The sequence below is a fragment of the Stenella coeruleoalba genome (genome assembly GCF_951394435.1).
Source record: "Stenella coeruleoalba genome assembly, chromosome: 5".
NCBI lineage: Eukaryota > Metazoa > Chordata > Mammalia > Artiodactyla > Delphinidae > Stenella > Stenella coeruleoalba.
The window spans coordinates 10,969,085-11,111,511 of NC_137150.1; the positions used below are offsets into that span (position 1 = coordinate 10,969,085).

At 47.1% G+C, this 142,427-nt stretch overlaps 3 protein-coding genes across 8 annotated transcripts; 2 read left to right on the forward strand and 1 right to left on the reverse strand.

The window, feature by feature from the left end:
* Positions 1 to 11,223: 11,223 nt before the first annotated feature.
* COLQ (collagen like tail subunit of asymmetric acetylcholinesterase) lies at positions 11,224 to 77,211 on the forward strand. Of its 2 annotated transcripts, none has more exons than XM_079923336.1 (17): positions 11,224 to 11,476; positions 44,607 to 44,719; positions 45,842 to 45,943; positions 50,615 to 50,659; positions 50,989 to 51,015; positions 52,780 to 52,851; positions 54,633 to 54,695; positions 55,199 to 55,225; positions 55,887 to 55,931; positions 56,826 to 56,861; positions 59,506 to 59,586; positions 64,439 to 64,544; positions 70,472 to 70,611; positions 71,825 to 71,944; positions 72,284 to 72,404; positions 73,772 to 73,874; positions 75,520 to 77,211. In XM_079923336.1, exons 1-17 carry the CDS (start codon positions 11,371 to 11,373, stop codon positions 75,587 to 75,589), a joined length of 1,377 nt encoding a protein of 458 aa, XP_079779462.1. In that variant the 5' UTR covers positions 11,224 to 11,370; the 3' UTR covers positions 75,590 to 77,211. The 2 variants fall into 2 exon arrangements, with proteins under 2 accessions (XP_079779462.1, XP_079779463.1); XM_079923337.1 differs by lacking the exon at positions 11,224 to 11,476 and adding an exon at positions 32,362 to 32,452.
* A 7,469-nt stretch (positions 77,212 to 84,680) lies between these two features.
* On the reverse strand, positions 84,681 to 96,303 carry EAF1 (ELL associated factor 1). The gene is made up of 6 exons (XM_079923338.1): positions 95,796 to 96,303; positions 93,851 to 93,945; positions 91,899 to 92,035; positions 89,848 to 90,038; positions 87,937 to 88,170; positions 84,681 to 85,132 (listed from the first exon to the last, which is right to left on the reverse strand). The coding sequence occupies exons 1-6, from the start codon at positions 96,232 to 96,234 to the stop codon at positions 85,086 to 85,088; spliced, it is 1,143 nt and encodes a 380-aa protein (XP_079779464.1). The 5' UTR covers positions 96,235 to 96,303; the 3' UTR covers positions 84,681 to 85,085.
* On the forward strand, positions 96,172 to 115,321 carry METTL6 (methyltransferase 6, tRNA N3-cytidine). Of its 5 annotated transcripts, XM_079923340.1 has the most exons (7): positions 96,172 to 96,309; positions 96,809 to 97,221; positions 98,108 to 98,239; positions 104,761 to 104,931; positions 111,016 to 111,157; positions 113,341 to 113,561; positions 115,139 to 115,321. In XM_079923340.1, exons 2-6 carry the CDS (start codon positions 96,997 to 96,999, stop codon positions 113,520 to 113,522), a joined length of 852 nt encoding a protein of 283 aa, XP_079779466.1. In that variant the 5' UTR covers positions 96,172 to 96,309; positions 96,809 to 96,996; the 3' UTR covers positions 113,523 to 113,561; positions 115,139 to 115,321. The 5 variants fall into 5 exon arrangements, 3 of the variants coding, with proteins under 3 accessions (XP_079779466.1, XP_079779465.1, XP_079779467.1); XR_013828595.1 differs by lacking the exon at positions 115,139 to 115,321 and having other exon boundaries at positions 111,016 to 111,506; positions 113,341 to 113,442; XR_013828596.1 differs by lacking the exon at positions 115,139 to 115,321 and having other exon boundaries at positions 111,016 to 112,561; positions 113,341 to 113,430.
* The last annotated feature ends 27,106 nt before the right edge of the window (positions 115,322 to 142,427 follow it).

Consider the following 142,427-nt stretch of genomic DNA (forward strand, 5'->3'; position numbering starts at 1 on the left):
TCTACTGTGTGTCAGATTTGACACTTGGGCGGATAAAGAGAAGAACCAGTCATGGGCCTTGTGTTCAAGGAATTAATAATCTACTCAGAGAAATAAGACATGTATCAAAATAACTATATTGCAAGGTTGAAAGCACAGAGTAGAACTCCCTTTATATTAGCACATATACATACACACGAACATAAGTATTCTTCTTTTTGAATAGTTTAAATGTCTCCTACCACATGGCAAGGCATTGTATAAGGCATTTTAGAAGTGGTACATTGAGGGACTTCCCTGGCGGCCCAGTGGTTAAGAGTCCACGCTCCCAATGCAGGGGGCAAGTGTTCAATCCCTGGTTGGGGAACTAAGATCCTGCATGTTGCATGGCGCGGCCAAAAAAAGAAAAAAAAAAGGATAGAAGTGGTATATTGAATCCATAGTGTGGAAGAGGAGACCCCTCTCCCCACACTTATACCCTGGGCCACTCCTTCTAAGGCCATGTGCCCATGCCCTCCAAAAAAAAGGAGTTATCGGTCTGATGGGTCAGAACCCAGGATCCTCACAGGGCCGTGTTGCTCATGGGTGGGCTCACTCTGCCTTAAAGATCAGCTCTGTGGCCTCCTGAGAATTCCTAGGGGCTGCTCACCAGGTCTGGCCTTGTCCCCCCCACCCCTCATTCTTGTCTCTGGAGGGGAGGGGAGCAGAAGCCCAAAGAAGGGCCAGTCGTCTCAATTCCCTGGGGAGGAAGAAGAGCCCTCTGTGGCTTCCAGGTCTGACCCACATTCCCCAGCTCAGCCTTTGCCAGAATCCATCTTGGTTGTTACCATAATTAATAAAGTGTCCCCAGTTCCCACTTGGGTGCTGAGACTTGCATGCAGCCCCCTAGTCAGGTCCTGAGTGGGGAGAGGTGAGTCCCGAGGTTGGCTGTTCCTAGTACAGGGAATCTCAGGGTTCATCCCCGACCCTTCCTCAGAGCCCCATAAGGGATGTTATCTCTCCTGAGCTCTGAGAAGTTTCCTCAGCTGGTGAGTGGCCAAGCTGGGATTCCAACCAGCTACCGTTTGACTTGAAACCGTAGTGCTGTTGCCACCATGCACACTGCCCTCTAAGTGCAAGAATGAAAATGAGGGAACAAGCGGGGACGGTCCCAGGAGCAAATGCATCCCTCCTGGCAGAGTTTTCATGGAGGAGGGAACACTTAAACTTGGGAGATCTGGGAGGATTTGGACATGCAGGGAGGGGGCCTTTGCCAGTGGAGGGGAGAGCAGGGCTTCTGGAATAGGTGGAATAGGAGAGAAACGTGAGGCCAGCATTCCCTGCTGGCAGCTCGCAGCAGGAGCTGGAATGCCCTGCACACATGGAGAATCTTCCCGCATCGCCCAGCCGTTCACACTGGGAAGCGACCGCCTGTGTTCCAGGCCACCAAGATCTGCATCCAGCATCTTAGCTTGTTCTCTTTCCTTTGAGGACTCTCTGGCCATGAGGCCCTGCCACTGGCCCCCGAAGGGCCATGGCCACACCCACCCTGTGCCCGGGCCGGTCCCCTCAGGTGCCTCCCCATTCCCTGTGGTGTCTCAACTGGGGCTGGTGGTGTATAGAATGCAGGCTTCGGGGTACTTGTGTTCTAGCTCTGTGGCCCTGGGCAGGTCACCTAAGCTGCCTTCGTTGGCCTCTGTTTCTGCATCTGTAACATGCAGGGAGTGACAGCTACCTCCCCGAGTTGCTGTGAGGCAACCTGCCGATGCAGGGGACGTGGGTTCGTGCCCCGGTCCGGGAAGATCCCACATGCCACAGAGCGGCTGGGCCCGTGAGCCATGGCCGCTGAGCCTGCGCGTCCGGAGCCTGTGCTCCACAACAGGAGAGGCCACAACAGTGGGAGACCCGGGTACGGCAAAAAAAAAAAAAAAAAAGAAAGAAAGAAAGAACAGGCGTGCAAGTATAATAGGTGTTTGATGACCGGTGATTGGCATCAGTGTTTTTATCCCTTAAGATCAGAAAGGCCTCAGAGTCTTCCATGAATCCCTCCCTGAGAACTACAGTCAAATCTCACCTCTTACCTTCCTCATCGGCTCTGGCACACCTCCTGCCAAATTCCTGTAATCTAGACAGCGGTGGGCCCTCCCCAGATCACCTCTGACCCCGGTTCCACAGTCCTGGTCACTCCAAGTCTCCTCAGCACTCCTGCAGATTCCGAGGAAAGGCTTTTCTATCCTGCCCAGTCTCTACTTTGTCCTACACCAGCCCAGCATCTGTGAGAAATGTGCCCTTCATCGGTTCTAGTAACTTTATAAAGACCTGGGGGGTGGGGAGGCCTTTGACTGGGGCCAGTGTGATGTGAGAAAGATAAAGCCGTCCAGAGGGCTGAGGAGAGGCTAGGGGTCCGGGCTCAGCAGAGGTGTGGCAGCATCACACTGTAACGAGGAGGTGTAGGACATGTGCAGATTGGTGCGGCTGCCTTGGGAAAACACAATCGGCCACACTCCACCCTAGAAATACACCCAATCTGGTCGTTATTCACTGTCTCCCTCATCTCCACCTTCAGGACCCTCCTAAGGGGCCTCCTGCATCCTCCCACGTCCATTTCTGAGTTCCTTTCTTGCCATTTATATGCCAGGGTGATCCCGTTAAAACAAGAGTCAGAGCTTGTTGCTCCTCTGTTCAAAACCCTCCACTGGCTTCCACCTTAAAACAAAGCCCAGACTCTACATGACCTGGCCCCTGTGGCTTCTCCCACCCTTTCTCCCTCACCCACCCCTGCTTATTCTACTCCAGCCACAGGGGCCTCCTTTCCGCACCTGAGACACACCACGTCCCCTCGGGTCTCTGCCAAGAGGTCACCTCCTCAGGGAGGCCCTCCCTGATTAGTTCTCTCTCCATTCTGCATCACGCTGAATGCCTGGACTATGCCTGGACTACGCTTCTTGTCTATCTTGACACTTTCACTAGATTGCAATTTCCTGAGGGCAAGGCATTTTATATATTCAGTTCACGTTAAATCCCTAACTCTTAGATCTTTGCATGGGACACAGCAGGAACTCAGTAATTATTTGTTGAGTGAATAAACCCTCTGACCTCTCTCTTACCTTCCTGAATCATTTTTTTTCCATTTCCATCTTCTCCAGTTTAGCCTTGTCCATCCACGTCCTAAGGACACGTGTGTTTGCAAAACATTTGGTAACTGTATATAAGGAAACAGGTTATCACATAATCCATGGTAACCGCATGGAACATTTTTTTTTTAATCTCTCTAGTGCTTAAAAAAAAAAATCACTGCTCTCTTAACCCAGATTGTGTAGGTATCTATTTTGGCCTTGCAGTTAGCCCTTTCCCTGTGGCTGAGCATTTTTAAAGCACTTTAAGACTTTAAGGAGGGGATTAAATACGGCACGTGCTGAGGCCCCAGTTTGCGCAGTGTGTTCCCACACAGCCTGCAGGATGGGGAACCTCCTGGTTGCACGAGCCACAGGGCCTCACTGAACGCAAACCCCAAAGCGGCGAGGGGCTGCCATGCCTGTGGGTGTTCTGCTCTGTCTCTCAGGTTATTTTTTCCTAAAGTCTGTGGTTCTCAAACATCCCTCAGCAGCTGCTGGTATTGCTTGCATTGGCCAAGATGTCCCTTCCCACAACAGGGGTGGGCATGTGCATAATTTTACAGAGCTGGGGCCATGCTCCTTTCCCACCCTGTGGAGTCCTGGGCAGCCCTGGCCTAGCAGTGTGTTAGGAGCGAGCCGTCCTGTTCCAGGGCCTCAGCAAACAGCACAGCTCCATGCCCTCGATCTCCACCTTCAGCTGCACAGAGACTAGATCCAAGCTTTGAGACCGATGCTTTGCCTTTACCTTGGACCAGGTCAAATTATGGCACGGCCTTCCTCCCCACCCCATCCAATCTCTTGGAATCCGAGGTGGGAGGGTATTGGTGCTGGGGAGGGGTATGAGGTCGGGGAGGTGACGGAGTCGGGAGTGATAACGTTCTCGCAATAAAGATATCATGGCCAGTACAGACAGTAAACTAGGAACATGCATTTGGTCTGGCTAGAAGACGATGAAATGAATGTCAGCTATGTTTTTGAGGGCTCACCCTCTGGGAAACCTCAGGCAGACCCACCACCCCACCTGCGAGAGTGGAGCTGAGGTCTGTTGTGTAGGTATGTATTTTGTTACATGTAAGCCTCTGGTGGCTTAACAATTCTTTTGAGCTCTTTTACTTCTGTGATTCTTGAAATATGTAACATCAGGAAACTGGCTTTGCTCAGGATTCGGGATGTTTTCCCTGCCTGTGGGCTTCAGTTCAAGCTCCATCCATCCTTGGTTGTCACAGACGATTTGGGGGTCTCCTCCAGCATCTCGAGCCCTCTCTGACTTCCTGTCTTAAAGCTGTGACCTTCCCATTTCCCTACCAAGAATGTGGTTTCCCCTCTTCATAGCTGAATGATTCTTGGACCCACAGCATTTCTGAGTCTGGTAGAGACGAGGTTGACTGATGATATTCCCTTGGGGAGCAAGTCTGGCCTGAGGCCTTGGAGCAACCGTGGCATCTGGCTCGGGTGTCAGCGTGAGGGGTTCAGGTCCAGTCTTGCCAGTGATCGCTCCGCCTGCCGGACAGTGGCCTGAATCTCTGCTGCTGCCCCTGGAGCCTCACAGAAGCCTCAATTTTCTCATCTGTAAAACAGGAATTATTAACTTTAGTCCTGCTGCCTTGCTCGTGACTGTCAAATGAAAAAAAAAAAAAACTGTTAAACAAGATTTTATAAAAAGTAAAGCCCTGGGACTTCCCTGGTGGTGCAGTGGTTAAGAATCCGCCTGCCAATGCAGGGGTCATGGCTTCGAGCCCTGGTCCTGAGGATCCCACATGCCACAGAGCAGCTAAGCCCATGGGCCACAACTACTGAGCCTGTGCTCTAGAGCCCGTGAGCCACAACTACTGAGCCCACGTGCCACAACTACTGAAGCCCACATGTCTAGAGCCCGTGCTCTGCAACAAGAGAAGTCCCCGCAATGAGAAGCCCATGCACCGCAACAAAGAGTAGCCCCCGCTGGCCGCAACAAGAGAAAGCCCGTGGGCAGCAACGAAGACCCAATGCGGCCAAAAATAAATAATAAATAAATTTATTACAGAAACATGTATATATTCACTTTAAAAAAAAGTAAAGCCCTACATCACAATTATTTATTTAGCACACCAATGACATGTTTATTGTATAAAACAGAAGTAAAAGGGGGGATTAAATAATAGGAATTAAATAAAAATAGATTTGGGGTCAAGGTCCTTTTAGGGGAAAAAGCAAAGTAAATGGGTTTCTTTTCTGCAGAACTTCCCAGGGTCTTTGGTATGCTAGTATACAGTATACATTGCCAAGAGGGACATACAATAGGCCGCATTTCTCAATTTATTTAAACTCGTCTGCTTTTTAAAAACAGAGTTAGAATTGGTGCACCTCCAGCTCAGCTTGGGGGAAGGCTGTGTTGTAAGGTTATTGTCACTGCTGTGACTGCACTGCAGATTCAGTGGCTCAAGGCCCGCCCAGTGCAAATCTCTTCCCTGAAAGTGAGGGCACCCACACCTCCTGCCCTGGAGAGGACCAGCGGGCTCACGGCCTGGGGGAGTCCGGCTAGGCGCCTTAGACTTACTAGCAGCTTTCTCAACCGAGCTTTCCATTGCGCTGCGAGGCTCCATCAGTTCTGGCTCCGACTTCAGCCTTTGCTGCGGGACAGGGCTGTGAGGAAGGGCTCTCCAGGGCTTCCCAGCTGCCCTGTCTTGTCTGCCTGCTGCTGGCGCAGCTGCTGGCGGGGGTGGCCGGGGCCTTGGTGTAAGTGAATCATCCTTCATGCTGGGCCAGAAAGACCAGGCTCACAGCTCTGTTCTCTGCCAGGACCAGAAAATAATGGTCTGTCTGCCCCGCTCAGCACGTCGGCAGGGACTTCTTGGACCTTGGACATGCAGGAAAGACACCTTTTCCCTTTCTTCTTTCTTCTGTACTCCTAAGATAGCCAAGACTTTGATTTCGGGAAAAAAATCCTTTTATTTTTAAATTGCAAAGTAAGTAATGCTCACTGTAAAAATTTCCACTAATACAAATATGATTTGTATAAAGTTTAAAAGGTATAGAAGGCTAAGAAGGTGTTATTTGTATAAGATTGAAAAGGAAAGTTTCCCTCTTTTTCCCCTTAGCCCACATGCTTCCATCCCCAAGTGTGTAGTGTACATTGTTCTAGGGGTTCTCTTTGCCTTTCTCTTTGCACATATACATAATTGATAAATAGATTTGCTTTTTTGGTCAGATTTACTGCAACTTTCCAGTTTCACTCAACATGGACAAGCTTCCATGTCAGTGCATAAATGGGAACTATCTTTTTCTTATTTTTTAAAGTCACGTTTATAGAGGGAAAAATTTTTTTTTTTTTGGCTGTGACACGTGGCTTGTGGGATCTTAGTTCCCCAACCAAGGATCGAACCCATGCCCCCTGCAGTGGAAGTGCAGAGTCTCAACCACTGGACCACCAGGGAAGTCCCAATCTGAGGGAAAATTTACATAAAGTAAAACTTACTGTTTTTAAGAGTACAGTTTGCTGTGTTTTGACATAGGAGACAACCACTCCAGTCAAGATAGAGAACATTGCTGTCACCACCAAAAGTTCCCTTTGCAGTCAACTTTCTCCTCACAACCCTAACTCCTGGCAGCCACTGATCTGTTCTCCATCCCTAGAGTTTTCTCTTTCCCAGAAGGCTGTGTACATGGAATTAAGCAGGATTAGCGTTTTGTGTTGGCTCCTTCCACTTTGCATGATGCGTCTGAGATTCAGCCATGTCCCTCGTTTCGGCAGTTCATCACATGTTACTGACTACGGTTGCCTTGTACACAGTTTGTTTATCTAGTCACCAGTTAATGGCCACTTGGGTTGTTTCTAGCTTTTGGTTATTACAAATAAAGTGGTTATGAACATGCACATACATACTAGTCTTTGGGTGGAAATATGCTTCACTTCTTTTAAACAAATACCAAAGAGTAGAATTGTTGGGTAGTGTAGTAAGTATATATTTAACTTTATAAGAAACTGCCAAACTGTTTTCCAAAATGGTTGTGCCATTTTGCATTCCCACGAGCAGCTAGGAGCGTTCCAGTTGCTCCACATCCTCACCGACTCTTGGAATTGTCAGTCTTTTTAATTTTAGCCCTTCTAGTAGTATGTACTGGTATTTCACTATGGTTTTCATTTACATTTTCCTAATGACTAATGATGTTGAGCATATTTTCATGTGCTTGTTTGCCATGCATATATCTTCTTTGGTAAAGTATCCATTCACACCTTTTGCCCATTTATTTTAATTGGGTCATTTCATTATTATTGAGTTGTAAAAGTTCTTTATGTATTTTGAATACAAGTCCCTTATCATATATGTGTTTTGCAAGTGTTCTCTTCTAGTTTTTGGCTTGTCTTTTCAATTTAACATTGTCTTTTGAAGAGCAGAAGTTTAAAAATTTTGATGAGTCCATGAAAATTTTTTTTCTTTTATTGTTTGTGCTTTTTGTGTCCTATTTAAGAAATCTTTTTTCACAGAAGCAGGGATGATCACTAGGGGTGAAGGGGGGAATGGGAAGATATTGGTCAAAGGGAACAAAGTTTTAGTTATGTAGGATGAAAAAGTTCTAGAGTTATAATGCACAGCATGGTGACTATAGTTAATAATACTGTAGTGTACACTTGAAATTTTCTAAGAGAGTACTTCTTAAGTGTTCTCACTAGAAAATAAATAACCATGTGAGGTAATGAATATGTTAATTAGCTTGACTGTAGTAATCATTTCACAATGTATATGTACATCAAAAAAATCATGTTGTTACACCTTAAATATATAGAATTTTTTTAAAAAGAGAAATATTTGCCTAATCCAAGGCCACTAAGATTTTCTCCTGTTTTCTTCTAAAAGTTTAATGATTTTAGCTTTTACATTTAGGTCTATGATCTACTTTGAGCTAATTTTTATGTACGGGGCAATGTAAGGGTTATGGTTCATTCTTGTTTGTTTTGCATATGGAAGACCAATTTTCCAGCATCATTTGTTGCAGAGACTACCTTATTCTTTGTAAAGACTGTATAATGTTTCACTGAATGGAGTGAAAGCCTGTTTCAAATCTGAGGCTGTGATGAATATCCTTGCATCTAAACCACTGGGCAGTTGAATGAGTATTTCTGTGGAATCTCTGGGTGAAATGGCATGTGCATGTTAAGTGTTAAGTGATGGGGACCCCAGATTGTTTCTTAGTATCCCCCCCACCTACAAGGCTTGGGGTGGAAGGCTCTAACTTTGATTGGCTTTATTGGTGTAAGCCTTTCACAAATCTCAGATAATTTCTTTCTGGAAAAATCTAATAGCTTGTGTTATTAGATTCTGAAAGATTCAGAGCCCTTCCAGAAGGGTTTGAAGAGAGATAATAATTTCTGCCTCAGTCAGTTAAGGTAACCTGATGTGAAATAGGCTCATAAAACACATGGTCCATGGGACACGGAAATTTACAAAACATGATTTAATAAATATTGGGGGCTTATAAATACCTCTGTGCTGGGGCCTCCCCAGAGGGTACAGGTTCCCGTCGTAACGTTACATCAGTAGTGACTTCCCCCCGGTGGCCTGAGTGTACATTCAGCCTCCTGTATGCAGGCCACTGTCCACAGTCTCCACGCTCGCCCCAGCCCTCCCTGGACAAGGCCCTGGCCCACAGCTTAGTATGGCTGGAGCATAAGTTTATGTCACTTTTCCTACTTTCTTTTCATCTTACAATGGTGTGATTGGATCACATTAACTGACATTGTTGAGGATCTATTAGGTGACGAGGACTGTCCTGGGGCCTGCAGGGGTGCACAGAGCTCTGGAGCAGTCCCCCATATATTTTTTTAAAATATTTATTTATTTATTTGGCTGCACCGGGCCTTAGTTTCGGCATGCAGGATCTTCGTTGTCGCGTGCAGGATCTTTAGTTGTGGCACGTGAACTCTTAGCTGCAGCACGTGGGATGTAGTTCCCTGACCAGGGATCAAACCCGGGCCCCCTGCATTGGGAGCGCGGAGTCTTAGCCGCTGGACCACCAGGGAAGACCCGGTCTCTCATCTTTAGAGACGTTAACACAGGTTAAATAGCAACATACGGTGGTTTAGAAGCAGTTCAAAAACAATACCAGCAGGTGTCACGGGCAGGACATAGTGACATAATCTGTGCCAACTGCACGGTCAGTGGTGAAATCTGTGCGCTGAGAGAAAGAGAAATCCCTTTGCTTCTCACAGGAGGAATCAGAGCTGGACGGTAAAAGTTCAGATTCCGGCACCAAGTTACTCAAAAGTTAGCTTCCCCCTACGTAGCCTGCATCTTCTCCAAGCCACCCAAAGCCCACTGCTGGGGCCAGAGGTTTCCAGAGTTAATGAGAACAAGCCTGAGAATTCCCTGGTTGGATTTGGCCAACAATCACGATCCTTCTGTTAAAAATTTTGGGAACAGTGACATGGCGTACCCCCTCTTTAAACTGCCCTGTTAATTTTGACTGTAACTCAAGTATATTCTTCATGCTTTTCTTATAAATCCTGTATCAGTTAGCTGTTGCTGCATAACAAATCACCTTAAGACCTAGTGGCTTCCGGACACTGAAGGCAAAAACAACAGCCATCTCATTTGCTCATGAATCTGTAATTTGGGCTGCGTTCATCTGTGTAGTTCTTCAGCTGGTCTCCCCTGGTCACTTCTGTGACTGCCATCATCTGGGGACCTGAATGAGGCCAGATGATCCAAACTGACCTCACTCTCTAGTGCCTTTTCTGAGATGACCAGCCAGCCAGGGGCCTGCTGCTTCCCCCTCCCTGTGGCCTATTCAATAGTCCAGACTTTTTAATGTGGCAGCTGGTTTCCAAGAAAAGGCAAAAGCAAAAGCTGCCAGATCTGTTAAGGCCTAGGCCTGGAAATGGCACAGTGTCACTTCAGCCACATTCTGTTGGTCAAAGCTAGTCACAAGGCCAACCTAGACTGGACGGGAGGGGAAACAGACCCCGCCTCTTGTTGGGAAGAGTGGAGTGTACATACAGGGTTGGGAGAGATTGTTGGTGGCCATATCTGCCGCCCATTTACCATGGCTCCACGGGTTTTATTTTGGCTGTCTCTATACACAATTTTAAATTCATGTATGAGTCATCCCGCGTTACCTAATTTAACCTTTCCAACAAGGCTTTAAAGGGGAACGCCTCCATTGTATGAGAAACCTGAGGCTTAGAGAGATCAAGCAATTTGTCCACGGTCACAGCAGAGCTGGAGTCAAGCCCCTCTGGTGCTGGTGCTGTGGGTATCACCTCATCCTATGCTTTCACCCAACCCCACCTTCCCCCAGAGTGAGGCTCAGCTACTGGACCCCAGAGTCAGGAGCTACCACACCATTTCTGAATTAGCTCCCATGAGGCCCTGGGAGTACGTTATGTAGATCAAAGCAAAATGTGGGTTATTATTTTAATTATTTATATAGAGAGACCTAAGGATCTCTATAACAGTCTTTATAAACTCATAAGAGGATTCATCGAAGGATGTGACACTTTTTATTTGAAGAATTTTGTCTAGCCAAAGGTCAAGTCAATGATGTTGTTTCCCAAATGCAGTTTGATCAATAATCATTCACTTTGCAATCCATTGACTCTTTTCATTTTTCATGCACTGCTTTGCATGGGATAAAGGCTGCAGATTCTGGAGAGAGATAAACACTTTTTTATGGAGAAAGCTCTTTTGGAAACTATAAAATCTCCCCACCCACACCTCCGCGTTTTATTGGATGATTAAAGAAAAAAAAAATCCAGGGTCAGCTTTACATTTGTCCCCCAGTGGGTAAAAATGTCACAGACTGACAGCAGAAGGAATTGTCTCCACGGAAATTCAGTTTGAATCCAGAGGTTCGAATGGATTCTGTGATGCTGCTGGACACCTCAGCTGCGAGGCGATAGGCACTGGTGAATGATCAATGAGGAAATCTGTCTGCCCTTGAGGACTGCTTCTAGTGGACATTCGAGATCTGGCTGCCTTTTTAATCACCTCTTCAATGGCCTCTTACCTCAGTCACCACAGAAGAAAATTCAGATATCTTAATTTTAATGAGGGCATTTGATCCAGTGCTCAAGATAAATATAACCCTGTGTAGTACGGAGAAGGTTTAGTGGGAAATGGTTGGCATTCTTTCTTGGTAAAGGCATGGGGAAAAGGAGAGAGAGGGAGAGAGAGTGAGGGAGAGAGAGAGAGAGGCAGAGAGAGTGAGGGAGAGAGAGAGGGAGAGAGAGGCAAACAGCGTGGGGAAGACAAAGCACAGATAAGCGAGGCTCCTTGCAGCCCTTCGTTGAGAACTTGACACTTTCCAGACCGCAGCCAGCATGGTTGTCCTGAATCCAGTGACCCTGGGAATTTATCTTCAGCTTTTCTTCCGTTTCATCGTGTCTCAGCCCACTTTCCTCACCAGTGTGCTTCCGATTTCAGCAGGTAAAGCAGGACCACAACTTCCCTGTCTCCCCTGTGTCGGGCAGGGGGAGGGAGAAGGGCTATTCTGCAGCCGTTCCCCTCGGGGTGGAGGGAGGCTGGGAGGGAGCCGGCCGCAGCAGCCTCCGGTCACCCGGCCAGCCCCCGTTGGGACGCCCCTTATGTCCTTGTCCCCGCCCAGCTGCTCAAAGCCAGAGACCCTTGAACAGACTGTTTCTTCCCCTCACTGGCTGCAGGGTTGCGTTTGGGTCGGGAATTGTGGGGAGCTTAACAGAGGCAGAGAGGAAGGCAAGTGAGTCGTCCAGACATTTCGATAAATACACCCCTGAACCCTATCCGGGGGGGCTCGGCCCACAGGGGATGCTGTGCAGCGTGCTGACCGGGAGGGAGTCCCGTTGGTTGTGCCGGGTCCGGGGGCCCCTGCAGCCTCAGGACCAGGTCTCCGTCTCTCCGGCCCCGTGGGCTTTCCTGCTGGGCTTTCTCCCCGAGGTGGGCTTCTCTTCGGCCTCACCGAAGAGAGGAGGTGGAAGGGCTGCAGGGGGCAGGTGGACCCGGAGCTGGGTGTAGCGCTGGGGGTGGGGAGAGGGCTCCTTCCGCCCCAGCCTGGCAACCTCTCCTGAGGGCTCCAGGCTTTGCCCTTGTCCTGCCCGACCCCGGGCAGGGCAAGTATTGAGTTACCCGCACGGCTTCTTTAAAGCTTTCTGAGGAAACTCGGATGTTTCCGGAGGGCTTGAGGGGGCGGACAGACCCCAGGCTTGGCAGCCGGTCCCATCACAGCCCCCCTCAGTTCTCCTCGGTCACCCCTGGCTCTCCCCAGAAAAAGCCGTTTCCGTCACACCCTCCAGCACGCAGCTCCGAGGTACTTGAGTTGAGGCAGAAGTTTCACTCCCACCGCCTTTGCTGGGCGCAGGCTCTCCAGGAGGGAGGGCACAGCTCTGGATGCAGTCCCCAGCCCTCTCCATTCATAAGAATGGCTCAGTGACCCGTGGAGCTGCCAGCATCTGTGGGCCCTGAGGGAGGGACGCAGAGGAGGGCGCGGGGCTAATTATAAACGTGTGACGGGAGGGAGGAGTGCAGGCAGTTTGCGGAGAATGTTGGAGGTGGGGGGCAGGAAAGGTGGACGGTCCGGCATGTCCCACCCCCGGTTCAGGCTGAGAGCGCCAAGCTTCTGGGAGTGAGTGGGTCGTTATTCAGGGGGGAAGCTTCATAGTTAATTTGGTCTGCTTGGTGGTTCTTAACCTTGTTTGGGCCATAGCTTCCTTGGAGGATCTGCCAAAGGCTCAGGACTCAAAGAAACTCAGTCTTCTGGTCCCAGCCCTGCCTCTGGCGGGCTCTCTGGCTTCTGGCAGGTGGCTGGCGGTAGACTGTAAGCACCACGCGGGCAGGGACTGTGTCTGTCTTGGCCATTATCACTAGTTACGTGGGGGAATATCGGGTAGATGCCCAGTAAGTAGTTGGTGAATGGATGAGTGCGTGAAGGAATGAAAACTTTTCTCATCTGTAGATTGGAGTCTGCCATCATTTTGTACCACTTAATTTAGAAACAGCCACAATGGCTAATGAGTTCTGAAAGCTGGAGAGAAGAGGACCTCTGATTTTCTTCGAGCTCCTTGCCCTCGAGAGAGCCTCAGCATAGCTTAGACATCTCTTAGGCAAGACTTGGTACAGACTGTTCCAGTCAGGGTAACAGCAGGAAGGAGAAGTAACTCCGATGGTTCAAGAAAAGACTGGAATGAGGGGCCCGCTTTCAGGGGTGTGGGTGGGCTTAGGGGCGCCAAGAAGGAAGGTTGAGCAATGAGCAGCTGAGGGAAGCCTTTACCACCCCGGGGCTTGAGGAGACAAGAGGACCAAGTGGGGAACTGGATCCTGGGGAGATTTGGGACCTTGGAGGAGGGGCGGCTGAGAGGAGCCTTGGTCACAAGGGAACCCAAAGCAGAGAGCAAGCGCAGAAGAAATACCCCGACCGCTCTCCCCTCCAATCCGACCACCTCTTGGCAATGCCTCTCACGGCCAAACCCAACCGGAAGCCGGGGCAGGGGAGCCCCTTGATGCAGTCATGAGGGTCAGCCCCTGGCTGAGTGAAGGGAGAGGGAACTGAGAAGAGGTAGCCCACCTGTCCATAGGCACTTCTTGGTAAACTGCTACATCCAGGTCTTCTGGTGGGGAATGTGCTCTTTAAGCATTTGGTAAAACAGTGGGGTAGCTCTGGGGGGAACCACTAAGGTGTCCGCTCAACAGAGCAAAAAAGACATCTGCTTCCTCCTGCTTCTCACTTTGCTTTGTCCCCTTCTTCTTGTCGCCAGGGCTTCCTGATAGCACAGTTCAGAAATAAACTTATGCCCTGAAACGGGAACTGTTCCTTAACACGGGAGAACTTTAATCCTTTCAAAGTAGTTTCCCACAATCTGATGTGAAATAGTCTGTATTCAGAAGCTCATAGATTCTTACCTCTTCTGAGGAATCCCAGCCCTGTGCACATAGTGAAAAGTGCCACCAGGAAGTCTTTTCATCCCACCCACCGTAGCTTAGTGAGCGCCTACTGTGCGCCTGGCACTGTGCGAAGTGGCTGCAGGGGACACAAGACAAGCAGGATGCGCAGCACAGGCCCCAGAGACGGGCTGGGACGGAGGAAGCGCTCTTACAGGCCTGTGGGCTGCTTCTTTCCTTCACTCTCTTCAGAAGAGACTGGATTCCAGCAACGCCAGACACAGCACAGCTCTCTGGGTCAGATGTTCATTGCCTGGCAGCCTCCACTATCGGGTCCCTGAGTGGAGGAGGGAGCAAAAAGCATCATAGAGACCAAAATTGATGATAGCAATCCCAGCACTAAAGCACCTGCCCTGGATACAGAGAAAACTAGCTCAGGCCCTCACTCCAAACCTGTGAACTCTTACGTGGGCCATCATCCTCGCAGCTCAGTGAGCAGGCCTCTTGAGGGCGGTGACGTAGCCGCAGCACAGTAGATTGGGGAGGGGACTGCTGCTTAAGACAGACACAGTGACAACAAGAACAACAAAGGCAGCTGGTAAAACTGATGACAAGAAAAATGGCAAAGAACCAGGGAATAGTTCTGAGAGGGGAAAGGATAGCCGATTGGAACTATTTCTAGAGCCTCCCTTCTGTATGTATCCCCTGAAGGCGCCACTGACTTACCGCTCGTTGACTGGTTTGCACTGTGAGAGCGGAAATGACCCAGTGAAGACAGACTTGTACTCACTTCATTTTGCCTAAGAAGGCAGAGATGTGTCATATATATTAATTTCTATTGAACATGGCCCTAAGATTTAAAGTGTCAGGAGCCCTAACTTTGGCGTCTTTTAACCCCTGCCGGGCGATATACCACCCTAACGCTCAGTGGCTGAGCAACAGTTGTTTATTGTTGAAGTTCATGTGTCTGTGGATCAGCTAAGGGTCAGCTGATCTGGCCTGGGTTTGGTGGGCCTGGCTGGACTCGCTGTGGTCTGTGCACTGACTCAGCCCCAGGGTCCATCCACGGATGTAGAATGTGGTGGCACAGACCCAAGGACAGTGATATTTATAGAATGAAAGGCCTTCTGCACACTTCAGTCTCTCACAGCACCCAGGATGGGGGTGGCCTCACTCCCGATCTTCAGATGGAGAAATGAAGGCTCAGAGAGGTTAAGTGACTTGCCCAAGATGGCACAGCTCGTGTGGGGAGAGCTGGAGACTGGAACCCTGCCCGCTGACTCTAAGTCCAGGGCTCTTACCAACGTAGACCAAATCTGCTATGGCCATGGATAAACAGTGATAGTAGCTTTTAAGGTCCTGTACCCCAGCCTCCAAAAACCCAGCTTCAGGTCTTTATTCTCTGCACTCTCCTGCCTTCTCTTCAGGACATCAGTGCCTGAAGCTCTCAGCAAACGATTGAGACAAGGACTTCATACTAAAGGGTGCATGACTTGCCAGGGTACTGGTTTATCTTTCTTTGGAGGTACTTGTATTGTAACAGGAGTTAAAGATCTAAGCTAAAGGAGGCTCTAGTGAGATGAGCTTCAACCTGCTCATTTTGGGGAATGAGGCTTCCTGGAGCCAGGGGAACCCCATTTCACAGACATTGTCTTCAGGGGTGTGAGCCAAACGACCCTATGCCCACAGACACACGTGGCTTCTCTTCTCCAACATGGGATTTCTCAGGCAGGCAGGAACTCTCCCGATGATGTTTGGGTCCAGGGTTCAGGACAAGATGGAGAGAAGACCCACCTCCAGTCCTGGAGAGTGACATCTTGTGGAAGCTTATGAGTTCTGTCTGGGTGCTGCAATCTTCTCCTGTGGGTGCTGGGACGTGACCAGGGCAGGCGTTTTGTGGCCTATAGTACGTGGTGTCCAGCCCTGCACTCCCCTGACTGGAAGCCAGCCAGGCCACTGTTTGGGACCAATCATGTTCTTGGCAGTAGATTATGGGCCATTTATTTGTGTCTGATGCTGGTCGGCTATTGTTTAATGTTCTGTAATGTACTTCCCAGCCATCTCCTCCGATTTAGCTCCCCATATTTCCTCTGGATAATATAATCAGAGAGGCTTCTTAAATTAAAGTGCCCTCCAGGGGTCCCAGCTTGCCCACTTCACCCCACCCCAAGCCTCGGAATGAAACAGTGGACCCCTCTCCAGCTCACAGAGGGGTGGGTGTGAGAGACAAGGACTTTCTCTCCAGAGATCCAGGCCAAGCACCGACACTGTCACTCACCACACCCAAGCCTTCCTTCCTCAGACCCACGACCATACAAAAATGACACAGATCCAGAAGGAACAGAAACCCCTCTGACTTGTGTGAGTCACAAAGTAGGCTGGGGACCCGTCTTCCTGAAACGCAGTTCACGTCGTAACTACTGCTTGCATTGCTCTTATAATTGGTACCAAGTGCCCCCAAACCCCTTATCTTGCCAAGCTTTTTCATAGCTGCTGTGTATTTGCTCTTCACAGTTGTCCCTGCTGTGGGAGCCTTGGGTCTAAATCCTGCCTCTGGGTGATTGTGGGACGCTCACACTGTAACTGTGGTGTGAGCCCCAACTCCCTCATCTGTAAAATGGGTATAGTAGTCTCACAGGATTGCTATGAGCACTTATTCATTCAACAAACACTTAGTAAGTCCCAACTCTGGTACCTGGAACTGGGATGCAGCAGTGAGCAGACAAAAACATCCTGCCCACATGGAGTTCCTGTCATCACCCTGAGAAGACTAGTCTGCTGGGCTCAAGGGGTGAATGAAAGACCCTTGCAGTAGAGCTGGAGCTCGCAAACCAGCTGCCCAAGGACCGAGTCCAGTCTTCACGTGGAGCTGTACTCAGCCATCATGTTGCAGTACTTAAAAAAAAGAGAGACAGAGAAAATTTTTTAAATTGCCTTAGTTGCTAACATTTAAAACTCAAGTGATTTAACAAAATTGTAAAATATATTTCTGATGACTCTTAAAAACCAAAAAACCTCTTGGAAACCAGGGCAACCTGGCAGTCCTGACCCACACCACAGCGACTGTTTGGCGTGGAGCAGCTCCCGAGTCCCCACTGCACGTGCCCGTCTCACACCCGGGCTGCCTTCCTCGTTACCTCTGCCTATCTGGACCATCTGGGTCAGAAGCCCTGCTGGTTTGGACCCTGCCTCATCCTTCTTTAGCAGTCTAGGCATTTTTCCAGACTTCCCAAACTCTGCAAAGCTCAGTTTGAAACTTAATGTTCTGGATCGGTGGTTCTCAAACTACAGCACTGGTTCTCAGCTCTGGATAGACGAGAATCACCTGGGATGCTTTACAGGAGCCCAGCGTCCAGGCTGAACAGACCAATTTCATCAGACTCTCCAGGGCATGGGATCGGGCACTGAGAGTGTTGTTGAGAGCTCCCCAGGTGATTCTAACGCCGTGCCTAACCATTATAGCCCCCCCAGACTGTGGCTTTCTTACTTTACTGTGACTCGGGGTTTCTTCAAGTGTTTGAGGAGGTATGAGGGGCCTCTGTGAGGGGTCTGCCAGGAAGGTTTGTTAAGAGAGACTGCTGGGCCCACCCCCAGAATTTCTGATGCAGTGGGTCTGGAGCGGCGCCCATGAGTCTGCACTTCTAATAAGATCTCAAGCACTGCTGATGCTGCAGGTGCATGGGCCACACTTTGAGGACCACTGCTTACGGTTGTCCCTGAGTTCCTGTATTAGTTTCCTATGGCCACTCAGTGGTCACACTGTCTTCTTCTTCCGTGTCAGTCTTCCTCTGCCTCTCTCTTATAAGGACACTTGCGACTACATTTAGGGCCCACCCAGATAATCTCCCCCTCCTAAATATCTTAATTTAATCCCACCTGCAAAGTTCTTTTTGTTGTATAAGGTAACCTTTACAGGTTCCAGGAATTAGGGTCTGGACCTCTTTGGGGGCCATTAATCAGTTATTCTCCTACAGTTGCCTTTTGCACTGGGTCAGGTGTCCCCCGAGTGCTTTCTTTAAGGACCTCAGGATCAGAAGCACAGGCATGAATACTGTCGTCATTTGGATCCCTTTCCAGAGCCGACCCTGAGACAAGGATTTGGGGGCAAGTGGTGTGCTTGGGAGGTGATCCCGGTAGGGCATTGGGAAACCGAGACAGGGAAGGGAAGGCTGTCAGTCCTGGGGGAGTTCACGAGCCGATTCCTGCTGTGGGCAGCTGGGGCTTAGATCTCCTGGGACCTCAGGGAGACAGGGGACTGGGATATTGATCCACCAGCTCCTGCGGACATGCTTCCCCAGGCAACTTCCACGACTGGGGAAGCCTTCTGGCATAGGTACAGGTGCTTGTGACCGGAGCTGGCAGCCCACAGGGCCTGGCGAGTGCGGAGGCCTATGGCAGGGAAGCAGCAACATCTCCCAGCAGCTGTGGTCCTGCTGGCCCTTTTGCAGTTGCTTGCCCACCTGCCCCCTCTGGGCAGCGGCGGTTACAGCTCGGCACCCCCCTGCTGTGATACCAGAGCTGGGGTCCAGTAGCTAAGGGAGCCCCCACTAACACTAATAAAGTTACCTTGCATAGAGCACTGCTTATTTGCTAGACTCTTTACGTACTTGACTTCTAATCTTCACAACAATTTCACAAGACATTAGTACCCCAGTTTTACCAAAGAGGGAACTACCATTCAGAGAGATGCAGTCACTTGCCTGAGGTCACATAGTGCCAGGGCCAAGTTTCCAAATCAGGACTTCTGGGCCCCAAACTATTGCAGAGGCAGAACAGCCTATTGATTAGAAGGGGGACCTCTGGGTTCAAATCTTGTGTCTCCCTTAGCTTTGTGATGCTGGGCAGGCAAAGTGCCTTCTATGTGCCTCAGTTTCCCTGCCTGTAAAACGGGGCTCAGAGTAGGGTTTCACTCACAAAGCAGTTGTGAAGATTAAGTGGGCTAATTATGAACACAAAGAACTGTAAAAAAGTGCCTGGTGTGTGATGTATAAACCTTTTCTCTCATTATGTTCAGGACCCCACGCTGTCTCTACACATGCCGGGAGGTCATGATTTCCCCTAAGGTGCATTGGTGTCAAAAGGCAAAAGTCCCAAATACAATACAGACAGTAACTTTTTGCTTAAAATATCCAGTGGGTTAAGGCCAAAAGAGGGGCTCAGCTTTTATCCGTTTTGCATTTGTGAACCAGTCCCTAAAGCAGGGACCCATTGACCAGGGAAGGAGGCTCTTCTCGTGATGACCAGCTTTCCCAGATGGCTTTAAAAATGCACCTGGCCCTATTCCATCGCCCAGCCCGGAGATTTCGACTCCATTCAAGCCCGCCCTTATGTCTCCACGGCAACCAACATAAGCACAAGCGGGAGGCAGGTGCTGGGAGCTGAGACAGCTGCAGAGGAGGCCTGGTGGCTGCTGAGGGCTTGCACCGTGAACCAGCTGAGGTCTGAAAAAAGAGAGGAAAGAAAAGAAGGAACTGTGAATGGGAACTGGACAGGCTCCTCCCCTCCTGGGTCTCCCTGCTCCTTTCCTCACGCATCCTGCCACTGCTCACCTGGTCTTCTTGGTATCTTTCTGAGAAGCCTGGAGAGAGCACTGGAGCTTTCCTGCTGCAGCTGGTAGATTTCTCTTGGGACACATGCTCCAGGAAGGACCTTCTGAGACCTGGCATGGGGGTCTTGGGGACCCAGGCAGAAGGGGGATGGGTGATGGTGGCCATCCCACCTGTGGAGGCCTACCTGCCGGACTGGGGCTTTCTTACTTTACTGTGACTCGGGGTTTCTTCAAGTGTTTGAGGAGGTATGAGGGGCCTGCCAGGTGTGTCATTATTGTCGAGAGTTCAAACCAGGCTGCCCTTTTTGCCCGAACTGAACTGGCTCGGTTTCTGAGATCATCTGCATTGGGGTGGACCTCACAGGGTGGCCCCCAAAAGGCCTCCAGATCCTCTGTGGTCATCCAGAAACCAGATTCTCCGCTGCTGAGGTTAGTGTTCAGGATTTAGGGGCGTTCCAAATGAGGACAACCCTTTCCCTCCTGTCCACCTTCCTGAGAGCTGTGTTGGGCAGGTCGTGGCGGAGAAAGTCAACGGTGGGCACGAGTGTCCTGAGCGAAGGCCTTGGGTCTGGGTGGCGCTCTTCCACGCTCCGTGGCTGCCCACGAAGTGAACACCGGGAGGCCGAAAGACTGTCTGGACGATTCAGGCCCTGGCAGCGCTTTCCGCAAAGTGTCTGAGTAAATGATTTCTTTTCTTTTTTTTCCTTCAATATCCGAGTTGACTGTCCAGCCCGCGCTTCCTCTGCTGCACAGTCAGGAAAGCGAGAGGGCGCCTGCCTGACCGGCATGGGACCTGCTGCTCAAGTCTAGGTCCAACTAGAAGGCGGCGGCGTGGGGACGGTTAACCAGCGGGCTTGGCCACCTGCCTGTTTACTGATGTTCCCTGAGAGGAAACAGTGGTGGTGCTAAGGCACTGAGGTGGAACTCGGGAAACCTGGGATCTCTCTCTGACCTGCCACTGACTCTAGGACGTGTGTACTGTTGGACCAGCCATTTGCTGTCTGTGAGACTCATTTTTCTCATCTGTAAAATGAAGGGATGGACCAGATTCCAAAAATCCTCTTAGCCGTAGACTTTCTTTGGCTCTGTGGCTCGCAAGTCACTTGCTAATTTACAGAATTAGCTCCTCCACAAAGCAGGGGTCTCAGCACATGTTTCTCTTCCGAGCCTTGGCACCTGAGAACTCACGACGTGGCAGGAAAAGGCGTGGGGTTCAGGTTCAGACAGCTGTGGACTTGAGTGACATCTTTGTGACCCACTAGCTGAGTGATCTTGGCCAAGTGGTCTTGGTTTTATTTCTTAGCACCTCGGTTTCCACCTCTGTAGAATGGGGTTAGTAAGAGTACCTGCCTCATCAGATGGCAGTGTAGTAGGTACAGAGCTTTGCCCTGTGCCTGGAACATAGTTAAGCTCTCGGTCAGTGGTTGCAACCATTATGCCAAATGGCAGTGAGAGTGTTGGAATCCAGGCTGCTTGCCTTCTCCCGGGATGATTCGTTTTTACTGTAATTCCACCTGCTGTTATTCAGTGGCTGGACAGGTTTGCTCCTGGTGCTGAAGAGTTGCAGAAGTCAGAGTCTCCATCGAAAGCCTGCACTGAGCGGGAACCATCACAGTGTGTGGGCTTCGGAACCGGAGGTCTGGGCTCAGAAGCCCAGCTCCATAGGACTTTAACTGTCAGAGCCTCAGTTTTCCTCATCTGGAAAAGGGGGGCACAATAGAGAGTAATTCGAGGGACTGTGCTGAGAATCAAAGGAGGAAGCATGGGAGGGCACGATCTGGAAAGCACGGGCTCACACCTGAGGATGATGCCTTAGCTACTGAGTCCTGAGCTGATGGGCAAAGTCCACCCACAGACGCCTCCCCGAGCTGTGAGGGAGAAAGCTCTCACCTCCCCAGACAAGATGAGCACACTAGGAGCCCCCAGGGTGCTGCAGCCTGAGGGCATTCCCCCCACTGGAAGTTGTGCAACCCTGTGTGGATCCAGCTGGTAGACAAGTCACTTCCCATATCCAATTCATCCGAGTCAGGAGAACGGGGCCCTCTGTCCACATGGCATCTGCCTTGTATGGAATAACAGTCTTGCGCCCTTCCAAACGGACAGCAATGTCAAATCACCAGGCCTGCCAGTGTGGGTCCTCCTGGGAAATCAGAGGCAGATTATTAAACATGAAAATTTCAAACAGAATGCCAGCAAAAGGTGGCTGACTTGACAAAGATGCTCAGTTTTCTGGCCGCATACCCATCTGCTGCCACTTTGCATTTTGTTTGATTTTTTTTTCCTACATGAGGCAATAAAATCCATTTGAATGGATTCAGACCATCCTCATCCTCATCCTCATCATTAGCATGTTTAAATCTGTCTCTGTCTCTGAATTAATTATGACTATTACTTGATAAATGTAGCTTTTGATACACATCCCATTAATCAAATGACCAATTTTTATTACATCTCCTACTATATACTTAACTATTATATTGAACAAGAAGATTCAGAAGACAAACTAACACAAGGAGCCCATAGTCTGTTTGTGACATTAAAATAACACAAATGGATGGGACTTCCCTGGTGGTCCAGTGGTTAAGACTTTGGCGCTCTCAATGCAGGGGGCACGGTTTCAATCCCTGGTCTGGGAACTAAGATCCCACATGCCTCATGGTGTAGCCAAACACACACACACACACACACACACACACACACACACACACACACACACAAATGAAATAATAAATGAGAAGTGAAGTGGGTCACGGTAGCAGTATCTGGGGTGCACAGGTGGTTGGCATTTGAATGAACAGAGCAGTGAAGATAAGTTGATCTGGGTTCAAGTCCCACTCCCACCGTGCATGTTACTCATGTTACCGAGTGTTGTGATAGTTGACGTTTGCAGGTTTCATAGTTTAGAGAATGTTTGTGTTTCCTGCTTTAGGTCACAGATAAAACATCTCCTGGAAAACAAGCAAACAAACAAACTTACATCTTATACCAGAATTAAGCACAAATCAATTAAGATTTAAACATAAGATATGAAAGCATAAAATTATTAGAAGAAACCTTGAGGGATTTGGGGGGTAATTTTAGTGGGGGGGGGGGACCCAGAAGCCATCAAAAAAGGCTTTTACAATCGATTCTACCAGATAAAAAGAAAAAATTTGTGTATGGGAAAAACAATTAAAAAAAACAATGTCAAAAGATCAAAACAAACTGGGGGAAATATCTGCAAGTCATCATAAAATGATGCTTTTTAAAATATATTTAAAAAAATTTATAATGGAAGACCAACAACCTAATGGAAAAATGGAATAAATACATAGGGCTCTAAAACATGTGAAAATATCCCAGCCTCATTCACCGTAAGAGAAATGCACATTAAAACCACACTGAAGTGCCATTTTTCATCCATCAGATGGGTGAAATTCAAAAGGTCTGACATCACGTTGCTGGTGAGGGTATGTGGAAATAGATACCCTCATCCTCTGCTTGTGGGACGGAATGTGAATTGATGGAGACTTTGTGGAGATGAATTAGGCATCATGTGTAAAAACTACAAATGCACACACTATTAGACCCAGCAATTCTATTCTAGAAATTCATCCAATGGACATGCTTAACAACATATACAAAGATGCATGCAAAAGGTTATTCTATTGTATCATTGTTTTGTTGGGTTTTTTTTGAAGCGTAGTTGATATACAAGGTTGTGCCAGTCTCTGCTGTAGAGCAAAGTGACTCAGTTATATACATTCAGACATTCTTTTTTCATATTCTTTTCCATTATGGCTTATCCCAGGATACTGAATATAGTTCCCTGTGCTGTACAGTAGGACCTTGTTTTTTATCCATTCTGTATATAATAGTTTGCACCTGCTAATCCCAAACTCCCAGTCCATCCTTCCCCTCTCCCTCCCCCTTGGCAACGACAAGTCTGTTCTCTATGTCTGTGAGTCTGTTTCTGTTTCATAGATAAGTTCATTTGTGTTATATTTAATTTAATTTAATTAATTTATTTATTTAAAATAAATGTATGTATGTATGTATTTATTTATTTATGGCTCCGTTGGGTCTTCGTTGCTGCACGTGGGCTTTCTCTAGTTGTGGCGAGCGAGGGCTACTCTTCGTTGCGGTGCACGGGCTTCTTATTGCGGTGGCTTCTCTTGTTGCAGAGCAACGACTCTAGGTGCATGGGCTTCAGTAGTTGTGGCTCGCAGGCTCAGTAGTTGTGGCACAAGGGCTTAGTTGCTCCATGGCATGTGGGATCTTCCCAGACCAGGGCTCGAACCCATGTCCCCTCCATTGGCAGATGGATTCTTAACCACTGCACCACCAGGGAAGTCCCCATTTGTGTTATATTTTAGACTCCATATGTAAGTGATATCATATGGTATTTTTCTTTCTCTTTCTGACTTACTTCACTTAGTATGATAATCTCTAGTTGCATCCATGTTGCTGCAAATAACATTATTTCATTCTTTTTTATGGCTGAGTAGTATCCCATTGTATATATGTACCACGTCTTCTTTATCCATTCATCTGTTGATGGACGTTTAGGTAGTTTCCATGTCTTGGCTATTGTGAATAGTGCTTCTATGAACAGAGGGGTGCATGTATCTTTTTGAATTATAGTTCTGTCTGGGTATATTCCCAGGAGTGGGATTGCTGGATCATATGGTAATTCTATTTTTAATTTTCTTAGGCACCTCCATACTGTTCTCCATATTAGCTGTACCAACTTACATTTCCACCAATAGTGTAGTAGGGTTCCCTTTTCTCCATACCCTCTCCAGCATTTGCTATTTGTAGACTTTTAAATGATGGCTATTCTGACTGGTGTGGGGTGGTACCTCATTGTAGTTTTGATTTTCATTTCTCTAATGATTAGTGATGTTGAGCAGCTTTTCATGTGCCTCTTGGCCATTTGTATGTCTTCTTTGGAGAAATGTGTATTAAGGTCTTCTGCCCATTTTTCGATTGGGTTGTTTGTTTTTTTTGTTGTTGTTGTTGAGTTGTATCAGCTGTTTGTGTATTTTGGAGATTAAGCACTTGTCTGTAGCATCATTTGCAAATATTTTCTCCCATTCCATAGGTTGTCTTTTCTTTTTTTTTTTTTTTTATGGTTTCCTTTGCTGTGCAAAAGCTTGTAAGTTTGATTAAGTCCCATTTGATTATTTTTGTTTTTATTTCTATTGCCTTGGGAGACTGACCTAAGAAAACATTGGTACAATTTATGTCAGAGACTGTTTTGCCTATGTCCTCTTCTAGGAGTTTTATGCCATCGTGTATTATGTTTAAGTCTTTAAGCCATCTTGAGTTTATTTTTGTAGGGTGTGAGGGTGTGTTCTAACTTCATTGATTTACATGCAGCTGTCCAACTTTCCCAGCAGAGAAGAGACTGTCTTTTTCCCGTTTTATATTCTTGCCTACTTTGTCGAAGATTGACTGTAGGTGTGTGGGTTTATCTCTGGGTTCTTTATTCTGTTATGTTTATCGTTATGCCTGTTTTTGTACCAACTCCACACTGTTTTGATTACTGTAACTTTGTAGTATTGTCTGAAGTCTGGGAGAGTTATGCCTCCTGCTTTTTTTTCTTTCCTCAGGATTGCTCTAGCAATTCTGGGTCTGTTATAATTCCATATAAATTTTTGGTGTATCATTGTTTATATCAGCAAATGTTTGCAAATCAACCAAATGCACATTAGTACAGGGCAGGGTGAACAAATTACGGTTCTTCCAAATGAAGGAATATTACATAGCCATAGGAAGGAATGTGTATGCATTTTATGCAGTAATACAGAATACTCTTAGAAATACTGTGAAGTATCACAGGTATAGTGTTATATTACAGGTAACCATTTGAGCAAGAGAGGGAAATATTATACCTACTTATTTGCTTCTGTATGCAGAAAATATTCATGCAAGAATACACAGGAGACTAATTGATAATAAATAATTGGAACTGGGACAGGGTAGGAGAGTTTTCAAGTATACACATTTATACTTTTTGAATTTTGAATCACATGAATGTATTACCTTTTCTAAACAATTAGACAAAATCCCATATATACATACAAAACAGAGCCTCTCATCTGGAGCACAGAATGGGATTTTTCTGTCTTTAAAAGTCCGTTAGACCCAAATTAGCAAAAGGAATTGAGATCTCAGAGACTTTCCAGAATGGTAGAATCACATAATTATAGCAGTGTTTATAAGGTTCCGTTTGCCAACTTGTTCAGTCAGTAAGCTCTATTGCTCAGTTGAGTTCAAGGGGGTCAACCCAGGGTCCTCCATTTTCTGGAATCCAGGGATTTCAGTGACTCATGAGACCAATGGGTAGAAGTGTTCACTGTGCCAGTGGGCAGCCACGGGCACCCAGGGACCCTGCTTCCCTCTTCCCCACCTGCTGTGGACCCTCGGATAACAATTACTGGAGGTGATGGGGCAGGGATGGAGGCTCTAGGGAAAGGGCTAAGTGAGCCACATGGTTTCGAATCACAAGTGTCCGTAGAGCTAAAATGTCACCATGGATAAATGAAAGTGTGGGAACATAGCTGGTGGAAATACAGGGTATTTCCACTCAGCCCCGGTTGTCAGCACATGTTTGAAACAGCCCACCCTTTGGGCTCAATGCAGCTGGAGGGTTTCATCTCTAACCTGTGGCCAGATCTCCCGAATAACTCTAGAAACTTGGCCTCCCCCCATCAAGCCAAAGCAGAAGAGTTAATAGGACTCGCTGATTTATCCTGGCCGCCATAATCAAATTCAGAGCCAAGGCACAGCCAGCCCTGAGGAGGTTTCTTGATGTTGCCTCAGCTCCTAATAACATTGCCTCCTTCTTCCTCTCCATTTACCACATGCCATTTGGTCAAATTAGAACTTGAACTCAGAAAAGCAGATGCCTTCCTTTAGATAACATCCAAAAAATTCTCTTGTGGGAGGAAGGAGAGATGGGTTTGTCTCCTTAGATCTACACACAAAGCAGTCACTTCTCATACATGACTTACTACAAATTAATGGCCAGTGTGAGGTGATTTTCCTTCATCCTTGTGGCCTGGGCAGCCTTATCGGGGGGGGGTGGGGTGCAGAAGGGGATGTCCACCTCATGTCTTTCCTGAGGATTTGGTTACTTGCTCAAGGTCTCCTGATTAATGGCTACAGGCTCCTCCAGGCGACACTGGTGTCCTGGTTCTGTGTGCAGCTCCAGAGCGCCCAGATATTTGCTAGCAAGGGTGTTGGATATGGCCCACCCCCAATCCTAACCCTGAGGAGGTAACTTCTGGTTCTCTGTTGCCTACTTAAATTTTTTAAAGTTTATTCTTTTTTATTAGGGAAAATCCCAAACATTCAAAAAAAAAGTGGAAAGAATTGTCCAGGGAACACCAGTATGCCTACTGTTATGGGCTGCCTTGCATCTCCCACCTCCCCCAAAATGCGTATATTGGAGTCCCAACCCCCATTACCTCAGCATGTGACTGCATTTGGAGATAGGCCTTTAGAGAGGTGACTAAGGTTAAGTGAGGTCATAGCAGTGGCTCTGGTCCAATCTGACTGGTGTCCTTATAAGAAGAGGAGACCTGGACACACATAGAGACACCGGGGATGCTTAAAAAGAGCAAAGGCCATGTGAGGACACAGGGAGAAGGTAGCCATCTGCAAGCCAAGGAGAGAAGCCTTGGAAGAAACCAAACCTCATGATACCTTCGTCTTGGACGTCTAGCTTCCCAGACTGTGAAAAATGTATTTCTGTTATTTCAGCCGCCCAGGTACTTTACTATGGCAGCCCTAGCAAACAAATACACCCAGCACATAGATTCTGCAGTCGTTATCATTTTGCTATATTTACTCTATCCTCTATCTGTTTATCCACCTTATTTTATTCGATGAATTTCAAAATGAGTTGCAGATCCCTTGCCCACCTTGAAGAGTAACCTATTCAACAGAGAAAATAAATGCACACGTGACTGAACCCTCTCTGCGGCCAGGATAGTCAGGGAGGTCGGATTGCGTTTACCAACCAGGAAACTAGGACCTGAAGATGAGTGATCATGAAGTTTGGTTAGAAAGACATGGCACTGGGTGTTGGAAGTGCCTCCAAGCCCAGCTGGCTGGGACACACCTGCGTTTGTCTGAGGTTCCCTGTTCATTCTTGCCGGCTGGTGAGGGTGTGGGGCAAGGTCACCACTTTGTGCTGGTCACCTCCAGTAGTCTCCAGGGTCAGACATCTGGATTCAGCTGATGTCTTCAATTCAAGACATCTGGCCAACTACCTACCAGCTGTGTGCGACCTCAGGCGCATCCTTAGATCTTGACCGTCGTCTGGAGACGAGGCTGATGGTACTGATATCACCGTGTGCAGTGGCTGTGGGGACCACGGAAGGGTACCGAATGCTCACGAATGTTCCTGTGGCTGGCACTTCACCCCCTGTTGGGGTAATGCCACCTGCTGTGACAAACAAACGCCAACATGTCCGTGACTTTGTCTAGTCAAAATTCATTTTCTGCTCGCCCAAGAGTCCAGTGGTCCTGGTTGGGGGTGGCCGGCCTCCTCACTGGCATCCAGGGATGCAGGCCCTTTCTGTCCTGGCTCCAGCATCACCCAGGGCTGGAGTCTTCTGCATCCAGGCAGAACCATCGGTGGGAAGAGTCATGTGGCCACACGCCCCAGCTACCCTCACTGTGGGGGAGCTGGGCAGTGCCACCGCTTCTCAGGGATAGCTCTGGCCTATGGGGTGGCGGGGAGCACACATTCTGGGGGAGTCCAAGCCTTCTCCTCACAGCCCCAACTCCGAGGAGGTCCTGGGATGTAAAGTCAGCAGCTGGGGGTTAAGAGTAGAGAGAGCCAGCCACCAGGGAAGGGCCAGGTCGGAGGGCAGCCGCCTGGCCCGCAAAAGCAGGGAAAGCAGCAGGAGTGGGGAGGGCAGTCTGATGGGGAGTCATCCCCCGGGGCTGGGGAAGCAGCCACCAGGAGGCCACCTTCTCCCAGGGCTGCACGAGAGTCCTGTTGAACTCTGACCCCAGTCCTAGCCGTGTGGCCAGGACCAATCTTAAATTTACAGGTTTCTCCTCTGTAAATCGAGGGTAATCATACTCTGAGGATTCAGCGCGATAATGCGTGGGATGTGCTGAGTCCGGTGTTGTCATCGTTTCATGGATTTTGCTAAACAAGGCCGAGCAAGTAAGCAGCGCAGATGCCACTCCTTCCTTTCATCTCTGGGAGGCAATACCAATAAGTCGTGACCCTCTTTCCTCAGGGTCCTTCTCAACACAGTGTTCCAGGAAATCTGCACCAATCGTTGGCATTAGCAGATGATATGAAAACTCTTTGCCCTCCAGAGGCTAGACCGTGGGCGTTTTTGTCTCTCCATCCTGGTGGCATAGCAAGGGCTTGACACATAGTACGTGTTCAATAAGTGTTTGTGGGCTGAAGTAGGATCTGTTACAGGGCTCTGCTGTGGGCAAAACATTGGATCTGTGTCAAAGAAAAAATGATTCTGATGCTTGTTGAAAGCGTAAGGGAGACCCTGATGGAGACTATTGCCGTGGGTGGCAAGACTCTCTCGAGAGGGGAGAGAGATTGCGCTCAATTCTGAATTGAACAGGAACAAGTGGGGATTTGTAGTCAAGGAGCAGATCGAGGGGTTGGTAGATGGAAAATTACCAAGAGACCTCAAGGGTAGGGGGATCTTGCTTAAGCCACTTAACAGGATTCTCGCTGAAGGCAGGCCACGTGATAAGGTATCAGGGGTGGGGGAGATGAGGAATTTGATCAGATATCAAGGGTGAACGGATCTCAAGGGTGGTGATTCTCTCTAAACCGATTTAGCAGGCTTCTTCCTAAAACTGGACTCAGCAAGGAAGCCCAAGGTGGGGGCCTGGTTCAGAGCCTGACCAAAGTTTGGTCAAGGAGAGCGTGTCTGGCAGTGAGAAGACAGACCCCAGGTCCTCCAGCCTACTTCTGGGGAGTCTGAGTCCTTGGGAAGGGTGCCGAGTTAGCCAGGCCACACAGCCTCTCTGGGCAGCAGGGGTGGGAGACATGGCCAAGGGAAGATGCAAAGCAGACCCCACTTTGGGAGGCTCATCAGGAAACAGGCCTGCATGTGGCAGCAGTGGGGACAGGGGTGCTGGCCTGGTGCCTGGGAGGCAGTAGTCCAGAAAGGTCTTCTGGCCTGGGTGATGAATCCCAGAGCTGCGATTAAGACAAAATACTGTGAAGATGACACCTGCTGACAGCTGCAGGAAGGCCCCGGAAACTTTTACTATGAATTAGATTTTGCAGGCAGCTCTGCTGGGTGAGCTAGTGCTTGGGCCAACAAGAGGCTGCGTCGAGGGCAAGGACTGCTCTCCAGGGGAGAAGAGAGGAGAGTCTCAGGAACCATCTCCCCTGGGAGAAGCAGGGGCTGGAATGGGCTTAGAGCGCATCTGGTCCAAAGCTCCCATTTACATTTGGGAAAACCAACCCCCAGCACAGATGTGAGTTCTCCAAGGTCACGCCGCAAGTTACTGGCCACACAGCACTGGAGGCCAGGACTCCTGATCTCAAGCTGGCACGCTTGGCCGAGGGGCAGTTAGGCAGTGAGCACACCTCCAGGCATTTGACTTAAGGAAATTCAACTGCTAGTGCCTGGAGAGACGGAGACAGAGAATGAGACCAAGTTAGAGACAGCGAGACAGAGAGAGAATGGGATCGAGGCAGGAGAGAGAGTTGCAGAAGGAGGGAGACAGAAAGAGACATTGGTGAGCCTGAAGTTGGGAGTAGAGACGCGGACACCTGCAGGGCTGGACAGGACCTCAGTGAACCTCTAGTCAGCCACCTTCGTTCTGACAATCATGAAACAAAGTATAGCTGAGTGGTTTACTTGTGTAAACCTTTCGAAGAGAAGTTTGAAGTGGAATGGTAAAAAAATAAATGCTTCAGGTGCTTAAAATGGCAAAACTTCCATCTCTAAGGGTTTTTGAAATGAGGCTTGAAAAATTGAAGAGCTGCAGGAACAGGCCCTGGCACCAGAGGATCTGGGTAAATGTGACGTAGAAGACCTTTCTGCCCTGGGCTGGGTTTCAGGACTCCATGCCCTCTGTGCTGTCTTCCCTGATGTTTCTGTGAACAGAGGGAGTTGCTCCAGAGAAGGAACAGAGCCTAACCCTCTCCTCCCTCATTCCTCCCATCACGGTACCAGCAGATATATATACTTTTTAATATTTATTTATTTATTTAGGCTGCACTGGGTCTTAGTTGTGGCATGCGGGATCTTTCAGCCACAGCATGAGGACTTCTGAGTTGAGGCATGTGAACTCTTAGTTGCAGCATTTAGTTGTGGCATGCATGTGGTATCTAGTTCCCCAAGCAGGGCTCGAACCCAGGCCCTCTGCACTGGGAGTGTGGAGTCTTACCCACTGGACCACCAGGGAAGTTCCCCAGCAGATCTTCTCAACTTTCAAAGCACAGCCCAAATGCCACCTCTTCCAGGAAGCTTTCCCTGATTTCTCACTTGTATCCCCTGCCCCAACTGGTACCCATCACTTCTTGTAAATCCCTCCAGACACCCCAGTGCCACGTTAGCCGCTTTTATTTTTCCACCTCGTACAAGTTATCTATGAAAATGTTGATAAAAGAGCCCCTATTCTGTGCTAGGAACTCCAAAAGCCTTGCTCTAATCCTTACAACGAATGAGCTAGGTGAGTTTCGCCATACCCACTCGACAGGTAAGTAAGCCGAGACTCTGAGAGAGTGAGTAAGTTCCTCAAGTTCAGATAGCCAGTAAGTGGCAAAAGCAGGGCTGCAGCCCAAGCTTGCCTGACTCTAGGGCTTGTACTCTTTCCACAACACTGACTGAGACGTTCCGAGGGCAGGGACTGTGTCTAGTCATTGTGTCTTGCAGGCATTTGGCACTCACTCACTGTGTATTTCTGAATGAATGAAACAGCAGATGAGTGAATGAATACAAGAAGTATCCTTTCTTTTGAAGGTTGTAGCTCAGTGGTCGGCAAACTACAGCCTGGGAGCCAAATCCAGCTTGCCTCCTATTTTTGTAAATAAAGTTTCATTGCAACACAGCCACACGCATTCCTTCCTGTGTTGTCTATGCTGCTTTCATGCACCATGGCAGAGTTGCCTTGCGGCAGAGGCCATGAAGCCCGTAGAGCCTAAAACACTATCTGGCCATTTCCAGAAAAAGTTTGCCAACTCCTGCTATAGCTCATGGTCCTTACTAAGCTGGTTAAAACAGCAGTGCTTACTGCTTTTATGATCTAGAATATTTGTATGTTTGTGCACATGCTTGTGCCTTGGGTGCCTATAAAGTGTCAGATTTCCACGTGTATTTGGTATATGTCACTTAATCATTTTACAGGGAAGCTTCATCTAAAAAAGTTTGCCTCATGGGCCCTTTGGAAATATATATATATATATATATATATTTTTTTTTTTTTTTTTTTTAAATTAAGTTTAGCTTTGTTGCCAGCACTGGCATAGATGTGGTGACCTTCCCTGGAGCGGAGGCAGGCAGACTCCCCCCCACCCCACACCCACGGCGGCTGGGGTGACAGTGAGGATGGCCCTGTGAGGCTTGCCAGAGTGCAAAGCAGCCTGTTTCACAGGTTACCTTCCGTTTCCCCTCTGCTGCAGGGGCATCAGTATCCTGGGCTCCAGCCCCACCTCCTCCCCTGGGCTCTCCCTGGGGAACTCTTCCTCTCCCAAGCCACCCCCAGTGCATCCTCCTGAGAGGCCAGAGCTCTGCCTCCCGTTCCTGCTCCCGGGAGCTCAGGACTGGCCTCCAGACCCCTGGCATCTGGGGCAGAAACGACACCAAAGCAGGGATTGTCCGACTCCCACCCCAAATGCCCAGCAGGCCAGCCGCTGGGAGCGCTGGGGGCGTGACAAATCTCAGCCAGCCTCCAGCGGGTGTCCCCCGGCCAGTCCGCCGGGGCCTTGCCCGCGATGACGGGGCCATCCCTCAGCCTCGCTCATCTGTTCACCATTTCAGGACTGCTCTGTTACTCAGCTTGCTGCTTGGGTGAGTTGTGTGAGTGTGTGTGTGTTTGTTGTTTTGGAAAAAAGACTCTTGGAAAGCAAACTTGTTCTGGAGGTTTCAGCAGCCTTTAAATTTTAAACTCCGCTGGTGTTGGAATTGCAACGTAAAGGGGCTTGACATTGGAGTTGATGGGGATCTTGGCACGCGTGCGTGCGTGTGTGTGTGTGTGTGTGTGTGCCTCTCTTGTGACCTTGAGTGGCCGGCTGGCAGCTGCTGCTCCCTTGGCTTTGAAGTAGCATGGTATTCTGTGGTCCGGGGCCACCCTGGCACTGGGTGGCCAAGACACTCTCCATCTGTCTCCAGGCTGGCTGGCAGCTCCAGGCTGGGTCATGCAGCTCACTGTCATCCCAGGGGCAAATGTCTTCTCTGTAGGTTGTGCCCTCACCTGCCTCCCAGGCCTGCTCAGTCAAATCGCAAGACAGCAAACTCCTAACATGGTTTTTCAGAGACGTTCAAATACCTCCAAGCTCTAGGATCAGAATATTTTTCTCAAGGTGTATGTGGTATGAGTGGGGTTGGTGTGAAGAAAGTTGTAAGGTGCAGCCTTCTCTGGAATCTGTGAATGGGGGAAAACCAGGCAAACTGCCGCTGGTCAGGGTGAGAACTTGGTTGTAGCTGAGCCATCTGACTCACGGTCAGAACCCTTAGTGATGCCACGAGCGTGTGCCCTCACCTCTCCTCTCCTTGGGCTCTTGCGAGCGCAAGTTCCAACAGGCAGGGGAGGCCCAGAGCGGAGGGGGCGGAAGTAATGAGCCCTAGCAGCTGTGGAGCAGTTAGTGCATGGCTGCACCTGTAATTTTCCCAACCTGCAAAGGCAGGATGTGTGTGTCACGTCTTTTCTTTGCTGCCTTCTAATGACACATTTGCTTGATTTGAGGGGTTGCTGCTTGATGCAAAAAAAGGGGGCAGAAACAGAAAAGGCTGTCTCTAGTGCCCTACTGATGGGCTGGTCTGGTGAGTGAGAGACCCAGCTGGACACAGTGGTGATCCTGGGGTCATATGTGTAAAAAAAGGACTTTGGAGGTGGTTTGGGCCAAATTCCTTGTGGTGCAGGTGGGGATCCTCAGGTTGAAGAAGGGAGTCGCGCCGGGTCCCATGGTCACTTGCACCTGGACTCACATTTTGATCCAAGTCCCTATGTTTCCAAGAGTAGGTCGGAGTGAATCACTTTCCAAGGATATGCACCAGACTCAAGTGCGTAGTTTGTCCAAAGGGCAAAAACAGCATCAACAACAGCAAAAAGAAAAAAACCCCAAATGTTTGCCGAAAGCCTGCATTACACTCAGCATTGTTTCTACCTGTGATGTGGCCCTGCAGTGGCCACGCACAAAATGGCTTTGGTGTCTGTAAGTCAGGGGGGGCAGTCCCGAAACTCCACGGGGGTTGGCATTTCCAAGGCAGCTGCCTGGGGCTGAGCCACTTGGGGCACCCAGGTTTCTGCAGGCGCCGTGTACACACACACACACACACACACAGGATTGTTTCCATTACAACAGAGCCTCTGGGGCTTTCCAGGCTGGACCCGAGCTCAGACACGATTCCACGGAGGCAGCCTAGTCCGGAGAGACCTGGAGGCCACTCAGATGACACCAAAATAGACATGTGAAGGCCTGTTTTAGTGATTGGGAGGAAGAGGCGAGGGGAAGCTGTTCCCAAACACGTCCACCTGATGGAAATATTCTGAGCTGGAATGAGCTGGAAATAAACTAGACGGCGCTAAAAACAAACCTCTCCAGGGAGCTGGGGGGCAGGCAGAAATAAATGGTCCTCACCTGCTGAAGATGAAGTGGGGGGAGGGGGAGGGGACAGAGGGAGGGGGAAGGGTGGACAGTGCAGTAGCCTTGGCAGGAGCAGCTGGTAGTGTGTCTTCCCTAAGGGAGCTCCAGCCTCCAGGAGGGAGTGAAGGAGGGACGGCTCTAAGGGGCCAGGGTCTTTCATCAGTGGAGGCTGCAGAGGGTGCAGACTGCAGGAAGCACTGGGGCCCTATATGGTCTGGAAACAGGAGCGATGAGCAGTGAGCCTTCGGCACGCGAACCTGCTGCCCCCCAGGTGCCCCTGGCTGGGAGAGGCCGTGCGGAGAACCACAGCTCAGCCCTTGCTGAGGCCCAACCGAGACGGAGGAGAGGCTGCAGCTGGGGCCGGGGAAGGGCTCTGGAGAGCTGCCCGCCTGCCCCAGGCCAGCCGCAGCAGCTTACACTCTAGGAGAGAAACAGGGAGAGGAGTGCCATTGCTGCTGACGTCAAGTCTTGTAACAACACAGCGACCTGGCTGCCTGCCCTCCGGCTCGGCCGCGGCTCCTCTTCTTGGACACAAACAACCTCACAGAACGACAGCCAACGGGGCCACTCTGTGACCGTGATGGATCAAGATAAAAACAAGGCTACTCTGTCACCATGCCAGACACGGACACAACAACACTATCCCGCAGCCAGCGGGCCCTCTGTCGTTGCTCACGTGGGTAACCGTGCTGCTGCTTTATGCCCACAGCTCCTGTCTCCTCTTCTGGATGAGAATTAAGATGTAGCCACAGGACTTCCCTGGTGGTCCAGTGGTTAAGAATCTGCCTGCCGATGCAGGGGACACGGGTTCAAGCCCTGGTCCGGGAAGATCCCACATGCCGCAGAGCAACTAAGCCCGCGAGCCACAACTACTGAGCCCGAGTGCTGCAACTACTGAAACCTGCGCACCCAGAGCCTGTGCTCTGCAACAAGAGAAGCCAGTGCAATGAGAAGCCCGCGTACTGCAACAAAGAGTAGCCCCTGCTCGCCGCAACTAGAGAAAGCCCATGTGCAGCAACGAAGACCCAACACAGCCAAACAAACAAATAAATAAATAAATTTATTTTAAAAAAAAAAGATGAAGTCATAGACTAACCCTCATATCCTGACAGCAGCCAGTCCAGAGCAAGGCCAGACTTGGCTTCCCCATAAGCTCCCGCCAGCATCACATAGCAAAAGCCCAACTCCTAGAATAAATCCTTTCTCACGGCCTCTTACCGAGATGCCGATGGGTCCCCTAGTGTGCGTCCTCCCTCATGACAATGAGGCACTTTCTATCTCAGGTGGTTGTTCCAGGAACACCCCTGGCCTTCTTCTTAGCTCCCAATCTTTGTTTCCACACACATGCAGTCATAGTGTCCAGATCAACAGGAAGGACTCTGGAACCAGAGTTCAAATCCTGGCTCTGTCGCTTACTAGTTGTATGACCTTGGGCAAGTTGCTTCACCTCTTTGCCTCAGCTACCGGATCTGTAAAATGGGGATGATGATCATGGTAATAATAGTACTTAACTCTCAGGATTTCTCTGAGGATTAGGTGAATTTATATGTGTGAAGCATTTAAATGGTGCCTGGCATGTAGTAAATTTTAAAAATTAATTCAGCAAACATTTTCGGAATATCCAGTGTATGCCAGGTGCTGTGCTAGACCCTATGGATCAAAACTGTTGCCCATCCTCACAGAGAGCACAAGGAAACACCCCATGGATAAGAGCTAACATGGGGTAAACCTGGAGAAAGCATAGCAGGATCCCTCCATCTTGGCCTGGGAATCACGGAAAGCTTCTTGGTGGAGGGTGAACCTGACAGTTCTTGCTGTAGAGTAAGAGCCTCCAGGACGGGGCTGGGTGTGGGAGGGCAGAGTGGGCCCTGAGCAGAGGGCGCGGCAGCTGCCTACAGGCAGGGGCACATTGAGGCACCGCTCTGCCCCCACAAGGCCTAGTCCAGTGCCTGGCAAAGCACAAGCACAGATGAACAAATGTCTCACACTAAAGCTGGAAGCTTTCCTCCAAACCAGTGCCTTCTCTGACTATTCTATCTTAGACTCGGACCACTGTTGCCCCAGGTGCCGTGCAACATCAGAATCACCCTGACCTTTCCTCCTCTTTCACCCCTGCAGTGCACTGACCCCCCCAGTCTCTTTCTCCCCAGGATGTGTGTGTGGCCCCTTCCTTCCGGCCCTCACTGCTTCCATACCACCGCAGGCCCTGATAGGATATCTCCACACCCGGCCTGCAGCCTGCTTGCTGCCTGCCGTTCTCTGAGCTCTCCTTGCCCACCTTGCCTCTACACCGTCTTTCCCAGCACCGTGTTGATCCTATTACTCCTTCACTCAGCACCTTCTGTGGCTCCCTACTACATTTTTTTAAAAATTTATGTTAACCCTCTTATCTATTTATTTATTTTTGGTTGCATTAGGTCTTCGTTGCTGTGCGTGGGCTTTCTTTGGTTGCAGCGAGCAGGGGCTACTCTTCGTTGCGGTGCATGGGCTTCTCATTGTGGTGGCTTCTCTTGTTGTGGAGCACAGGCTCTAGAGCACAGGCTCAGTAGTTGTGGCTCACGGGCTTAGCTGCTCCACAGCATGTGGGATCTTCCCGGACCAGGGCTTGAACCCGTGTCCCCTGCATCGGCAGGCGGATTCTTAACCACTGTGCCACCAGGGAAGCCCCCCTACTACACTTTGAATAAAGCCCAAACCCTTTGGTGGGGGATCCAAAACTGCACGATTTAGCCCCAAACTAACTTTCCAGCTCTTCTTTCCAGAACCTCCTCTCCCATTAGACCTACACCTTAAAACTTCTTGCTTCTGTGCTCTATTTAACCTATTTAGAGGGTCTGCCTGCCCTTGCTCCCTTCCAGAGAACCTTCTCCCATAGCCTCAGTGGAGCTGGCAACACACTGAGATGATGCTGAAGATTGGGCCTGGTCCTGGGTGGGTCTGCACAGCCACCCCAGGGACCTGTCACTTGACTGGAAAAAAATGTGTAGGGCCATCAGAGTCCCCGTCATGGATATTTGAAACAAGAGCCACAAAGGGATGTTCCAGGCAAAACAGATGCTGGAGGTAAACCATTTGAGGTGAGACCGGGTCAGCCATCATGCAGTGATGGGGGAGTAAAGATGCAAAAAAAGACAGGGTGGGTCAGCCTGTGGCAGTTAGTGCCCATCTTGCTCTCATAAAATAAAGGCAGAGTCACCTGAGTGAGGATGACACCAGTAAGCAGAGCCGAGAGGTCGGGAGAGACGATTCCTGCTGATGTCATGGAATTCCAGGTACAGCCCTGCCAGAAGCCATCTGCCTGAGGACTTCTTAGTTACGGCCAGCAAGATGGCAGAGTAGAAGGACGTGAGCTCACCCCTTCTTACAAAAACACTGAAATCACAACTGAACAACCATTGAAAAAAAACTGCTGGAACCTACCAAAAAAGGTACCCTACATCCAAAGACAAAGAAGAAGCCACAACAAAATGGTAGGAGGGGTGCAATCACAATAAAATCAAATCCCATACCCACTGGGTGGGCGACCCACAAACTGGAAAACAATTATACCACAGTGGTTCCCCCACAGCAGTGAAAGTTCTGAGCCCCACGTCCAGCTTCCCTGCCTGGGGGTCTGGCAATGGGAGGAGGAGCCCCCAGAGAATCTGGCTCTGAAGGCTAATGGGATTTGATTGCAGGAGTTCCACAGGACTGGGGGAAACGGAAACTCCACTCTTGGAGGGCACACAAGGTCACGTGCCCACCAGGACCCAGGGGAAAAAGCAGTGACCTCATAAGAGACTGGGACAGACCTACCTGCTAGTATTGGAGGGTCTCCTGTGGAGGCGGGTGGGCAGCTGTGGCTCACTGTGGGGACAAAGACACTGGAAGCAGCAGCTCTGGCATGTACTCATTGGCGTGAACCCTCCTGGAGGCTGCCACTTCCTCCCCAAGACCTAGCCCCACCCAACAGCCTATAGGCCCCAGTGCTGGGACGCCTCAGGCCAGACAACCAACAGGGTGAGAACACAGCCCCACCCATCAGCAGACAGGCTGCTTAAAGTCTTCCTGAGCACAGCCCTGCCCACCAGAGGGACAAGACCCAGCTCCACCCACTAGTGGGCAGGAGCCAGCCCCTCGCATCAGGAAGCCTGCACAAGCCTCTTGGATAGCCTTGTCCACCAGCGGGCAGACAGCAGAAGCAAGAAGAACTACAATCCGTGAGCCTGCAGAGCAGAAACCATAATCACAAAAAGTCAGACAGAATGAAACAGCAGAGGACTATGTCCCAGATGAAGGAAGAAGCTAAAGCCCCAGAAGAACAAATAAGTAAATGGAGACAGGCAATCTGCCAGAAAAAGAATTCAGAGTAACGATAGTGAAGATGATCCAAGATCTCAGAAAAAGAATGGAGGCACAGACTGAGAAGATGGAAGCAATGTTTAACAAAGACCTAGAAGAACTAAAGAACAAACAAACAGAGATGAACAATACAATAACTGAAATGAAAAATACACTAAGAGGAATCAATAGCAGAGTAACTGAGGCAGAAGAACGGATAAGTGAGCTGCAAGACAGAATGGTGGAACTCACTGCCACAGAACAGAATAAAGGAAGAAAGAATGAAAAGAAATGAAGACAGTCTAAGAGACCTCTGGGACAACATTAAATGCACCAACATTTGCGTTATAGGGGTCCCAGAAGGAGAAGAGAGAGAGAAAAGACCTGAGAAAATATTTGAAGAGTAATAGCTGAAAACTCCCTAACATGGGACAGGAAACAGTCACCCAAGTCCAGGAAGCACAGAGAGTCCCAGGCAGGATAAACCCAAGGAGGAACATGCCAAGACACATAGTAGTCAAACTGACAAAAATTAAAGACCAAGAAAGAATATTAAAAGCAATAAGGGAAAAGCAGCAGATAACATACAAGGGAACTCCCATAAGGTTATCAGCTGATTTCTCAGCAGAAGCTCTGCAGGTCAGAAGGGAGGGGCACAATATATTTAAAGTGATGAAAGGCTAGGACCTACAACCAAGAATTCTCTATTCAGCAAGGCTTTCATTCAGATTTGACGGAGAAATCAAAAGCTTTACAGACAAGCAAAAGCTAAGAGAATTCACCACCACCAGATCAGCTTTGCACCAAATGCTAAATGAACTTCTCTAAGCGGAAAAGAAAATGCCATGACTAGAAACAAGAAAATTACAAATGGAAAAGCTCACCAGTAAAGGCAAACATAAAGTAAAAGAAGGAAATCATCTGCGCAAAAATATGCTATCAAAACCAGCAATCGTGAGAAGAGAGAGTACAAGTGCAGGATACTGGAAATGCATTTGAAATTAAAAGACCAGCAACTTAAAACAATCTTGTTTATATACAGACTGCTATATCAAAACCTCATGGTAACTGCAAACCAAAAATCTACAATAGATACGCATACAAAAAGGAATCCAAACACAACATTAAAATTAGTTGTCAAGTCACAAGAGAAGAGAACAAAAGAGGAAGGGAAGGGAAAGGACCTGCAAAAACAAATCCAAAACAATTAAGAAAATGTCACTAGGAACATACATATTGTTAATTACCTTAAATGTAAATGGATTATATGCTCCAACCAAAAGACATAGATAGACTGGCTGAATGGATACAAAAACAAGACCTGTATATATGCTGTCTACAAGAGACCCACTTCAGATCTAGGGACACATACAGACTGAAAGTGAGGGGATGGAAAAAGGTATTCCATGCAAATGGAAATCAAAAGAAAGCTGGAATAGCAATACTCATATCAGATAAAATAGACTTTAAAATAAAGACTGTTACAAGAGACAAAGAAGGACACTGCATAATGATTAAGGGCTCAATCCAAGAAGAAGATATAACAATTGTAAGTATATATGCACCCAATATAGGAGCACCCCAATATATAAGGCAAATACTAACGACATAAAATGAGAAACCAATAGTAACACAATAATAGTGGGAGACTTTAACACCCCACTTTCATCAATGGACAGATCATCCAGACAGAAGATCAATAAGGAAATACAGGCCTTAAATGACACATTAGACCAGCTGGACCTGATTGATATTTATTGAGCCCTCTACCCAAAAGCCACAGAATACACATTCCTCTCAAGTGCACATGGAACATTCTCCAGGATTGATCACCTGCTGGGCCATAAAGGAAGCCTTGGTAAATTTAAGAAAATTGAAATCATATCAAGCATTTTTCTGACCACAACACTATGAGATTAGAAATCTACTACAAGAAAAAAACTGTAAAAAACACAAACATGTGGAGGCTAAACAATATGCTGCTGAACAACCAATGGATCACTGAAGAAATCAAAGAGGAAATTAAAAAAAGACAGGGTGAACAGATGCACAGAAGGAAGCGTAACAGAGGAGAGGGGGAGAAGAGGAGGTGGGGGGGAGAGAGGGAGAGAGAGGAGGTGGGAGGGGGGAGAGGAGAGAGGGGAGGGAGGGGAAGGAGAGGGGAAGAGAGAGGAGGGGGGAGGAGAAGAGGAGTGCTAGGAGTTTCAGTTCCTGCTCTTCCTAACATTTGGCAGCTTTATGATGAACCTCCCTTTTCTCCCACCTGAGCCGGTGTGAATGAACTTCTGCTTCTGGCAGTCACAGTGGCCTGAATAGAACGTTGTCTCTACCTGCTTTTCCTCCCTCCCCCTGGGGAGCCTTCCTCTTCCATCACCCCTGCCCCATCCAGTCCTTCAAGGTCTAGCTCTAGTGCCCCTGACTGCCCTAGACAGTTCCTGGGTCTGGAAGACTTCCTGTCTGAATCTTCCCCAATCTTCCAGAGCTAGCAGGAATACCACCTCCTCCAGAAAGGCTCCCATGTCCCTCCCAGCTGGTCATCACCTCTTCCCTGCTTCTCTGAATTCCCTCAGTTCCTTGTTAACTTACCTGGCCTGGGGCAGATGCTGCTTTTTTGTGGGAACCAGATTCTGTGGACTGTTCATGACCAAGCCAGTCTCCAAACATGGGATAAGACAACAGTTTCTAATGGGGCCATATTGTTTGTTTGTTTGTTTTTTATTTTTATTGAAGTATTTTATTGAATTACAAAGTTGTGTTAGTTTTTGGTATACAGCAAAGTGATTCATATATATATATATGAATATGAATATATATTCATATATATATATGATATATACATATATATCAGATTCTTTTCTATTATGGTTTATTACAGGATATTGAATATAGTTTCTGTGCTATACAGAAGGACCTTGTTGTTTATCCACTTTATATATAGTAGTTTGTATCTGCTAATCCCAGACTCCTAATTTATCCCTCCCCCATCTTTCCCCTTTGGTAACCATAAATTTGTTTTCGGTGTCTGTGAGTCTGTTTCTGTTTTGTAAATAAGTTCACTTGTATCATTTTTTTAGATTCCACATATAAGTGATATATTTGTCTTACTCTGACTTACATCACTTAGTATGATAATCTCTATGTCCATCCATGTTGCTGCAGATGGCATTATTTCATTCTCTTTTATGGCCGAGTAGTATTCCATCGTATACATGTACCACATCTTCTTTATCCATCCATCAGTGGACATTTACGTTGCTTCCATGTCTTGGCAATTGTAAATAGTGCTGCGATGAACGTAGGGGTGCATGTATCTTTTTGAATTAGAGTTTTATCTAGGTATATACCCAGGAGTGGGATTGCTAGATCACATGGTAGCTCTATTTTTAGCTTTTTAAGGAAACTCCATACTGTTCTCCATAGTGGCTGTACCCATTTACATTCCCACCAACAGTGTAGGAGGGTTCCCTTTTCTCCACACCCTCTCCAGCATTTGTTATTTGTAGACTTTTTGATGATGGTCATTCTGACTGGTGTGAAATGGTGCCTCATTGTAGTTTTGATTTACATTTCTCTAATAAGTAGTGATGTTGAGCATCTTCTCATGTGCCTATTGGCAATCTGTATATCTTTTTTGGAGAAATGTCTATTTAGGTCTTCTGCCCATTTTTTGATTGGGTTGTTTGTTTTTTTGTTGTTGAGCTGTATGAATTGTTTGTGTATTTTGGAAATTAATCTCTAGTTGGTTGCATCATTTGCAAATATTTTCTCCCATTCTGTAGGTTGTCTTTTTGTTTTGTTTATGGTTTCCTTCGCTGTGCAAAAGCTTATTAGTTTGATTAAGTCCATTTATTTATTTTTGCTTTTATTTCTATTGCCTTGGGAGACTGACCTAAGAAAACATTGCTACAATTTATGTCAGAGAGTGTTTCGTGGGGCCACATTGGAAATTTTCATTTTCAGTTGTCACAGTGGCTGAGGTGAGAGGTTTCCCGCAAAGAGTGGGACAGAATCATACATGAAGAGTGGTTCCATGTCCCACATGACTCTGAAATGTCACATGGATGATACATACCCTGTATAATTATCTCATCCTAGAAACCGATTCCCTTTGACATCAAATTTGTTGAACGGTTGTAGTATGAAACTGAGTTTTCTGAGACTACAACTGCTGAGTAATGACTGTGCTTTGTTTGGTTGGGATTTTACCCAGTGTTTTTCATCATTTAAGAAAATCACATTGCACAGCGGGCACGTCACTTGAAGCATCTGTGTTGCCTCTACTGCACCTTGTGTTCGTAGCTGTTGCATTCAGTGCGGTTTCGCATATAGGTGCAAGCATCTGACTACATCATCATGTTTCCTGATGTGCTAGTGCCTGGCCACTTATAGTCACAATATGCCTGTTTATATCATAAATCACTTTTCTGAGAGTTCTCTTTTATATTATATTCAGAGCACTATATTGATTTTTTAATTGTATAGGTATGTTGTATTATGTATGAATTTCATTTTAGGATAACAAAGGTGTCTTTAAAAATGTTCCTTGCCAATGGGGGCATTGTGTCTGAGGGCGCTGAGGACCACTGGCCCTGCCAGTGGATGCTCCTCTGCTGGGTGTGAGGGTGTGGGTGTGCTCAGGGCAGTGATTCCCGGGGCGCTGGAGCTGACACAAGCCGCCCCACACCGGGTGCCTTCTGGGGAGCACCTGCTGGTTGCCTGGTGTGTGAGGCAAGTCTTGGATCCCAGGGTGGAAAGAGAAGGCTAGCACTGTCCCCTGGGAGACAACACTGAAAACTGGGTTCAGGGCAAGAGGAGTGCAGGGGGTGGGGGGAAACCCGCCCATGTTCTGTGAGATCCGAGGTTTGGAGAAAGGCTGGAGATGGAGGTACCATCACGAGACCAAAACTGGGAGCTGGAAAATTACAGCTTTGGGCGATCATGGATCTCACTGCTATGAATGTTCTAGTACGTGTGTTGGGTGAACACATACTCGCTTTTCCATCGGTAAACGCCTAGGAGTGAGTTGCCGAGCTATCGTATGTGCCTATGTTCAGCTTTTGTAGACAATGCCGAGAATTTTCCAAAGAGGTTGAAGCAATTTCCACTCCCACCAGCCAATGCATGAGCCTGAATGGGAACCCTATTCAGCAGCATAAAAACGACAAGCAATGACCAGGAAGCCCCTCACAGACACTATGTAGAGCAAAAGAAAGACACAAGAATTCCCGTTCATATAAAGTTCAAATACAGGCACAAGGACTTCCCAGGGCTAGCAGCCAGGGTGGTGTACAGGGAGCAGTGCAGAGACTGGACAGGAGCTGAAAGGGCTTCTAGAGGCCAGGGAGTTCTGTGTCTCCACCCAAGTGCTGGCTTCTAGGGTGTGTCCCCTTTGCAGAAATCCAGTGGGCTGTACACTTAGGATCCGTGTCCTTCCTGCCAGGTACACTTCAACACTGAACATGTACTAACACTGCACACGGGCATGTGACAAGGAAGCTGTAAGTATCCAGGGTCCTCTCTTCATCTCCTCACACCTGTGTCTGGAGACATTAAACCTTAGCTCTCCAGTGAGCATGGGTGACCTCGAATGTCTGTGTAGAGTCTGGAGTCAAATTTATGTTTGAAATCCTGGCTCTGGGTCTGATCAGCGCTGCCCCCAGCCCTGCTGCCTCCCCGCTCAGAACAGTTCCTTCTGGGCACAGCATCAAGGGTATTAACAGACACTGCCTTCTCCCCAACTGTTGGGGGTACCTTATGAGTAAGTTTGAACTTGGCATTCCTTGTCCCATCTACAGAGTGACCAGTCAGTGTCTGGAGAAGCAGCCCTGGACCTCGTGATGGTCACAGTGGCCACACCATCTGTTCATTTATCCAGTGAAGGCAGGGGAGGGCTAGATCAGGTATAGGCAGGAGGTGTGCTCACACCCAACAGCCTGGAAATGAGACTCGAAAATGAGACGCAGTCTTCCCGGGCGTGGTGGACACCCAGAGGCCCTAGCACTGACCCCACGCTAATGAGCATTGTTTTCTCTGAACAGCCCTTCCCGGCCTGGATCAGAAGAAGCGTGGCGGCCACAGAGCATGCTGCCTGCTGACCCCCCCGCCACCCCCTCTGTTCCCACCACCGTTCTTCAGAGGGGGCCGAAGTCCGGTGAGTAGCTTTGGGCTCATGAGAGCAGACATGCAGGTCCCAGGGCCACCACACAGCTCACCTTCTCCCCCACTGCTCAGTGGGAGTCTGTCCGGAGGGATCTAGCTCTCTGCCCTCACGTGGCACGCGGAGCCCAGATTGGACATTTAGCTGTTTCTGGTACGTGTCTGTTCTCCCACCACCTTAAACAAGTGATGAAGGGAAATGCTTCTCAGCAGGGAATTGGACTTGGCAAGGTGTTCCATCCTCTCAAAAACATTGAGGTGAATTTATAACTTTCTGGTTATAAAGCTCCTATCAGTGGCTCGGACATGGAATTTTCCCTTCTGTCTTTCTTCTCCCCAAGTGTTTGTGAAATTCCCTTCCACAGCCCGAACTGAACTTACACCATATCCATGAGGTGACACAGGAAACAGTCCTGTGAGAGGGAACGGAAGTGGGGAGAGAGGAAAAGGTGAGGAAAGAGCAGGGTCGGAGAAGCTGACCTAGAAGATAGCTGGCCAGGGCATTTCAGGGATTTGAGATGCTCAGATCTTTCCAGAACCTCTTAGACCTGTACCCTCCAGTACAGTAACCACTGGCCCTATGTGACCAGCTCCAGTTGAGATGTGCTGAGTGTAAACTACACATTGGATGCATTTTATAAGAATGTAAAATATCTCAGTAATTTTTTTACATTGACTATACATTGAAATAATAATACTTGGGATATATTGGGTAAGATAAAATACTTATTAAAATTGATTTCACTTGTTTCCTTTTACCTTTTTTATGTGGCTACCAGGAAATTTTGAACTATATAGGATGTCTCGCATTGGTGGCTCACATTATATTTCTCTTGGATGGTGCTGTCCTGGACATTGGATAAAAGCCCCTGAGTGAGCTTCCTAACTCCATCCGAGAGGTCATTATCTCTCTCTAATCCATTCAAACCAGGTTCGTCTCAGAGCAGATGAGAGAATGGAAACTGGGGACCCAGAGGTCGCCTTCTTGAGATGCCCACTGGGTGTCAGGGAAACGCCAGCCTCAGGGGCTGGGCTATAGAACAGGTCTGTGTCCAGGAGGTAACCATTCTTCTGTCCCCCAAGTCTGACCTGTAACCTGTGTCGCTTTGCCTTGAAGCTTCTCTCCCCAGACATGAAGAATCTCGTCCTGGAACTGGAGACCACACGGGCCCCATGCGTGCAAGGGTCGCTCAGCTCCCCCGGGCCTCCGGGGCCCCAGGTCGGTGCATCCCCCAGGCCCTACCCTGCTGTCCTCTGTTCAGAGCAGGGATGCCCTCTGGGCAGAGCTGCCCCTTTTCAGGTGACATGGGGTTGTCTTCCTGCCCTGGAGGAACCACATGGACAGAACACTGGTTCATCTCTGGGGGATTCTGCCTCCCAGCCTTGACGACCTCCTCCACACAATGGGGATAATAACTTCCCTTGCAGTACTGGATTTGGGGGGTGACCAAGTGAGCTGCTTGGTCGCTTGGGCACCCCCCAAAGTGGTGATAATGGGTGTGGTTATTATTATAGTTATCACCAGACAAACATTTGATGACAATGTGACCCCACCAGTGGACCCAGAGGTACCTGCATTCAGGCCAGAAAAATGGAGGTAACAGGGAACTTGTTACCCTGAGCTCAGTTTGGCCCCCAGATACTGGCACCACGTAGCTGACCTCTCCCCACCAAAGCTCAAGTAAGAGTGAGAAAAAGGCAAAATGCTAGAGAAAGGATTTTCTAGGCAGACAAAGAGTACCCTCCAGAGACCCTGTCTCACGGACTCCTGGCCCCTCTGGCCGGCCTGGGAGAGGGGGTCCATTGAGGAGGAACATCCCTCAGCCTGGGGTCTGGGCCTGCCATGGGGACGGGAAAGAGGAATTATGTCACCCTTCCTGGGGAACCCCTCCTGTGTCTTTCCATCATGGGAAGAAGACCAGACAAACTCCTCACCCTGGGAGCAAAGCCCCACACGCGGCACGCGGGGACCGTTATCTCCTGCATCAGCTCAAATGACCACCACTGCCCACTCAATGTAGCCACAGTGTACCTGTTGAGTGCTCAAGCACCCGAAGCTTGCTCCAGCCTTAGGGCCCTGCGGCTTGTGGCTCCGGCCGTTTGGCACGCTCTGCCTTCTGATTTTCACCATGGCCAGCTCCTTTGTCCCTCAGCACTCAGTGTGCCCGCCACCTCCTCAGACACGTCTGCTCAGCCACTCCGCCTGCAGTACCCTCCCCGTCACTCTCCACCCAATAACCTATTTTCTTTCTCAGCAGAGTTTTCTCACGTTGTTACGGTTTTCTTAGTTTTTGTTCCTTTGGTCTCCCTTTCATAAAATGTCAGCTCTATGGCTGGGGTTGGCAAACTATGGCCAGGGGTCCAATCTGGCTTTTTTTTGTAGTTAAATATTATCGTCTCTGGCTGCTTTTGCACTAACGGGTAGAGTTGAGTAGTTGTGACAGAATTGCTGTATCAGAGCCACAGCCTAAGATACCTCCTATCTGGCTTCTTACAGAACCCGTAAACTGACCCCTGGTCTTGCGAGCAGGGACATTGTCTACCTTGCTCATGCTGTGTGCCCAGCCCACACCAGTGCCCGGGGTGTAGAGCTTCCCCATCAATATTTGTTGAATGCAATGAGGAAAACAGGTGGACCAGAGCTGCCACAGAGGGGCTCGGGAGTCTGCATAAAGGCATGGTGGGCACCCGAGGGTCAGCTCTGGGGGGATTTCTATCTTCCCAGCCTTGAAGTCCATGCTGACAGCAAGTGATAGCACATGAGAAACGATGCTGAAAGCTCAGCCTCCCTGCACTGGTGCCGAATCAAATCTCAGAGACAGAGTTTTGGGTGAAGTAGAAGAGGACAGCTTTATTACTTTGCCAGGCAAAGGGGGCCACAGCGGGCTAATGCCCTCAGAACTGTGTGTCCCAACCCCAGACGACTGGATGAAGAGTTTTATAACAGTGCTTCAAGGGTGGGGTCTCTGACAAGATTAGGGTGTGAGCAGGGCCTGCCCTCCTTTAACCTCATCTCCTCACCTTGATGAGCTGCTCTGGTCCCTTTAATCTTGCCTCAGGTGGTCTCCTGGCTGCTCGTCCTTTGTTCGAATCCACCCTTTGGAACTCAGAGAAGGTCATAGAGGCTGGAGTCTTGCCTACAAGAAACAGGGGACAGTAAGGCCAGACACTATAAAGCTCTTAGAGGAAAACATAGGCAGAACACACTATGACATAAATCACAGCAAGATCCTTTTTGACCCCCTTCCTAGAGAAATGGAAAAAAAACCCAAAAATAAGCAAATGGGACCTAATGAAACTTCAAAGCTTTTGCACAGCAAAGGAAACCATAAACGAGATGAAAAAACAACCCTCAGAATGGGAGAAAATATTTGCATATGAAGCAACTGACAAAGGATTCATCTCCAAAATTTACAAGCAGTTCATACAGCTCAATATCAAAGAAACAAACAACCCATTCCAAAAATGGACAGAAAACCTAAACAGACATTTCTCCAAAGAAGATATACAGACTGCCAACAAACACATGAAAGGATGCGCAACAGCACTAATCATTAGAGAAATGAAAATCAAAACTACAATGAGGTATCACCTCACACCAGTCAGATTGGTCATCATCAAAAAATCTACAAACAACAAATGCTGGAGAGGGTGTGGAGAAAAGGGAACCCTCTTGCACTGTCGGTGGGAATGTATATTGATACAGCCACTATGGAGAACAGTATGGAGGTTCCTTAAAAAACTAAAAACAGAACTACCATACGACCCAGCAATCCCACTACTGCGCATATACCCTGAGACAACCATAATTTGAGAAGAGTCATGTACCACAATGTTCACTGCAGCTCTAAATAGCCAGGACATGGAAGCAACCTAAGTGTCCATCGACAGATGAATGGATAAAGAAGATGTGGCACATATATACAATGGAATATTACTCAGCCATAAAAAGAAACGAAATTGAGTTATTTGTGGTGAGGTGGAAGGACCTACAGTCTGTCATACGGAGTGAAGTAAGTCAGAAATAGAAAAACAAATACTGTATGCTAACACATATATATGGAATCTAAAAAAAAAAAAAAGGTTCTGAAGAACCTAGGGGCAGGACAGGAATAAAGACGCAGACGTAGAGAATGGACTTAAGGACACGGGGAGGGGAGAAGGGTAAGCTGTGACAAAGCGAGAGAGTGGCATGGACATATATACACTACCAAACGTAAGGTAGATAGCTAGTGGGAAGCAGCCGCATAGCACAGGGAGATCAGCTCCGTGCTTTGTGACCACCTAGAGGGGTGGGATAGGGAGGGTGGGAGGGAGGGAGATGCAAGAGGGAAGAGATATGGGGATATATGTATATGTATAACTGATTCACTTTGTTATAGAGCAGAAACTAACACACCATTGTAAAGCAATTATACTCCAATGAAGATGTTAAAAAAAAAGAAACAGGGGACAAAAAAAGGCCTCCGTGCCTGGGACCGCCGCAGGCCCCGCTCGGTTTCAGAACCCACAGCGAACCCATGGGAAGGAGGTCCCTGCTGCCCCCAGACTTCGGTCTCCAGCCCCATATGCATGCCTCCAACCTCGTGCAATCCCACGTGTGTCACTCCGAGGCTGTGCTGCCGACTCTGGGGACACAGTGTGAGGACCAGCAACACTGGCGTCACCTGGGAACTTGCTGGAAACGCAGAATCTCACCCTCCCCTCCTCCATCCCACATCCTTCAACCAGAATCTGCATTTTAACAAGACCCTCCAGAGGAAATCAGTCCATATCAAAGTTTGGGAAGTGCTGAGCTAGGGAGAGCACAACGGCCTGTTACATAGTTCTCGTCCATTTCAAGAAAATGGAAAAAAGTGAGGCTTGGAAAAGAAAAAAGAATGGAACTGAAACTCTCCCTCCTCCCGTCCCTAAAACAGGAGAATAAACCAAAGATAGTGGTTCCCAAACTTTTCTGCACATTAGAATCCACTGGGATTCCTGTGTCCCTCGGGAATTTTAAAAGATTCCCCAGGGGTTTCTAATGTGCAGAGAGGCTTAGCAACCCCTGGCTGAGGGGTTGTTGGTGATCTGGACAAGCCTCATAGAAATCCTGTTTCAGACAGGCTTTGCGTGAGGCGTGCTCACCTGCAGATCTTGGGGATGAAGTGGTGGCCTGGGGGTTTTGGTGGATTCCTCTTTGCTGTCCTGGGGAGCTTGGAAGACCGTTGGCCAACTGAGCATTTCATAGGCGCGTACGCTGAAGGCAGCTGCATCCTGCCATAGGGGGTGTCAAGCTTTAGTGCGACGGGCCCTGGAGTCCCTGAGCTGGACTCAGCCCCACTCCCGTGGCCGGGCCGTGGGACAAAAACGCACTCTTCACATCTTAAAACAGAAGACTTTTGCTGTACCTGGTACCCATAGATCCACCATGGGAATTTCTGTGTCAGCTGCTCCTGCGAGCAAAGCCTAACTTCCGTCTTGTCTGGGCCCCAGGGAAACTTGGTAAGAGCAGCCGAAAAGACGTGAGAGGTGGTGCAGCATCTCGTTGTCAGCAAATAGCATATCTTCACGTCTCTTTAGCTCCTCTCACCAAGCACTCAGGATGTTTCAGGCAACCCAAGAATTCCAGGGAGAAAATGAAAATCACAGAGTAGGTGTGTGACCATTCATTACAATGGTGCTGCTGGAAACAGCCTAGAGAAAGCAAGAAGAGGGGGCCTAGGGAGGAGGGGCCTGGGCTGGAGAGTGTGGAGTGTCCTTCCTGCCGTGTCTGGAGCCCTGAGTCTGCAGAGAGAAGGAGGCTGCTGAGGAGCTAGGGCCCAAGGAGCCCCTCCCGGCCTTGGCTTCCTCCCACCGGCCTGCCTTGGGCTCATGCATGCTTTCTTCACTTCTTATCTTGATCGTGTAGGGCCCGCCTGGGCTTCCCGGCAAGACAGGACCAAAGGGAGAAAAGGTACGAACCACCTGTGTCTTCACCCCACCTCTCCTTGGTAGTTCCAGCCTGTTTTCTGGGGGCGCCACTGAGGGTTTGCAAGCTCAGATTTCAAAGCACGTGCTAATCCTGCCTTAGTGCGTGAGGATGGGCTCCGGGGTGACTGGGCTGCTGAAGGTGTGGGACCCCGCCGGTGCATCTGGGGGGGCCCCCTGACGTGGTGGGGGTGCTGTGAACCGCCAGGTGACCAAGCCGCATGGGCATGCCCGCTCATCAGCCCTGCTAAGCCCTCTGATTCCAGAACTTTTCCTCCAAAGCAGCCTCTGCTTACCTGTCTTCTCCATCCACAGGGGGAGCTTGGCCGACCGGGAAGGAAGGTATGGTCCATGCTGTTCTGTCAGCATTAGGCGGGCAGCTGTGCTCGGTGTGCATGGGTGTGCGCACTCCTAGGGGTGGGGACCAGCTGCCCACCTCCGCGGCCCTGATACCCGGATGGCTGATGACAGCACTGCCATCCGATGAGGACAGTAGTGACTGGCATTCGGACTTCTGCCAGAGGCTACCAAGCCTGGCCAGGTTTCCCCCAGCCTCACGCCACCTCATCCTGCCATCCATCAGAGAAACCCTCCAAGGCCTCAGCCAGTGGCACCAAATGACTCTCACTGTCAATTTGATTAAAGTGGAGTAAAGTGTCAGACAGAAACAAATGGCTTTGCTTTAAGGCCCAGCTGAAATAAATGGGAGTTACTTCAGGTCACAGGGACTCAGTAAACCAAACACATGTTATTAAGGTTCTCATTAGTGTCAGGAAGGAGTCAACCCCCTGCCGCTTGCTGTAGTCAATGGATGCGGGCACTGAAATTGTAGGTCTTGGTGATATAGAAGAAGGTTCAAAACTTTGGCCAAGAAAGATGCCTCTGGTTCTAAATATAAATTACTATTTTCCCCGTTAAATGTTTTATTCAAATACTTTCACTATCAATAAGAGCCTCAAACAGACCTTTGTAAGGCAAAGTTCCAACCCTTTAAGGCACAGCTGACCACTCCAGTCAAGGCCCAGCGGTCGACTGAAGTGCTGGGCTGGGAGGATTCTGCCATCGTCTCCATGCTCAGGACTAACAAGGGCCGTGATTGATTAGTGATGTCTGCCATGGATGAGGAAGGCAGGAGCAGGAACTAGTACACATGCCAGTGCCTGTGATGTCTGGGTAGGGGCTGAGCCTTCCACATCTCCAGCTTGGCTAACTGAAATTAGCCAGTGGGTGCAGAGGTCAACATAGACCCCAAGTCGCTGCTCCCATGCTCTCTTGCAGGGCTTACTCTTCCATAGCTCCTTGGCTTATGTTGGGTTCCCTAGACACAGAGATAGAGATGGTCCATGCCATGTGCAAGTGAATTAATGATTAAGGGAGCTCTCTCCAGAGGAGCCTGAGGGGAGGGAAGACCCAGATGGGGCAGGGAAAGAAACCCAGTGTGGGGTGGTATCAGATGACATCCAACTTCAGTCTGATCCCTAGGGGAGCTCTGGAGTGTGAATGGCACCAGAGAATTTGTCCTGCCTTACCTTGATGTAAGGGGGCTGGGCTGTTGGCTGCAGGAAGGGGAGCTACATCAATTGCTGGGCAGCTCCAATTGCCCCCGGCAAACCCACACTTGCAGGTTGTAAGAAGGAAAGTGTTGGTACAGCAAGGAAGGTAGCCCCTGGGAAATGGGCATGCTGAGCAGCGGGGAAAGACCTTGAGGGAGTACCCCCAGCATCTGCTGCTGCTCTCCAAACATAATCCTCTCCCCTCCTACACTGCCTCCTTGGGGAGAACCTATGGGAATGCAGGGGACATTTGGGTGGATGGGTAGAGATGATAACGATCGAAGAACCAAGAAGTTTAGAATCCCTTCCCTACCACCTTCCATTTCTTGAATAGAAAAATCTTGTGTGTCGACATAATGTGACACCAGGGGCTTTAACTCATACCCGAGTGGCCCAACTTTCTAGGCCATCAGTCTTTGGAGGGTGGGGATGAGGGTCCTGGGGCCATGCTTGGAGGCCCCATACTCCCCTCTAGGCCACAGAGACAAATCTGTGTTTTTAGAGGGAGGGAAACAAACCCAGTTGTCCTGACTTTTGTTCTCTGTCTTTGAAGGGCAGACCCGGCCCCCCAGGTGTTCCTGGCATGCCTGGGCCTGTTGGCTGGCCCGGCCCTGAAGGCCCCAGGGTAAGTGTGGCAGCTCTCAGGGCTCCAGTGGCATCAGAACTGGAGGGGAGAAGATGGCGGCTCCCCAGGCCCCTGGCACATAGTCGGTGAAACTCACTTCCTCCAGATGGGGAGGAAGGAGAGAGCCTGAGGGCTGACCCAAGGTCCCTAAACACTTCCTCCTTTGCTTGGACTGCAAGACCTTGGTCAGGCCAACAGCTCGGCTTCTGTGAGAGGAGAAACAGGGGCTGCCACCTCTTTCCCAGGGGCCCTGTCCTCCTTTGTCCTGAGAGTTAGTGTGCAATTCTTTGGTTCCCTGAGATGACGCAAGAGGGGCTTGTGCCTGGGAAGCTGTTGGCCTGTCATGCAGGGGGTGGAGGGTGAGGGCATGGGAGTTGGGGGCTGGAACAACGGAAATCCTATATTCACAGAGGGATTGCCAAATGCTGGTGAAATCCCCGTCCTCAGACAGGTTAGGAAAAGCTAATACATCCACACTCATGTCTTTTTACACACTTTGGTCATAGACTATTGGGTGCAGAGGCCACGACTCCGAACTTTGACCTGCAGAAGTCAGGGCTGAGCAGGTGAATGTCACTGTCTGCTCTGACTCACTTATTGGCTGTATTTATTCTGAGAATAGAAAATTGTTCCCAGTCCTCTTAGGAAAAGTCCCAAGGATATTTCTTCAAAAATCCACTGTATAGAGCTGAGCCATCCAATATGGCAGCCACTAGCCACATGTGGCTACTGAACCCTTGAAACATGCCTAGTGCCACTGAGGAACTGAATATTTAATTTTAATGAATTTAAGTTTGCATTTAAAAACCTGTACTCAATTCAGTTAGTTGAAAATATATAAGTATTTTGGAGTAAACTGAGTATGTGAATCTGCTTTTTTAACTATAAATTTTTTGAAATCTAAATACAGATCAAGTATTTTAGATGAAAATTTAGCACCTGAATTGAGATGTGATTTAAATGTAAAATACACAACAGATTTCAAATATTTATTATGAAAAATGGATTGTAAACCTCTCATGAATAATTTTTACATTGATGGCATGTTTAAAATGATAATTAGATTAAATTAATTAGAGTAAATAAAATATGTTGTTAAAGTTAATTCCATCTGTTTAGTTTTACTTTTAATGTGACTTCTAAAAGAAGTTTAATATTAAGCATGTGGTTCACCTTATATTTCTACCGTTTAGCGCTGGTTAAAGTTTTTTAGCACAAAGGGCACTGAAAGTTCCAACTGTAAACCATTCTGAGGGGTAACAGATCCCACCTATGTATCCTAGTCCCCTGCCTCCGTAGTATACACCCAGAGGCTGATGTTCACTCTGCTTGGCTGCAAACGTAGGGTAAGAGTATATGGAAACATCAGAAAGGCCCTCACTATGCAAAGAGTAGAGCAGATGTAGTTTTTTGGGGGTACAGATACCTTGTCCTTTGAGGCCCCAGTGCCTGCATGCTCTCTCCCCCTCCCTTTCCCAGCCTTCTCTGGGAGAAGATCAAACATCAGTCAATTTACAACATGTTAGTGAGCATTTAGTTTGAAGATCTGCTCTACCTTGGACAATTTCATTCTATGTTTCATGTCAAATACCAGAATGAAGTGAGGAGTCTGTAGTCTTGGGCCCCTGGGAGCCAGCAAGGGAGGATTTGGGGTCCTCAGATTCACAGGCCAGCCCCAGTGTCCCCAGTTCTATCCTGATCTTGCCCACGCCTTTCCTGGTTCAGTTTCTCTAGGAAATGTCACTGTAGGTCTTTTTTCCCCTTTCTTCTGATTCCCACAGGGTGAAAAAGGTGACCTGGGGATGATGGGCTTGCCAGGGTCAAGAGGACCAATGGGCTCCAAGGTCAGTGTGTTGGTCCAGATAGATTTTTCCAGGTCTTCTTACTAAGGTTCTGGAGCAGCTGATGTCTATAAAGTGGGGACTGTGTGGCTGCCGTCCTGGACTGGGGATTGTCACAGATATTGGAGAGTCCCTTGCCAGAGTGTGCTTATCTTTACCAGCCCTTTGGGGGACATCGTGTCCTGGGACACAGGGGCAGAGGGATGCCATTCCTGCCATTATCTTGGGCAGCGAGTGTCAAGCCCCTGGACAACAAAGCAGATGGTAAACCTTTGTTCGGACCTTTGGGAGACTAAGAAAAGCAGTGTTCTTTTTAGCCCTGGTTTAAACACAACCCTCAGGGACATCTTTGTATTTACTGCTGCAACTCCCCCACGCCCCCCAAAAACGTGCAGCCCAATGTGGAGACACATCTCACCACCACATACAGGGATGGCTTCCACTCTTGCACCAAACCCAAAGGTCCTACAGGGCTGATTGTCAATTCACCTTGTGCTTTCTTTTAGGGCTACCCTGGATCCAGAGGGGAAAAGGTTGGTGCTTGTCTCTGATGGCTCCCCAGAGCCTGGTCTGGGCTGTTGGGTCTGGGGTCAGTGATGAGCAGAGGATGGCCCCAGGGGTCTCTTTAGTCAGCGACTGCAGCCACCACTCCTAGATATTATCCTGTCCTTTTTCAGGGGGCTGCGAGACAGGAGTGAGGGGCCTCCTAGCCAGGGCACGTGGGTTAGGGAGGAGCTCCCGGAGGAGGTGGAAGCCCCTCAGGCGGGGCAGTGAGAGCTGAAAGTTGCGCCGGGTGCAGCGTGAACACAGCTGACACGGGGTGCTGCACAGAAATGGCAGATGTGTTCTTAGAGCAAGCTTCTACCACACAACCTTCTTGTCTGTCAAAAACGGAGCAAAACCCAAAACACCCAGCCAGACCCTGGGGACAAATTTCCTAGAGGATAAGAGAAAATCTGGGACCCGGAATTTTCTGTGGGTTGTCCTTTATCGGTGTAGAGGTCTTTGAGGTCAAAATAGAAGTTTATCTCACAAAGCATGCCTTCCCTGGGCCAGTCTCCTAACCTCTGAGCCTGTATCTTTGCCTGGGAAGTGAGGGTGCTGACCTATGGAGCTTTCAGTTTGAAATGCTCCAGTTCCCCCTCCCCCACAACGGAGTTAACTCATCGACTCTCTCCTGTGGTTTCCTCCTAGGGATCCAGAGGTGAAAGGGGTGACTTGGGTCCCAAAGGAGAAAAGGTAATGGGCATTGCATAAAGATGATAAACTTCAACAGAAATGGCAGCCCCTGCCCACCCCCATCTTGCAGGCTGACTGGCTGAATGAATGAATGAATGAATGGCTGACTGACTGACTGACTGTCAGAATGACTAACCAACTGACTCTCTGACTGACTAGCTGGCTGGCTGACTGGCTGACTGGCTGTTTGTCTGACTGACTGATTGACCAACTGACTGACTGGCTGACTGACTGATCGGCCAGCTGACTGACTGGCTGACTGGCTGGCTGACTGACATTGACTGACTGACTGACCGACTGGCTGACTCTCTGTCTGTCTGTCTGTCCAACTCACTGGCTAGCTGACTGGCTGACTGACCAACTGGCTGATGGCTGGCTGGCTGGCTGGCTGGCTGGCTGACTGGCTGGCTGACTGACTGGCTATCTGACTGACTGACTGACTGACCGACTGTCTGAATGTCTGACTGTCTGACTGACTGACTGGCTGGCTGGCTGGCTGACTGACTGACTGACTGGCTGACTGGCTGGCTGGCTGGCTGACTGACTGACTGGCTGGCTGACTGACTGACTGTCTGACTGTCTGACTGGCTGGCTGGCTGGCTGACTGACCGACTGGCTGACTGACTGACTGACAGATTGACTGGCTGACTGGCTGGCTGGCTGGCTGACTGACCGACTGGCTGACTGGCTGACCGGCTGACCGACTGGCTGACTGGCTGACTGGCTGACCGACTGGCTGACTGGCTGACTGACTGACTGACTGACTGACCGACTGGCTAACTGGCTGGCTGGCTGACTGACAGGACTTTATCTTGAAGAGCTGACCAAACTCTTCCTCAGTCCTTTCAAGCATTATTTCAGAGGCAGTCACTGTGTTTGTTGTTCTCTTCACAGGGTTTCCCAGGACTTCCTGGAATGTTGGGGCAGAAAGTAAGTACCTAGAAGTAGTAAAAATAGGTCTCAGTAACAAATTAGACCTTCCAGGCACAGTGAAAAGAGGTCTGCCTCTCCATTCATCAGGCATGAAAAGCGGGTTTCACTGTGGAAGTTTCTGGTTTGAAAGGGGAGCAAGTTGTTGAATGCATCAGTGGGACCTCCCTCCAGCTCAGTGGGAGGAAGGGATTCCCCATCTGAGGGCAGAGAGGCGTTCCCTGCATCTTCTGTCTGTCAGAGGGCTATGGGACTGTTCAAAATCAGAAAGCTTTGTGCCCGGGCACTCAGACTGGAGCAGCAGTGCTCAAGGGCCCTGGCGTGGGTTTGAGACCACTGCTGCCTGCACCCAGCTCAGCGCTCCTTCAAGGGGGCACATGCATTGCCGGAGGCCCACAGAGTTATTTTAGTGGGTGACAGCTAAAACATTTTTTATTTGATAGGTAAATTTATTATCTATTTAAGTATTTAGTGGGATTTGCTTGGGACAAGGCTTAATAAAAAAGGAGTTAGTTTGGTTGACTTAAAGAAAAAATATTCAGTGAATAACAATAGAATGGTGTGCAGATGTGATAAAAACTGTGAAAGTGGCAACTGAGTGACAGACTTTTCTTTAACTTTTACTTAAGGTTAAGGAAGAGGTATGGGGGGGGCGAGGGAAGTGTCAGAGAAAGGGTGCTTGAATGATCACTTAGGACAACCACCATCACAATGGTGGTCCCTCATGCTGTAAGGCACTGACATTGGAAACTTATTTTTGCCTAAGCCTCAGAGCACGATATTCTTCAAACAGGCAAATGGGATGCTTTCTTAGAACTCTAAATTGTTTTCAAGTTCGCCTTAAAATTTTATTTTCCAAACCTGAATGAACAATTTTCATCTGACTTTCTCTTGTCAGTAGATCATATTTAAATAATTTCAATCATCCGACATGATTATAATTTATCACTGCCTAAAGCTGTCAAAACCTCTGTCTCTGCTACCTACATAGAGTGTTGGGTTAAAAATAAATAGATTCATTATATAAGCAAGTGAAAGGACACATTAAGAGAGACAAATAATTTTATTTTAAAACACTTAGTCTAGGTTTTCATTCAGTGCAACAGTGGACATACATTCCTGTAAAATTAAGTATGACAGCTTAATTTTATGGTGCAGGTCTCTGCACCATTTACTAGACTTGCCATACAGAGTTCTCTCTCCCTCTCAGGGCAGCCTGTTTAAGACAGAGCTGATGTGATGACCATAATTAGGTCTTTGGAGAGAAATTAGATCAAGACATTACTGGCTGCTTCCAGCTGGTGAAGAGAAGGACCACACTTTCTTCAGACGATCTTTTCCAAAAAATTATGCTGTTTATGCTGCTGTTTTCTCCCAGCCGAACAAGATACCTCTCAGCCCCCTCTAAACAGCCAAGGAAAATTATGCAAACATCTCCATGGCCACAGAGAATCCACCCTATCCTAGCAGGCCGAAGGACGTGACGGACGGGAAAGAAATCGTAGGTTTAGGGACAATTCTCGGTGAGGCAAAATGTTGGTAGCTTGACACATTCATTATACTGGCTGAGCCAACAGGTAATTTCAGCGCTTTATGCTTGGTCCTTACTGTGTATTGGTGTTCCCTGGAATCTTCCATTGTGTTGTACCTCCTCTGGCCTCCCTGGGAGAAGTCGTCCGGGCGTTTATCCTCGTCTGAGTGGCCGGGTCAGCTCTTCACGGGCACCAGCTGTGGCCTAACAGAAACTCTCATGGCTGCTGTTGCTAAGCTTAGCTGGTGTGGTGCCTTCTGGGCTATGGAGGGGTTACTGGGGGTAGGAAGGATGCCCTGTGGGGTGGGTTCATGAGCCAAAGAAGCCACCAGTGGGCCTGGAATCCTGGAAGAGCACGGGGAAGGAGGGGATGGACCAACATGGAGAGACAAGTTTTACAAAAGGCTGGCCTTAAACTCTGGAACTCCGCAGTTGGTACATGTGGTTCCGATGGTTCCAAAGAGAGATTTTCAATTAGGACTGTTGCTTACACTGCTTTCCGTGCCTTTTACAATAACTAGATTGAGTATGTGAACATGTGTCTGGAACATCTCTCCCACTAAGAGTTTTTATCTGAATCAAATGGGAGTGAGGTGGAACTCAAACCAGCTTTTTACTGAAGAGTGGGGAATTATATAACGTGAGCAGAAACATCCCAAAGATGATAGTCGTCAAAACTGTGTCCCATCATTCGAAAACCCATAGATCTGAATTTGTGTTAAAAACAAAGCAAAGCACAGCATACAATTTCAACTAAGAGAGAAGGCATTGCCCCCATCGGTGTCCCAGGCACAGGGGACTGAAATGCAGGCGCCTCCCACCCTAGCCTCTCTGGATGGGGATTTAGGAACCAACATGTGTGCTGCCCGGCAGCTGTCTCTCTCAGATAGTGACCTCCCCACCCACGGTAACATTCTCCTTCCCGTCCTCTTCCTTGAAAAACTTCTCTCCCTTCACACGACCTCATCGCTCTCCCAACCTCCCAGAGCAGCCCGCCTGGAAAAGACTGGGAGTGAGCAAGGAGAGGCCCCGTGGCCAGAGATTGGATCGACCTGGAGCTGAGATTGCTCCTTGTTTCCTCGTTCCTCTCTTGCTTCTCTTTCTTCTTTCCAGGGTGAAATGGGACCAAAGGGCGAGCCCGGGATAGCAGGCCACCGGGGGCCCACAGGAAGACCAGGAAAACGAGGCAAGCAGGTATGGATCCCAGGGCTCACCGGATCTCCTGAGCTGGGGTGCGGGTGTAGAGAGGTGGGCAGGGCAGGGCGGACAGGTCAGGGACGTTGCGGGGACACAGTCTCCAGCATCCTCTGGGCTGGGGGGCAGTAGCAGCACCCCTTCCGGGGCACCTGGGCTCTCCACCGAGGCGGGAGTGCGAGGCGGATGGGGTAGGATGCCCGTCCAGCTGTGTCAAGGCTAGAGGCAGGAGTGGGTCTTCGGTTCATAAGAACAGGTCTGTCTTATCCAAGGCAACTGGGAGTGGAAATCAGGTCTGCTCGTTCGCCCAGAAAACCTGCTTTTTGCCTCAGTGCCCCAGATGCAAATGGAGTTCTGGAATCAGCCCAGATATTTCCCTGCTGTTCAAGGATCTGCTGGGTCTCAACAATAGGGTGCTTTCTCCTCACTCAAGATCCCCATTTGTAAATGACCCCTTTATTGGCACTATTCAGGGTTTAGGGAAAGTTTTCATTCTGAATTCCCCTAGTCAGCAGGCTCTTGTGTCAAACCATGTGATGTGAGCTGTCCCCAGGGCCTCAGAGAACCTCTCCCTTTTGCTCGAATGAGACGTGTGTGACCCCGACTCTCTTGTTTGCCAGTCTGTTGGCTTTTTACCTCCTTTCCCATTATACATGTAATATATGATCATCACAGAAAACAGAAAATTCAGAAAACTAGGAAGGAAATCATCTAAAGACCTAACACCCAGGTACAACCATGTTACCATGTATGTACACTTCCTTCCAGTATTATTGCTTCCGTGGACTTTCTAGTCGCTTGTTCCTTTTATATCCGATATATACTTATTGTATCCTAAATTTTTAACTTAAAAATCACAACACACACATTTTAACTTGTTACTGCATTCATTAAGCACTCTTACTCTTAAACATTTTTTTAAATCTCTGCATCGATTTTGGTAAATAAGTAACCAGAGTAGATAGCTTGGACAAGAGAAACCTAACCAAATTATAAATAATGCCGAGAAGTGAACGTGTTTGGGCACATTTCCATTCTTTCCTTAGGCTAGATCTCTGGCTTTCAGACTCTGGCTTCCATCAGAATCATCTTGGGGGCCGATTAAATACAGATTCCCTGCCCCTGGTGCACTGGTGGTGGTCCCAATGTGCCTCTCCTCTTCCCCAATGTCGAGACCTTACTTCCCAAAAACTCTGACACAACTGCGGCTGCAGCATGGGTGGTTGTTTTTAAAGCCCCACATGAGTCTAATGTGCACCGGGATTCAGAACCACGGTAACACTACAAAGCCAATTCTGGTCTTTTCGAAATGAACTTAGGAAAGACATAGACTCCAACCTGATGAATCAGCTTCCATGATGACTTTTTTTTTTTTTTTTTTTTGGTGGTACGCGGGCCTCTCACTGTTGTGGCCTCTCCTGTTGTGGAGCACAGGCTCCGGACACGCAGGCCCAGCAGCCATGGCTCACGGGCCCAGCCGCTCCGCGGCATGTGGGATCCTCCTGGACCGGGGCACGAACCCGTGTCCCCTGCATCGGCAGGTGGACTCTCAACCACTGTGCCACCAGGGAAGCCCCCATGATGACTTTTGAAGTCACAATGTTCCAGTTTAATTTTTAAAGATTTACAGTTGGTGGCATGGCCATGGGTGGCTTCACAATGATGCCACAGATACTAATTTCCTAAAAACTAGGCTCAGAAAAAGAAGAAAAAAGGAAAAATCTTAAAAAAAAATCGTTTTCTCCACTACTGCTGCATTCCATCCAGAATGTGTTATGCTTGGGGTTTGAGAAGCCGGTTGGCTTCTGTCATCTAGTTCTTTCCTTGGGCAGTGTTTGTCTTGTCCTGGTTAGGGCCGAAGCCAAGGCTCTTTCTTGACCCTGTTGAGAATGATTTCGTTGGAGCAATCTTAAAAACGACACCAGAAACACATCTGGGAGCTCAGAGAAGTTAGGGAAATGAGCTCATCTTCCTCCAGAGACGTTACAGACACCCGAGTGTGCTCCAGCCTAGACTGGACTCGTTAGCCTTGGGAGCGGACCATGATACTTTCTTTTGTCATGAATTAATTGCCTAGTAGAATCTTACATACAGAGTGTTTGTTGAGCCATGATGCTAAGAGTCTCTGGAGGTTATGGAAAGTCAACCCAAATCCTGGAATCAGAAATCTGGAAGGGGATCCAGGAGTAAGAACTGCAGATCCAGAAGGACTTTAGAGACCACCGACCCAATTCCCTGCATGTAGTCACCAGAAAACCGGGGGCCAGGGAAGTGGCCTGACCACCCAGGACCCCCAGCCAAGCCAGCTGCCAAGCAGGGTTAGAACCTGGAGATCTGAGACCAGCTTCTCCACAGCAATCTTCACATCACCCTCCTGCTTCAGGCCTGGCCTCCGGGCAGACCCAGGACAGCAGCTCTTGACTTTATCACACAAATCTTCAGTCACGGAGACACAACTTCCTTGACGGGAATCACCAGACTTGGTGGCAGTAAAGGAATAAAGAATGCTTTTCGGGCTTCCCTGGTGGCGCAGTGATTGAGAGTCCGCCTGCCGATGCAGGGGACATGGGTTCGTGCCCCGGTCCGGGAAGATCCCACATGCCGTGGAGCGGCTGGGCCTGTGAGCCATGGCCGCTGAGCCTGCGCGTCCAGAGCCTGTGCTCCGCAACGGAAGAGGCCACAACAGTGAGAGGCCCGTGTACCGCAAAAAAAAAAAAAAAAAGAATGCTTTTCCTGGAAAGCGCTGCTCAGTGAGTCCCGCTTACAGGGACGAGGCTGTTCTGAATAGATGACTGAGCAGCAGAATATCTGATTACCGCTGAGGTCAGAACAAGGAGCGTTCCCAGCTCCTTCAAGCTGTGGCACTTCCTGTGCTCAGAGCCAGCTGATGTGGCTCTTAGAAGAACAAGCCTTCGCTGTGGCTATATTAAGACGGTGTGACTTCCTTTGCCATCTGGGACCCATCTTGGTTGCCCCACGGAATGCTAAGGCAAGGCTTAAGACTCCCTTCATGAGGGTGGAACTGGAGACAAACTCTGACCTCACGATCCCGCATTAAGTGTTTAAGAACTCCTTGGACATTGCTGAGAGAGCCCCCAGGGCCATGTTGACAAGGCGGCAGGTCACACATCACATGGTGGTGAAAGGCGTGCCCGGCCTGCCTGTTCCCCAGGCTTGGCGAAGGTTATGTTTCATTAGGTGGGCGAGGTAGCCACAGCACAAGGGTATGAAGGGGACCAGGCCAAAGCCATCAGGCATCAGTCACTGTCCTGGTCGGGCCCCGGGCACGAGTGGACAGTTAGCAAATGGCTTAGGGGAAGGATCTACAGGTGTGCCATCCTTGGTTTCTGGGGTCATTCCTAAGGGCAGCTCTGGGGGGAGATGTGTGCTCTTAACCCTCCCAGAGCAGACAGCAAAGAGGACATGCTGTGTGGAAAGACTATACCTGCAGGTGTGCCTTTCGTTAAGAATCAGGACTTTTCTAACTGTGGGAAAAAGATGAAACTGAGCCAGTTGCTATGATAATCAGCTTGGCCCACAAAGCCCTTGATTCTGTGCAAACCACTTTTTCACCTTTGAGATCTCTGTTAGCCTCACAGCAAGCCTGTGCAGGTGTATATTGCCTGGCCCCATTTCACAGATGAGAAAACTGAGGCACAGAGCAACAACGTGAGTTACCCAGGGTCTCATGGCCAAGATGAAAACCTAGATCTCTCGACCTAGAGCCAACAAACTACATCCGCTTTGTGTGTTCAGCTTCTCCTCCTTCCCCATTTGGTCTGGGGAAAGGAGGTGAACAAAACAGATTCTGGCCCACAGGGAGCTTCTGTCTCCTGGAGAGACACAGAGGAAATGACCATACGAACAATGGTAGTTATGATCAGGGATAAAGGCCGTGAAGGAAAAGGGCCCATGATAGGGAGAACTGACTTGGTCAGGCAAGGTCAAGGAAGGCTTTGCCGCAACTGTATTTTAGCTGGGAGCTGAAGGATGGGAGGGAGTTAGCTAGGCAGAAGGGTGGGAAGAGGGGTTCAGGGCTGAGAGAAGAGTCTGGAGAAGGGAAAGAAAAGGCATGGTGCTGTTGAAGACCAAGAACGCCAAAAGCCTGGAAAATGCGTGGAAAGCCTGGCCGTGCAGGGCTGTGGAGGCTCCAGTAAGGAGTTGGGTCTTTATCCTGAGAGCAGCAAGAGGCCACGGGGTGGGAACAGCTCTTGTGCTGAGACAGAAATTGTCCTGATGAGCAGGCAGAGCCTGATGCCAGGCGACTGGCCTAAATCCCTGCTCTTTCCTGAGCCTTTCTTTCCTCACCTGCCCAGTGAGGAGTATGGTTTGGATTGGTTCCTATGTGTCTAGGACAGAGCAAGAAGTGATGTCTGTAGAAAACAAACTGACTGATACCCGAGGGGAGAGGGGTGGGGGAGGGGCATATTAGGGGTATGGGATTAACAGATACACACTACTATACATAAAATAGATAAGCAGCGAGGATTTACCGTGTAGCACAGGGAGCTATACTCAATATTTTTTAATGACCTATAATGGAATATAATCTCTAAGAAAACCCCACCAAATCACTACGATGTACACCTGAAACTAACACAATATTGTAAATCAACTATACTTCATTTTTTTTTTTAAAAGTACTGTCTATAAACATGCATCCATCACTGTCTCAATTGTCACTTGCCCTGAGGTTTTTAGGAGCTTGCTGGTCTCTCTGGGACCTCTGGGACTGCATCCTTCCCCTGGTACTTGCTCCAAAGTGCAAGGTGGTCCCTAATTTAGAGATGAATGGGGGAGGAGGTTTGCCATGTCCTGCTCTTATAACGGGCTCTGCCTTTCTCTCTGCTAGGGGCAGAAGGGAGATAGTGGAGTTATGGGCCCACCAGGCAAACCTGGGCCTTCTGGTCAACCTGGCCGTCCGGGCGCCCCAGGACCCCCGGGTCCCCCGTCTGCAGGTAAGAGCTACACTGCTTCACCTGATCCACGCTGTTGCCCTCCTGGCCAGCCTCCCAGAGAGCACAGGGAGATGTCAGCAGAGGCCTGCCTTGTGTTCTGAGTTGGAAAATGCCTGAAGCATTTCAATATATTTCTAATTTATCCAAAATTAGACCCATTCAAATTTTACACAAGAGAGATAAACACTATTCTGGCTTTGTTTTGGGATTTGGGAGAACAAATAGAGGAGTGAAAAAGAAAAAAAAAATCACATTGGTGATGTCATTTACACTTTAAGTGAAAAATAACAGGCAAGTATTGCATCAACTAACACCCTTTTCTAGAAGAACGTTTCATGGCTCTAAGCAATGCTCTTAAACTTAGAAGTAAAGATGACATTGCACATTTTTCTGTCTTACACAGTATTATAAAAGAGTCCTTACAGATGTGCATCGAATATAGAAAGAAATCACTATAAAGGAATAAAAGTCTACCATTGAAGAGGGTACAGGTACACTGCTACCTTGTTTTACCTTGCTTAATTTGAGGAGCTAAGCCTTTTATTTAGTTTGTCAGCTCAAAGGAAGGCCTTCATAGCACATCATCTATATAAGCACAGCAGCTCTAGGTCCAAGAATACTGTTTACTGACTGTGCAAGATTCTTTGTCCTCAGTTATACGAAAGGAATCAAAATTTTTATTCTAATTCTTTTCTTAAGAAAATGAAGGCATTTAAAAATCCCAAAGTGCACTTTTCCCCACTGTGGGGAAGTGTTTACAACCACATCATGGGAAGGTCAAGAAATGTCATTTTGTTAATCCTTAAAACCAAATGAAAACTGGCTCTGAGACTCCAACCTGCTAGGATGCCAGGGAAATTCAGTCTCAGGCATTAATGGGGTTCTCTCCACTTCTTCAACTGCCACAGAACCGTGGGGCAAAGATCCTGGGGAGTTATGGCAGATAAACATCACGGGAGGTGACCAGCCCTTGATCTGCCCCATTTACCTCTGAAATGCCTGTTGCCCAAGGCCACACGGTCAGACACGTGACCACCTTCCTCACGCCAGGCTTGGCTATCAGATCATCTCCAAGCCTGAGAATCCTGCTCCCCACAGGAAGGCCCCACAGCCGTCCCTCCTGAGACCTTGGCTCTCCTCCAGGATTTGGGGGTCCCCGTGCTCCCACATCTGGGGTGATCCTTCCTTTTCTGTCCTCCAGTCCCTCCCTCCTCACACTCCTCATACAGCGCCGCCCCCTTAGGAGCTTTTCTCTTTTGAGAACAGAAGGCAGAAGTCTTCAAACAGTACCTGTTTCTCAGCAAGAGCAAGAAAGCACAAAGTCTTGCCACCTCCTTGAAGTCAGGAATGAAAAAATAATGGAAGAACAAACATCAATTACTGTGACGAGTTATCCTGCCACCCTTATTTCTAACTGTTAGGGGAGCTGAATTGAGATGCACCTCAGGCCCTGTGTCCATGCCCAGACCCTGTTTCCCTGCATTGAATCGATGATCTGGATGAAGGTTCTTCCAGCCAGTCCTTTCCCTCCTCGGTTCGGATGCATAACGTTCCACTTGAGCCCATGACCCTGAGCTGCCGACCCCAGAGGCTGGGAGCGTGGCCTGAAGCCCGGGTTTTGCCTTTGGAAGGGATGCTCTTGACCTTTGGGGGTATTTAGGAGCTCACAAAACTGAGGAATAGCCAGGAGGTGTGCGGCTGAGGGGGTGTCCTCAGCAAACTAAGACCTTACTGGTCTCACTGTGTGTATCTGACTTGAATCCCATTTCCCTCCTAGGGCCTGGGGTGGGGTGAGAAGGGCAGGGCCTGGAGACCCTCAGCAGCTCCCTCAGATGCCCGCTTTTTGTGTTGCCAGCCCCATCCCTGTAGCAGGGCCAATGTAATCCTGTTTTCTCTCCTTGGTCCTCTGGCACCTTGTCTTTCAGCCTGGCATGCCCACCCCCTTCTCTCTCTACCACCCCATCCTCTGCCGGATCCCAGCCTCAGTGCCCTCTGCCCTCCAGTGGACTCTGCTGTCTGTTGAGCTGGAGCATACTCCTACAGTCCCTCTGGGTCCACGTGGCCTGAAATAGCGTTCCCGTCATCCTCTGGTCCAAGAGTCCCCAACCCCCAGACCTGTTAGGAGCCAGGCTGCAGAGCAGGAGGTGAGTGGCGAGCTAGTGAAGCCTCATCTGCCGCTCGCCATCGCTCGCATTACCGCCTGGAGCATCCCCCTACCCCTACCCGCCGGGTCCGTGGAAAAATCGTCTTCCAGGAAACCGGTCCCTGGTGCCAAAAACGTTGGGGACCGCTGCTCTGGTCCACCCCACCAACTCCTCTCCTTCCTTCAAAGCACTCTCTTCAATAAGGCCTTCTTGGTCCCTAACGGGATGAGTCTCCTTCCCTTGGGCCCCAGTCCCACGTTGCATCTGCTATGGCCCCTCCACTGTTAACTGTTTTCTGAGGATGTGTTTCCTCTTCCTTCTAGATGGCAGGTCCTTGAGGTAGGGTCTTGGCCAAGTCAGCTTTGCATCCGCATGGCGCCGGGCAGGTGGGGTGCGTGGGGCTGGCCCCTGCAGGTGCTCACACACCTGGTCTACTTTGACTCTCGGGCTGTCCCACCTGGATTATTGCATGGCAGCCAAGCAGGATGCAGGCCAGCTCTTTGACTGATGTCCCCTCCCTGTGCCTTCCTTTGGGTCATTTCCCCTCTGGGGAACCTCCCAGAGTGAGGCTGCTGAAGAAAATGGGGCAAGAATTCTGCTCTTTAGAAATGTGTTTGGGGGATGGGTAGAGAAGGAGGGGGAGGAATTTAAAAGAGACCTTCCTGTGCCCAGGACCAGCTGGGTCATCCTCAGGAGTTGCAACAGGCCTCCACAGCGATTTCTGAGACTACCTTTGAGAGCCTGATGAAGTTCCACTCTCAGGAAAAAAATGTGTCTACCTCCACCCAAGATTCTGCTCACTGCTTCCCAGAGTTCCAGACCCCCTGCCCCCGATCCATCTTGGGATATCTTCAGGCTCTGTGGACCCCGGGTTAAACTGCCTGGTCTGGTCCATCCTTTATAGATGAGAACTTTGAGCCTCAGAGATCACAGAGATTCCCCAAGGTCACAGAGCCGACTGGTGGCCACTCCTGGTCCAGAATTGGCCTGTGACTCCTGGTCCCGAGACCCTCCCACGTAGCCATGCAGCTTCTGCAGGGGTAGAGTGGGATGGGGGTGACATGGATACGACTCCATGGTTCCTCTGCCTTCTCCCAGGTTACCCCTCGGACCTGCTCCCACTGCAGTGGCCAGTGGAGATGGGAGGCTCCCTGAGCAAAGATGCAGAGCTGGGTCCTCCGGCTGCCGGGGATGGGGGAGAGGCTGCCCGCTGGACAAGCTCCGAGGGGCTGAGTTGGGGAAGTTTGAGTTGCTGTGCAGCCTGGCAGGAAGCAGGCAGGGGTAATGGATGCCCTTGGACAGCTGGGAGGAAGCGGCAGGGAAATGATGGCGGGGGGGAGGGGGGCAGGAAGCAGGCTCCTTGCCACATCCTGTCTTCCTATCTGGAGGCCACCTCTCTGCTTCTGGTGCCTGGTGCTGGGGGGCGGGACGGTTCTGGGGAGACGGAGGGGGCAGGAGCTTCTCATTACCCAAGTTAACCAAGAAAGAGGGCCTGGGGACGGGGGAGGGAACCACAGTAAAATGCCTTTAGGATGTAATTTGCAATAACCAGATTACAAATTTGGCTGAGTCCTTCCTGACCCCAGACAGGGCATAAGTGAATCATTGTGGTACCTGGGAATTGCCAGCTTCCTGCGAGCATCAGTATTCCTGGACATGTGTCTTTTGAATGGCATAGTGTTAAGTCAAACATGAACTCAAATCTCAGCCTCACCACTAATTAGCTGGATAATGGGACAAATTCCTGAACCTCTCTGAGGCTGTGGTTCTGGAGGAGAAGTTGGCGGTCACAGAGCCTGCTGGAAGGCGGCTCCCACGCTCTCCCATCCTTGGTTAACTCCCCAGAACATTCCTGAGCTGGTGGGGTCTCTGTCCCTCCAAGCATGAGACTGGCGTTCCTCCCAGATTGTATTTGTATTTCTTGTTAGAACGAGCGACCATAACTTGGTGTAAGATGCTGGCAAGCCTCCCTTCCCGGCCGGCTGGCAGCATCCCCATCTTGGACACATCTGTCCACCGGCTCAGGAAGGCTCAGGGTGTGGGCATTCCTGCTGGGGTCTCCTCCTCCAGTTGCAGCTGCTTCCTCGGGGTTCTGACCAGACCTCTCCCCCCGGGGTCATTTTTTCCCCCACCCTTGTGGGATCTGCAAACCACGTCCCCGATTGCTGACCGCCCTTGATACAGTAATACAACCTGAAACCAATGACTGGCTGATCTCCAAGCTCCCCCTTATTTTCCCAGCAGGAGGGGTACTTACTTATTTCTGTTTTCAGTGCCCATCTTTTCCTCTCTTTCTTCTCTCCCTGTTGGTGGCTCTGGCTCTAGCACTTTTCTGCCAGCTGGAATGGGACCTCTAGTCTTTTCTGAAGACCTTCCCTTTCCAGTTAGTCTGCATTCATTCATTCAGTTATCAAACATGTACTGTGCCCCTACTTTGTGCCACGCCCTGATGAGTGCAAACAGGCATCCACCTGCCTTTGTGGAGCTGACATTCTCCTGGGGGAGATCCAGCTGGCCTGGATAATCTCACAGTGAATAGAATCACAGAGATAAGTGCCAGGAAGAAAAGGCCTGGGGAACTAAGAAACTGTACTCAGTGTGAACAGGACGGAGTGTGAGGATTCAGAAAGGCTTCCCTGAGGAAGTGATGTAGGAACCCAGATCGGGAGTGAGCCAGGAGGTGCCTGGGAAGGGAGGGATGGTGGGTGAAGAGGAAGATAGCCTGGTGGGGGGTTTTGTGCAAAGACCATTTCCCGAGACCAACGGCTCTCAACCTCGGTGCTCACTCGTGAGAGCTTTGAAAAGCACGGATGCCTGTGCTCCATTCTCAGCAGTCCTGATGGAATTGGTCTAGAGTGTGGCCTGGGCATCAGGGCCTTTACAAGTCAAGGTGAGAACTACTACCCTAGTAGGCCTCCTACCTTTCAAGGAGTGAATTTCCTGATCATATCTTTTCCGGACACTTTTCTCAGAATCAGGTAAGAACAAATAGGCTGAGCGTTTTCAAACATTCCATTTCTTCCAGAAGAAATCAAAGAAACCCACATTCAGAAATCCCTTTGTTAAATTCCTATATATAAGAACAAAACAAAAGGAGTAAAAAAATGATGAAAGTTATCAGCCAGCAATGCACTCATCAGGAAGACGTCCCCATTAATAATGGTCTAAATATAAATAGGGATTGTTTCCCTCCTACAACAAAGAAGTCCAGAGGTGGACAGTGGCTGGCTTTAGTTCAGCCTCTAGGTCTCGCTCTCAGGGCCCCAGGCCCCATGAGGCCCTGGTCTTCCCTGCGATCTGGCTTCTCTTCTCACACTTGTTACTTCATTGTTCCAGCACAGCTGCTGCAGCACCAGATATCTTGTCTGTCTTCCAGACAGGAAGAAGGAGGAAACTGTGTCTCCCTCCAGCTATGCTTCTCCCTTATCAGGATAGACTTCCCCAGACACTCACCCTTCTACCACGGATCTTACATTGGCTGACACTGTGGCACACAGTCACCTCGAGGAGCGAGGGTGTCTGGGAAGTAGAATGCCCATCTGTCTGGTCTCCAAAGTATAGAGAGAGGGAAGGGAGGAAGAGGGCTGGGGAAGGTGTTGCCACACCCAGTGTGGTTAAGGGACCCACACCTTGAACCAGAAATGTCTCTCTGGACCTCTCCTCCAGGCGTCCCTGAAGTCCACACTGTGGACTTCAAACTTCTGTCATGAAGGTTGCTGACACCTCCCTGGGCTGTTTGGTTTTCTCTTCCTTTGCTGGTAACAGCAGTCTGTTGCTTCCTAGGACACCTTGTAATGGGACCCAAAGGGGAAAGAGGATTTCCTGGGCCTCCAGGAAGATGTCTTTGTGGCCCTCCCATGAATGTGAATAACCCTTCCTACGGGGAGTCTGCGTATGGGCCCAGTTCCCCACGAGTTCCTGTGGTAAGGCTCTTCTGGGTGGAATCTGGGGTGGTCATCCCTCAGGACTCTCCGGGATTGGTGCTCCCCGGGCTTTGTAAAAGACTTTTAGTAAAACTTATTTCCTCCGTTATACTGGGCACAAGCTCGTTACAGGAAATTGGAAAATAAGGGAAAATCAAAAGAAGAAAACCAAGGTTGTGGGTCTATTTTGGAGTATTTTCTTTGTCTTTTTTTGTGTGTGTGTGTGGCTGTGCCGTACGTCTTGCAGGATCTTAGTTCCCCGACCAGGGATTGAACCCAGGCCTTGGCAGTGAGAGCGCAGAGTCCTAACCACCGGACTGCCAGGGAATTCCCTTCTTTGTCTTTTCTAAGAAAAAAAAAATTATAGAAAACTTCAAATAAATACAAAAGCAGAACAAATAGCGTAAGGAACCTCTTTGTACTCTTTACCCAAGTTCAACAATTATCAACTCTCGGCTAATCTTGTTTCCTTTTTACACTTACTCACGACAGCCTACCTACCTTAGATTATTTTAAAGTAAACCCGGACATCAATTCATAATTTGAATGGGTAGGTAATACTCTGTCCATCATGTGGCTGTGCTGTGATTTACTTAACCAGAGCCCAATTGTCAGATAGGTATCAGGTGCTCCCAAGCTTTTCCCTGATATAAATAACACTGTAATGAACACTTTGAGTATAGGATTTTTGTTAAGAATCATTTCCAGGTGTTGAATTACTTGATTAGATGACATCACCTTTTTATTTATGTCTTTGTAACATTTTTTAAAAAATATTTATTTATTTGGCCATGTCGGGTCTTATTTGCGGCACGCGGGATCTTCGTTGCGGCGCGCAGGCTTAGTTGCCCCACGGCACGTGGGATTCTAGTTCCCCAAACAGTGATCCAACGTGCGTCCCCTGCCTTGGAAGGCGGATTCTTAACCACTGGACCACCAGGGAAGTCCCCAAGTCTTTGTAACATTTTAAATGTTATAAATTTTAAACCATGGTAGATATTTTTATTTCAAACTCAGACATTAGGAACTGGATTGGGAAGGTGTGGGAATCAAGACATTGGTCACCACTTCAGGAGGGATGCAGGCGTGTAAAAGCAAACGGCCCTTCCCACTGATCACCAGCCCAAGGTCAGGGATTGTTTCCTCCTCTGGCTCTTCCCCCGCCCTCCGTAGAAGTGTTTCCTGGAATCCTCACCAATGTTTCCTCCGGCAGATATTTGTGGTCAACAACCAGGAGGAGCTTGAGAGATTGAACACCCAACATGCCATTGCCTTCCGCAGAGACCAGAGGTCTCTGTACTTCAAGGACAGCCTTGGCTGGCTTCCCATCCAGGTACGGGGCGCTCAGCACACACCCCATCAGCAGAGGGACGCATCTCCAAAGGAAGGAGAGGCCTGGCGCAGAGCTTTCCATGCAAGTCTGAGTGCCCTCCCTCAGCCTGCCTCTGAGAGCTCGCCATGCCCTGGCTCCCCACGTGGAGCTCTGCTCTGGGCCAAGGCTCCAGACAGGCTCCCAGCCCCGCACAGCCTTCCTGCCAACCACAGAGCTCTGGCTACAGGATAGGCGTGCCCTTCCCCCACTGCCCTGCCCCCGCCCAGACCCTCTGTCCCCGGTGCCTGGCTACCTGTCCCACTGTACCGGTAACCGTGCGTGCTGTGTTTCTCTGGCCAGCTGACGCCTTTCTACCCTGTGGACTACCCCGTAGACCACCGCGGCTCCTGCGGGGACGGGGTCCTGCAGCCGGGGGAGGAGTGTGATGACGGGAACGGCGATGTGGGTGACGACTGCATCCGTGAGTGGCCCCAGCTTGAACCGTTGCCGGGTGGGGTCAGGCCAAGCCCTGGACACCAGCTGTGCTGGTTTGGGACAGTTCTAGAGCCAGAGCTGGGCTGCTGGGGGGACGACCCTCCCCACTCAGGCCAAACGTGAGCCCTCCCACCGTCCAAGCATGGCGATGGGGTTGCTGTCAAGGATCTTGGCCCCAGAGAAGCCACCGGGCCCTCCCTTTCTTTTGAATCCTACTTCTTGGCAAAACCCACGTTCTAATCCAAGTTCTTATCAAAAGATAAAGGTGACGCAGGGCTGAGAGGCAGACGGGAGAAGGCAAGCATCTGACTCAGGACTCACTTTTAGCAGACAGAGTCCTCATAGCAGAGCTCTGTTTGGGGGACTGGGCGGCTGGGCTACCTTCAGCCTTATGGATGCTACCGGGACAGGCAGGCAGCATAGGGCTGAAGCGTCGTTTTTCTTTCTTTTTTTTAAAAAAATCAAGTGACAAAAGCAGGAGGTGAGGTGGAAAGCATGAGCTTTTAGATTCAGATAGAGTTTGGACGCAGGCTCTGGAAGCCACTGAGTCACCCTCAGGCTCAGAGAGGAGGCTACACGGTGAGTGGGGTGATGGAGGGCCTCACTTTCCCCAACTGAAAAATGGGTACGACCGCACCGAACACTCAAGCCTTTAGATTCTGTGAGATTCTGTGAGCTGACGTGCGCATGGATTGTCTGGGTGCCATGAAGGCTCCACATCCCTTCACGGCGTTATTTTTAAAGTCCTGCTATGAGAAGCCAGGGCTGGGGACGTGTAGGTGCAAAGGTGGGTTCCTCGCCAGCAAGGAGCTCAGAGGAGGATGAGAGTGCGCAGGGGCAGGCGCAGGATGAAGTGTCTGGTTCTCTCCGTGTAGCTGCACTTCCCGCGACAGTTCCTGGGCGGTGATTCCTAGGATGCTGGCTCTGCCTGGAGTCCCCCTGCCCCTCGTGGAGATGACACAGCAGAAAGGAACTAATAGCTAGTCTCAAAGCCCTATAAAAATGAGGGTGGGTTCATACTCCTGGCCCCTCCCTTGGTGTGAGAACAGAGACCCCGTGGAAGACGGTCTGGCTCCTGAGGGACACAGGAAGCTCCCTGCAGACAGACAAGCGCCACCAAGGCTGTGACGTGCCCATCTCCCTACCCTCACCCCACGGGAACCCCCCCCCCGTGGTGGTCCTGCGACAGAAACAGTGTCCTCCCGTGGGATTGGGGTCTGAAGCTTTGTGGACATCCCTGCAGAAGGGTTCAGGCTCTGTGGGATGGGGGGGGGTCCTTCAGGCCACATGGTCCTGCCAGGCTGTCCCCCACCCCGCCCCCCTCTCAGGGCTTCACCTCCTGTGTCCCCTCAGGCTGTCGCCGGGCCTACTGTGGAGATGGTCACCGGCACAGGGGCGTGGAGGACTGTGACGGCTCTGACTTCGGCCACCTGACCTGCGAGACCTATCTCCCCGGGTAGGGACCACCTCGCGGGCTGCGACCACACCCCGGCCTCCCTCCCTCCTGCCTACTCCTCTTTCCTTCACAAATATTCCCGAATGCCTCTGTGTTCCTGGGGCTTTCTGGACTCTGAGGTATGGTGACATGGAACACATGCATGGTCCCTGCTCTCGCAGGGGGACAGTGCTAAACACAGAAACCCACATCCACTCAGAGCAGTCGCCCGCCCCCAGCTCCGCCTGGGCCCGCAGCTCCGTCGCTCCCGTGACCACACTGGTCTCCTGGGAGTGGGCCTGCCTGGGAGTGGGGGGCGGTGGAGGGGGGAGGTGTCCGGGCATTTCAGAGAATCTAAGCATCTGTAACCTGAATTCTCTGGAACCATCCGGGCAGGCCTGTGGGTACACATGAGATCCCACCAGCCTTAGTATCTAACTTTGGTGGCTCCAAAGTCCTCCCAGAAAACCCCAGGAATGGAGTCTTCCCTTCAATCACCCCCTGCAGTTGTTTCTGAGACCCCTTAGTGGGTGTTCACGTGGCTCAGTATCCTGAGTGTCCTGGCCTCCACGAGGACCTCTCCCAAGCCCGCTGAGGGCCTCTGCCCTGTGAGGCATGATCCCATGCCCAGAATGGGCTCTCCTGGGCTCTGTTCCCCCAGTGCTCACAGGACCAGAGCTGCGTAGCTTGTAGGGAAGGTAGGGAGGCCGCTCCTCTTCCAGTCCACATCCTGCTTCTCCCTTGGCCCCAGAGTGGATCCCTGGTTCCTCAGGAGTCCATCTGTCCAGCTGTTCCCTCCAGCCCCACTCCTCTGTAGGCTTGGACCCAGGACCCAAGGCCTGTCTCTCTCCTCCAAGGAGGTCGCCTCAATGCCCACCCCCAAACGCAGGGCAACAAATCAAACCAGGCTGGGGGAGCTCAGACCCCAAACTCCAAGCACTGTAGGCTGGGCCAGAACTCCACTGCATCTGTGTGTCTGTGTTCACTGCCCCTCCCTGAAGTAGGGAGGCTCCTGCCAGGCCCCTGCCAAAGAGTTGACGGAAGGACACCGCTGAGTATAGACAGTCGGACCTGGGGTACAGGGACATGTGGGGCCCAGGGCTTACCCCGCCGCTCTCTGTGGTTACTCTTTAGTCCCGAGAAGCCTCAGGGGATGCTTGCGAATGTGGGCGTGGTGTATCAATACAACACAGCCTCGGAATTAGAGCTTGGGCTTACAGACGTGTAGGCTGTGCTCTCCAATGTGGTAGCCCCCGGCCACACGTAGCTATTTAAATAAAGTTAAATATCCGATTCTTCATTCACACTAACCTTATTTCAAGAGTTCAATAGCCACATATGGCCAGTGGGTGCCACAGAAATAGTGCAGTGTGGTCTACTGGACAGCGCTGGAGAAAGGGCCGATTCTCTCTGAGAGGCTGCGTTCAGAGCCAGGCTACCTACAAACCCCTTTCCCCCAGATCCCTCAGATGGACTCAAGGGGAGAAGCCCCAGAGGCCTGGACTCAGCTGCCCCAAGCCCCTCACCTTGGAGCCCCTCGCCCTTAGGAGGGTGGCAGTAGGGCAGCTCTCAGATGAAGTTTGACCAGAGTCGCGAGAGGAGGCCTTTGAGAACATGGCTGTGTCCTTGGGGCTCCTGCCCACTGCCCCGTGTCTGCCCCCCTCAGGTCGTATGGAGACCTGCGGTGCACCCCGTACTGCTACATCGACTCTACGCCCTGTCGCTACTTCACCTGAGGGCCGCCGGGAGGAGGCGGCTGCACCCACGGAACTGGCAGCAGCTTCTCCACCCTCGGCAGACTGACCTCGCCCTGTCCTGGTCCGGTTTCCACCACCTTCATGCAACAGAAACAAGGACAAACTCTTGCTGCTAAGATGTGCTTTTAATGCAGTCCGACTGGAAGAACCTAGGACCACTGCATCCTGTCTTAACCCCGAGTACCGGGCCTCCTCCACACGCCCATCGCGACCCTCCGGCCAGACCGACGGCCTCCGGGGCCCTCCCTTCCGAATATCGTGGACTTGGCTTTGCACTGTTAGGCACACAGGCTGTTGGAGATTGCTCCCGTCCGCTGGGGGCATCTGGGGCGCACGCCTCTCGTCTCCTCTGACCTCTGGAAACGTGGGCATTCTCACCTGGCAGCTGGCCGGGGCTCCCCGGGCCTGGGAACCACAGAGCAGGGAAGTGGGCCTGTTCTTTGGGGGTGGCCCCCAGATCTGGGCCCAACTAGGAGCCCCCCACCCCGCAGCTAACCACAGCCCAGCGCGGCCTCGTGTGGATGCGGCTTCCCCAGGCAGAGCCCCAACTGTGAATAAGTACCAAGACCGCCGCCAAACCCTGGGGTGCTGGGGTGCTTACCGTGTAGACGAAAGCAGAGCAGTGGCCTTCTTTTCGACGTTTCCCGAAGGGGCTGCTCTCGGGGCCTCCCCATCCCCGGTACCACCCTGACCTCCTGGCTCTGCGCACTTGGACCTCCGTCCTGTGAATGTCCCACGTGTCCATTTCTCCTTCAGGACATTGGCTAGCAGGCCGGCCACTGGTGTTTCCTGAGTCCTTTGGAAACTGCCGCCTGGTTTCCCGTCTGGGCCCCACGACTGAGTACATGCTCCGGGCAGAGACGGCATCTGTCCTGGGCGCCAGCTCCTGGCTGCCTGCTGACTCCCATGAGCCCTGTGACCTCCCTCCCTGTCTTCGTGGTGCACAGTCTTGTCCTCGTGTGCGTGCGCCCGAGCCCCCGTTTCTACAGGATCGTTAGCCCTGCGTGTCTGTGAGCTGCCTTTCATCACCATATTTCCTGAGTGAGGCTTAGCTTTGTTTGGGAAAGACGTCTTCCCCACGGCAGACCTCAGGTGGGATTTGCCCATTTGCTACCAGATGGAGGGACACTCCTGGGCCTGTGTACAAGGCCTGTGTCTTGGGCACTTGGCATTGTGCTGGTGGCCAGGCGTGGGCGAATCAGCCCCGGGGTGGGTGGACACATGGGTCAGTCTGGCTCCCTCTGCCTCTACTGCAAGTCCCGGGCTGATGTTCCATGGCCCACGTCTGTCCCATGTGAAGCCACCACCTTCATCCTGGCATCTCCGGATGGGAAATCAAGAAATAAAGGCGGTGTTCCTCCCTACTGTGGCTCTCTCTTCCCTGGGGGTTTGTGGCTGGTGTCCCAGAACTGCTGGATGGGATAAGGGCTCTGAAATCCAGTCTGCTTCCAGACTCGACAGAGGGTTCTAGAATGGGAAGCAGTCCTGCTCCCTCAGGGACGAGGGAGGAAACTGAGGTCCAAGGTCACCAAGCCGGGTCTTGCCCACTCCCAGCCTTGCTTTATGATCTTGCATAGGACAGAGTAGAAGTCCAGTACTGCCCTTGGACCTGGCCAAGAGTGGCCCAGTCCTGGGTCCCACTCCTTGGAGGGCACTACTCTGGCCTTCCTCTGGCCATGACCCTCCCCACGGGGCCATGGTGACACTTGCACACCCCATGCTGCAGGCCCCAGGAAACCCTAACTCTCCACCCGAGTGGTCCTGAGCCTGCTTCCGGGGCCACACAGCCCTCTCTCCGCGCCTGTCCTCCTGACTGTGGCTCGCATACACCTGTAAGCGTGAGGGGTGGCCAGGGACAAGCTGTTTTGCAGGGGTGGTAGATGGAGCTTGGAGACACAGGCCGCACATCCTGGCGTGAGGCGGGCCAGGGGCAGGGAGGCCCGCTCTCCTGGTGCTGCCACAGAAAACTTTGAGGAATCTAAAAATTTCAGTCTTCACGAAAGTGTAAGCAGAACCTATTTAATGCGTAACAGTTTGTCAGTTTGATCCCAATGTGAATACTCAGACATTCCGTGTGGGAGCCACCATCTGTGCTCTTGTCCCTGGACCCTGCAGTATTAGAGGGGGGCCGCCTCCAGCTATGTCTAGGGAGTGTTCTGAAAGGCTCAGGAAATGAGAGGATTCAAGGTCACATGTGCTGAGAATATATATAGTAATAGTCATTCTCCCCTTTCAGCATTCTGAAATGAAAAGATGAAAGATCGGGGAAGGTGGACCCGTGCCTCCCCTGAAACATTAACTCCGCGGCGTAGGGAGCAGCTTTGCCAGGAGCACGGACACCTGTCAGCAGGCCAGGCAGCCGCAGAAACACCTCCTGGGATCATCTGCTGGTGGGAGGCCCCTTACCCGTTCATACTTGGTTCATCACTTCCCACAGCCTCAGTTTCCTCACCTGAGAGACTTGAGACAGAGGTTGAATTTTCCAACTCTAACCGCTGGTGAGTGTGGATTCTGCCCTCCAGCTGTGACGGGGTATGTCCTTGGAGGGGTGATGGATTCCGTTGGCTACTCTCAAGCTGTCACGTGGCATGGCTGAGACTATGACAGGGCCTTCAGATATTGTCACCAAAGGAGGCAGTGTCAGTCCAGATGCTTTTGTTGGCAAGTAGCAGAAAATCCAACTTAAGTATGATATAAACCGCAGGGCAGAATTTATTGGCTCATATAACTCATAAGTTCCAGGAGTGGAGTGGCGATCAGGCAAGGTTCAATCAAGGCTTCCACGCCATTTCTCGGCTTGATTTATTTAGCCTCTCAGCTATTTGCATCTCTCCTGTTAATTCAGTCCTTAGGGTGGTCACAAGCTGACTACTACAGTTTCAGGCTAACATCTGGACCTTGTAACGTCCACAGGAAAAGAGAACATCTATTCCAGTGGCTCTCAAGTTTTTTTCCCCCCAGGAGTTCCCAGCAAATCTTGCCTTGAGCCTTGTTGGCATGTTTTGGGTCACATGCCCATTCGTGAACCAGTTCCTGTTGTCAGAACGCTGCCTGCTGATCAGATCACAGCTGGGTTCCTGAACCCAGGGTGGCAAAGGTTTTAAGATTGCCCTTAGCGCACCCCCTGGGGATTCGCCAGAAGCATATAGGCTGTGCGGGGAAGGGGTGGCTGCTGGACCGGATATATTGGGGAGCAGGAATGGGGCAAATGTGACAAACTTGTAAGCTAAGTAAGGTCTCTGAAGGGAACTTGGTAACTGAGATATAGGAACCAGTGCCTGGGAAGATGGTAGGACAAAGTTTCTGAGCGTCTTGGGGCAGACACATGGGTCCATCCATCACCCTAATAGGTAGGGGTGTGGAGGGCACATATGGGTCAAATTGCTTAAGATTCTCCAAACCTCATTATAATCAGTGGGCCAGCTTACACCCCAGTGACTGCTTTACTTGGGTTGTCTGCCCCAGCCCTCCTCTGTAGTGGAGTGAACCAATTTAAATTTTCAACGAAACGCAGATCTTCCATTTGTGTGGTAGCAGTGGGCTCATACACAGCTCGAGGTCCCTGGCGACGCACCAAGGGGATTATTATACTAGAGCAGCCCAGTTACCACCATGGGCACAGAGGGTCCAGGGTGTGGGCTGGTCCCCCACCCGCATGTTCATTCTTAACCATTCTGGGAGGGGTGCAAACCACACGAGAGTCATGAGTTAAGGATTCCCCATCCCACCTCATCCAACCCGCCTGCCCAAGAAATAGAGGAAGAGGATTCACACTGCCCGTATCAGAGGGGCATTCTCTCTTGTGGCTCATTTGAGTTCCGCAAGTCTCCGAGAAACCTCACCAAAGAAAGGAAGCAGCTATTTCCCCTGCCCTCTCTTCCCCCTGCCCCACTCCCTTCACAGGAAGGTAAAGGGGCCCACGTCACAGTGAACTTCTGCCCCCAGTAACTTCTTCAAAGGCAACGATGAATTTTGTCTTTGATGTTCCAACCCATACACAGAACCACACTCCATGGGTGCCCCACCCCGTCACCCTCATCCAACACCTACCTAGATGGGAAGTTCAAGGCAGTCATCGTGGTCATGGGTCATCACTTGAGACTCACCAAGGGTGCTGTGTCCTGGAGCAGTGGTTCTCAAGCTTTAGGGTTCATCAGAATGACCCGAAGGGCTTGTCATTCTGACTCAGCAGGTCTGGGGTGGGGCCTGAAAATCTGGGTTTCTAACAAGGTCTCAGGGGATGCTGATGCTGCTAGACCAGGGACCTAAGAGCCTGCCCTGGGGAGATGTCTCATCTGAGAACAACTGCAGAAGACTAGGCAAAAAAACACTGGGAAGACAGTTGGGGACTTCGGGTGGGTGGCTTTTTTATATTCGTCATTAAAGCCGGGGGGAGGTCTATGTCCCTTCCTCTTGAGTCTAGGTGAGCTTTTGACCAATAGAACACTGCGGTGGTGATGCCTGTGCCTTCTGGGCTAGGTCATAAAAGGCCACGCAGCTTTTCAGAACACCTGTCCTAGGGGGAGGCAGCCAGCGCGTAAGATGGCCTCCCTGAGATGGCCTTGCTACAGAGGCCATGTATGGTCCCAAATGAGCCTGCTTCCAGCCACCCACCATGTGCCAGACATGTGAGTGAGGCCAGCTTGGACTCGCCACGCCTGCCCATCTGCCAACTGAGTGACTCAGTTGAAGCACAAGGATTGCCCAGCCAAGCTCTGTCCTAATTCTTAACCAAAAGATTCCATCAGATCAAATGATGGTTGTTTTAAGCCACTAAGTTTCGGGGCAGTTTGTCGTTTAGCAATAGGTAACTAGAGTGGTGCTTTGGGTTGGAAAGGGTAGGTTAGCAAACTACACGCAGTGTACAGAGTGAAGTGCCCGCCTACAGGAGCCATTGGCTTGGGCTTGGCGCCCTCTGCAGGAACCACGAACACAAAGCTGTCTTTCTTACCTCTTCCGGACTTTTATCCCTCTGGCCAGGAGAAAAGCCAGAGCCCTGAGGGGCCTTAGTGATCATGCAGCCCAGGGTTCTCAACCAAGGTGGAGACATGGGGTCCACGGAGGCAGATTGATTGCAGTAACTGCCCCAATTCCCACACCTCCCGGGATCCAAAGACCTTTGCCACTCCTCACATCGACCGCTGGAGTGTATCTGCCCACCAGCCCCTTGATCCTGAACTTGGCCCTGTGACTCGCTTTGGCCAATGAGATGTCAGCAATTGTGACAGGGGTAGTCTCCTCTCATCTAGCTCCTCAGCTTCTACTGTGACAACATGCCCAGGCCAGGCTGCTGAAGATGAGAGACATGGAGTCCACCTGAGCTGCCCTAGCTGTGAGGGCTGAGGTCATCCTAGACCAGCTAAACCTGTCAAATCCCAGGCACAGGAAGGGGCCCAGTCAAGACCAGAACTGCCCAGCCACGTCCAGCCTAAATTGCAGAATAAACGCTTATTATGTTAAGCTTCAAGCTTTGGGATGGTTTGTTACACACTGTTGTGGTGGCAACAGTTACCTGAGGATCAACAGTCCCTTAGGTGATGGACATGCACCACCGCTTCCCCACTGAGAGTCCTGGCTCAAGTCTCCCATTTCCACCGGAAGACAAGGGAGCCGGGTATAGGATAAGCAGCAGAGGATTCCTGGCCTAGTTCTCTGAACACGTCATTGTCTTCAATCCAAATCTACTGAGCACCCAATAGGTAAAGGACGCCACAGAGAATTTAAAAGGAACATGGTCACTTCCCACGTAGGGATTTACAGCTATCCGGGCGCCAAGACCACAAGATAGGTGTGGGCGTCGCTGTATCCAAGGTGCAGAGGGCAAGCAGGAGGCAGGACCATTTCCAGACTGTGAGTGTCGACTGGGGGTCAGAGGTGTACACGCGTCCTTCTGTGCAGCGTGGCATTCCAGGTGGAAGGACTCTAGCGAGCTAAAATGACTAGGATACATGTCTAGGGATACCCCTGCATGGTTCCCAGACCCAAAGCTAAAAGCCTGCCTTTCCAGACCCAGTAAAAAGGCCTCAGGTGCCATGTGCCTTGCTAAAGCCACCCTTTAGTTTTGAACTTCACACCTTTTAAAACTGAAGTGTACATCCTAACGATCATAAACACCAAATTAAAAGGGAATCAATTTAGGTAATTAGGCTTAAGCACAAAGGATTCTCAAAAGAACCCTACATTTTTCACTGATTCCTAGATTGATTTCTAGTAAGAAAATAAAACCCACCAAGACATGAAGTGTATTGCTGACCTTCATTTTTTACTTAAATATAGTGATCTTTTAAGAGAATAAACCAAAAACACTTTACAGCAAATACTTTACATAAATATAAACGTGCATGTCTACCTCATAATCAAGCAAAATAAACTTTCAGGCACATGATTTTAATAATCATTAAAGAATGAGACAATGAACCCAAGACAAAGATAACAGGAGCAACAAAAAGACATTTCATAACGCTTCAATTGGTCTTGTCATCCAGCCTACTGGTTAAGGCCTGAGTTTCATGAATCCTACCTTCCTCGCCAAATGGAAATATTCAATTTGGCTGTACCCAATGTATATCCACATAACAGACGGTTACTCTCTCAAAATAATGTAATAAATACATCACACGCACACACACACCGCACCACACCCTACTTAACCAGCCTCTCAAATAGGGAAGTAATAAGGATTTTGGAATTTTCAAGTTTTCCCACCACTGAAGCACATACATATTAATACCACACATAGAAAAATATGACTCTGCTACAGAAATGAGTGGCATCATGAGAAACCTCTAGCTTGTTAAGTTTCCCCAAATCACATCTTTACTGTGGCTTGCTTGCCATGGCTCCTCAGGTGCTTTGGACTTAAGTCTTCACACCTCGCCGTTCGAACCACAGCGCGGCAGACGTTACACAGAACAAAGAAAAGGCAATTTTAACAACTCAGTTAGAGACTTCAAAACCACGAAAATCAGCATGGATAGCTTCCAGCTGTCTCCAAACACCTGGAATGTTTCCTCTACGTCTGCCCTCTGTGCTCCACTGGCTGGTTCTCTGCTCCCTTCCCACCAGGCTGTGAGCATCTACAGGTCTGTTCCTGGGCATCCTCCAGGGAACAGAGATGACCACGACGGTGCCTGCTTTGAAGGAGTTCACACCAACCAGAGCTCGAGCAAGAGGAAGGTCCGAGTGTGCACACAGTACTCCAGCTGGTGAAACCAACAGAGGAGGAGTCCATGAAGGGGGCACCCACAGAGACCCCTGAGTGGGGCTGGTGGAGGGGAGAGTGACAAGGCACGGAGGCAGGAAGAACAAGTCCAGTTTGGCTGGCAGGAGGGCACTCGTGAGAAGTAGTTTACGAGGCCAGATTCTTCATTTCCAAAAAGAAAAGATTCCTTACTCTGCTGGGTAAAGCTGGAGGGCTTGGGGAGGGAACCTCCAAAAGCTTTTGTGCAGAGAACAAAACGGGAGCTGTGCTAGCAGATGTTACCACTGTGCAGGGCCGGGCAGGATGGATGACGGGGAGAGGGTCTGAGCTCAGCGAGCCTAACTCGCCAAGCCCACTGCCACCTGCAAGCACTTCCTATAGAAACAAACATCTTGACCCGACAGGCCCCAAACCGCAGTTTTGTCTACATATATCAAGACTCTGGGAGGGGAAAAAAAAAAGAAAGAGAGAGGCTTAAATAGATATTTATAGTTCAAGTTCCTGGAACCTGCCCCAGCGAGCAAGTTAAGAGCAGTGAAACAATTCTCACATCCAGTAGCAATTCAAGTCTCCCAACCATGACCTTTTGGCTTCCCTGAGCTTTCATTACCAAGGAATTAAAATGTAATGATCAATTCATTATAAGTAAGTTCCTACATGCCATGAAATCCACTGAAGTCTCCTAACAGGCTGAGAACCCAGCACAGGGCACTGGCGTGGACCCCTGAGTGGCACCCAGCAGAGTGGCGTGAGCGTGCTGCCAGGCCCCCTTCTCCAGCTCACTGGAGTCACTGTGTGGGTCTAAAAGGTGACTCTGCAAGGCTCAACTCTAAGCCCCCACCATGGATCATCTAATTTCTTTCTAGGTCCAGACTGCTTCCCTCCACTAGCTGGGGAGGGAGAGGCCACCTCGAGGAAGAAAAATCACTCTTAATGTTCTTTATACCACTGAACCAAAGGAGACAGAAATTTCTCAGGACACAGTCATTCAAATTACAGAAATGGGCTACTCCATACTAATTATGGGACGACTTATCACACATTTGCTGCAAACAGAACAGTTACTAGTCACCAGTTTCCTGCAACAACAGATTCATCTGGAAACTGCACAGTGCAGACGGCAACCTGTGACTTTCTTCTAGCTGAATATAATAAATACAAATCAGTCTGGGAGTCAGGCACAAACAGTGGTACAAAAGCATGAACAGAAAAACCTTATCAAAACATGTGCTCGTTTCACACTGCACGACTCCTATCCAGATTCTGGTCTGGAAACCGGCTGCCAGCTCATTTGCTCAAAGAGGCTTCTTCACCTCACCTCTCTACCATTTCTAGTCCCCCACTGAAACCTACTGAAAGAAACACACTCATTATGGATCCACATGGAATTAAAAGCCTCAATTTAATCGAGTCACATGCATCAGCACAGCGACTGCTGGTTTAATCTGCTCCCCTAGCCTCATGTACTTAGGGACTGTTTGGATCTAAACTGGAGCTAGAAGTAGCCAACACTTCTTCCTTTTGGAATCCAATAAAAGCTCCAATGCACAACTGTTAAGTCCCATGTGTGCTTAACTAGAATCTCTGGTTCTAGTAAGTGAGATTCAGGGGCGGGAGCAGTGGGAAAAGCCCGGACTGGGGCAAGACACTAGCCCTAAACCAGCACTGCGCAGACGAGGGGCTGAGCCAGCAGAGCTCCGAGGTCCCCCCAGCTGACCCTCTCGGACTCCATCCTGAAGTCCGTTTCTACACAGGCTTCTCAGGCTGGGTCAGACAGAACTTCCTCACCACTTTGTGTCAATAATTGAAAGTGGTTTAAACATGCATCTATGCTGCAGTTTGAGGTTCCCCTCCCTGCCCACCCCTCGAAGACTGTGTTTCATTTCACTGGTGCAGACCATTTGGCCAAGCTGGTGGCTGCTGAGGTTTACAACTGCATCACTGGCTAGGTGAAGAAATGGCCTTTGAGTAACCTAGACCAGGGCACATTTGTCTGTTTTTCGTTAACAGTGTTAACCAAATAAGAGAGATAATTCTGTTAGTTCTGCTATAGATCTACTTAAAACTTTGAAACGTGACATTGTTCAAAAATTACACAAGAAAATCACCCATCACCGCTATGTTAAAGACAGGCACATCTGAGCGCTCCAGAGCCTCCAACTCCTCCTACAGTCACTGATCCCCACGTTTTCCTCTCGGCGTGGACTCCACGCTAAAGCAGCCCAGTCTCGCAGCAGATCTGTGCACAAAAAGTTGATTTCAAAAGATCCGGCTCTAGTCATCACTGTCACTGCCAGACTCACTCAACTGCAAGTCATTTCCTATAAAGAGAAAACAAAATCAAACCCAAAGTACCCAATTTAAAAATGACTTCCCCACGGTTCTTTGGTTGACTGCCTGGGCTCTCACACTACAGTAAAACCAGGCCAGTTCCATTTAATTAGGGAGGAAAACCGATTTGGCTCAGTGACAGAACTGGTGCAGTCAACGTTTTAAAGGAATTGCTATTTTTGGTATCTGCAAAGCACAGCAATACTGCTCTCTGGGATAAAACAGGGGAGGGATAGGCTAGACATACATGTGTCAATAAATGACAAAAAATATTTATAAATGACTCACTGTCTAGTAGAATTGTTCATATTAAGTTGCTTTATAAAAGTGAAAATAATACCAAGTTGGGCTTCCTGTTAAGGAAGCTGAAGACTATTTATACTGTGCATACCACTCATATACTAATCCAGTACCCCCCGACCCCTCTGGCCAGAACCTTCACATTACCTTATACCACAAATCTCAACTAATGAGCTCTATAAAGCCTCAAAGTTTTGTCTAGTGTGTGACATTTAGGTTTTAGGAGTGAAGAATGTAAGTTTTTCCATCTAATATGATAAGAATAACAGGACCCCAGTTGATACCACTTGGAAAAGAAGAAAAGTGAACTCCTGTATTTCTGGATTACTAATCTCTAGGCCACCTCTCCTCAAAGTTTGTTCTGAGAACCCTGGGGTCCCTGAGACCCTTTCAGAAGGATTCGACCTGAAGGCCTCTCTTTTCTAACTACATATCTATGTGATGCCACATTTTCTTCATATACTTCAACCTAAACAACTTACGGCAACAGATTGAATGCAGAAGCAGATGTAAGAATCCAGCTTTGTACTAAGCCAGATGTTAAAGAGATTGGCAAACTTTTAAAGCAATGTTACTCTTCATATTAAATATTTTTTTTATTTCGAAAATTTATTTTTCATAAAAATGTTATTTTTCTTAACAGGTGATGGTTTACTGTTGTTCTTTTAGACGAATTACTATTTTAAGTATTTCTCAGTTTTAATTTCTAATATGGTAAATATTGATAGATATAAGCTACACACACAAAAGCTCTCTGGGGTCCTCAAAAGTTTTACGACATAAAGAAGTCTGAGACCAAAAAAGGTGACATCTGCTGCTCTAGACGTGGGGAAGGCGATGGGATCAACACCAGCTGACAACCTCCAATCAGCAGAGCTAAGCGCCATCACTTACAAAGGTGACATGCACATAAACAGGTCAGTGTAATGGAGCTGAAATCTCAGTTCTGAAATTTCTTATGCAATCAATTTGACCCGGGTTCAAACTGATCCATTTGTTTTTTTGTGGGGGGAGAAGATATAATACACATTACCATTCAGAAAAACAATATTATCATTACTCTGTATGTTTTCACATTAGGGTTTACCAAATTTGCGCTATTTACTGTGATTTTAGGGCTTATAAATTGGTTCCAGTTGATGATCCTGGTTTAAATAACTCCAGTACTTTACTGTATATGAGGTATGCAAAGATTAAGGTCTTGCCATGGAAAAGCTGCGGGCCAGGAGGACTTGGAGCTATGAAGAGCTAACAGAAGTTTAAGGCGCTGGTAGGTAGGTGAGAAGCACGGAGCCATTTTTGGCTCTTTTATTCTAAGGAATAGTTTAGCACTGACTGGGCAAAATGAAGATGCTGAGTTATAGCCACAGTAGCTGTCTGGTCGTTCTCCACTGTGAATTCCAAACTCGCAGTGTGAAACTTACTCTCCCAAGCCAACTGAGAAGAGCATCAAGTATACCCTGCTATCCAGAAGCTGGGCCTGTGTTAACAGGATAGCAGGTAACAGCCTTAACTGACGTCACAAAAGTGTTGAACTCACTCAGATAGTAGAGCAAGGCCCAGCACAGTGGTTCTCCACTGGCACTGATTCCAACGCCACAGGGGCACTTGGCAATGCCGGGAGACATTCTGGGTTGACACACTGGAGGAAAGCAGGAGGTGCTCCGGCACCTAAGTGGGTAGAGGCCAGGGATGCTCTTTACCGCCCTACAAGGCTGGGGCCGGGCCTCACCTCAGGGGTTTACATGACGTCTACAGTGTGGGGCTGAGAGTGACCTCTGCCCGGCCCACAGGAGCAGGGTTACCTAGGCTAGCTTCCCCGCCACTGCCTCCTGACCTTCCAGCCTCCTCACAGAAGTCAGACGGGAAGAGAACATCCAACTCCAGGAGTCGGGAGAGAGGAGGGCGCAGAGAACCTGCACTCTCCCCACCTCCAAGACAAAGACATTTGTTTTTGTTCTCCCCTGCTTTGCTTTACCACCAACTGCACTCAAAGCCACCAGACGCTATAATGTCCCTTCCTTCCCTCCTGCGAAGGCTAGCTGGTCGCCAAACACCTTCGAAGGGCACAGGTTCCCAACTCTGTGGGCTGTGGGATACCGCACTCTGATGGCACTGGGCTCTCAGGACTGTATAAAACCTGGAGGTGGGGGACTGGGTGGGGGCAGGCGGCACCCCTAAAGCCTGGTATATGCAAAAGTACAGAGCTCTGCGGCTCACGTTTCAACACTTTCCAGAATTCACAAAACCTAATTTGTGCCAATAAGGAAAAGAAAAGAGATGGAACAGTTTTGTGCTTTTTCTTTTTTTACTGTTTGGTAACTTACTCTTTTCTGCTTCAAATTGCCTTTGTCAGGACCCTTTCTTATGCCTTAAGTACCGTCAGGTTTATAGACTCTGGTGTAAGATGAACAGAAGTTCCAGCTCTGGCCTGATATTCCCTCTCCCCACCCCAAGCCCCTGCCTCGGCCCAGAAGCGGGAGCGTGCACTTACTGAGGGTGCACATGAGCTGGTTGCTTCCTTGCGGCCGGCCGGTTCCGTTGGCGACGGCCGGCCTGCTGTTGTAGGGCTGCTGGTGTGACGGCTGCGGAGGGGACACGGGGCCGCTGTCCTCGCCTCCACTGCTGGAGCTGTCGTCATCGCTTCCTGACGAGCTCTCAGAGTCTGAGGAACTGCTTGCACTGCTGCTGCTCATCTGTTCGATGATGTCCACCTCGGCCCTCAGCTCTGGAATAAATGACGGGACGGGGGTCAGCGCCTCTGTAAACAGTAAGCCTCTGTAAACAGTAAGCTGGCAAAACCAAGAGCAACAAGGAATAACTGAAAATGAACTCCTGCTTCTTGAGTCCTTAAAAACAAACAAAATGACCCAAAGCAAAACCAACAAACAAAAACATCTAACACATCTCCAGAGAGACAATGGAAACATTTAATTCACCCAAAATAACCAAAAAGCAGACTGCTCCAGGATAATGATTCTTCTGAGAAATGAATTAAGTCTATTTTGCCTTTATCTACTTTAAAAAAAAAAGAATTATGAATTATGGGATTAAACACCGAATAAGAGAAGAGCAACATTCTGCTCATGGGCTCAAAAATACCTGACCAGAACTGGAAGGTCTGAGCTCTTGCTCTGGATCCACCTCTGACCAGCAGGGAGACCCAGGTGGAAGGCAATGAATTTTCCAAGATGCTCCGGAAAAAGGAAGGGCCACAGCAGACAGCCTCTGGGGGCCTTTCCAGCGTTCACGTTCCACAGGTAAACAAGGCTCGCAGGAGGAGCCGTGGTGGCTGAAGAAAGACGGCGGGACGACACCCCTCCTCTGTGCTTTACACATTTGACTTACAGCATGCCTTCAGGTACCGCAATGTTAATAAATGTAAAGCAGGGAAGGAAACACATGTTCTACCTGACCATTTTAATGTGAGTGAGTACATTAACGATTCACCATAGGCTACAGCAAGGAAGATGCCAGATTTTCCTGTCCAAACCTACCATGAGGCCTTAAATGACTATGGTTCCTTTAAGCATAACTGGCAACAACAACCTGTTATGGTCCAATTCCTGTTCAACTAAAGTGAAAACTTCCATAGACAGCATTCTAATATCCATGAGGAAAAAAAAAAAAAATCCAGAGGCTTAAGAACTGTGTACCACGCAGAGAGTGACCTCGTTTGTGAAAAGACAGTATTTCCACAGGGTGAAAAAGGCAAACTTCCCAAGGGCAACTTTTTATCTTTTCCTGTTTACTACTGTTATGGGTTTGACTTTGTTTCACAGAACTTCACAAATATGAAATATAACACTTACTTTCATAACTTTCTAAGTGTCTGGACAACTAAAACCATCCACTGTGTGGGGGAGGGAGCCAAGGTGAGTGCCTCTGTCTTGGTTTTACCTTGGAGAGCCCGACCAGACCTCTAAGTCCTTCTAGGCCAGCGTCCCCAGTGTCCCAGGCGCTATCATATTTATGCACTTTTGTTAATACAAAGCAGTGGTCGTGGAACTTAACCTAGACACTATACTAACATTGGCACACTTGGTTTTTACCCCCAGTCCCTTGTCATTCTCTTCTTTCAAAGCCTTAAAAGGTGTGCCGTATGGACCTTTAGATGGCAGGCAGGCTTGTTTAAGCCTCAGGCCTCTAAGCAGAAAGCTGCAAAGACAGCCACAGCTCAGGTCACTGTCCCGGACTCTCCCTTGTCAAACGAGCCAAGTGGTAAACCTCGCCTCCACGGCCCGCCCCACCCCGCCCGCCATCACCTGTGGAACGGCGGGCCCTGCGGAAACTGTTACGATTGCGGAGAATGCCCACGCCGCCGTGTACGTGGTCTCGTGATCTCCACAAAAACATCAATACCTTCCTCCAAGTTGCTACCATGGCTCCAGAAAATGCTCTCTACCTCTTTTGATATCATCCAGCTGAGGTTCAGGTGAGGGGTTATCCTTCAAGGGAGAGGTTTTGGGTCCAACCGGAGGCTTTGTTGGAGCTCTGAATGGCACAGGTGGTGGAGGCGGTGGTGGCTGTGATGGCTGTGGGGGACGCGCAGGCTGCTGTTCCATTCGGGCTTGGATTCTACTGCTCCCCTCAGCTCTGAAATGAGATACGGACTTTAAACTGGAGGGGCAAGAACAGTGGTTCTCAGGTTTGCCTCGTTTACCAAGCACCTGGAAGTCTCTGCAGAAGCCCAGGCTCTTTACAGACAGCTTCAAAATACTGATATTTGTTAATTTTATCACACAAACTACTCATTCTACTGCATTCCAGCTCTGCACCGTGCACCAGAGACACAGAGACGAATAAAACAGACTCGCTGCCCTCACGGAGCTCACATTTTATATCAAGCAGCAGGTAAGACACAGAGGTGGGATATAGTGCAATTACGAGAACCCATTTTAATAACGGAAAATGTAACTATTCACCTTGTGTGCAGTATAAAATTACAATTACACGTGAGTTATTAAACTAGCTCTTGAAATACTGGCCTGTTAGCAATTTTTTCCATTACCTATTTACTGCTTGCTCATTTTGTCACAGGCCAGCTCTTGCTCGCAGGTAGGCAGAGCACTCCACCCCAGACCAAGGAAATGCTACCTATTAACAATTTCTTTTGTAAATGGACTAGCTCAGCATTTTTCAAACTTTGGTGTCCACACAGATCACCTGGGGATCTTGTTAAAGTGCAGATGCTGACTTAGTATGTCCTGAAATTCTGCACTTCTAACAAACACCTAAGTGATAAAATACTGCTAGTCCCAGATGACACTGAGTAGTAAGTCAAACTCCCACAATCATCAGCTCTCAGAAGCCTAAGAGTAGCACCTGGCTGGTGGAGGTAATCAACACAAACACACTGTGAGTCACAATCTCACTGATCCTCAGTCTCGTCGCGCGCGCGCGTGTGTGTGTTTGAGAGAGAGTGAGTGAGTGAAAGGGTAACAACACTACCTTTTCAAAAGTTATTTGTAAAGATTAGATAATGCACGTAAAACATCTAGCACAGTGCCTGGCACGTGGTAATAAATAAATAAAGTACCCTCAATAAATGGTAGGTACTTTTACTTTTTGTGGAATGAGTAAAGAAAAATGGCTTGAGGAAGCATAAGCAAAAAAACATTAAATACTCTCTTTAAAATAATTGACAATAATTATTGTATCACGATATAAATAGAACCACTGGGTTACTTCTATTTACAGAATGAAACTTGACTTTAAAATAAAATCTAATTGGCTTCACATGACACGTGTAATGTCTGTTGCATTAAAAATTAGAGAGCTCATTGTTCAAAAAAAATAGACAAAGCTTTACTTTGGTGTAATAATGACCTCAAATGTACCTTGTAAAAATTTAATGTTTTCACTCTAATAAAGTATATTATTATTTCTTTAATTTTTATTTATTTATTTTTTTGCTGTACGCGGGCCTCTCACTGTTGTGGCCTCTCCCATTGCAGAGCACAGGCTCCGGACACGCAGGCTCAGCGGCCATGGCTCATGAGCCCAGCCGCTCCGCGGCACGTGGGATCTTCCCAGACCGGGGCACAAACCCGTGTCCCCTGCATCGGCAGGCGGACTCTCAACCACTGCGCCACCAGGGAAGCCCAAGAATATATATTATTAAATTATTCTTTCATAACTTTAAGTCTGTAAATTTAAACCTTATCCCTTTGGTGGTACTATATCAACCATCATGAAATTAATAAAACTGATTTAATCATACAGTACACTCCTTTCCGCAATGTTTTCTATGTTTCAGGTCTTAAAAGCATTATCTCTCTTTATTGCCTTTGAGGAAAAAATATTTTATTGACTTATCTGAGAAGAGAGAGGTGAAGCTGCTGAGACTGCCAACAACACGAAGCACCCAGGTTCTCACATCCTTATAAAATAACTGAATAGATAATGTAAATCTACAGAAACGGCACATTGATCTGTATCTGCTTCTTCACATACCTTGTTTTCTTGACCTGGATGCTGCTGCTGAGCTTTTCCAGCACATATTCTCCAGTGTCGTGATTGATAATAAGCACACAGTCCTTCTGGTAAGGCCGCTTGTTCCCCTTGAACACAGTCATCGGTGGTGTGGATCCCTACACGCCACAAAAGTACAATTCAGACAATCAAACCAAACACACCAGTTATGCACATCAAAACTGAATTTACAGGTGGCTTTACCTCATCACATCTTTTATCAGAGCTACTCAAAAAGGAACAGAATGAACCGATTTGTATTTTAACTCCTGCTGGCTTCCCAAGCAAAAATAAAGAGGAAATAACAATACGGCAAGAATCTGTGACTGTGCAACTGGCTCTAAGTAACCAAGAAATAAATATAAAATTTTTAAATTACTGTACATTTTTCCAGGGATTTGGGAAATGTTACAAATAATGGTAAAATGTGAACTGAGAAACATAAATTACGCATTACGTGTCTGACACTGAGAAGAGCTCTCACTGTAAGTAGTAAAGCTAGTGAGTGACCTCCGTACTTCCTTGTAATAGGAGAGTCCAGGCTTCCCCCCATGCCAAGTAACCACAGAGCATTCTCCAACAGCAGCTCGTTATTCTGGCTGGTTCACAGTAAGTACATCATTCCATTCACCCGCTTAAGCCCTTGAATCACTACCCATCACTCTAAGGCCAAAGAAGAAAATCTTTAAACGAGCCACCTGGCCCTTCCACCTTGCCCGGCTCCACTCGCCGCAGGCTCTGCAGGCTCCAGAGCAGAAGGAGCTGGCCTTCTCTCAGACCCAAGCTCTTTCTTGGAGGGATTTAACAGGGCTTCTGCCTGCAACATCCCACCCTCTCATTCCCTTTTAATTATTCAACATTCAAATCTGCTCAAAGGTCACTTCCTCAGGCAAGCCTTCCCAGATTTTCCAAAATAAGTGCTACACTTTCTTATATTTATTTAAACTCACTAAGGGCAAGAAACGTGCTTGTTTTGTTCAAGACTATATTCTCAGTACCTAGTAGTGAGCCAGCATCCAGTAGGTGGTCATTAATATTTGCCAAATACAGCGTTTAATCCTCTGTATGGAATCAGAAACTGCTTGGCTGCTTGACTCCTTATTCATACAGTAAAAATTAAGAGTTGGAAGAGACCTTAGGGACCATTGATGTAACCTCTTCATTTTACATTTGGGAAACTAAGGTCCACAGGGAGATGATGTAACTTGCCAAAGGCAACAAGTAATGAGATAGCAGTTTGAACTAGCAGACAATAAGTTTTCCCCAGCACAAAGCTTCCCAGGTCTCCCTGTCCAGAGCCTTTTCATTCTATCACTGGTTACCGAGAACTGATGTTCCAGGACAGGGCTGGGACATGCACTGACCCATGGTCATTAAGAGTATTCTGTCTGATCCTTTGGGCTTTGTGATCAGAGCGCCACCTCGGGCAAGGCTTCTCCATTCAGCTTTTCACCAGGTTCCTCAGCCCTAAATGGGCTGAAGGCTCTACACCTCTGGTTTCTGGCTGAAACCACCAGCCTGCACATCACCCCTTGCCAGACTCACGACCCGTGTCGACCCTGCTCCTGCCCTCTGCACTCCTAAGCTGCTGCTTTACATCCGTAGGGCACCTGGGCCTTTCTCTCTGTAGCTGCTGGGGGGAAGCTATGTGTGTCTAAGGGAGGGGCCAGGTGTCCACACAGGAACCTTGTCTACTTTGGGACAAATGGGGGAAAAGGGAGCTTGGGGAAAATGACAAAGAATTATTTTTACTCAAGTACCTGGGAAGCATGAATTCTACCCTGCCCTACCCCCAAAATTCCTTTTTCCCTTATACTGGCACTTCAGAAATCTAGATATATTTAAATAGGAGGAAAATCAAATTGCAATAACATAGAATATGAGGATTCACTGTGATTCCACATTAAAAAAAACAACAGTGGGATAAAACCTACAGGGATATGCGGCAGCGTAATTGTGACTTCATCTCCTTTGCCGACCTGAAGCTCTCCTTCACAGGAAGTGTCTATAGATGCCGGCTTAAAGTCATCTAAAGTGAAAGGACAAAAGCATTTATCCACCAGGTTACTTTTGCTAAGGGTTTGCAGGGCATTCCCATGTAAGAACTGAAATTTTTTATAACTCAAATAAATGGAAAATACACACCATTTAGAATTTTTCAGAAAGCTATTTCATTGTGGACAGCTTCTCATATACAACAGCAGACAGAATAATACCATGAGCTGTGTGTACCATCGCTCAGCTTCAATAATTACCAGCTCTGGGACAATCTTGTCTCATCTATACCTCCACATACTTTTCTTCTCATTCCCAGTGGATTATTTTGAAGAAAAAAGGCTAGAATTTACACAACATTTTATTAAGCAAAGATATCCCCTTCTGCCAAGTGACAGATGAAAAATTAATGTTTTATTATCCACAATGAGGTGTTTTACTAGGGTTATTATAAGGATCAAAAGGAACAGAGCATATTTTTAAAATCCTGTGACTGTAAAACCCAGTATGAAAGGCCATAGCACAATATAAGCTGATTTCATTTTGATAGGAACTGGCAAAGTTAGGATCTGCCACACTCCAGTTCCATAGCTTTAACAAGGATTACTCCTGTAGAAGTTTGGAGCAGAAGGCTGAACTGTATTTCCAAAGGTTAATCCTGCCCATGTTTCTGAATTGCAGTTAGAGCACAGCATGAACAGCCACCTTACTCCCTTTTAACACAAACCTGCCTCAAACGGCAGGCCAGGTGCTTCTGTGAAGTGTCTTATTTACATTCCACATTGCCCTTCACTCTGCTAAAACATCAAATCAGTAAACTGCTCAGGAAATGACGCTCTTATCATATTCCCAATACCCTTCCTCTGAAAGGGCTGACCTGTTGTCAGTAGGAAGAAGAGTAATGGCCTGGCAAGTGACCACAGGAAAATAGAACTGCATTTATCTAACACACCCTCTTCCAAGGTGTTGAGTCACGTGTAGGAGGAGCTCCTCTGACAAAAACAAGTCTTAACCAGCATTGGAGCTACCAGGAAGGGAAACCAGGAGCCTGTGAATCACAGCGGTATGCTCAGTCAGCCAATTCTTCACCCAGGACACAGAGTGGAAGGGCCCTCTCTCAATAGGGTCTGTAATCATGGAGAAAAAGGAGGACAGCATAATGACTATCTCCACATTCCTTAGGCCTGCTCGCTCCTGCTTCCAAACATAGATCAAGCGCTAACTTATTCCTGGCTCTTAAATCCTAATTTTATTCTTCACCCACAAGGGATTTGGTCCCGAGGAAAAGTTGGGGTAGTCCAGGTGACCTCAAAAGACATCAAAATCACACGAAAAGCTAGCATGGAGACAGTGAGGAGGGAGACTGATGAGGCACAGAGAGGATGTGGATTCTGGGGCTGCAAAGGGGATGAAGCACTGCGTCAGGGAGGGCAGAACCAAAACGGACGAGGGAAGAAAAGTGAGGAAAACAGGGAAGAAGAGAATGGAATAGGAGGGAGTGGACGCGGATCCCGAGAAAACAACAAGCGTTTCCTTGAAGCGTGGAGACCCCCAGTGGGGTCATGGCGGAAAAGCGGCTACAGAGAAGAGCTGGAGCCTGATGTGGTGTCGCAGCCTTTCAGAAATAAGAGGGGGAGCGTCAGTGCGCGGGAGGGCTGGACGCGGCAGGAAAAGGGGCCAATGGTCTTCGGAATAAGAGTTCGGTACCACGAGGCAGAGGAATAGTGTGGGAACGTCGTAAAGTTCTGGTTTGGGAGTGAGCTGGGAAAAACCCGAGGTTCCGGCGGATCCGGGCTGAGAGGAAGGGAGTTGACGCTGGCAGGGCTCCCTGGACACCGGAGGGGCTAAGGGCGGCCAGGAGCGACCGTGGGGGCGCGGACTCACAGCGGATGGTGTGGAAAGAGGTCCGCGGCCGCTTCTCGAAGCTCTCCCCGAGCCGCAGGCAGTGCTCCTCGCGGTCCAGCAGCGGGTTGGCCGTCCCGTTCATGGCCCCCCCGGACCTCGCGCCCGCACCGGTGCCCTCCTGGCGCGCCCGCGGCCCGAGCTGCCGGTACCGGTGTCCTGGGCAGCCGCGCTCCCGGGACAGCGCTCCAGGTCGCGCGGGGAACAGAGCCGGAACCCACCCGTGGCCGGAAGCAAATCCTGGCCTCCGCGTCCGGAAGGTGGGCGACTCTGAGGAAGCGGGGCCCCGGAACTTCCGGCGCCGAGGAGGGACTTCTGGGTCCGGAGCGGAAATGGCGGGGGCAGTGTCAGGGTAGAAGGACTCCGTCTGAGAAGCCCGATTCGAGGTCTTCAGGGGCGGTTTGTCCATTCGAAGGGTCATTTCGCTGTGGCTCCCAAATTTTGCTTCCGAGGCTGGCCTGGCTGAGGGCTCAGCGCGCCCGGCCCCACCCTCCAGGTGAACCTAGGAACTGATGACGGGGCCCCAGCGCGCGAGGGACTAGGTTCACGCCGTCCTCTCAGGCCCTCGCGGCCGGGCGGCCTGGGTTATCCCGAGTATCCTGGGCACCCCACGCCACGCGTCTCTGAGTCTCTTCCTCCCCTTCGCGTGCCGACGGTGACGCGAGGGCCTTAGTCCCTGGGAAGTGACGCCCTCTCTGGTTCGTAAGACTCAGAGTCTCAGGCCACCCGGGCTTAGCTCTGTTTTCCCCGAAAAACACTGAGTCTCCGGTCCTTGGAAACGGTGACTCTCCTTACAGTTCTGTGCGTGAGAGCCCTGGCCGCTGAATGTCAGCCCTCTGAAGGCAGCGGCAGTGTCTTGGTCTTTGTGACGTATTCAATAGCGGAGCGGGGATTTGTGTAAGGTCAGCACCTAGTAAACGTTTGCTGAGTTGAACTGTTAGGTGAAAGAACTGTTGTAGGACCACTAACTCAGCATCTTTAAAAAACTGTTCTAGAACCCCCCAACCGGAGCCTCATTCTTTTTCCTGCGAAACACCTGATGCTGCCTGAGGCTTGGACCCAACCTCAGGAACCACATCTGAGACAACCCTGCCTGTGTCTGCAGTATCCGCTTGAATTTCTCAGGTTGTTAAGGAATGGAGAATCTCCAGCAGTGTTAAATATATTACCATCAACTTAGGAGATGGCTGCTTTGCAAAGGAAAGGGCTTCAGGCGAGGATTCTCAGCTCTGAAGAAGAGGAGAAACTGACAAGAGACCAAGCTTTAGTGTCTGATTATAAACAGCAAAAACTGGAAAAAGAGGCTCAGAAGAACTGGGACCTTTTTTACAAAAGAAATAGCACTAATTTCTTCAAAGATAGACACTGGACCACCAGAGAGTTTGAGGAGCTCAGATCATGTAGAGAGGTAAACTAATATTACACCTTATTTGAGCTGTTCTTCATTTAGAATGTGTAGAAGAGGGGGTGCTTTATTGCATTCCCAGGGGGAGTGTGAGATAATTTATGAAACCTCTCAGAGGCTTCATAAATTTTTGTACCTTAGATATACACTGTTTGTCTCGAGTAGTTTTAGCAGTCGCTGAGTTGTATAATACAGAGGAGAAAAGACGCTGTAACTGCAGTCCTGTTGTCTAACAAAGGCCAGTCACAGAATTTTGAAATCAGTGACTGGTGGGGCTTTCAACCACTTCACACCGACATATCAGGCCATCAGCATCATGCTTCTGTATTATGGCAAGAGAAGGAAAAGTAGATAAATGTATGCTTTTTTTGTAAGTTTAAAAAAAAGGGGGACATTTTCTGTTTTTTAAAGCTAATCTGAAAGTTGTAAATATTAAATTCATGATGAATGATTTCAATGGCAGGTTCATAATAATAATAATGATGAACACTTTATCATGCCCGTTTTCTAGAACTTTACATGTGTTCTGTAACTTAAGCCTTATAATAACATGGTGAAGTTTGGCGTTAGTATTATCCCCACTTGCTGATGAAATTGAGGCACAAAGCTGTTTAAGTGATTTGTTCAGTGATAGAACCCGGGGCGAGGGGAGGAGTCCAGATTTGAGTGCACGCGGTTTAACCTCAGAGCCTATTCTGTTAACCATTATGCTTTGTTTTCTCCACACCAAACTCCCAATGTTGGACGAGGTATCAGTGGCTTTGGGTTATCAGTTCACTTAATTGTCTACTGCGTGGGGGCAGAGACCTTGTCTCGTGTTCTGGACCTTTTAGTTTTTTCTTCATTGTGTAGATGTAGTGTACTGTAACTTTGGGTTCTCTTTCCTCAGTTTGAAGATCAAAAATTGACTATGCTTGAAGCTGGTTGTGGGGTTGGGAACTGTTTATTCCCGCTTTTAGAAGATCCGAATATCTTTGCCTATGCCTGTGATTTTTCTCCAAGAGCAGTTGAATATGTCAAGGTTGGTGCACCAGCTGTGTGTTTTGTTATATTTTCCTAGACTTGTTGGACCTGCCTTCTACACCCATTTGCCCAATTTCAGTCCTCTCCCTGAAGCTAACCAGCTATGATCCCTGTGAACCTAGTTTTCCTGTTTACATGCATGTATAATACATACAGCAGAAACATAGCAGTATTCAGAAAAGTAGAAAGAAATACCAAACAACATCCTTATCCTTGTATCCAGATTTAATGATTGCCAGCATTTTGCTATTTTTGCTTTATAGACTTGCTGAACTGTTTTAAAGTAAGTTACAAATGTTGACACGCTTCACTCCTATATATGTATGCCTACATCTTAAAAAAAAATGAGGACTTTTTCTACATGACTACAATATACTTATCATGTCTGACAAAAATAACTGTAATTCCCTAATGTCATTAATACCCAGTCTGGATTCAGATTTCCCCCAATAGCCCCAGGTGTCTTTAATAGCTATATTTAATTAAGGACTACATCTTACACTTTATTATGTACCTTAGATCTCCTTAGCCTAAAACATTCCTGCCCTTCCCCTTGACCTTTTCCCCACTGACATTGAATTTTCAGAGAGCAAGCCATTTTCTATAATGAGGTCCCACATGCCAAATTGGGTCTGATTGTTTCTTTTAATCATTGTTTAACTTGTTTCTGTATTTCCTGTAAACTAGAAGTTAGATTTAAATCAGGTAAAATACTTTGGGCAAAAATACTTTAATAGCTGATGTTGTTTCTTTCATACTGCATCCTATCAGGAGGCAGTAGTGTAATCTCGCTGTAAGTGATGCTAGTTTTGATCGCTGGGTTAAGGTAGTAACTACCTAATTCCTTTGTTGCACAGGTATTTTCTTTTTGTCACTAACAGATATGTGGGGGATACTTTGGCAACATATGTAGTTTTCCACCAACCTTTCACAGTTTTAGCATCTATTAGACTTTTTAAATAGTGTCGTCACATTGTACTATAACCTGCTTTCTTCGCTCTATGTTATATCTTGCCGAGTTTTTCATCCTAGTACATGTAGGTCCACTGCATTTCATTTACCTGTTGTAGTATTCCATAGAACGGATATACCATACTGTAACAATTGCCTTGTTGGTAATTGTTCGAATTGTTTCTAATTTTTTGCTCTTACAAGTAGGGTTAATGTGATCAAAATTGTACACATGCCCCAAAACACATGTGTACACTTATTTCTGTGGTGAATAATAGAATAGAATTCCTTGGAGAAAGGATACATGTTGAAATTTAAGTAGATAATGCCAGGCTTCCATCCAGAAAATTATACCAATTTATAATTTCACCAATAGTATAAAGATATTTTTTCCTCTATGCCCTTAACATTTGACATCAGTCTTCTTTATATCTTCCAATCTTATGGGCAAAAAGTACTGTCTCCAATTATTTATTTATTTATGTTTGGCTGTGTCACGTCTTAGTTGTGGCATGCTGGCTCTTCGTTGCAGTGAACAGGCTTCTCTGTAGTTGTGGTGCGCAGGCTCCAGAGCACGCAGGCTCAGTAGTTGCGGTGTGCGGGCTCTCTAGTTGTGGTGCTCGGGCGCGGTAGTTGTGGTGTGTGGGCTTAGTGGCCCCACGGCGTGTGGGATCTTAGTTCCCTGACCAGGGATCAAACCCACATCCCCTGCTTGATCTGTGACCCAGGATGTGATCTATCCTGGAGAATGTTCCATGTGCACTTGAGAAGAAAGTGTAATCTGCTGTTTTTGGATGGAATGTCCTATAAATATCAATTAAATCTATCTGGTCTGTTATGTCATTTAAAGCCTGTGTTTCCTTATTAGTTTTCTGTTTGGATGATCTGTCCATTGGTGTAAGTGAGGTGTTGAAGTCCCCCACTATTATTGTGTTACTGTCAATTTCCTCTTTTATAGCTGTTAGCAGTTGCCTTCTGTATTGAGGTGCTCCTATGTTGGGTGCATATATATTTATAATTGTTATATCTTCTTCTTGGATTGAGCCCTTCATCATTATGTAGTGTCCTTCCTTGTCTCTTGTAACATTCTTTATTTTAAAGTGTATTTTGTCTGATATGAGTATTGCTACTCCAGCTTTCTTTTGATTTCCATTTGCATGGCATATCTTTTTCCATCCCCTCACTTTCAGTCTGTATGTGTCCCTAGGTCTCAAGTGGGTCTCTTGTAGACAGCGTATATATAGGTCTTGTTTTTGTATCCATTCAGCGAGCCTGTGTCTTTTGGTTGGAGCATTTAATCCATTCACGTTTAAGGTAATTATCGGTATATATGTTCCTATTACCATTTTCTTAATTGTTATGGGTTTGTTTTTGTAGGTCTTTTTCTTCTCTTGTGTTTCCCACTTAGAGAAGTTCCTTTAGCATTTGTTGTAGAGCTGGTTTGGTGGTGCTGAATTCTCTTAGCTTTTGCTTGTTTGTAAAGCTTTTGATTTCTCCGTCAAATCTGAATGAGATCCTTGCTGGGTAGAGTAATCTTGGTTGTAGGTTCTTCTCTTTGATCACTTTAAATATATCATGCCACTCCCTTCTGGCTTGTAGAGTTACTGAGAAATCAGTTGTTAACCTTGTGGGAGTTCCCTTGTATGTTATTTGTCTTTTTTCCCTTGTTGCTTTCAATAATTTTTCTTTGTCTTTAATTTTTGTCAATTTGATTACTGTGTGTCTCGGTGTGTTTCTCCTTGGGTTTATCCTGCCTGGGACTCTGCCCTTCCTGGATTTGGGTGGCTATTTCCTTTCTCATGTTAGGGAAGTTTTCGACTCTAATCTCTTCAAATATTTTCTGTCGATGATTGTTCAGCAGTTAGTTGTGATTCCGGTGCTCTCGCAAGAGGGAGTGAGTGCACGTCCTTCTACTCTGCCATCTTGAACCAATCTGATAATCTTTTCCTTTTAAGGTACGAAGGTTTTATGTCTTGTTTAGAAGTTCTGTAATCACATAGATATGCTTTTTTAAATTTTGGTTATGGTTTTTAATCAATCTGGAAAAAGTTTGGCCATTATATCTTCAAGTATTTCTTCAGCTCTGTTTCCTCTTCTCTTTCTAGGATTCCAATTACTTGTATGTTATACCATTTGTATTGTCTCACAGCTCTTAGATGCTGGTTTTTTGTTTGTTTTTAACTTTTTTTCCCTTTCTTCAGTTTGTGTAATTTATTGTCCTATCATCAAGTTCATTGGTTCCTCTTTAGGCAGTAGGCATTCCTATTGATGAGTCCGTCAAAAGCATTCTTCATTTCTGTAACTAAGTTTTTTGTTTTTAGCATTTCCAGTTGATTTGTTTTGTAGTTTCTATCTCTCTGTGAAATTACCTATCTGATCTTGCATGTTGTCTACCTTTTCCTTTAGAGCCTTTAATATGTTAATCACAGTTATTTTAAATGTCCAAACCTGTAGTTCCAACGTCTGTGTCATATTTGAGTCTGGTTCTCATGATTGATTGTCTCTTCAGACCATATTTTTTCTTGCCTTTTGGTACGCCTTGTTCTTTTTTGTTGAAAGCCGGGTATGTTATATAGGGCAATGGATACTGAGGTAATAAGGATTTGTAATAATCTAGACAGGAGTTGGGCTCTATTTGAAGTCTCTTGTTGCTATAGTTACCTGTGAGGTTTGTTGTTGCTATCGGCCTCAGAGACTTCAAACTCCTCTGGTGACTTTGTTTTTGTTGCTCCTCTTGGCTTTGGGTCTTCCCTTTGTGCTGTTCACCATGAAGAGTCTGTCTCTTGCAGCTTTCCCAGCAATCCACTGTTGTTATTACTGGAGATTTGTTGGTAGTATGTTGGGAAAGAGACTGTTCTCTAATGTTCTGATTCTCAGTTTTTGAACTGCATAATGGACCTGTGTCTTAGGGGTGTGGCCCTCACAAGTGTTTCTGCTTCTCCAGGAATAGAGCTTTTCTCTCCCATTGCTTCCCCGCCTCTGTCATCCTCTGTGGTCTTGAGGCCATTCTCTCTGCAGATTAAGACTAGGTCTGGGAAGAGTAGGGCCCTCCCCCAGTGGTAGTGGTACTCCACCAGTGCCCTAAGGATACAGGCCTCAGATAACTTTTCCCCTGCAGGTTAAACCTTTCCTCCCTTAAAGGAGGTGAGAAAGTCCAGCACCAGAAAGAGCACCATTGTCTCTGTGAGAGCCTGGTGATGTCCTTGTTGGAAACACCTGCAAAGGGTGGAAACATCCCGATGGCTTCATCTGTTTGTCACATTTCTAATTTTCTCTTTCCAGGCTGAAGGCTACTGCCTCAGGTAAGCAAACGCTTGGGTCCTGCATCTCCCTGAAGGCACTTGTTCCCTCTCCAGATTTGGGGATGGCTGGTAGTTCTTTGACCTCTGTTCTTTCATGGGTTCACATAAAGTTGCTGTCTGTCCAGCTTGTTTCCCATAAGGATGGGAGCTACGTCTCTCCACCTCTCTACATCTCTGCACTGGAGCTCCAAGTCTTTTATTACTCCAAGTGGTCTGCTGTCCTCTAACACAAGTGGATAGAGCTAGCTGTTCAAACAGTGAATTGAGTGAGAAATTAGTTTTCCATTCCTGATAATTGTCACCTGTATTATCTCCTTTTTTTTTTTAAATTTACTTTTGGCCACATTGGGTCTTTGTTGCTGTGCGCAGGCTCTCTAGTTGTGGAGAGAGGGGCTACTCTTTGTTGCAGTGCACAGGCTTCTCATTGCACTGGCTTCTCTTGTTGCGGAGTACGGGCTCTAGGCACACGGGCTTCAGTAGTTGTGGCACATGGGCTCAGTAGCTATGGCTTGTGGACTCTAGAGCACAGTCTCAGTAGTTTTGGTGCACGAGTTTAGTTGCTCCACAGCCTGTGGGGTCTTCCCGGACCAGGGCTCGAACCCATGTCCCCTGCATTGGCAGGTGGATTCTTAACCACTGCGCCACCAGGGAAGTCCCTATTATCTACCTTTTTTTAAATCTAATTGTCATTTTTGTCATCTCTCTTCTGTCATATACACTACTGATCCCTCTTTATACATGGGTCTGTTTGGGGACTCTGTTCTGTCTCAGTGATCTATTTGTCCCCATTCTCAAACCACACTGTTTTAGTACTTCATTTTGTAATGTGTTTTGATGTCCAGTAGTGTGCCTCCTCTTCCACTGTTCTTCATTTAAAAATCGTCTTGGCAGGCTTCCCTGTTGGCACAGTGGTTAAGAATCCACCTGCCAATGCAGGGGACACAGGTTCAAGCCCTGGTCTGGGAAGATCCCACATGCCGCAGAGCAGCTAAGCCTGTGTGCCACAACTACTGAGCCTGTGCTCTAGAGCCCGCGAGCCACAACTACTGAGCCTGCATGCTGCAACTACTGAAGCCCACGCGCCTAGAACCCTTACTCTGCAACAAGAGAAGCCACCACAATGAGAAGCCTGCGCACCGCAACGAAGAGTAGCCCCCGCTCACTGCAACTAGAGAAAGCCCATGCACAGCAATGAAGACCCAAACACAGCCAAAAAAAATAAATCAATAAAATAAATAAATTAAAAACAAACAAAAAAACAAAACCCCACAATGTGATATCACCTCACAGCCATTAGGATGGCCACTATCAAAAAAAAAAAAAATCATCTTGGCTATTCCTCAAGATTTTCACTTCCAGATGAATAAAATTTACCTTGTCAAGTTTCTAGAAATCTGTGGAGATTCAGTTGAGATTGCATTGGATTTATAAGAGGTAGAACTGACATCTTTTCAACATTGAACCTTCCCATCCAATAACTTTGTATATCTCTCAATTTATTAAAGTCCTTATTTACATTAAAGAAAAGTTTGATATTTTTTTCCATAATGCTCTTATACATGTGTTGAAACAATGAACCAAAATGTACCGGGAACACACTTGTAGTTTAAAAAAAAAAAAAAAAGTTAGGTTTTATTAGCTTGCTGCATCAAGGGAAAATATACCCAGAAGAACTGTGGGAGCATCTCAGTAAAGGAAGCTGGAAGGACTTCTCATAGGGTTAAGGGAGCAGAGGCTGGTTTTGGATTATCATCCCTCTAGAGTTACATGCTTCTAAAATGCTCAGTTTGGAATATGTGATAGACTGTGTACACAGTTAAAAATGATTGATTAATATATATAAAACAGGTAACCAACAAGGACCTGCTGTATAGCACAGGGAACTCTGCTCAATACTCTGTAATAACCTAAATGGGAAAAGAATTTGAAAAAGAATAGGTACATGTATATGTATAACTGAATCACTCTGCTGTATACCTGAAACTAACAACATTGTTAATCAAATATACTCCAATATAAAATAAAATTTTTTAAAAGGAAAAAAATGATTTGTTAAAATGAAATCTTGTCTGTTGTAGCAGTATTGAACATTACATGCTTTAATGTGCAAATGGTTCATTACTGTTTTACACAGTTACAAAGTGATCATTGATTTCTGTGCAGCAGTGTACACGTAGAAGTAGGATCTCCTTTTGATGCTGTGTTTTTCTCCATGTATCAACGTGGATGTGGTGTAAAAATTATTTTGTGTTTTTCTCCTCTCTAGCAAAATCCTTTATATGACACAGAACGATGCAAGGTATTCCAGTGTGATCTGACTAAAGATGACCTTCTGGAACACGTGCCCCCGGAGTCTGTGGATGTTGTCATGTTGATATTTGTGCTCTCTACGGTTCACCCTGATAAAATGCACCTTGTCTTACAAAACATTTACAAGGTTAGTAATTGGGAGCCTGCACTTGAGGGTTAGATGTCCTGATCTTTTCACTTACCTTCTCTCTGAGGCTCACGTGCTGTCTCGATTGACAGAGTCTCCCCGTTCTCACGAGGTGGGCTGCGTAGTCAGTGTAGGGAAGAAAGTTCTCCTGCATAAAACATCCACCCTAAATTCTCAATTGCCTGGTGGCCATCGCTGCCCTTCAGAGCTTGGCCAGCCTTGGAGCAGGGATGATTTTGCAGCTGCCTAGGATATGTGGAGTCTTCCTGTAAAGTGAGAGGAAGCATAGTTCAGTGCACAAGAGCACACAGTCTGGAGTCAGGGTGCCTAGAATCAAATCTGGCTCCCCTAATGTAGGCAACTTCCTTTACCTTTCTGAGCCTTCATTTCATTACCTGTGGAATGTTGAGATAATAGTTCCTAGATCTTAGGATCTGGGGGAGATTATATGAGATGTGTTTTAAGTGCTTAGTGCAGTGCCTAGAAATGGTGAGTGCTCTTTAAATGGCAGCTGTGGTCGTCATTGTTGTCACTCCCATCATTGTTGTTAGACTGGGGAGAACCCAAGCTGCTGTGGCCACCAGGAGGCTGCTGCAGCACTCAGGGAGTAAAGCATCACTCCTAAGTCAGGTGACTCAAAACAGGCCACCTTTTCATTCTTCTCTGGGCCTCAGTTTTCTTGTCTGTAAAATGGGGGTGTCTTTCACTCATGGGGTTATTGTGAGATGCAGGTAAGATCAGGTTCGAGGTGCTTTGTAAACTACAATAGAGGCTCTCTTAGCTGTACAAACAGTGGGTAACCATGTTGATTAACTTAAAATCAACTAAGTCGAGAAATGATTTTTACAAATGGTACCTTCTTACTGTAAATATTTTATTATAAGTTAAAATATGTTAATACTCACTTATCATTCTTTTCATGTAGAGCCAAGGCCTTTTCTTTGAGTATGGGGCCATTTATCTTACATAAATCACACATGTAATAGAGTTTTGGTTTCTTTATAGCAAGAACTTAAAAACAATTGAAAAGTAATATGAGAGCAGATTCTTTTATATTTTTACCCAGACTTTCATTGTTGATTCTCCCACGCTTAATTAAGTAGAGTTTGTTCAGTGCTTGTTTAACAAGTCTTTCCAAAGTAGTCAACATACTTTTCATAGGAAATAAAACTGCCTTCTGTTCACGTTCGTATTGCATTGTTTATATACTCGTATATAATGATAAATCTCAGAACAACAGCACAAGCAAGCTTGGGAATGAACACCAGTGACTGATGGGAGCACCAGCTCCCCAGGAGGCCCTGGAGTGTAATGGCGCACGATCTAGAGAGCCTGGGAGCCTCACCTGCTCAGGGGGTTGTGGCTTCAGTCAGTTTACAGAGAGAATGGAAAGTGTCCATCAAGCTGAGGAAGTGGACATTAGCTGAGAGCCTCTGTATATGTACAGCTGTACATTAAAATTTAACCCTGGTTCGTGATGTTTTAAAAGAGTAGCGAGGTAGAAATTTCAAGACGCTGGAAACCTGTTAGGGAATAACTATTCTCACTGAAAACAATTTTTTTAAAAATTCAGATGGTTTTAGCCCTCTGCTTGTGAGGTTTTGTAAGGTTTTTTTCCTCCTTACCTCTCCTTTCCCTGCCCTGGCATATGAACAGATGAGAACCCAGCGTATATCCACAGATAGGCATGGGACTTAAGCCAGGTAAAGAGGGAAGAGGGGACCGATGGGAGGATCCCTGATTTGATGACTCAGGTGAAGGTGAAGGTTTATGAAAGATAGGGAGTTAGAGAAAGAGCTGGAAAAATGGTGGAGGGGGTGGTCGGAGAGTTACTTGTGTGACATTGAGAGTATGAAGGGGTTATACTTTACAGTGTTGACAAGACCTTAGGACATTACTGTGGGAACGAGTGATTAAGGTAGGGTGGAGGACGAGATCTTTGGAAGAGAGAAGCTCAAATCATTGAGGCCAGCATATTTGGAAGCATAATCCACATGCATGTTGAAATTGATGGGAATTAAGAATGGAGTAGTATGAGGATAAAAGCATAAACCAGGAGACGCATTCATCATGAAATGGAGGGAAATGACCCTGGAACTAATAGATGACTAACAATAAGGGATAGCGGGTGATATGATCTGATGACAGGAGATTCAGACATGAGGCTTGGGGAAGAGAAAGGGGAATGCACAGAAAGTAGCAGTGGGGCAAGGAGAACCCCAGACCCTTTCCCACGGCCAGTGATACAAGGACCATGGGAGAAAACACAGCCTGACTTGAGAGGTTGCAGGGAAAACTGCGTCCTCAGGGGACAGTCAGGTTTTTGTTAGCACAAGAATGAAGGGGACGTTCAGGATACCGTGATTTGATGGAGGGTTTTGGGGATTAGGAAGGAGTAGGAGGTAATAGGGGCAGAGTAAGGAGTGTCTGGAACTTTGCTGGGGACGAGAGTGCCCAGTGTCAATATTCTATCCATCATTATACTGGAGGTCCTAGTCAGCTGGAAAAGACCAGAAAAAGGAATAAAGGGTTTTAGAATGAGAAAGAAACAGAACTCATTATTTGCAGATAATATGATTGTCTAATGAGAAAATATTAACAGAATTACATAAGTGTAAGATGAATGTACTCAGTGCCACAGAACTGTACACTTAAAAGAGAATAACATGCATTGTGCAATCTTACTTTTCCACTTCATGTTACGTGTTTTGTTTTACTTCTTTGTTTGATTTTGAGTTTTTTGGTAGACTTTTTTTTTTTTTTTTGAGGAAATTGACAGCTGATTTTAAATTTACATGAAGGAACAAAGAGTCAAAACACTCTTGAAGAAGAAGGCAATGGGGAGATTTGTACCCTACCAGATATAAAGGCTTGTTACAACTACAATTATTAAGACACAGTGGTATTGGCAGAGGGACAGACAAATTGACAAATGGAATGTGACAGCTTAAAAGCAGATCCATATATATATGGAAATTTGATAGTTGATAGAGGTGACATTGAAGATCCCTGGGAAAAGGACTGCTCAGCAAATGATTCTGGGACTGTTGGTAGGCCACGTGAGAGAAAACCAAAATTGTATTCCTACTTCACATCTATACAAGAGTCATTCCAGGTGGATTTAAAGACAAATGGAAAAGACAAAAGTTTAAGCCTTTCAGAAGAAAATATAGGAGAAAATCTTTGACTTCAGAGTAGGGAAAATTTTCTCAAAGATTCAGAAACATTCTATGCATAAAGATGATGGTAAAAAAATTAAGAGTTTCTGTTCTTCAAAAGACAGTATAATACAAAGAAATTGAAAAGACAAGGTGGGAAAAGTAACTTAAAATCTACTCAACTGAGGGACTTCCTTGGCGGTCTAGTGGTTAAGACTCCGAGCTTCCACTGTAGGGGGCATGGCTTCGATCCCTGGTCGGCCTAGTATCCAGAATGTATAAGGAATTCCTGAGTAACAGTAAGAATGACAATAGAAAAATGAGCAAACAGTCATGTTACAGAAGAGAACACACAAATAGTTAACATATGAAAAGATAACCTCAGTAACCCAGGAAATGGAAAATAAAACCATAATGAGACACAATTAGATTAATAAAGTTAAGTCTGACAGAGCCGGGTATTAATGAGGATATGCCTATTCTTGATTTAAATGGAAACATACAGCATGTTATCTATATTTAGTATATAATGAAGTGTTATATTAAAAGAAAAGTTAACTTGAGTTGTCCCAGTCCATACCTGGCCCCTTTCTTATAGTAACAAATTCCATTTCAGCAGTCTTCCTGTTTTTACCCCCCAATAGAAATCCTTTTTCAGCTGACCTGGAATGAGTTCACGGCAGCAGTGTGATGCTGTCATGCATAGTCAGTCACTGGTTCATTAATTTGAGACCATGTGCTTCATCAGGAAATTACTGGAAGAAGCGAGCTCTCAGCCTCTGACAATCAGGCACCCTTTGGGCAGCTCTGCAGTCTTGCTTGATCAGCTACAGTAATAAGCTGTTGTACGGTAGAGATAATTACTCTAGGATGTTAACACCTGAGAAATTTTAAAACCACATAATTTTACACTGAAAGGCAGCCTTAAAGTTGAATTCCCTCAGTTTTGGAATAGAATGGTAAAATAAAAATTGACCAAATTTGTCATCAGAAGACGAGATTTTGGTTTTCCTGTGCCACTGACTTGCCTTGAAAGCCCAGGCGAGTCACTTGTACTCTGAGCCTCACTCAACGTGGAGTGGGTCTGGTCGACCTCACCTGCTTTCTTCCTGGAGCTGTTGGGAGGATGAGGACAGCCGGTGGCTGTACAGCCCCGCCATCAAAGGAGGTGTTATACCATAATTACTGTCTTACGGATGAGAAAATACATTCAGAGGGATGAAATGTTGTCCATGGTCATTCAACCAGTTAACAGAAGAGCTGGGATATGGACCAGGATTTCCCAAATTCCTGAGCAAGGGTCCCATGCAGGCTTTCCTTCCCTCTGAAATTAAGAATGATTTCTTTCTCACATAGACTAAAATTTTCAGACTTTTTCCTTCTCAATTATTCACATTTTAAAATTTAGCATTTCTGACCAAGGTATGAATGTTTTTATCAAAGAGGCACTTTACTAACAATATTTTAAATGCATGCTAGCGTTGATAAGAATTCGCTAAATGACGGAATTCCCTGGCAGTCCAGTGGTTAGGACTCCGTGCTTTCAGTTCCAAGGGCGCGGGTTCGCTCCCTGGATGGGGAACTAAGATCCCACAAGCCATGGGGCGTGGCCAAAAACAAAAGAATTTGCTAAATGAGAAAATCTGCAGCACACTTGGAAGTATTATGGGCAATCTTTCCTATTCTATTCAGGAAGAGGAAACATCAAATTACATCAAAAATCTATAAAAGGTGCTACATGTCATGTCTTAAAAATCATCTTGTTGATGTGATGGGGCAGAATATATTTAATAAAATCAATGCCCCCTTTTGAAGTCCACTCTTATTTGGTAAAGTTACGCAGTTTGAAAGAATCCCCGCATAAAAAGCAAGTGTCACAGCGAGTACCACTTTCTTTTCATTCTGAAAAGCATATGGCTATTTGCTGTGTAAGAGAGGGGCAGTTATACCACTCCCGGCGGATTTTACCTTCCAATTTTTGAGACATCTGCTCTGTGACAGCTATTTCTGAAAGGCTGTAGTGAGGGACTCCCACCGGAGCCTGACACTGGTCCCTTCTCTACACACTGCACTAGCGTGAGGATGCTTCGCTTCAAATCAAGAAGTGCAGCAGTGTGGGAAGAATACTCAAGTTACCCCTGCCCTCACAGCCTCTCTTGTCTTGTCAGTAGTGAGGACAGAATTGGAATGACACCCCCCGCCCCTACTCTGCCCAGGGCTAACAAACATCCCTGATCCTGCAGTGTGATGCCTTTAACCCCAGCTTGAGTCCTGCCCCCCCTCCTTAGTAGCTTTTGTATGATCATGGGCAAATCACTTCCCTCTTCTGCTACCAGTTTCCTTGTCTCACAGAGGATAATCACACTCCTTCCTTCCTTCCTCCCAGAATTGTGTGAAGACCCAATGAGAAAATGTCTGGTAAGCTATAGAGGGCCGTCCACTGTTAGCGTGGTGGGCAAGCCATACAGAATTGTAGCGTGGGAGACCAGAGCTGAGACTCAGGATGAGGAAGCCCAAAAAATCAGTAAAAAGTGAAAATGACATAGTATTTTTTTAAAGAAACAATTTGACTGCAGGGTCATGGATTAGGAGATGGCTAATAAAATGGTGGGAGAACGTGCTTTAGTGAGGGTATGATTGTTTCTTCTAATGTCTTTAACACTTTAATTGTGTGACACTGGACCTTCCACAGAGTTCTCATTAGTGCTCAGGAAGTACCCCTCCAGTGCACAGGACACTGCCAAGTCTTAGCACACCTTTGCTTATCAGGCCCTTTTTCTTCATAGTATGGGTATTGCAGTCTGGCCCCTTTCATAACTGTCACAAATGCAAGTTATTTTAATCCCTAAATTAATCAGGTTTTATTTTATAGTAAGCTCTGTTTGACTGGGTCCCTGAATTACGTGCAGCCTGTTTTGTTTCGTAGGTATTAAAACCAGGCAAAAGTGTCTTGTTTCGCGACTATGGGCTGTATGATCATGCCATGCTTAGGTTTAAAGCTGGCAGCAAACTTGCAGAAAACTTCTATGTTAGACAAGATGGAACCAGATCGTATTTTTTCACTGATGGTAAGATTGCTGGAATCTGTCTTGACTGCTGTTTCCTTGATTGCATTGTCACTATGGTACCAGTTGGAGTGGGGGTGACTGTACCCCCCTTACAAGCACAAGGTCCCAGAACAAGCCCGCTCACGTGCACCACTTACCAGCCCTGGCTGTGAGCTCACGGGCCGCCTCTGGTGACCGTGTCCAGTTAGTGAGCCGGATCAGTGGACAGGCTCTGATGCGCCGCCATGTGGATGACGCCAGGAGCTGCGCTGGAAAGAGGGGAGAGCAAACCAGAATCTTCACTTCGTTCACTCAGGCATAAAGCAAATAGGACAGGGTAGTGCCTTGAGATTACTTGAGTCTCACAAAGGTAAGAAATCTTTTTCTATAAAAGTGATTGAGGGACTTCCCTGGCGGTCCAGTGGTTAAGACTTTATCTTTCAATGCAGAGGGTGCAGGTTCGATCCCTGGTTGGGGAGCTAAGACCCCACATGCCTCGAGGCCAAAATATCAAAACAAAAAACAAGCAATATTGTACAAATTCAATAAAGATTTCAAAAATGGTCCACATCAAGAAAAATCTTTAAGGAAAAAAGTGACTGAAACTTTTTACACAAATTTGCTATAGAGGGGTCTTTAAAAGGTCATGTTTGATAAGAAAACCATCCAAACACCAAACATGATTTTAAAACCATCCAAACACCGAACATGATTTTAGTCTTTTAGGTAGTTTTTTTTTTTTGGTACGCGGGCCTCTCACTGTTGTGGCCTCTCCCGTTGCGGAGCACAGGCTTCGGATGCGCAGGCTCAGCGGCCATGGCTCACGGGCCCAGCCGCTCCGCAGCATGTGGGATCCTGCCGGACCAGGGCATGAACCTGTGTCCCCTGCATCGGCAGGTGGACTCTAAACCACTGCGCCACCAGGGAAGCCCTCTTTTAGGTATTTTGAACGTTAGTTTTAAGCCTGTTAAATACAGGTATACCTCGTTTTATTGTGCTTTGTGGATATTGCATTTTTCGTAAATGGGATGTTTCTGACAACCCTGTGTCGAACAAGTCTATTGGCACCATTTTCCCCACAGCATTTGCTCACTTCATGCCTCTATGTCAGATTTTGGTAATTCTCGCAATATTTTGAACTATTATAAATTATTATATTTCCTATGGTGATCTGTGATCAGTGATCTTTGACGTTACTACTAAGGCTCACATGATGGTTAGCAATTTTTAGCAATACAGTATTTTTTAATTAAGGTATACACATTGTTTTTTTAGACACAGTGCTACTGCACACTTAATAGACTACAGTATACTGTAAACATAACTTCACATGCACTGAGAAACCAGAAAATTCGTGTGGCTCGCTTTATTGCAGTATTTGCCTTTATTGTGGTGGTCTGGAACCGAACCCACAATATCCCTGAGGTATGCCTGTAATCTGAACCATAAGATAATTACCTTCTTAAGCTCTAATTTTTACAACATTTGTATTTCTTGAAGTGAAATATTCTCTTAAAGCTAAAAATGAGTGATTACCGTTAAAACTACAAAACCATTAAAAATGTACGGTGAAAATTAAAAATTTGTTTTAATGTTTTGGATTCATGAAATCTGATTAAACCAATTATAAATGAGAAGATGCAATAATATCTGCAAAGTGCTTCAGAGCACATTCTTTGGAGTAATGCCCTCGATAAGAGTCTTTGTTTTTGCTACGTAGCCATTCTGTTTGTTTCACTTAATGTGTAGTGATTATTACTTGGATTAACTTTTCCTTAGGGTATGTCACTATCAGATGATTTTTTTTCTCCCCACTTTGGTCACTGATTTTCCTCCTTCATGTTAGCATAGATGAGGTGCTTGATGTAAACAAATTGAGCACACACGCACTTTGCATGAGTACAGCCAGTCTGGAATTGTGTTTCTTTTTACTCAGACTCTTGTCCTTGGGGAATCACAGTAGGGCAAGGAGGACAGACTCCAGGTTGTTCTTAAACTTTTTTGCTTATTGTTTATTTGGGAGTTTTTGTTTGACAGGGAGAAGTAGGAGTTTGTTAACTTTCCAGAACAAAACCTTTACCTTTTAGTGTTGAGGTTCTCCTTCCATTAAGGATGCCCTGTCTCAGCCTCCCGCCCCCCTCACCACTGCTCAGCGGTGCAGTGGAGTCCAGACTGCGAGCACTATTGATCTGCTTGTCTTCTAGAATTCCTGGCACGGCTCTTTATGGACACAGGTTACGAAGAAGAGGTGAACGAGTATGTGTTTCGTGAGACGGTGAATAAAAAAGAAGGCCTGTGTGTACCGAGGGTTTTCCTTCAGAGCAAGTTCCGAAAGTCTCTGAAGAACCCAACTCCTGTGACCCCGCGCCTGGGCCACGAGTCCTGACCTTTCACGAAGTTGATGTCTGTGCCTCCCCTTGAAGAGGTTTAAAGTCACTATTTTGTGTACTTTTACATTTTAACTTTTTAAAATGAATATATATACTTTTTATATTGAAAGGTAGCAAGTGTGTGTGTGTTACAGAATTGTAAATAAAATTGCAAGACCTGAAGAGGAAAGTTTTATGGTATAAAGTGATTTAGCCATGTTGTCTTAAGATTCCACAGAGGAAAGCACGAGGGCCCTGTAGCACTTAAAGAGACCCATGTCATTCATTACTCCTGAGGTCTGTAAATGTGTCTCTAGGCAGCATGTCAGACAACCCTGTGGAAAAATGAGGCCAAATAGACTAAAATAACCGAGCCCTGTGTATTTTTAGCTTGAAGGATTGTTCTCTTCTCTTCTTTCTCCAGTGTCTCATGTTTGCCCATTTCCCTCTGCTTTGGTTCATTTTATGTGCCTCCTTAGGACCAGTGTCCACAAATGCCACTTTTGCATTGGAGGTCTCAGGAACACCCCATGGCTCCCTGCTTCGTTCTTGAGACCGTCTATAATTGGGCCAGTCCCTGGCCACAGTGCCCTGAGGGAGACGGGAAGGCCATCCCCTGTCCCAGCTCCCCACTGGGAAATGAGGCGGCAGCAGCTAAGAGGCAATGACTGCCATGGCTAGTTGCTGAGGTGGCATATGGGAAAATCCTCAGATTGGTCTGCTGACCTGTTTCCCAAGCATTCCTGTGTAATGACTTTCACTTTATAAAATGAAATCAGAGTTCTTTTGGCCTGCTAACAAAGCTGATCCTGTAGGCCATGATGTTTCCTGTTCATGAGAATGGTTGTCTTGAGTGTACTGCCTGGACCGCACACACAGCCAGCTAGGGCCCTTCAGTGCCAAACACATTTGAAGGGGAGGGGTCCCTGTGGGGAGGGGCTGGCCAGTAGTCATAGCCGTTCTGTACAATTAGAGTCAGCCCTGCCGCTCCCGGAGAGAAGAGGGGACAGGCAGTGAGGCTCAGGCGGCATGCTTGCTGGGTGTCCTCACTCTGCCATCTGTCCCTGACTGCTTGGGAGGGCGTTAAGGGGCAGGGGAAGCAAGAGGAGCCCCTGTCTGTTGCTGGTCTGTTGCTTTATGTGTTCTCTCCCCTTCTTTTGAAGGTTGGAGGATGACTATCCTGGGTAAGAGCAGAACTGATGAGGACTAGTACAGAGTTGTCCTTTGAAATCAGCTTGTAAAGAAGATGAACCTGGTGGGGGACAGGGACTCACGGGCTTCCTCATGGAGCGAGGGGCAAGCCCAGCCCCAGAGCAATTTGTTGGGGGAGAGCCTCGACCAGCCCCAGGCTCCCCGCCTCCAGTCCAGAGCTCTTTCCTCCAAGTGGCTCCAGCAAGTGCATCCCACACCCAGCTTCAGCCCCAGAATGCTGCTAAATGTCCCCTCCTCGGAAGTCCTTTCACCTGTTTCCTCCACTAGGTCTGACCAATGTCACTTGGGTTTTAGTGGCTGAGCTGGATAAAAACAGGATATGTAAAGTAGAAAGTGGGGAGCAGTGTGGTGTAGTGTAAGCGTGGGCTTTTGTTGTCAGAAGTCAGTTGTGGCCTCACCACTCACTCTGTTTGAACCTCAGATTCCTTACGTGTAAGACATGGATAATTGTCCTGAGACCTACCAGAGGTGGCTGATCTGGCCGACCACGTGCCCTGGAGACGGGAGTGACTCTAAAGCAAGCCGCACAGGCTGACGAGGACCTGGCCATAAGAAAAGGCCCCTCTACCTTTGCCAGGAGTTGCCTGAGGGGATGCCTGTAAATGAGGCCCACGGTTTCCTTCAAGCACAACTTGGAGTTGTCTCTGTCCTCAGGAGCAATGATGGCCCCAAATTCCTGCCCCATAAAGGAAAGGCTGCAGATTTTTCACCTGGAATATTTAAAGCTGGCCTAATGACACGCACACCTCTGACACCCAGCCAGGTAACCTCTCAGTAACCCCACTTTAAAATGTGGTTGTAAAACATACTTCTAGTTAAATGAATGCAGTGACATGTCTATCATGGTTTGGGCCAGTGGATTGGGGTAAGAAATAATAAAAACATGGCTTCAGTTCTCTTGCCTCGGTGCCCCCGTGTTCATTCTCCCTGGGACACTTCCATTACTGCACCCCAGATTAAGACAGGGGAGCAGAATCTTCTGCTGGTTGGGTGCCCGGGAGATCCAGGAAAGCAAGGCCACAATGTGTTTAGTAGCAAAACTCTGTGACAGCATTTGCTAAATCATAGACTGTCAAGAGTCAACCAGTATTGCCTTGTCTTCACAGGCAGAAAATAGCCCCAGAAGGGTAGTGAGTACTGGTTTACAGTGCTATAGAAAATAACATAAGTACTATAGTGCTCTTTAGTAAGGTATATATACCATATATAGTATAGAATATATATATTATACTATGCAGTGTATACCGTATACGATACTATATGGTACTATTAACTTCATTCGAGTTTTTGATATATACTACATACAACAATAACGCTATTTGGAATATAAACATCTGGGTTCAAGTCCAGGACTTGGCCCATACAAGTAGTCAACTTCTGCAAGCCTCAGTCTTCCCATTTCTAAGACTGAGATCCTGTTACCTGTAGCACAGGACTGCTACCAGATTAAATGAGTGCTTCATTTACTATAGAGTTACAGTCAAGTGCCTGTTATTTCTATTAGTTTGTATTCCCCAAGAAAATGACTTAATCCATACTCCTCTTCACGAAGCGGTCATATTTAATCTGACAGGGCCCTTTGAAAGGGCCCAGGATTTGGATGAGCCACCACAAGGTGGCGCTAGGTGCCAGATATTCCCACTAGCCTCAGCTGGGCCCCAATCTTAATTGCAGTTAAAGCGTGTCCATTTTTATTGTCTTTGAAGAGGAAGGGAAATGCTTGCAAATGTGTTTTCTAGGTCAACTTTAGCTCATAAGATCAATTTTGGCCTCACAGTGGGGATTAGAAAGCAAGGGTGCTTTTCTCCAGCACTCATTCTACTTTGCCTGCTGAAGGCAACATTTTTAGGCAATGGGCTCTGAAAGTGTCTGCAAGGCCTCACCCCTCCTCATCCTCAAGTGGTTCTGTGGACTTGCTTTTACGTTGTCGGGGTTTCAAGCAAGAGAAGGGACTGCAGCGTGGACACTTGTTTGCCTCACACATTATTCAGTTATCTTTGACAGCCTTCGGTTCTCTATTTCACAGCTGTCAATCAAGGGAGGGAAAATTGTGAAGTAAATCGTGTCTACCAAGAGAGTGTTTTCCAGGACCAGGTTTGCTGTTGGGGAGCAAATATTTAACAGAAACTTAAATAGGCTCCATTAATGAAACCAAAAATAAAATTAGCTGCGTTTTCACTTTTCCTTTCTGCCCTTCTCAGATGTGTGGCATTTCATTAGATAGTATTCAGTAGGTAGCGGCTGGGCACAGGGTCCCGTGGGGTCACTGTGGCTGGAGTACAGGATTGGGAAGGGAGGCAGTGCGGGCACATACTGAGAGGTAGCCCTGGCCGAGTCTTCACTCAGCCAAAGCAAGACAGCTAGGAAACCAAATACAAACACAACCACCAGAGGAAAGAGAAACAGGAAGAAAGGCTATGGGAAACCTGAGCGTGACAACCGTCATCATTTAGAAAGAGTATTTCCACATTTTCACAGTAGAGGCATCACACGCTGTGGTCTGGGGCATGGCCGTGAAGATGAGAACGTGACACACAGCTCCTTTAGAGTATCTTACCAAGCACATCTAGAAAAACATCAAGACTAGCAAAATGAGACAATTCCCAGAGGAATTATAACTGCTAAAAATATGGTCAACTCTAGTTAGAAATAATCACAAATTAAATTGAGACTCTCCTTTTTCCTACCAAATGGATAAAGCTTAAAAAACAATACTCCATGCTGGTAAAGAAATAGATGTTCAGATTTGTTCAACTACAGCTGATACTTTTTCTTCTTTATACTTTTCTGAAGTTTCCATGATTTCTGTAATGAGCATATATTGCTTTTACATTAAGAAAAAACGTAATCTAGCATTCTCAGAACTCCTTTGAAAACCTCATAAGTTAAATGAACTAAAATCCTTGTGACAAATCTGCTAGAAATACCTTTTTAACCTTTAAGATTCTTACCCACCAGGAACTAGAAGACACCTCCCAGGAATAAGAGAATGGGTATCTTAGGATATTCTTTTTGTTCCCAGTGCTCTGGACTCATGGGGAGGTGCCTTGGATGGGGGACTTTCATCTGTTGGGCTGGGCCTCCATGGCTGCTTTGAATTTGGAAATGCATATCCTTCAGTTCCTTGGGGAATTTTACTCGAAATTTTTATTTAGTTATTCCTCACCACTACCAACACACACGTACAACACCCCACATGTATTTTCTCTCTTTCTGGAACTCTTATTAAAATGTTTCACTTCCTGAACTCATGCCATAATTTTACAATCTGTTCTCTCCTTCTCTGCCATCTCTCTTAACATTTTGCTTTCTGGGAGATTTAGCTCACAGTCCTTTCATTGAGTTTTTAAATTTCTGCTTTCACAATTTTAATTTCCAAGAACCTTTTTTATTCTTTCAATGTCCATTTTATTTTATAAATTTATTTATGTATTTATGTATGTATGTATTTATTTATTTGGGGTACATTGGGTCTTCTTTGCTGCACGCGGGCTTTCTTTAGTTGTGTCAAGCGGGGGCTGCTCTCCATTGCAGTGTGCGGGCTTCTCGTTGTGGTGGCTTCTCTTGTTGCAGAGCAACGGCTCTAGGCACGCAGGCTTCAGTAGTTGTGGCACACAATCTCACTAGCTGTGGCTCACGGGCCCTAGAGCGCAGGCTCCATAGTTGTGGTGCACGGACTTAGTTGCTCCGCGGCATGTGGGATCTTCCCAGACCAGGGCTCGAACCCGTGTCCCCTGCATTGGCAGGCAGGTTCTTAAACACTGTGCCACCAAGGAAGCCCTCAATGTCCTTTTTTTTTTTAAACAGTGTTTTTATAATTTATTTTATTTACTTATTTATTTTTGGCTGCGTTGGGTCTTCATTGCTGCACATGGGCTTTCTCTAGTTGCGGCGAGCAGGGGTTACTCTTCGTTGCAGTGTGCGGGCTCCTTATCGCAGTGGCTTCTCTTGTTGCGGAGCCCAGGCTCTAGGTGCGCGTGCTTCAGTAGTTGTAGCTTGTGGGCTCAGTAGTTGTGGCTCATGGGCTCTAGAGCACAAGCTCAGTAGTTGTGGCGTATGGGCTTAGTTACTCCATGGCATGTGGGATCTTCCCGGACCAGGGCTTGAACCCGTGTCCCCTGCATTTGCAGGCGGATTCTTAACCACTGTGCCACCAGGAAAGCCCTGTCCATTTTTAAAATAGCAATTTAGTCATGTTTCATGGAAGCAATGTCTTCTCTGATCTAAGGCATATACTTTCCACAGGGGCAAAGTTGTCCCCCAAAGGGGCAAAAATCGGTTCTTTGGGGGTTGGCAAAAAATATTAGATATTACAATAAATTGCGGCCCTCCAAAACTCAACCATATTTGACAAAATCATATTCTTTAATATTTAATTTCTGTCATTAGGAAAAAATAAGTTTTGATTCTAATTTTTCTCCTTAGAGATGTAGTTTAGTTTTCATCTCCCTATATAGTCTCCCTATCAGTCTGGATTCTCCAGAGAAACAGAACCAATATATATAATTATATATTGTATGTATAATAATATATGTATACATTATATAATTATATAACATAAATACATAATTGTATATTTTTTCCTTAGTCAGCTTTTTATTATGATTTTGTTATTTGATTTTATCCACACAGTTAGATGTTCAAGTTCTTTATCCACTCAACCAAGTGGAGACATTTAATAGACAGACAAATGGATGGATTTGGGGGTATATTAAGGATAATGTAAACTGATAGCAAAACAAATAAGTATCTGACATTTAGAGAGGGAAAAACAAGCAGAATGAGAAATTCACAAAAAAAGCAAAGAGATGGGTAATTTAAAAATAAATAAGTAAATAAATAAGGAGAGAGAGAGAGAGATTGGTTTACTATAAGGAATTGGCTCACACAGGATTGGTTTACTATAAGGAATTGGCTTACACAGTTATGGAGGCTGAGAAGTCCAGGATCTACAGTTATCAAGCTGGAGGCTCAGGGGAGCAGAGAGTATAGTTCCAGTCCAAGTCTGACGGCCTAAGAAGCAAGATTGTTGATGGTTTAAGTTCAAGTCTGAGTCTGAGTCTGAAAGCAGAAGACCAATGTCCCAGGTCAAAGACAGGCGGAGAGGAAAATTCGTTTTTACTCAGCCTTTTATTCTATTCAGGCCTTTAACAGATTGAATGAGGCCCACCCACACTGGGGAGGGCAACCTGCATTACTCAGTCTACTGATTGAAACATTAACCTCATCCAGAAACAGCCTCACAGACACAGTCAGAAATGATGTTTAACCTATCTGGGTATTCTGAGGCCCAGTCATCACACTCCATTTCCTTTTTCTTTTTTTTTTTTTTTTTTTTTCCTGTTTTGGTCTAAACCTTTATTGTTAGGGGCTGTCCTCAGGTTTGTGGTGATCCTTGGTTTTCCATTCATATTTTTTTTTTTTTTTTTTTTTTTGCGGTACGCGGGCCCCTCACTGTTGTGGCCTCTCCCGTTGCGGAGCACAGGCTCCGGACGCGCAGGCTCAGCGGCCATGGCTCACGGGCCCAGCCGCTCCACGGCATGTGGGATCTCCCTGGACTGGAGCAAGAACCCGTTTCCCCTGCATCGGCAGGCGGACTCTCAACCACTGCGCCACCAGGGAAGCCCTCCATTCATATTTTTAAATGGGAAGCTAAAAGCTGGTTAGAACTCTGAGCATCAGGAGTTGTCAATGTAGGCTTCTCTGTATGGCAATCTGCCTGTTGCTTTATATAACCCACATTTTGATATCTTTAGATCTCTCCAGAAAATAATCTTCCAGTCCCTGCCTGGAAGATACCATCCTAGCTACCCGTGATCTGGGAGCCAAGCCAGTGAGGGGGTGGGGAAAATCTCAGTGTTCAGCATGTAAGCTTTCTCCTAGTTCACTGTGAAAATCTTTAGTACTACCTTCAGAACAGTGCCCCGTCCTTAAGGTTGCCTGGTGTGCCGTTATCCAGAGACTTTTGTTTTTAGCCACTAGTCTTGTTGTGGGGTTGGGGACATACAGTTGTCTGGCTCTGTGTGCATTGGGAGGGGGTTGGGAGTATAGATGCTCTTTAATGATTTTCAACCAGTTCTCCTGTTTTTAGTCCCATCTGCACCCACACTTCTAGAAATAGCTGGTGCTGCCAAGTCCTGGGCCACAGAGCCTTTGGGAGTTCTCAATGCAAACTGAGTTGCTCTTTGTTTTTCCTCACTATGGGCTTAAGGTTCAGCTTCTCATCTACAAGTCAGCTGCTATTCATCCTCCTGTGTTCAAGCCTCCCACATTTTATCATCTCTTTATGGTTTTGTTCAGTAAAGAATCCTTTTGTTATTTTAGTGGGGTTTCCCGAAGGAGCTGAAATAAGTACATGTGCTTAGTCTGTACATGCAGACTAATTAGTCAGTTGGGTCGGGAAGGAAACGGTAGCACACAGACTGGTGGACAATTTGAGCAGGGAGTAGATTGGCATGGTTGCCAAGGGTAAAGGGCCTGACAGATCTGGAGGGGCGGAGGCAACTCAGGGGAACTGAACTGGTGGTATGTGCTTCGAACTTAAAAAAGGTTCGTTCCAGGTATTGCCTTGACAGAGTCCAAGGTGTTGCTGAATCAGGATTGGGTAACTATTCAGAGAGCTGCTTCAAGTCGTATCCCAATGTATGCATCAAGGACCTTAGAAATAGCCATGCTTTTTTTCCATTAACTTCATTCTTAGGATTCTTGCCTAAGAGAGAAGCTTATATATATTTATTAGTATATATATATATATATATATATATATATATATAGAGTAGCTTCTCTTAGGAAAGTATACATATGTGTATATATGGACTTTTCCCCAAAGATGTTCATTAGCAGTATTTTTATAATACCAAATATTAGAAACAGTCTAAACCAGGGCTTAACAAATGATGGCCCATTGGTCAAATCCAGCCCTCCTCCTACTTTTGTAGATGGAGTTGTGCTGAAGCACAGCCACCCCCAAGTACATATCGTTTATGTCTCCTTTCCTGCTATAACAGCAGAGACTATGGCCAGCAAAGCCTAAATACTTACTGTAAAAAACCCCACATAACATAAAATTTACCTTCTTAACCATTTTTAAGTGTACAGTTCAATAGTGTTAACTATGTTCACATTGTAGTTAAACAGAGCTTCATCTTGCAAAACTGAAACTCTCTACCCATTAAATAACATTTCCCTTTCCCCAGCCTGGTATTCTAATTTCTGTTTCTATGAATTTGAATACTTTAGATGCCTCAGATGAGTGGAATCATGCAAGTTTTGTCTTTTTGTTACTGGCTTATTTCACTTAGCATAGTGTCCTCCAGCTTCATCCATGTTGTAGCATGTGACAGAATTTCCTTCCTTCTTAAGGCTGAATAAAACTCCATTTTACGTATATACCACACTTTGTTCATCCATCAATAGGTATTTGGGTTGCTTCTGCCTTTTGGCTATTGTGAATAATGCTGCTAGGAACATGGGTGTACAAATATTTCTGTGAGACCCTGCTTCCAATTCTTTTGGCTATAAACCCAAGTGTAGCGTGGCTGGATCATATAGTAGTTCTATTTTTAATTTTTTGAGGAACCTTACTGCTATTTTCCATAGTAATTGTGCCATTCCCCCCACCTTTTTATTGAAGTATAGGTGACATACAATATTTTTAGTTCCAGGTGGACAACATAGTGGTTTGACATTTATATGCAATACAAATTGATCACCACGATAAGTCTAATAACCGTCTGCCACCCTAAAAAGTCATTACAGTATTATTGACTGTATTCCCTATGCTGTACATTACATCCCTGTAACTTATTTATCTTATAAGTAGAAGTGTGTACCTCTTAATCCCCTTCACCAATTTTTCCCAACTCCCCACCTGCTCCCCTCTGGCCACCACCAGTATGTTCTCTGTATCTATGAGCTTGTTTCTGTTTTGTTGTGCTTGTTTGTTTCCTTTGTTTTTTAGATTCCACATATAAGTGAAATCATACAGTATTTGTCTTTCTCTGTCTGACTTATTTCACTTAGAATAATACTAAATCCATCCATGTTGTCACAAATGGCAAGATTTCATTCTTTTTTATGGCTGAGTAATATACCCTTGTGTATAGAGTTGACCCTTGAACAACCCCAGGGGTTACAGGTACCACCCCTCTGTGCGGTTGAAAATCCATGTATAACTTTTGAGTTGGCCCTCTGTATCCACAGTTCCATCCACAGGTGAATCCACAGATTCAACCAACTGCATATTATGTAGTACTATAGTAGTTGTTTATTGAAAAAAATTGTGTATAAGTGGACCAATGCAGTTCAAACCCATGTTTTACAAGGTTCGACTGTGTATACCACATCTTCTTTATCCATTCATCTGTGGATGGACACTTAAGTTGCTTCCATATCTTGGCTATTGTAAATAATGCTGCAATGAATGAAGGAGTGAATATATCTTTTTGAATTAGCATTTTCATTTTTTCAGATAAATACCCAGAAGTGAAACTGCTGGAGTATATGGTAGTTCTATTTTTAGTTTCTTGAGGAACCTCCATACTGTCTTCCATAGTGGCTGCACCAATTTACATTCCCACCAACAGTGCATGTGGTTTCCCTTTTCTCCACATCCTTGACAAAACGTATTTGTCTTTTTGATAATAGAATAACAGATAATAACGTTCTGACAGGTGTGAGGTGATATCTCCTTGTGGTTTTGATTTGCATTTCCTTGATGATTAGTGCTTTTGAGCATCTTTTCATGTGTCTGTTGGCCTTCTTGTGCAAAAGCTTTTTAGTTTGATGTAGTCCCATTTGTTTATCTTTGTTTTTGTTCCCCTTGCCTGAGGAGACAAATCCAAAAAAATATTGCTAACACCAATGTCAAAGACCATACTGGCTATGTTTTCTTCCAGGAGTTTTATGGTTTCAAGTCTTACATTTAAGTCTTTAATCCATTTTGAGTTTATTTTTGTATATGGTGTAAGAGAGTGGTACAGTTTTTTTCTTTTCTTTTTTGCATGTAGCTGTCTAGTTTTCCCAGCATCATTTATTAAAAAGACCATCTCTTCCCCCCTCCTCTGTTGTAAATTAATTGACCATGTACACGTGGGTTTGTTTCTGAGCTGTCTATTGTGTTCCATCGATCTATGTCTTTTTGTGCTGGTACCATAGTTTTGATTACTATAGCTTTGTAGTATAGTTTGAAATCAATGAGCATGATATACCCAGTTTTGTTCATCCTTAAGATTGCTTTGGCTATTTGGAGTCTTTTGTAGTTCCATGCAAATTTTAGGATTATTTGTTCTACTTCTGTGGAAAATGTCATTGGTATATTGATAGGGATTGCACTGAATCTGTAGATTGACTTGGGTAGTTTGGGCATTTTAACAATATTAATTCTTTCAATCCATGAGTACAGTATGTCTTTCCATTTATTTGTGTCATCTTCAATTTCTTTCGTCAATGTCTTATTGTTTTCCAAGTACAGGTCCTTCACCTCCTTGGTTAAATTTATTTTAGGTATTTTATTCTTTTTGATGCAGTTATAAATGGGATTGTTTTCTTAATTTCTCTGACATTTCATTATTAGTGTATAGAAATACAACAGATTTCTGTACATTGATTTTATATCCTACAGCTTTACTGAATTCATTTATTAGTTCTAATAGTATTTTTGTGGAGTCTTTAGGGTTTTCTATATATCGTATCATGCCATCTGTATAGTGACAGTTTTATTTCTTTTCTAATTTGGATGCTTTTTATCCTTTTTTTTTTTTCTTATCTGATTTCTCTTGCTAGGACTTCCAATACTATGTTGCATAAAAGTGGCAAGAACGGGTATTCTTATCTTGTTCCTGATCTCAGAGAAAAAGCTTTTAGCATTTCACTGTTGAGTATGATGCTGGCCATAGATTTGTATATATGGCCTTTATTATGTTGAGGTGTGTTCCCTCTATACCCACTTTGTTGAGAGTTTTTACCATAAATGGGTGTTGAATTTTGTCACGTGCTTTTTCTGCATCTATTGAGATGATCAAGTGATTTTTATCATTCATTTTGTTAATGTGGGTATCATGTTGATTGATTTGTGGATATTGAACCATCCTTGCATCTGTGGAATAAATCCTACTTGATCATGGTGTACGATTCTTTTACTTTATTGTTGAATTTGATTTGCTAATATTTTCTTGAGGATTTTTGCATATATATTCATGAGGGATTTGGGCCTATATTTTTTTTTGGTAGTGTCTATCTGGTTTTGGTATCAGGGTAATGCTGGCCCTGTAACATGAGTTTGGAAGCATTCCTTCCTCTTCAGTTTTTTGGAATACAGTTAACCCTTGAATAATATGGGGGTTAATTCACATATAACTTATAGTCGGCCCTCCATATTCAGGGCTCCTCCACATACGTGGATTCACCCAAACACAGGCCATGTAGTACTGTAGTATTTACTATTGAAAAATATTGTCATATAAGTGGACCCATGCATTTCAAACCTGCGTTGTTCAAGGGTCAACTGTAGTTTGCAAAGAATAGGTATTAACTCCTTTAAAAGTTTGGTAGAATTCACCTGTAAAGCCATCTGGTCCTGGACCTTTGTTTTTGGGAATTTTTAAATTACTGATTCAGTTTCATTACTAGTGGTCAGTCTGTTCAGATTTTCTAATTCTTCTTTATTCAGCCTTGGAAGAGTGTATGTTTCTAGGAATTTATCCATTTCTTCTAGATTGTCCAATTTTTTGGGGTGTAATTGTTTGTATTAAGCTCCTATGACCCTTAATATTTCTGTGGTGTCAGTGGTAACTTCTCTTTCATTGCTGATCTTATTTATTTGAGCCCTTTCTCTATTTTTCTTGATAAGTCTAGCCAAAGGTTTATCAATTTTGTTTATTTTCTCAAAGAACCAGCTCTTAGTTTCGTTGATCTTTTTTTTTTTTTTTTTTTTTTGCGGTACGCGGGCCTCTCACTGTCGCGTCCTCTCCCTCTGCGGAGCACAGGCTCCAGACGCGCAGGCCCAGCGGCCATGGCTCACGGGCCCAGCCGCTCCGCGGCATGTGGGATCCTCCCGGACCGGGGCATGAACCCGTGCCCCCTGCATCGGCAGGCGGACTCTGAACCACTGCGCCACCAGGGAAGCCCTCGTTGATCTTTTATTTTCTTTTTTAGTTTCTATTTCATTTATTTCCATTCTGATCTTTATTATTTCCTTCCATCTGTTAACTTTGGGCTTCGTTTGTTCTTCTTTTTCTAGTTCCTTTAGGTGTAAGGTTAGATTGTTTATTTGAGGTTTTTCTTGTTTCCTTTTGGAGATCTGTATCACTATAAACCTCCCTCTTAGAACTGCTTTTGCTGTGTCCCATAAATTTTGGAACGTTGTGTTTCCATTTTCATTTGTCTCAAGGTTTTTTTTTTTTTTTTTTTTTTGCGGTACGCGGGCCTCTCACTGTTGTGGCTCTCCCATTGTGGAGCACAGGCTCTGGATGTGCAGGCTCTGGACGTGCAGGCTCAACGGCCGTGGCTCACGGGCCCAGCCACTCCACGGCATGTGGAATCTTCCCGGACTGGGGCATGAACCCGCGTCCCCTGCATCAGCAGGCGGACTCTCAACCACTGCGCCACCAGGGAAGCCCTCAAGATATTTTTTGATTTCTCTTTGTTTTTTGTTGACCCATTGGTTGTTCAGAAGTATGTTGTTTAGCCTACATGTGTTGGGCGAGTTGCAGTTATTTCCTTGTAGTTGATTTCTAATGTCATACCATTGTGGTCAGAAAAGATCCTTGATGTGATTTCAGTTTCTTAAATTCTCTGAAACTTGTTTTGTAGCCTGTCATGTGACCTATCCTGGAGAACTTTCCAGGATAGATCTTGGAAAGAATGTGTATTCTTTGAAAAGAATGTGTATTCTATTGAATAGAATGTGTATTCTATTGTGTAGAAAAGAATGTGTATTGAAAAGAATGTGTATTCTATTGTATTCTGGTGGAATGTTCTGTAGATATCTATTAAGTTCATCTGGTCTAATGCATCATTTAAGACCAATGTTTCCTTATTGATTTTCCATATGGATGATCTATTCTTTGATTTAAGTGGGTTGTTAAAGTTCCGTACTATTATTATATTGCTCTCTGTTTCTCCCTTTATGTCTATTAATATTTGCTTTTTGCATCTAGGTGCTCCTACGTTGGGTGCATAGATATTTACAAATGTTATATAGCCTCTTGTTGGGTTGATTGTTTTATCACTTTGTAATGCCCTCCTTTTTCTCTTATTAAAGTCTTTGTTTTAGAATTTATTTTGTCTGTTGTAAGTATTGCCTTTTTGTTTCTATTTGCATAGAATATCTTTCTCCTTCCCTTCATTTTCAGTCTCTGTGTGAGATCTGAAGTGAGTCTTTTATAGGCAGCATGTATATGGGTTTTGTTTTTTATTCATTCAGCTACCTGATGTCTTTTGATTGGAGCATTTAGTCCATTTACATTTAAAGTTACTATTGATAAGTATGTACTCATTTGTCATTTTATTAATTGTTTTAGGGTTGTTTTTGTAGCTATTTTTTGTTCTTCTTCTTTTGCTCTCTTCTCTTGTGATTTAATGACTATCTTTAGTGGTATGTTTGGATTCATTTCTCTTTTCCTACATGTCTGTCATACGTTTTTGGTTTGTGGTTACCATGAGGTTCATATATAACAATCTGTGTACACAGCAGTCTTTTTTAACTTGATGGTCGCTTAAGTTTGAGTGCATCCTAAAAGCACTACAGTTTTACTACCCTCCCCATCACATTTTATGTTTTAATGTCATACTTATATCTTTTTATTTTGTATATCACTTAACTGATTATTTTAGACATGATTTTACTACCTTTGTCCTTTAACCTTCATACTAGCTTTATAGGTAGTTGATCCACTACCTTTTCTATATGTTTGCCTTTACCAGTGAGATTTTTTTTCTTTCATAATTTTCTTGTTTCTAGTTTTGGCCTTTGTTTTCTGTTTAAATAAGTCCCTTTAACATTTGTTTTGTAAGACCAGTTTAGTGGTGATGAACTCCTTTAGCTTTTGCTCATCTGGGAAACTCTAAATCTTTCCTTCAAATCTGAATCATAACCTTGCCAGGTAGAGTACTCTTGGTTGTAGATGTTTCCTTTCACCACTTTAAATATATCATTCCAGTCCCTTCTGGCCTATAAAGTCTCTACTGAAAAGTTAGTTGATAGTCTTTTGGGTATTCCCTTGTCTGTAACTAGTTTTTCTTTTACTGCTTTTAAGATTCTCTCTTTATTTTTAACCTTTGATATTTTAATTATAATATGTCTTGGTGTGGATCTTTCGGTTCATTTTGTTTGAACCAGTTCATTTTGTTTCATCCCTGGACTTGGATGTGTTTCCTTCCCCAGTGTAGAGAAATTTTCAGCCATTATTTCTTCAGATAGGTTTTCTGTCCCTTTCTGTCTCTGTCTTCTCCTTCTGGGATCCCTATACTGTGAATGTTAGTATGCTTGATGTTTTCCCAGAGATCCCTTAAACTATCCTCATTTTTAAAAAGTCTTTTTTTTTTTTCTGTTCCAGTTGGGTGATTTCCATTACCCTGTCTTCCAGATTTCTGACTCATTCCTCTGCATCTTCTAAACAAGGGGTCCCCAACCCCCGGGCCATCCATAGCCTGTTAGGAACTGGGCCACACAGCAGGAGGTGAGTGGTGGGCGAGCGAGCAAAGCTTCATCTGCTGCTCCCCATCGCTCGCATTACCACCTGAACCATCCCTCCCCACCCCGTCCATGGAAAAATTGTCTTCCACGAAACTGGTCCCTGCTGCCCAAAAGGTTGGGGACTGCTGCTCTAAACTGCTGTTGATTCCTTCTCATGTGTTTTTTTTTTTTTTTTTTAATGGTATGTGGGCCTCTCACTGTTGTGGCCCCTCCCATCGCGGAGCACAGGCTCTGGACGCGCGGGCTCAGCAGCCATGGCTCATGGGCCTAGCCACTCCGTGGCATGTGGGATCTTCCCGGACCGGGGCACGAACCCGTGTCCCCTGCATCGGCAGGCGGACTCTCAACCACTGCGCCACCAGGGAAGCCCCTCTCATGTGTTTTTCATTTCAGTTATTGTATGCTTCAGTTCTGACTAGTTCTTTTTTATATTTTCATCTCCTTGTTGAAGTTCTCACTGAGTTCGTCCATTCTTCTCCCAATTTGGTAAGCATACTTGTGACTATTATTTTGAACTCTATCTGGTAAGTTGTTTATCTCTGTTTCGTTTAGCTCTTTTTCTGAGGTTTTGTCTTGTTATTTCTTTCAGAAGGTATTTTTCATCTCCTCATTTTGCCTAACTTTCTGTGTTTGTTTCTATGTATCAGGTATATCAGCTGTGTCTCCTGGTCTTGAAAGAATGGCTTTACATAGAAAGTGCCCTGTGGAGTTCAGTGGCACAACCCTCCTCCCTGCCATTCTGGTCACCAGAGCCAGGTGCTCCAGTGGTATTCCCTGTGTGGGCCACATGTGCCCTCCTGTTGTGGTTGGGCCACAATTGATGTGAGCGTGCTGGTGTGCAGGGCTGGCCCCCAGAACAGAAGCCACTTTGGAGGGGCCTGGTTTCAGCTGGGGCCACCCACCAGGTGTGGTGGGGTGGGAGCTGCTTTAGGTGGGACAGGTCCTCGGGATCACTGGGGTGAGGTGCATGGTTTTAGCTAGACTGATGGAGAGTGATAGATATGGCGCCTGCCAGCACTGGCCTAGCTATGTGGAAAACCAGTTTAAAAAAATGGTGTCTGCCAGCACTTCCATCCCCAGAGAAATTTCCACCAGATCCCTACCTCTGCAACACACATCCTAAGATCAGTCAGTGAATCTTTTTCTTGTATGGCCCAGGCGCTTTTCAAGCTGCTGCCTCTGCACTGTGACATAAGGCCAGTGAGTTTGTACACGAGTCTTTCAAGAATGGAGTATCAATTTCCCAATGCCCTCTGCTGTCCCAGATGTAAGCCCTGCTGGTTTTGAAAGCCAGACATTATGGAGACTCATCTTCCCAGTGTAGGTCCCCCAGGTTGAACAGCCCAGTGTTGGGCTTGAATCCCTTGCTCCTCAGCAGGGAACTCCATGGTTGTGATATACCTCCTGCTTGTAGGTTGCTGCACCAGGGGTGTGGGTGCTGACTAGACTGCATCTCTGCTCTGCTTACCCATCTCTGCGTGGCCTTTTCTTTATATCCTTAGTCATAGGAAATCTGTTCTGCTCATCTTTGGGTCATTCTCAGAGATAGTTGTTCTATATGTAGTTGTAGTTTTGGTGTGTCTGTGGGAGGAGTTGAGCGCATAATCTTCCTACTCTTGCATATTGATCTGGAACTCAGTAGCTGAAACATTTTACAATCCCACCAGTTGGAACAAGGATTCCAATTTCTCCATATTCTTGGCAACACTTGTTATTTTGTGTATTTTTGATAGTAGCCATCCTAATGGATGTGAGGTGATATCTCATTTTGATTTTGATTTATATTTCTCTGATGATTAGTGAAGTTGAATATTTTTTCCTATGCTTATTGGCCATTTATATATCACTTTTGGGAAAATGTCTCTTCCAGTCTTCACCCAATTTTAGTTGGATTATTTGACTTTTTTGTGTTGAATTATAGGAGTTCTTTATATATTCTAGCATCCCCTTTTGCTGGAATCCCTTCTTGGTTTTACAGTGGCCTGGGTGTTGTAGCTTCTCAGCTGGTCTCTAGAGTTCTCACAGAGATTCTGTTTCATATGTTGTAGGTGTCTCTGTGGGGGAAGGAGGGCCTGTAGCTTCCTAGTCTGCTATCTTGCTGATGTGACTCTCATAGGAAAATGTTTTTAGGATTTTAATAGAATGTTCATGTCGTAATGTTAAGTTAAAAAAAGAAAATCCAAATATAAAATTATACAGTCTGTTCTGAACTATGTAAAAATATTCATAGAAAAAATACTGGTAAGAAATTCAGTACCATAAAATGTTACTACTTTTCTGTACTCTAAATATTTTACAACAAATATATATATATATATATATATATATATATATATATATATATATATATACTTTTATAATCAGGGAGGGGAGGAAGGCAATTAAATAAAACAACCAGGAGCTCAGAGGTAGACTTGGGGGTCAGATTAGGAAAGGAGCCTTTGTATTCAGTGATCCAAAGAGCAGAGAAATAGTGCTCTGAGGGCATGCAGGGTAGAGTTAGGAAAAAAGAACATAATGGTGCAATAAGAATAAGAGGAAATGAGTAGAAGTCAAGCGAGTACCTTTGGGACAGAGGGGTGAGGAGAAAAGAAGTGACCTTCTAAGTCAGCCAAGATGTCTGAGGAGTTGACACTGGAACATCCCCACTAGAGGCATACTTTGAAGGGGAAGACTTCTGCCCACTGTGACATGGTCTATGCCCTTTAAACATAAGGGTTGGCACAAGGCAAGGGAACCACAGAGGAAGAGAAAGGGGAAATACCAGGAATTTCAGTCCTTCATGTAATGACAGTCCAAAGGTGCCCAACTTGAGGAAATTCCCCAAAGTAGGGTGACCAGCGATGCCAGTTTGCCAGGACTGTCCTGGCTTTAGCATCACAGTCCTGTATCACAGGACCCTCAGTACCAGGTAATCTGGGCAATTAGTTACCCTACAAGCCATACTCTTACACACACACACACACACACACACACACACACACACACACACACACGGCTACCTAGCTTTGGCAGGCCTTTGAGGTAACTGAGAATGAATTCATCTTTTATTAGACGCTTCTCCAGTGGACAGTTTGGTGGAACCCCATTAATGAATGAGTACTTTTATGCAAAATAGATAAAGGTATTTATCTGGGCAAATGCAGCTAGAGTGTAGCTCGGGGTAGTACCTTTGTGTAGAAGGTGCCCTCTGGCAGACAGAGCTCCTCGCTAGGGGACACAGCTTGGCAAGCAGAGCTGTGGCTGTTTTCCAGGCTCCCATCCTCTTAGCAGGCATTTTCACGTGGTACACAAACCACACAACCATTGGTGGTGGGCAGCCCTGCCACTCAGACTCCAAAGGATTTGTTTTCTGTCCCAGATGTCTCTAACATCGGCAATGCCAGAAAAAAGAAAACACTTTCATATTCACTGAACTATATATTTATTTTTTTTGCCTAGGAACTTTGTCTGCCATGTGTGTAAAATCCAAAATAAACACTGGATTAAAAAAAATTTTCACACATAGAATAAGGACCTACTGGAAATAGATGAAAAAGAAATAAAAAGACATCTGGAGGGGAAATGCTGTAGCCAAGGATGAGACTAGAGGTGGAACTCAGCCCTTTGATGTGCTTCTCTGATTCCAAGGAGAAGGAATTCATCCATAGGCACAAGCATGAAGACTACCTGTTTCTTTTCAACAGGCTCTTGGCTCAGTCAGTGCTATAAAGGTCACCTTGTCAGACCTTCACTACGTCTTTCTCCTTTCAGGTCTCTGATAAAATGTATGGTTAGGCTTTAAAAATACGTTTTCTATGTGTCTTCTATATTTTCCATCTTTTTGTCTCTTGTAATGACACTCTGGATCATTTCTTCAGATTTGTCTTCCAATTCTCTAATTCCTTCTTCAGTTGTATTTATTTTGCTGTGAAGCTTCCATTGAGGTTAGTATGTATGTATGTAGGTATGTATTTTGGTTATTGCATATTTTGTTAGAAGTTCTACTTAGTTCTGGGAAGACTATGTCACATGATGGCGTTTCCTATTCCCAAAGATATCAACAAACCTGCCTTGTTAACTTGCCTTGTTGAATTATTTGAGGCTTATATTGAAGGTTCCTTCCTTCAAGAAGTATTTGCATTTGCTCCTGCAAGGTATATAGAGGCACCGAGAGTCTCAGATCACCTTCAATCAAATTCAAGGATTGATATTCCCTGACCCAGACAATTAACAGTGTCTACCATATGAAGAAATGAACCAAGGAAATGAGAGAAACACACACACATTTAATATGGAAGATGGGAGCATGCTGCAGCCAGAGGTTGTCCCTGGGATTGCAGGCTATAGGACGCACTTAATTTCTTCTGTGTAGCAGCAGCAATTGTGTCAACAAGGGCAGGGAGAATAGTGAACTCCCAGGAGAATACGGACATGGTGGGAGCCTGCCAGAAATCAGTCAAACCGCCCCAAACAGCAGGCAGAACACTGTCAACAGAGGAAAATTCTGGGGTCCCCAAGTGCTCACCTGATTGGTTAGAGCTCCTAGTGAGTCCTCCAGGGCTTTTTGTATAGAAATATCACATCAATATGTGATATGAATGTCTCAGACATGCCAGGCCATGGCGTTTGCAAGCTGGGGATTGGGGGCTTAGATTTGGGACTTTTTTTGTTCGTTCTAAATGCTGTGTCATCATCATGGAAGGATCACTTCCTCTCTCTGGGCCTTGGTTTCTCCAGCTGTGAAACAACAGCATTGTGTTGGATCAGTGTTTCCCAGTTTTTAATGGTCACACAGATCCCCTAGGGATCTTGTTAAGCTGTGGGTTTTGATTCGGTGAGTCTGGGATCGGCTCTGAGATTCTGTGGCTGTTTAAGAAGCTCCCAGGTGATTCCAGTACTGAACCATGGCCCACAGTTTGAGTAGAAACTTTGAACATAAGCTCCCCTCCCAGGTGGGTCTAGGCAAATAGGGATGCTTTGGAGCCTTTGGAGGCTTGCTGGTTAAACAAGCCTCCTCCTCCTTGATGGGATGATATTTCAGGGCTGGGCAGGGTCACCGTCTCTAGGAAGCCTTTCTTGGAATCTCTGTCATCAGTGCCTCTGACCCCCAAGCACTGTGATGTCTCCCGGATGGCAAAACCCTGTCTCCAGTATCAGCACAGTGCCTGGCACAGCTGAAACTCAATTAATGTTTGAGATATAAATGAATGGAAGGACAAAATAAATTTAATGGTGGGATAAGGCGATTGGGGGCAGGGGGTGACTCAGCATATTCCTGACCAGGCCTTAAAAGCCAGGTCTCTGTTTATTCTCAGAATTGCAAATATCCACTTGTCTCCTGTTATGAACTGAATTGTGTCTCCCACCCCACCCCACCCCCACCCCAATTCATGAACTGAAACCCTAGCCCCTGATATGACTATATTTGGAGACAGGGCCTTGAAAGGGCTAATTAAGATTAAATGAGGTCGTAAGGTGGGACCCTAATCCAATAGGACTGGTGACCTTATAAGAAGAGGAAGAGACACTGGGGATATGTTTGAAGAGAAAAGCAGGAAGGCGGCCGTCTGCAAGCCAGGGAGAGAGGCCTCGGGAGAAACCAAACTGCCGGCACCTTCATCTTGAACTTCCAGCCTCCAGACTGTGAAAAGATAAATGCCTGTTGTTCAAGCTGCCCAGTCTGTGGTGCTTCATTTTGGCAGCCTGAGCTGATGAACACGACTCTTGGAATGAATCGAGCCTCCATTTCTAGGCCAACTACCTCTACGTTAACAGGAGAACTTCGGCCCACAGAGATCTCCCTCTGGGTGTGCTCAGCAATTTTCAGCCGTCCCAGAGACCAGGAGAGGAGAACCTCCTCTGGGCTAGGTCATTTTTGTCGGAAGACCAGATAAAAGGACTGTGCCAGATGGAATTTGTGATACCTCCACTGCTGGTTGGTTCTTGCTGGGACACGTTTGAACCCTAAGACTTGACTTTCAGCTGCCACATGCTTGCCTCACCCCTTCCTCTCGGTGCCTGTACCCGGATATTGTCTGGGCCTCTTCAGCCTGGTTCCTGCCTTTCCACATTCTACTCTGTATCTCGGGGGCTGGCCGCCTGGAAAATGCATTTCCCGAACTTCCTTGCCAGCTGGGTTCCTTGCCAGTTAGGTTCTGCGAGTGCAGGGCACCAGTGTGAGGTTGATTGGAACGCAGGAGGAAGGAAGAAACATTTGTTCTCCCTGTTTATGACATCAGCAGCTGTGCTAATGGGTTGTGGGCTCTGCAGTGGTGGGTGCTGGGGTGGGGCAGCAGTGGGGGGCTAGGTGACCACAGGCTCCCCAACTCTGGTGGCAGTTTCAGTAGCATGAACCGGTGGCTTTGGCTTTTTACTCAACAGGAGAGGCAGTGATTTTTTTTTTCGGCTGTGCTGTGCAGCTTGCAGGATCTTAGTTCCCCAATCAGGGATCAACCCAGGCCCTTGGCAGTGGGAGCATGGAGTCCCAACCACTGGACTGCCAGGGAATTCCCGAGAAGAAGTGATTTTAATGGTCGGGGCAGCAGCAGCCACACTTTGATGTGTCATTGGCGAATGAGGGCGTGCCTGTGGGCTCTGCATACAGCTACTCTCCCCACTTTCCTCTGTGTTGCACGTATGTCAGAATTTCCTTCCTTTTTAAGGCTGGATAATATTCCATTATATGTATATGCTATGTCTTGCTTATCCATTCATCTGTTGATGGACACTTGTGTTACTTTCACGTTTTAGCTGTTGTAAATAATGCTGCTATGAGCATGGGTTCGCAAATATCTCTTTGAGACTCAGCTTTCACATCTTTTGGGTATACACCCAGAAGTGGATTGCTGGATCATACGGTATATTTTCAAGTTTTTGAGGAACCATATTGTTTTTTACAATATTTACAGTGGATGTACCATTTTACATTCCTACAGATGGTACATGAGTTCCAGTCATTGGTTTCTTAATAACAGCACTTCCTCCTTGGGCCATGGGAAAAAGGTGTGAACATCACAAAAGCGGTCTGAATATAAAAGGCCTTGGGTACCTTATACATCATTCACATTTGGTGATGTTCTTAAGTTGTTGAACTGTAGGAGTTATGCTGAGGACATAGAGGCGATATATCTTCTACCTCTGATTGGGCTTCTATCAGAGGTGTAAGTCATATGCCTCTCTGGGCCTCAGTTTCCCCATCGGTATATAAAGTGATTGAATTATCAATACACAGTGTTAAACATAATTGAGCTTGGAAACTGTTTCTGAGATTGCCTCTTTGGTAGCATGCCTTAACAGAGTCAAAAGCTCAACTCAAAAACTGGAGAAATGATTGGAGTAATTGGGAGTCTTTGGCAGGGTCTCAAATTGGAAACTCAAGGATCAGTCAGCCCACAGATGTTTAGCTGATTGAATGAATATTTTTTAAACTATTGATTTTGAATTGCTGTAATTACGGATACAGGAGAGTTTAAAATCATAAAAGAGACTTAAATGTCACTCTATGGTAGCAAATTTGAAAACCTAGAAAAAAGATTTCTCACAAAATGTAAAATACCAAAAATTGACATAGGAAAAGTTGGAAAATTTAAATAAATCAGTTATTATAGAAGAGATTAGAAAAGTAATGAGATTTGATGTTGAAAAGGCATCAGGATGAAATGGCTGCATAACTGAATTTTATCTAACCTTTAAAATACAGATAATTACCATGTTATTTAAATCCTTGCTACTCAAGGTGTGGTCCATGGGCCAGCAGCATCAGCATCCCTGGGAGCTTGTTTGCCCCCATTCCCACCTACTAAACTAAATTCTGCATTTTTTTTTCTAAATAAATAAATTTATTTATTTATTTTTGGCTGAGTTGGGTCTTCGCTGCTGCACGCGGGCTTTCCTCTAGTTGCCATGAGCGGGGGCTACTCTTTGTTGCAGTGCGCGGGCTTCTCATTGCGGTGGCTTCTCTTGATGCGGAGCACGGGCTCTAGGTGCACGAGCTTCAGTAGTTGTGGCACGTGCGCTCAGTAGGTGTGGCTCGCGGGCTGTAGAGCACAGGCTCAGCAGTTGTGGCGCACGGGCTTAGTTGCTCCGCGGCATGTGGGATCTTTCTGGACCAGGGCTCGAACCCATGTCCCCTGCATTGGCAGGCGGATTCTTAACCACTGCGCCACCAGGGAAGCCCTAAATTCTGCATTTTAACAGGAGTTCACTCACCTAGAGAGGTGATGGCATGTATATCAGTGATTAAGAAGCACTGGGAAAAAAAAAAAAAGCAGCACTGGGCTAGGGTAGTCGTTCTCAACCCTGGCTGAATATTGGAATTAACTGAGGAGTTTTAAAAATACTGGCATTTGGGGCTTCCCTGGTGGCGCAGTGGTTGAGAGTCCGCCCGCCGATGCAGGGGACACGGGTTCGTGCCCCGGTCCAGGAAGATCCCACATGCCGCGGAGTGGCTGGGCCCGAGCCATGGCTGCTGGGCCTGCGTGTCCGGAGCCTGTGCTCTGCAACGGGAGAGGCCACGGCAGTGGGAGGCCCGTGTACCGCAAAAAAAAAAAAAAAAAAAAAAAAATACTGGCATTTGAATCCCACCCCCAGAGATTCTGATTTAATTAATCAGGTACATTGCCTGGGCATCTGCATTTAAAAATACTCCCCAGATGATTGAAAATCAGAGATTTAAACTGGGCCATAGAACAATATGGAAAGCTTTAAGAAATAAAGCTGACAAAGAATGTACCCACAAAGCAAAAAACAAAATGAAACTATAGACAAATCTCATTTATGATTAAAAATAAAATCCAGTAATGATAAAAATACAGTAAGACCAAGCAGAGTTTATTTCAGGAATACAAGCAGTAGTATGCTGGTTTAATAACCAGCTCTCTGGGAAAGATAGATTAAAAAGGCCTGATTTGTAGCATTTGTCAATTCCTGTGGTGTAAATACTCCTACTAAGACTAATTTTAAGCGTAGTTAATTTTAAGCTACCACCATGACCTCAACTGGCTTGAAAATTCCTGAAAATTAAACAACTGGCTCTCACAATCTGATGAGAGCTCGCTGCCTCACACCACTAGAGGTTGATTCAAAGTGAGAAAATCCACCAATGAATCCATTCTGTCAGTACATTAGAGAAGAGTAACACGTGACATTAAAGAATGTCACATCACAAGTGCGCTCAGGATGGGATGTCTCAGGTGGGCTCCATCTCCACACAGGCCCAGGCCACATCCCTGTGTTGTCTCTCACCTAACTGGCTTCACTCGGTTGCCCGACCCACCGGTCCCTGAAGACATGTGACTTTCTGACACCTGCTTGGCTGCCAGGTTGGGCCTAGCCCAGACTTGCTGGGGCCACTATGCCCCTGTGGTCCTGGCAAGGCCCAGGCTTGATCAGGTCCTTTGGAGGTGGGTGATGAAGACGTGACCGTCACCTCTATTCTTCAACGGGCAGATCTGGCAGGGGAAAGTGCACTGCTTCCTAAATCCTCAGACATCCTGCTTCAGACAAGGTTGCCCTTTCCCAACCCTGAAACAAATGGAAGAGAGAAGGCAGGGGCCCACCTAATATCCCTGGGAAACGGGATGGGTTTCCCGCCCCTGCAGCGTTCTCGGCTAGTCTTCATGTGGTTCATCTGCTCTGCCCTGTGTTTCCTTGCTTCCTTGGCTTAATCATGCCAGTCCATTTCTCCTTCTGGAACTATGAGCCTCTGATATCGTTCTAGTAAATTCCCATTTTATTGAGACATCCAGAGTCCATTTTCATTGCTGCTGAACTATTCCTGGACAACACCATCACTCTTAACTGAGAGGACTGCCTAGTGCGGGAATCCATATTGGTGTTTCCGTCAGCTGTGGTGACAATTACCAAAGTCATTTTCTGGGCCTTGTAATAGGATTCCGTGGCAGTGGGATCAGCAGCAGCTTCTGGGTTTGCCAGCTCTTCCAGGTCACCTTGTGGTTTCAGGGATTCCTAAAGAGCTCCTGGAATCACTGTGCTGTGTGCAGTCATTGCCTCTTATGTTCCGGGGAGAATGCTGGCCAGCCTGTGAGCTCTTCCTCCACACACTGCCCTCTCCACCTTGCAGGAACAATGGCGAGAAGCTGGCAGGGATTCTGCCGCATGAGCTTGTTTATTCTCAGTGGGACAGGTTTTATTTATTAATCACCAAACAAAGAATGATTGAGCACCTATTAGGGCCACTTTGTGCTGGGGACAGAGCAGTGAATGAGTTGGATGTAAACCCCTAAGCCCTGTATTTCATCAGGGGAAGGGAAAGTGAACAAAAAACAGACTAAAAAAATTAAAAAATGAGGTGATCTTCGGTGGGCATAAGGGTATTGAGAAAGTAAGAATGTAGAGGCACAGAGAGGAGGCGGGAGAGAGCTCAGAAAGTCAGGGAAGGGCATTGTGGGGAAGGAACCGATCTGAGAGCTGAGTGGGGAGGAAGGACCAGCCCTGTGAGGACGGGCGGGAAGAGCTCTGCAGACCCAGGGAGCCGCAGAGGCCGTGAGGGGCGTGGGCTTGGAGTGTCTGGGGAGCCAGCGTGCAGTGTTGTTGCGCAGGGCCTGGGTCACCGAGGGGCTGGGTGCTGAGCACTGAGGCGGTGGGATTCGGCTTCTCATGGAAATGGGGGTGGGGGGGCTGGGAGGCAGGGAGGTTGATAAGATCTGATCGGGGCTGGAGAGGTCGCTGTGGCCGCGGTGTGGAGAAGGGACTGGGATGGCGCAGCCAGAGGCAGGACACGGGCTGGGAGGCCAGGGACGCCGGCCGCGGGAAGCCATGGTGACGCCAAGCCGAGCTTAGTCATCTGAGCTCGCTCCTCAAAGACACCTCCACAGTCAGAACCGTCGCTGCAGCCCAGAAACACAGCAGTCACCTGCCAGAACAAAACAGCAACAACACGTATTTATGCTGAAACAATAGTGATTACAGGGCAGTGCCTCTTCAGCCATCCCTGCTGACTCCTGATCTCCCTGACAGCCTACTTCCTGCAGGGGCGGGATCTGCTCGGCCCACCTGCTCTGGCTTTATGGGCCGCTTGATCCCCCCAGGCCTCGGCCACCTCTGCCCGCCTCTCCCCCTGCTAGCGTGGTGGACCTCCACTGCCGACTTGTCATCATGCAGTGTCAGAGGCGCGGGGAGCAGACGGATTTTTGGAAATAAGCGTCACGTATTACAAATTATTTGATTGCTTTGACGTAACTTGGTTATTCATCTCCAATCCTTTATCATTCTGGAGGAATGTATCCACTCGTTCCTTTATCCGTTTATTCATTCATTCAGTCAACAGGTATTTGTTGAAGCACGACTATATGCCACCTGGCTAGGAGCTGGAGATACTGAGGCAAGGGCACCGAACCCCCCAGGGGCATGGCCACCTGCAGATTTCACTGCCACTGGCTCTTCACTCGGCACCACCACTAACAAGACTTTCAGACCACAGAACTAGACTCTCTCTAGTAGAAGGAAGGAAATGAAAATTCTCATTTATCATTTACTCTGCGCCAGATACTGTATAAGGTGCATCTACACACCTAACCTTCAGCTCCTGTAACATCCTGTAAAATAGGTTTGATTGTTCCCATGTTTACTGATGAGTATATTGCAGCTAGAAGAGGTGATACTGTCTGCATGCTGTTATATAGCCAGTGAGTAGCAGACCTAGGACTGCAACCAGCTTTACTTGGCTGAAAAACCCATGCTCTTTCCACTTCACCATAGTTAAAACGTAAGGAAGTAGATCAAACTCAAATAAAAGGGGAAAACTTGAGCACGTGCTCAGGCCCTCCTGAGTCAAAGAAGAGTTTGAGGACAAGGAAGTCAGGGGTAATGAAGTCCCAACAGCAACCAAAGAACTGTGAAAACAATAGTAACAAACACAAAGGGACATCATGGAAGAGCCCAACCAGCTGTTTCATGTCACGGAGTGAGTCATCGCTGAAAGACTTCGGAGGAAGTTGAGAAAATGGATAGGTTGGGGAATAATTACTCACTTGAACTTACTGCGAGGCAGAGTCCTGCCAGATGTGGTGTATTTAGCATTCAGCTGCCTGAGGAGGTGGGAGGAGAGCTCTCCTGGGACTTCTGGTTAAAGTCAGCCAAATGGTTCCCTCATCTCCGGGTCAGGAAGAGGACCCCTAGGTGCCTGGGTACTTGCACCCACTGGATTATTGGCAAGCCGGGGGTAGAAGAAGAAACAGGAGAAAGAGGACAGATTTTTTTTAGGAATGTCCATTTTTCTTAAAAATTTGAGCAAAACCAATGACATTACTCTGATAACAAATGTTAATATATTATGAAAGAGACAGTCAGTTTTACAGGAAATTTGAAGATAACACATTTTCAAGGAAGTTTCATGATCTGTGTGGATCACTTCAAGCTTTGTTCCCAGACTCCTAATGATCCATCATCTTTGCTGGCAAATACTGAGATGGTCCTCACGGGTATCTCAAACCTGTGTCAAATCAACTACCCATGTCCCACCCTCAAATCAGTTTTAACCAACATTAACTGAATTCTCATCCTGGGCTAGATATTCCACTGGGTCCTGTTTAAGATGAACAAGGTATTGTTCATGTAGTAAGCCAGAATATATGCCCACAGACACTATAACATCATGTGTTACTTATGCTATGGTAGAGGCATGTGGAGAGAGTTATGTGCACTTAGAGGAGCGATTAATTTTACCTGGGAGAGGGACCATGGCAGAAGACTTTGCAAAGAAGTTTCATCTTCTGCCATGGGGCCCTTCCTCATTCTAGCAGGGAATTTACTGCTGCTGGGGTGTGAGGAACATGGGAAGCACTGGCCGGGGGTTAGTAAGGTAAATTGTTGGGTTCAGATCATGCAAACCTTGAATGTCATCCTGGGCATCCTAGACTTTATTCCGGAGCCAATGGAGGGCAGGCATTGAAAGGTTTAGAATGGGTGAGAAATACAATCAAACCTGTGTTTTAGGAAGTTAATGAAGGTGGAGGGTGACTTGGAGGGAAGAGGTCTTGTAATTCAGGTTCTGAAGCCAATCACTGAGGTCTATCCTGAAACCAGCCTTTTGGGCAGCTCAGCCCATTCCTGTCACAGACAGATTTGACACATTTATGGAGCCCATTGCAATGTGTAATCACCCCTATAGGATGAAGTTATGTATTGCTAGGTTACAAGTTGTGGTAACATTTTGATAAATGCATTTCAATATAATTGGTTTCCTTTGTAATCTTATATGTTTTCTTTTATGCACTTAAAAATATTGTTTTGGGGACTTCCCTGGTGGTCCAGTGCTTAAGATTCCACACTTCCACTGCAGGGGGCACGGGTTCGATAGCCGGTTGGGGAACTAGGATCCCGCATGCCGTGAGGTGTGGTATATCGTTTTGGGAAAGACTCTGTGGACTTCACAGACTGCTAGAAGTGTTCATGGTCAAACGTTCAAAGATACTACATAGACCATCTTCTTTCCTTTCTCCGCATGTAGTAACTCCCCAATCAAGTGAGCATTTATCAGACACCTCTCACTGGCTCAGGCCTGTGTCAGAGGCTTTACTCTGAGAATCTGGAGCCAGGCTGCCTGGGCTGGAATCCTGGCAGAACCCAACTTTCAACTCCCAGTTTCCTCCTCTGTAAATGAGGATAACAGTAGTACTCACTTCAGGGGGCTGTTGTGAGAATGAGATCAGCTAATGCACGTAAAGCTCTACACAGTGTCCAGCGTCCTACTCCCAGACCGCAGTGTGTTTACAGTAGAACTAGGGGGACATGATGACATCAGGTGACACTGCTCAAGAACACAGCCGCTATTTGGTGCGACTCTCATTGTTTTCATTTCTCTTTTCTGGGTCTTCCTAAGGATGACCTGGAAAATTCTGCTAAAAAAAGTAGCAAGTAGTCATAGAATCCCTTTAAAGTCTGTATTTATCTACAATTTGGGTAGCTGTCTTAGTTGAGCTCCCGCCAAAAGTGGACCCTGAGGTAAGGGATTTATGTCAAGTCATCTTTGGGAAGCGATCCCAGGAAAGCAGAGCGGGAAGCGGGGAAGTGA

Bases quoted from the DNA above. Each gene is read 5' to 3' on its own strand.
- COLQ (XM_079923336.1), top strand. From the start codon at position 11,371: ATGGTTGTCCTGAATCCAGTGACCCTGGGAATTTATCTTCAGCTTTTC. The intron at 44,720-45,841 runs GTGAGTAGCTTT...TTTGCCTTGAAG, and splicing joins TCAGAGGGGGCCGAAGTCCG to CTTCTCTCCCCAGACATGAA. The intron at 73,875-75,519 runs GTAGGGACCACC...TGCCCCCCTCAG, and splicing joins TGCGAGACCTATCTCCCCGG to GTCGTATGGAGACCTGCGGT.
- EAF1 (XM_079923338.1), bottom strand. From the start codon at position 96,234: ATGACCCTTCGAATGGACAAACCGCCCCTGAAGACCTCGAATCGGGCT. The intron at 90,039-91,898 runs GTATGTGAAGAA...ATCTCATTTCAG, and splicing joins ATCCAGGTCAAGAAAACAAG to AGCTGAGGGGAGCAGTAGAA. The intron at 88,171-89,847 runs GTAGAGAGCATT...CATTTATTCCAG, and splicing joins GCTGGATGATATCAAAAGAG to AGCTGAGGGCCGAGGTGGAC.
- METTL6 (XM_079923340.1), top strand. From the start codon at position 96,997: ATGGCTGCTTTGCAAAGGAAAGGGCTTCAGGCGAGGATTCTCAGCTCT. The intron at 97,222-98,107 runs GTAAACTAATAT...CTCTTTCCTCAG, and splicing joins AGCTCAGATCATGTAGAGAG to TTTGAAGATCAAAAATTGAC. The intron at 98,240-104,760 runs GTTGGTGCACCA...TCTCCTCTCTAG, and splicing joins GAGCAGTTGAATATGTCAAG to CAAAATCCTTTATATGACAC.